General features: G+C 39.3%; 9 protein-coding genes and 1 long non-coding RNA gene across 20 annotated transcripts; 4 read left to right on the forward strand and 6 right to left on the reverse strand.

Annotated features, from left to right (window-relative positions):
- The first annotated feature begins 709 nt into the window (after positions 1–709).
- LOC133845278 (speract receptor) lies at positions 710–7234 on the forward strand. Of its 2 annotated transcripts, none has more exons than XM_062279689.1 (15): positions 710–1522; positions 1585–1894; positions 2769–3019; positions 3087–3158; positions 3236–3381; positions 3447–3633; positions 3805–3895; positions 3960–4147; positions 4419–4637; positions 4708–4812; positions 4876–4947; positions 5067–5241; positions 5303–5973; positions 6037–6686; positions 6741–7234. In XM_062279689.1, exons 1-15 carry the CDS (start codon positions 1085–1087, stop codon positions 6934–6936), a joined length of 3771 nt encoding a protein of 1256 aa, XP_062135673.1. In that variant the 5' UTR covers positions 710–1084; the 3' UTR covers positions 6937–7234. The 2 variants fall into 2 exon arrangements, with proteins under 2 accessions (XP_062135673.1, XP_062135674.1); XM_062279690.1 differs by having other exon boundaries at positions 711–1522; positions 4458–4637.
- A 1261-nt stretch (positions 7235–8495) lies between these two features.
- Positions 8496–19004, reverse strand: LOC133845285 (uncharacterized). Of its 3 annotated transcripts, none has more exons than XM_062279709.1 (7): positions 18640–19004; positions 11739–11793; positions 10963–11079; positions 10446–10896; positions 9291–9893; positions 9030–9225; positions 8496–8965 (listed from the first exon to the last, which is right to left on the reverse strand). In XM_062279709.1, exons 2-7 carry the CDS (start codon positions 11757–11759, stop codon positions 8935–8937), a joined length of 1419 nt encoding a protein of 472 aa, XP_062135693.1. In that variant the 5' UTR covers positions 11760–11793; positions 18640–19004; the 3' UTR covers positions 8496–8934. The 3 variants fall into 3 exon arrangements, with proteins under 3 accessions (XP_062135693.1, XP_062135691.1, XP_062135692.1); XM_062279708.1 differs by having other exon boundaries at positions 8498–8965; positions 11739–11824; XM_062279707.1 differs by lacking the exons at positions 11739–11793; positions 18640–19004 and adding an exon at positions 11136–11366 and having other exon boundaries at positions 8497–8965.
- A 2181-nt stretch (positions 19005–21185) lies between these two features.
- On the forward strand, positions 21186–27724 carry LOC133845282 (BAG domain-containing protein Samui). Of its 5 annotated transcripts, none has more exons than XM_062279702.1 (4): positions 21188–22367; positions 25477–25585; positions 25700–26894; positions 26961–27724. In XM_062279702.1, the coding sequence occupies exons 1-4, from the start codon at positions 22077–22079 to the stop codon at positions 27292–27294; spliced, it is 1929 nt and encodes a 642-aa protein (XP_062135686.1). In that variant the 5' UTR covers positions 21188–22076; the 3' UTR covers positions 27295–27724. The 5 variants fall into 5 exon arrangements, with proteins under 5 accessions (XP_062135685.1, XP_062135686.1, XP_062135687.1 ...); XM_062279704.1 differs by lacking the exon at positions 21188–22367 and adding an exon at positions 24872–25056; XM_062279705.1 differs by lacking the exon at positions 21188–22367 and adding an exon at positions 25131–25149.
- LOC133845284 (drebrin-like protein) lies at positions 27448–31036 on the reverse strand. The gene is made up of 5 exons (XM_062279706.1): positions 30475–31036; positions 29951–30402; positions 29702–29878; positions 28939–29420; positions 27448–28876 (listed from the first exon to the last, which is right to left on the reverse strand). Exons 1-5 carry the CDS (start codon positions 30727–30729, stop codon positions 28644–28646), a joined length of 1599 nt encoding a protein of 532 aa, XP_062135690.1. The 5' UTR covers positions 30730–31036; the 3' UTR covers positions 27448–28643.
- A 1175-nt stretch (positions 31037–32211) lies between these two features.
- Positions 32212–33102, reverse strand: LOC133846230 (involucrin). The gene has a single exon (XM_062281054.1). It carries the CDS (start codon positions 33074–33076, stop codon positions 32330–32332), a length of 747 nt encoding a protein of 248 aa, XP_062137038.1. The 5' UTR covers positions 33077–33102; the 3' UTR covers positions 32212–32329.
- A 226-nt stretch (positions 33103–33328) lies between these two features.
- LOC133846228 (elongator complex protein 2) lies at positions 33329–36165 on the reverse strand. The gene is made up of 6 exons (XM_062281052.1): positions 35951–36165; positions 35126–35888; positions 34509–35066; positions 34147–34450; positions 33569–34081; positions 33329–33508 (listed from the first exon to the last, which is right to left on the reverse strand). Exons 1-6 carry the CDS (start codon positions 36071–36073, stop codon positions 33379–33381), a joined length of 2391 nt encoding a protein of 796 aa, XP_062137036.1. The 5' UTR covers positions 36074–36165; the 3' UTR covers positions 33329–33378.
- Positions 36166–36399: 234 nt separating this feature from the next.
- LOC133846229 (ARF GTPase-activating protein Git) lies at positions 36400–39963 on the forward strand. The gene is made up of 9 exons (XM_062281053.1): positions 36400–36557; positions 36722–36910; positions 36974–37689; positions 37740–37896; positions 37954–38039; positions 38098–38385; positions 38758–38948; positions 39013–39433; positions 39499–39963. Exons 2-9 carry the CDS (start codon positions 36736–36738, stop codon positions 39700–39702), a joined length of 2238 nt encoding a protein of 745 aa, XP_062137037.1. The 5' UTR covers positions 36400–36557; positions 36722–36735; the 3' UTR covers positions 39703–39963.
- Positions 39964–40324: 361 nt separating this feature from the next.
- LOC133846227 (mannosylglucosyl-3-phosphoglycerate phosphatase) lies at positions 40325–53286 on the reverse strand. 4 transcript variants are annotated; one of them, XM_062281049.1, is made up of 11 exons: positions 52998–53286; positions 50663–50792; positions 46656–46953; positions 44580–45126; positions 44426–44512; positions 42927–43490; positions 42344–42858; positions 42043–42282; positions 41892–41987; positions 41756–41826; positions 40325–41666 (listed from the first exon to the last, which is right to left on the reverse strand). In XM_062281049.1, the coding sequence occupies exons 3-11, from the start codon at positions 46941–46943 to the stop codon at positions 41603–41605; spliced, it is 2472 nt and encodes an 823-aa protein (XP_062137033.1). In that variant the 5' UTR covers positions 46944–46953; positions 50663–50792; positions 52998–53286; the 3' UTR covers positions 40325–41602. The 4 variants fall into 4 exon arrangements, with proteins under 4 accessions (XP_062137033.1, XP_062137035.1, XP_062137032.1 ...); XM_062281051.1 differs by lacking the exon at positions 46656–46953 and having other exon boundaries at positions 52998–53277; XM_062281048.1 differs by lacking the exons at positions 50663–50792; positions 52998–53286 and adding an exon at positions 47062–47309.
- A 660-nt stretch (positions 53287–53946) lies between these two features.
- Positions 53947–116381, reverse strand: LOC133846103 (uncharacterized). Its single transcript, XM_062280854.1, is given in 12 exon segments — positions 53947–57146; positions 57904–58087; positions 58151–58253; positions 59057–59087; positions 59089–59121; positions 59123–59694; positions 59767–60294; positions 61616–61754; positions 61999–62880; positions 110908–111072; positions 111140–111500; positions 115502–116381. Coding segments are annotated over 11 exon segments (3324 nt in total). The 5' UTR covers positions 111290–111500; positions 115502–116381; the 3' UTR covers positions 53947–56609.
- LOC133846104 (uncharacterized) lies at positions 80307–87777 on the forward strand. The gene is made up of 3 exons (XR_009894839.1): positions 80307–80591; positions 87040–87459; positions 87515–87777. It is a non-coding gene; the product is annotated as an uncharacterized LOC133846104 (long non-coding RNA).
- Positions 116382–128207: the final 11826 nt, after the last annotated feature.

A 128207-nucleotide genomic window follows, 5' to 3' on the forward strand; every position in this document is an offset into this window, starting at 1 on the left:
TCAAGCCATAAAAGTGCAACTGATAAGGGGTACATAAAAACTGGTGCGCGAAATTAAACTAGTCCACCAAAGGATACCCAATGTTTACCTCCTGAGGGAGCTTAATGTTGAGTGTTCCCCTTTTTAAATTAGAAATGCATAGCTTATTAAATGCGGTGAAGAAATGTAAAGGTTAAGCAAGTAATATAAATTTGCACATTTCTGATCAGGTCGATGAACTAAGTAGAAGATGAACTGCCAAGTTATTATGTTTGTCCGATTATTCGATTATTTTTATGTCGTTTTTTTTTATTTGGGTATTTTATCTAGACTCCTTCTATTATTTACTCTTTTTATTGTTATTATGACGGTTTAGCTCGATGAACAAATGAATCGCGAAAACTTTCACGTTTTAGCTATTCAAGTCTCTGAGATTAAAGCATTTACAAAAGCGAGCTATATGTATAAACTCTTTCAAATAGGTACTATAATTTTGTAAGTGTGCGTTACAAATCTTCTCAAAGAACCGATGCACACTCTTTTACAAGTCTTTAATAAGTGTAGGGTATATTTAGTATCGTATTTCTCGCTGTGTGTGTGTTTTTGGGGTGGATGAATGAGTGTCTGCCTTTGCAAGTGGGGGAAAGTCGTGGCAAGTAAACTAAGATGCAAAATTAAAGTAGAGCTAGCCTTGATTAAAGCTATGTTCCACGCAGGACGAAGACGCCGACCAAGAAGAAGTGAATAGTAGAGAGAGAGTGTGGAGAGAGAGCAACAAGGAGCCACGGCAATCGAGTGAATGTAATTAACAACAAGCTGAAGGAGCCGGAGCTGTTGTCACAGCTGAAAGTTCAACAAAAATGTTGCAACACGCCAAAGGACTAGCACACAACAAGGACACAGTCGCTACAAAAGCCGCCGCTATCCATTTCCAATTAAATTAAACGTAGCGACAAGGACACCACCTCATCAACCACTTCCATCTCAGCTGCACTCCGCTCCACTCCACTCCACTCCACTCCATTACACGCTGTCTACACTCTACACTTGCTGCAACCTACAATCATCCATCACTCCATGCAACACGCAACGCTTGTGGCGCGTAATGAGTACATCCCTGAGTACAGCTTCAGCCGTTCTACATGCACAACAACAACGCTTCTCCCCCAACGGATTGCTGCTGCCGCTCTTCGTGCTGTCCCTCCAACAGCTGTTGCTGGCCACTTGCCATGCCGAAGTCTTTACGCTGGGCTATCTGACGGGCTCGCAACGACGTCCCGGCAATCTGGACTATCAGCGTCCTGGCATCACCATCTCCGGGGCCATTTCGCTGGCCGTCGACCAGGTTAATGCCGGCAAATTGCGCTCCATGGGACACTCGCTGCGCTTTGTTGTGGCCGAGACCTATGGCGATGAAGTGGCCAGCATTCGACAGACAGCGGCGCTGTGGACACAACAGGTGGCCGCCTACATTGGACCGCAGGAGACGTGTGTGCACGAGGGACGCATGGCGGCTGCCTTTAATCTGCCCATGATATCCTATGTAGGTGGTGAAATTTACACTTGCAAACATTTGTTAATGCTTTTTTTGGTTTATTTGCGCAGTATTGCACGCATCGGGATCCGTCCAATAAGCTGGACTTTCCCACTTTTGCCCGCACTCGTCCGCCGGACACACAGATCTCCAAGTCCGTTGTGGCTTTGCTGTTGGCCTTTAACTGGACGCAGGTCAGTTTCCTCTATTTGGATGATGCCAGCAGTCAGTATCAGCCGGTGGCAGAGACTATACTCAGCACTTTGAGTGCAGCCGGCGTTCTTGTGAGGGATATTCGCACCTGGAACACCATTTACTATCATGGCTTCATGGCCAATCCGTTCGATGCACTCGTGGAGCAAACACACGCCAACACACGCAGTAAGTGGGGGTTCAAAGCTGCATTCTATGTACATAATAAAAACTCTTGGCTGACACTCATTGTCAAGCATTTTTTGTTCGTGTTTCTTGCTTAAAGGGAATTAGCTTTAAACGCTATAGAAAAAGTGTCCGCTTAGAGGAATATTTGCTTCCTAGAAGTGTCTGCTAAAGAAGTTTACTCTGAATCGATTGTGGGCAACTAAGATAATTTAGAAAGAATATTACCTATAAGCAGAATTAGTTAAGGATATTATAAAAGCCAATATGTTGACATTAATTGTATTGTATTTAAATAATCATCAATGAGTGGAATATATTCCTGAGTTATTCCAAACCAAATCAACAATGCAATTCTGATAAAGTTGAATGAAAACCGTCTATAAACATAAATTCCGTTAGTACGAATGCTGCAAATAATTGAATTCTCATAATCAACAATGAGTCCGATATATTCCCTATTTATTTCAAATCAATCACTGAAACTTAATAATCGTAATAAGCAATGAAAAGGCATTTACCATTTTACCCATTCAAATTCAAATGATTTCATTTCTGTCAACATTTTGGTTGCAATCAAACATGCAATATTTGCATCCAATCAACGGACATAATAATGGAATTTCATTCAGACAATTTTAGTAAATTATGCAGCGAAATAAACAGAAACAACGCGCCTTTATGGTGCAGTTTATAATCGATATTCAGCAGAAATAGTACGAATAAATTTCAGCTTAATTTGAATTTTAGCAAAGCCAAATACTAATTACGTTTTTCTATGTTGATTACCCAATTTCAATGCGCTTTTTTGTTGTAAACTCAATTGTAATTTATGGTTCAATTAATTACATAAAAATATCATTATTAATTTCCACAGTTTACCTGGTGCTGGGTCATTACTATGAGCATGTGGGACTCATGGTTAGTCTGCAGCAACGTGGACTCTTGGCACGCGGAGAATACTTTGTGGTGGGCATCGATATCGAGCAGTATGATCCTGCGAAGCCGGAGAAATATCTGAGCGGCATGCTGATGGAGAAAGTGGAACCGCTGGCGGCGCAAGCATTTCGGTCCTATCTCGGCATTGTGCCCACTGCGCCCGTCTCCTTTGCCACATTCGCCAACGAGGTGAGTTGCGCCAAGATGTTGGCCGAGAATCTGGTCCCACTTGATTGATGTGTATTGTGTGCTTTAGGTAAACAAATATATGGAACGAGAACCATTCAATTTCCCCAATCCCTTGGGCGTTTACGGTGGTGCAAAGCAGGTTTGTGTTCGGGGTTTTCTTCCGGCTCGTTTCCCAATCACATTTGAAAACATCTCATGCCCCGTTTTCCTTTGTAGATAAGCGCTGAGGCAGCCTATCTCTACGATGCCGTTCATCTGTATGCGAATGCTCTGGTCTCTGTGCTGCAGGCTGGCGGTAAACCCAAAAATGGCAGCGCCATTGTGGCGGCCATCAAGGGTTCGCGCTATCTCAGCGCCATGGGGTGAGTAACACTCTCCTCTAACCCATTCCTTTGACTCCCAACTAACAGTGCTGTCTCTGGAGCAGTTACCATGTGTACATCGATGAGAATGGCGACGCTGCTGGGAACTATACAGTATTAGTGCGTGGCACAGTGCGCAATAATCGCAATCAGACGGTCGTGGGTCTAATGCCAGCGGGCACCTTTAGTCACAGGGGCAGCAGCAGTAGCAGCAACAGCTCCAATAGCAGCAGCAGCAACGATGCACTGTCCGTAAGTAATCCCCCAATATATTGCTTTCTATCGCTTAAAAACAAACTCTTGCATCCTAATGCTTGCTCAAAATAACAAAACAAAACCTCTAGCAGCAGGTAAGCGCATTGGGACTTTTCCGTTGATCTGTTCACCTTACTTATGCATAATCCTTTCTCTGTTTCTCGCCAGGATCTGAAATTGTATCACCACATTGACTGGGTGGGCGGTGTGCGTCCTGCGGCCGCGCCACGCTGTGGTTTTGGTGGCGAGAACTGCGTTAGTAAGTCAACTAGCATTTAGTTTTTAATATCTACCATTAACTAAATATTATACTTTGTTTGTAGATTATACTGGCGAAATCTCGGCGGGCATTGCTGGTGGTGCTTTGCTTCTACTTGGACTTGTTTCGCTGGTGCTTTATCGCAACTGGCGCTATGAGCAAGAACTGGACAGTCTGCTCTGGAAGATTGACTTTCGGGAGGTGCAAGTGCATGAAAATGAACGCGAGCAACAGAGTCTCAAGCAAACACGAGTAAGCTCTAAATTTATAAATTTGAAAACTTCTTCCTTGCTAGGAAGTGGTAAGAAAGTAAATTGGGGGAACAAAGAATAGAACCAAAAATTAAAAAGAAGTTGTTTCCCATTTCTATCGTAGCGATTTTCATAAACAAAACCAAACAGAACCCAATCATTGATCCTAGTCCTTTAGATAGCTGTCTCTTTAAAGTTTATATACTGCATCTAACAGCTGGGACAAGTCTTCGTCTAAGCAAGTTTCCTGCATTCTTTGTCATGTCTGACAGCATTCGTTAAATCAATTGCCGCGTCGTCTTCCTTCGCAGTCCACCCATCCACTAATACGTACCAGCCAGGTCAGTCTCAGCTCCAATCCGGATGCGGACTTTCGCTATACAACCATCTTTACCCCCATTGGACTCTATAAAGGACAACTTTATGCCATTAAAAAGGTGCGCAAGAAGAGCGTCGACATCACACGCGAAATGAAGAAAGAATTGAAGCTGGTAAGCAAATCAAAGGCAGTAAACTTCTAAAAGTCTTAACATAAATCCCCCCTTCGATTCTCCACACCAGCTGAGGGACGCTCGGCATGACAACGTATGTGCATTTATTGGAGCCTGCACTGAGCCACCAAACATCTGCATCATCAGCGAATATTGCACGCGTGGCAGCCTTAAGGTCAGTAGTGGCTTTTGATTGGGTCGCAAAAATCCATCCCTTATTGCTTTTGTGCTTTTGCAGGACATATTGGAGAACGAGGACGTCAAGCTGGACAACATGTTCATTGCCTCCATGGTGGCGGACATTATACGCGTGAGTGCTGCTGTGTAACATTATACTAATGGCATCCCCATTCCCCCCTCTTTCTCTGCAACCCCATTCCGCTTCCTTTTCCGTTTACTGTTTGTGAGAGCTTTCTTCTCCTTCCGCAGGGCGTCATCTACTTGCACGAATCGCCCATCCGCTTCCATGGCTCGCTGTGCACATCGAATTGCCTGGTCGACTCACGTTGGGTGGTCAAGCTGACGGACTTTGGTTTGTTTGCCTTCAAGCAGGGCATCGAGGACAACTCCACGGACATGCAGCACATGTCTGCCAAATGTCTGAGTACGTTAAACTAGTACTTCCAATTAAATCGATGTTATATTCTACTATTTTTTCTTCACAGAGTTGCTCTATCGTGCACCAGAGCTGCTGCGTCAGGGCCCATCCTCACTGGTGATGGGCACACAGCGGGGCGATGCCTATTCCTTTGCCATAATCCTCTACGAGATGCACGTGCGACGCGGTCCCTTCGGCGAGACGGGTCTGACGCCCATGCAGTGCCTGCAAAAGGTCATGCAGCCACAGGATCAAGTGCATCCCTATCGTCCCTCATTGCAGCCCCTGGAGACGGCCTTCGATTGCGTCAGCGAGTGCTTGCGGGAATGCTGGGCTGAACGGCCGGAAGATAGACCCGAGTTCAAGACAATTCGAACAAAGCTGCGGCCATTGAGGAAGGGCATGCGTCCGAATATCTTTGACAATATGATGGCCATGATGGAGAAGTATGCCAACAATTTGGAGGCACTGGTCGATGATCGCACCGATCAGTTGCAGGAGGAAAAGAAGAAGACTGATGCGCTGCTGCATGAGATGCTGCCGCGCTGTGTGGCCGATCAGCTGAAGAAGGGACACAAAGTGGATCCCGAACACTACGAACAGGTCACCATCTATTTTAGTGATATTGTCGGCTTTACGGCCATGTCCGCCGAGAGTTCGCCCCTGCAAGTGGTCGACTTTCTCAATGATCTCTACACCTGCTTCGATTCCATCATTGGCCACTATGATGTATACAAAGTGAGTGTAGTTTTTGGTAGCAATCTTATTTAGACATGCATATTAATTGGGTTTCACTTGCAGGTGGAAACCATTGGCGATGCCTATATGGTTGTTTCTGGTCTGCCGCTGCGCAATGGCGATCTGCATGCTGCTGAAATAGCCACCATGTCCTTGCATTTGCTCTGCGCCGTCTCCGAGTTTAAGATACGACATCGACCCACCAATCGATTGCTGTTACGCATTGGCATACATTCGGGACCCGTTTGTGCCGGCGTCGTGGGTCTCAAGATGCCGCGTTATTGCCTCTTTGGCGACACTGTCAACACGGCTTCACGCATGGAATCGAGCGGTGTGCCTCTCAAGATTCACTGCAGCTGGCAGTGCCGTCAGCTGCTGGAGCGCCTGGGTGGCTATCATTGCCAAGAGCGTGGCGTCATCTCGATGAAGGGCAAGGGAGAACAGCGCACCTATTGGCTAATGGGTGAGGACGAGGAGGCACGAGTGCGTCGCACCTATGAGCGCTCCCAGCGTCGTGGCTCACGTGCGTTGAACAAATTTATACAGGGCACCATTAAGCAGGCGCAGGAGCAGACTAACGATTGCGGCATACGCTCCTCGCTGAAGCAAAAGAACTTGCCACGTAACTCGCTGACGCGTTCTTCCAGCCTAGAGTCGCCAAAGAAGCTGCGCTTTGCTGCTGGAAATATGCTGGAGCATCATCGCTATCACAGGTTAGTTAAATATAATACTTGTGTGAACATTACTAAAATAATTGCATTGCTTAGTGATGAGGCTCTGCTGGAAGTGGACTCGTACACGGGACTGCGGCGTTCCTCTGGTGGCTCAACGCATTCACGTTACGAGGAGTCGACTTTATCCTGCCAAAGCATCGAACATCTCGATACGCTGCAACCAAAGCGGCGACCTTCTTCCTATCCAACTGCCGATACGCCACTGCTGCTGAATCACGTTGAGGTGTGACCAGGAGGAGAAGGAGGAGGAGCACATTATTAAAGTACAGGAATCATAAATAGTAGAATTTGTCAACAGTATCTTTAGACGAGTATTATCATGGTGTTCAGCCCTTGTTAGCCCTCTTATGCTTTAAGTGTTGTCTTCAAACTTAACGGAGGCATTTCTAGATGTTGTGTGGAAACTGTAGTATCAGCATATTGTGAGAGTGATTATAAATCTAGTCGTTGCATAAAACAAATACGCTAGTTTAGCGAGTAGCATAATCTTAAATATCAATAAATAAATCATATATATATGTAACAAATTTCACTTCGATTACCTTTACACCACATATATGGTGTCCATATAGAGTCCAGCTTTAATTATTTATTTAGTTTTATTTAAATTTATTTTGTTTTGTTTTTTATTGGTTTGTCTTGAAGACATTTGCTTTATAATTGTACTGCATAGCGTTCAAACTTAACGTTTTGTTTTTGTTTTTTTATATATATTAAGTATTCGAGTTTAAAACCAATTTGTGCATTTCTTTGTGGGTTCTTTGCAGACCCGTCTCCCAATCTCTAATCTCTGAACTCTTGCGAAAGCCAGCTTGCAAAAATTTCAAATAGTTTGTATGTAAGTACGTATTACATAGTTTCTAGTAGGGAATTTCTTCAATTTGATTGCTTTTGTTTGAACTTAGTTTTGCTAGATATATATGTATTTATATGTATGTGTTCTCTCTGCCATAATTTCCTCTTTTCTTTAAGTTTTTCGATTTTTCTTTGTTTTTGATAAGCCACAAGCTTTAAAGCGCACTTTAATGCATAAAATGTAATTTTGTAATCTCGAAAATTCTTTAAATTTTGTTTTGTTTTGCTTTTTTGTCTCTTCTCTTTTCTTAACTTTAAATATATGTGATTGTGTGCGAGTGTGTCTGTGTGAGTGGAATGGTCGAATAATAACAATTTTCATCAAGTGTATAATATATAATGTGTATAAGTATAAACTACTCAATTCAACAAGTTACTAAATAACAATTTTTATACAAGTCTAGGCGTGTATAATGCTTTGATTCGGTTTGGTTTTTCTTGTTCATATCAAAATGCTTGCAACAACAATATTCATCTACATAAAATATAAATATATGCATTTCAAATTTCTCACATCATATTCATATAACTGTATATGTATGATTTTTGTATCATTTTTCGGTTTTTGTTATAACTAGAATTTTCAATTATTTATTGTTCGACTGCCAAAGCACTTGCAGGTGGCGGCGGCGGCTCGTTTCGGTAAAAAACTAACAAAAATGGAGCTATACTTTCCCCACTTTCAACTGACAACAAATATGTTTTATAATAAATATATATATACTTCGCTTGCATATATATATGTAAAATACATATATACATCTACACATACATATATGTGGATAATTATTTAAATGCGTCTCTGAAAAAATAGTGTGTCAACAATTTTTCTATTTCTATTTATAATTTTTTTTATCTTTTTCTTTTGCTGTATTTCATTATTTTGATTAATTCGTTTTTTTTAGTTTGCATTCGTAATACAAAAGAAAATTGCTCAACAATTTACTAAGCAGCGTTCTTGCTGTTGTTGCTTCGAATGGACAAGTTTAAAGAGAGAATAGCTAACAATTGATTACTACAAAAGGCGCGTAATTAGTTTAGTTTGAAAAAATGAACTCAACGTTGGTTCCATTTGATTGCCAATGAACTGAAAAGAACAAAACATGCATCGAGCTGGTTCTTTCCGACCACAACAATGCTATCGTTTCCATTGTCTATCGATCAGGTCTGCAGCACTTGTCAAATTGCCACTTGATCAGCAAAAGTGTTATACAAATTACGAACACCAATGAAAAGACCATCAAACAAAGTTCCGTAACGGATTAATAGACATCCACAGAGTAAGTGAGATCTGGACAAGGTGCTCCAAGTAGTGCAGGTCGCGAGCGCGTGTTTTTGAAATGGGTGCAAATCGATAACAGTTACGTGGACTTCATCTGGGCTTTTTGGCTACGCTGGTAGATCTGTTCGAGGGTGAAAGAGAATTATGTTAACCAAGTTTCGGATAGTTTGTAGTGCAAATCATACCTCTTGATACCGTGCCGTGGACTCGACGGTGGCGTGTGGCAAGGTGACGGTGGTGCCGAACCGCTGGACGAGCCACGCGACGAGGCAATTGATAATGTGGAGGCACGTGGCGCCGAGCAGCCCAAATAAATGGCCGATCCCTTGTCAATATCCCGCAGGTCTACTCGCGAACCATGCGCAGACGACGGCACCGAACCTATTCAAAACAAAGCGGTGAAGTTCAGACTGGATGCACTTCAAATGCTCGAGAGGATTTGTTACCAGTGTAGGCATGCAACCCCGCTGGACTGCTGCGAGGTCGCACCCCAAAGCCACTCACAGTGCTCGCACTGCGCTGCAGCTGTGCTCCTTCCGCAACTGGCGGCTCCTTGCTGCGTGTTCCAGCGCTGCTGACACGACCCGCATTGCTGCTGCCCATGGAGTTGCCTCGGCCGGCTGCCTTGAGACTTTGGCGCGATGGAGAGCGTTGCAGCTGACGCTGTTGTTGTTCGCGGCGTGCATCCTCAATGGCTGCCGCATACTCAGCCGCTTCACTGGAGGTAGTCGGATTGTTGCTCGTCACCGTTCTTGTCGTCGTCGTCGGCTGTTGACAGGCAACCTCATCTTCGGGTATGCTTCGCTCGTTGCCCATCGAGCGACGCGGCACCGGCGAGTGCTTGGGCGATGTGGGACACGACTGGGCGGCACCGCTGATGCCACCCGGGCCACAAGAGATGCCGCCTGCTGCAGCGCTGGCCACGCTCAGCATGCTTGGCGAGGAGCTAGGGTTGGCATTGGAGGACTGGGCACGCAGTCGGGAGTGCGTGGAGGCGCTTGACGGTCGACGTCGGAAGAGTCCTTTGCTGGGATCCATATTACAGACGCCTGCAAGGATAACAAAAGACAAAAAGTAAATGCTCAACTCACGATTAAATCATTTTTTATTGTAGTTAAAAGAGAAGTGAATGTCAAGTTAATGCTTCGTCTTGGTTTTCCGCGGGTTTTTGCGTTTATAGGATGACTTGCGTTTGCTTTTACGTCCACTCTCTTTGCTATTAGACTGCTTTGCGATTTCCAGCCCGTCACTAGTCTCTGGCTTATCCAGATTTTTGACAAAGCGTCCATCATTAACCTTGGGCGTGTAATAGGTCACCTTTGGCATCATCGTCTCAGCCGAGCTGCTCGAATCGCTAGAATCGTCGAAATTATCTTTCGACTCGTAGTCTGAGTCACTGATGTGATCGTCAGCAGAACCAGTGGGACTCTCCGAATTATCATATGTCCTGGTGCGCCACGTGTCAATAATAAACTTCAACGTAACAGTCTCATTTGGATTATAAGTCGTCCTTGCCGGCGAGGTCGGCGGTCGGTCATGTGGACCCACCATAGACATGCCGCAAACAGCGGCCAACCTGGGGAATGTGGAAACAATCGCACCTGTTGGACACTTTTCGCCGCGAGAACAGTTGCCCTCGCAGATATCACGATTCTGCAACAGCTCCTGATAGTTGTCCAGCGCCAGGCCACATTTGATGCGATCCAACTGCTCAAGAGCCGACGAGGGAAAACGTTCGCGCAATCGCCGTCGCTCTTCGGATAGCTTGTATTGCTCGAACTCCTGCAACTGGGTCTGGAATCCGGCATTGGGATTGGCGACAGCGCGACCAGCGCGCACCACCTTCAATGCCTCCTTCCAGTTCAGATGCGTAGCCGTCATAATATAAGCCACAGCGACTGTGACGGAGCGCGACATCCCCGCCAGACAATGGATGAGCACATTGCCCTCGCGCAGACGCGCTGCATGTATGAAATCATTGCAAACGGAGAAGTATTGCGATAGATTCTGGTCGGGCGTATCCGAGGCCATCACGCAGAGATAGTGTTTGTCCTGCAAAAGTATAAAGGGAGATGTTAAATGCTTGGCAAGAGATCAGCAATGATAATCGATCCATACCGGCAGCAGACGCCTTGGACTGTCATGTATGGCAATGATGTGCGAGATTTTGAACTTGTCCAATTGCTGGTGATCCTTGGAGTCGCGGTAGTTGCCCACATACAGTCCCGGCAAGACCTAAACAGAATGATGAGTATTTAAATTGTATCTTGGTGTGAGATAAAGATATTTACATTGCTCATGCCCCATTTAAAATTTTCCAGTCCGAATACTAAATTAAACATTTATAGAAATCTGTGTGTTCGATGTTGTTTACTCGGCAAAGCTATAAACTCTTTTTTTGTTTGTTTGTTTATTTGATGTTGCTTAGGACAACCTTGCCTTGACAACTAGCTGGCGGTGTCTGTTATTTATATTTGAAGAAAAAACGAATACACAATTTAAAATACTATATTGTAAACTCCGAAAAAATTAACTGCAATTGCTGTTTTCAGCGATCACTTGCTTTGATATCGATACACGCAGTCTTTGATAGCTGCAGCCCTGGTTACTACTGCGTCATCGAAAGTTTTAAATTCCAACTTTATCGATATGTTAAGCGTACTTTAACTTATCGACATTTTGAATTTTTTAAACAGTCAAACATTTCATTGGATACTACTGTGTATTTGTTTGTATAATGTCTAAAGTTTTAAATGCGAACTAACTTTTCGAAATACTATATTATGCATGAAGTGCCCCCTTTAAAATTATTGAATAAACGAATAAGTTACAAAGTTTTGTCAATTTATTCCAAAAAAATGCCGCGACATTGCACGGAAAGTAATATAACTCACCTTGTTCATGCCATTTCCCATGTTTCTTCATTTAAATGTTGGGGACACCACCTGCCTGCAATTGTCAGAGGAATTGACCAAAAATGCTGAAAGTACCATAATAAAATAAAGAACGAAGGAAAATCCGTTAAGTATATTGGACAAGTTCAGGGCAAATGTCATTCCAAGGCTGAGGGCACTAAGCCTAAGCTAATGCGAAGGCGGTAAATACGGTGTGGCATGTGGCATGTGGCTTGTGGCGTGTGGCATGTCCCTGCTACAACTACTATCACTTGGTCTGTGTGTCTGCCTGAGCTATTGTTGAAAGTGCAAGTGGCAGCAGCTGTTGAGCTGCTTCTCTGACTGTCATGGCCCCGGTGCATCGTTACCACCACAACAAAACACAACGTCGCGACATCAACAACAGCAACAGCAGGACAGTTGCAGGAGCAGTAGCTGCCACAAGTCAAAGCCAAGTTCTGCATAGACAGACAATAGTACGAGCAACAGCAGTCGACTAGTGACCTAGGCGTAGACACAATAGAACCGTCGCATCCGTCGCGGAAGTAAACAAACCTTGACGTCGTGACGCCTTTTGTTGCATCTCATTAGTGACAGAAGACAGTCAGGCAGACAGACAGACAGACAGACAGACAGACAATGCGGCAAAGAAAGTGAGAAATGATTGCTGAATATTGGGCTGGCATTTAGCTCAATACAAACAAACAAATGCAAAACCCACAGACGAATGTGCTAAACTTTCAGATACCTGACAGCCTTGTGAACTTTACGATTTTAATTTGAACAAAATAAATAAATGTATATAGTACAAACATACATATATGTATAAGAAATGGTGCTATATTTCAGCTGAACTTTTTACTACAACAGAATACAAATTGTTAAACTTTTATAAGCTTACTATCTGTGCCTTGCAAGAGCTTGACTTTTAACTTTTCAAACTTAACCTAGAAATTGATTTTTTGTTTTTCAAATTTGTAGAGTGAAAAGTTATTGTGGCAAAGTTCAAAAACAAGCAACACCCAGCCCAAGTTTGGTAACTACAGCTATTTTAATGTCTAAGATCTAGCTGTTGATATGAAAGGACAGAAAAACATCTCAGCTAAATATTAATACAATAAAAGAATATATACATATATAGTATAAGACTGAAATTGTTTTAGGCATTTCAGATTAGCATAAACTCTGATACCCTTGCACACAGTACGTGCGTCGGGTAGAATGATTCAGAATATGCCAAAACAGACACAAGCAAATCGACGTGTGGACTCTGGTGGTGTAGGATGGATGTGGCAATGTGGCATGGATAATGTCGCAACAGTTGGTTGACTGCTTTGCCCTTGCCTTTTGTGGTTCCAAGAACCATGAAAACAAAGGAAGGCTCATCATAAAGTCAAGTCGCTGCTTGGCTTAGCTTAGCTTGCCATCTCAGGCCTTGACTTATGTAACTCAACAATGAGACTGAGACTGAGACTGAGGCTGCTGTTGCTTGATGAAGTGCCGTTGCCTCATCTCACACCTGACCACTTCTACCTGTATCTGCATACTTGGTACATTCACCGCACATTTACATAAGTTTTCAAGTTGGAGCAATGAGGCAAAAGTGGCGCTTTGTTAAATTTCATAACTGCCAACTGTCACCTGCCACAGGGACAGATACAAAGAGAGGAAGAGCGAGTGAGCGTTGTGCGTGGGCATTAAATTGACTGCGAGAATGCGAAACTGCCACAGAGTGAGTGACAAGTGAGATGGCCCAAAGATAGGGCACGTGTGTCACATTATTGCAGCCAACAGCTGTCATTAAGCAACACAGCCGCCGCTTAACAATGCCACGAGTGTTCTAATGAATGTCCGTCCCATCCCATGCCAGCCCTCCCGCATCCTCTCTCCATCAGCTTAAGGACACACACAGCAAAGCAATTAGAAATATTATCGCTGGCATCGCAGGCAATTGATCAGTCAACTGCGCCTGTTGAGGGACTTTGCGGCATCATCGACATGCTGCTTTGGCTGGGCTTTTGTAATTGTGCACCTTGCACATTGCACAGTGCCTAAAAATAGTAATACAGTCCGTGCACTGCAAAATGTCCTTTGGCGCAATTCAATTCAATTGATATAGAACTACGTATGATGTCGTTCAGCTTACGGCGAGAGGGATAAGAGAAGATTTATGGCATCTATGCAGTCGCTGTGTGTGCTTAGTCCATGGTCAAATAGTTTAAGGACTATCACATCTGGACATTTGTGTCAGCACAGATGAGAGCATGATAGTTAATCGGGCATATAAATTGTCTTGCTTCTATAGCAAATAGAATTCCAAAGTTGTAAAGTACTATGCATTAAAATGTCGAAAGTTGCACATTGAACTTTTACACCTCAAATGCAATTATCTAAGTAATTCAAATTAGCATAAATTTAACATTTTTCAGAGCTGATAAGAGCTGAAAATTAAAATTTGTAATGTGTTTATATCTGAAGCTTTTCATAACAAATAAGTAAGCAATCTACAGTCGAGTGTGCGCGACCGTGAGATACCCGCTAGCAATTTTAAATAAAATCAAAGCAGAGCGGTATTAATTTTAAATATACCACGAAAATACTTAAAATATCAATATACCAATAGCTGCATATAGTGCAACATTAAGAATACACCATAGAGTGCAAAATATACCAGTAAGTAGGCGTTTTTACTACTCTAAAGTTCTAATTTTAAAAAATTAAATCTAATTTATTACATTTTGCGATTAATGTTATTATTGCTACGCAGTTAACTTCAAATTAAATGTTCGTGGTACAATTATCCATGTTATCTATATCATTGCATTCACAACTCACTTTATGAAACGAAAAAAATTCGAATCTAGCTATTGATTGTGCATAATTAAAGTGAACACGACCCAAGCAACTTTTTGCCTTCTATATTATAAGAGTCAATATTCAATCAATCTCTATAGCGTATAGAAAAAAGAGACGTGAATTATTACTAGTTAATTGCTTCGAATATTTTCGATGGCATCAATGAAATGAAAATCAATCTTTATTTTTAGTGTGCGCCGAACAAAAAATCAACTAGTTCCGATGCTTGCCAAAAAAAAAGATGGCGAGCGAAGCAGAAAAAAGTGTTGCATATCTTTAGGCGCGGCGAAAATGGCCATCAAATAGATGACCGCTGGCAGAGCAGAGGCTTTAATCAAATTAAAGACTTTGGCAGCGTGTTTGCCGAGTGGCACGGAGGTCATGGCAGGAAACAGGAAAGGATGTGGCTGTGAAATGTGGAATGTGGCTGGCTGTGTGTGTGTGTGTGTGTGTGGGGGGGGGATGGTTGGCCTTCAAGCCTAGATGCTTGTTATTGTTAAAGCGAGGGGAAGAGCAGCGACTTTTTGCTGCCAGCTTTTTTCACTTTGCTAATTGGCAAGGACTTGACTCGGCAGCAGAGTTTTTCTTTTAGGCCGATTTTCTTATCATCATTTTGCCAGTGCTCACGTCCCAAATGGATGGATTTTAATGTAATTCGAGTGAAAAACTGTCTGCATAAATTAGCGGCGCTTTTAGCCTTGTGGCGCAGTCAATAATTGTAAAAAGAAACAACAAAATAGAAAAACAAGCGGCAAACATGTCGTCCCATGGCGTGCGGCTTGGCCACGGCTAAATCCATTGCCTGACACAGAGTCAATTATATCGCTTACACATTCTACATCAGCAATAAAATATGTACAAACTTACATACAACTAACTAACTACATAGAACAATATATATATTGGGCATGCAAATGGCAGGCAATGACACACCTATCACACAGAGAGAGAGACACAGTGTTGCAAGTTTAATGGACTGTCGCTTTATGACTCCATTTCCAGTCGCCTGAGCCAATCCTCGACTAGATAAGTGTGCGGAGGGGCAAGGAAGTCGCTGACTCAAATGGCGAATGGCGGCTTCAATTGTTTGCCCGAAGCTCAGCGCACTGTGCAAACTGTTTGTAATAAATGTCTGCCACAGTTTGGCCTATGAACCATGAAGAAGAGGACACAAACACACACACACACACACACACACTCACGCACACACGCAGACAATCCCCAAGGAGCTGGAGCAGGAGCAGCAGTCAGAAGCTCAGGCACGCACACATAAATACAAGCGATTAAGTTTTGTTTTTCGCTTTTTTTTCAGGTTTAAATAAATTCAAAGGCGGGTCAACATATGAGGCAAACAGCTAAAGAAAGCCAGAACGGAAATGTTTTTCACTTTTATAGGCGGAAATGTCGTCCCCCCGCCGCCCCGCTCTCAGGGGAGGAGTGTGGGCGCAGCGTCGCTTTGTCTGAAGGCAGTCAAATGTCAGGATAAGTCTGCCGACATAGATACTGAAGTGGCAAAGCAGCCGAGCAGACGCCGAGGTCTATGTTGATGTTGCTGCTTTCGATGTCCGATGCCCGACGCCGACAGCCGGCAAAACGAACCACGTGCTGTCATAAAATAGTTTATTAGCATACAAGTAGCAAAAACAACATCGGGGCGAAGGCAAAACTGCTGATTTCTGCTATTCAACAGCATGTCCTTGCTCTGAAGCCTATGTCTATGTTTAAGCTAAATATTTGCAGCTCCCAAACAAACAAGCGAGCAACAAAAAATTTGCTGACCAGCCAAGAGACTTGCCACTGACAATGACAAAGTGTTGCAATCGCAGCAAACATGCCATTGAATTGTGATTAGCCAGTCTCAAGAGTGGGAGTGGGAGTAGGAGCTGGGCTCCAGCTCATAACATGCTCTCTCTGTCTGGGTAATTAACTGCATTCAGCTGCAGACACTCGTAAACACGAACCAGCTATTCATACTCTCTCATTCATATGAATGCTTGTCATTCTAACAGAAGGGGGAGGAAAACTTTTCTTTTTTTGTGTTGCAAGGTCGTCAAACCAGTGTCAGTGGAAATGCAATGGCAATGGGCGTCTCCACGAAGGTCACTAATTAGATGAAATTAAGTGGAAATGTTGCAACCGAATGGAACACTTCACTATCGTGGCAACAGAGTTTTAATTTAAATACATAATTTATCATGGGGTAGTAGACGGGTTTTGTGAGTTGAGCGAATGAATCCTGCATACTAATTTCGTTCTGCATACGAAATGATGGGGACAACGACATCAAAATTTATCACGTGTGCGCAACAGGGGAAATTAAGAGCGAAGTTCGTAAATTGAAGCTCATTAGATTTTCCGGCCTGGCCAAGGAAAAGTGTACTCCATGGAGTCAATTAACTGTGCCAACGAATGTGAGTTTTACCACTAAGCAAATATGTTTTGTAGTATATAATTTTGCAGTTTGAAATAATAATACAAATGTTATTATAACTAGTTTTCAACTACTAAAGTGTACTACTAAATTAACACTTTTTTACCGTAGAAATGCTAATAACAGGGCTCTCACTTTCCCTACTACAATTATACTTTCATTACATCATTTACTATAAAGCTAGAAATAGTTTTTTTACAAGCTGAGCTAGAACAACATCAATGCAAAAACTTTGAGTAGAGGTTCTAAAAAACCATGAATAAAATATTGACACCCCTACGTAGAAAATAAAAAAGAATTTCGAAAAATTATGCATAGGAAGAAATGATGAATTATTATCTCCAATTATTATTAATGATCTATGTTATGCAAGAAAGAATTTATTGAATGGATTTGAAAGATAATAATCTTAAATATTAAATATAGGTACCCTTAAAAGTTTTCATCACTAACTGATAACCTTTAAAGCCAGTTCAGATACACAAGTAGACTCTAATATTAAAGCTGATTCAAGAGTTCCTCTACTTATTTCCACTTCTACAATTAGTGTGTCTATTAAATATATTAATTTTAATATTACTATTAATAACGTGTCTATAACAATTTAATAACTATTTTACATAAAATCGAAATACTGTAACCTGAAATTTTATCAAAATTGTTATTCTATATACTAACAACTTTGACTACTACTACTTTTTAACCGATACTTCTACCATTACTTTTACTTTTAACCTGCACTTAATCCTATCTACCATTAGAATAAATGAAATTTGTAATTTCCTCATATTGACTATATAATATTAATTTAAATTCTTATTAAATTTATTCCACTATAAAATAAACATTACTAGTTTTAACCTTCTCTTACAGCAATTATAAATCTCTCAGTTCCATCTGCCATTAGTTCTCCTATTTCGATTACTTCATTCTCCTTTTATAAATTACCAAACAGACAGAATGAAAGCGAAACTCTGACTGACTATCGAACAAATGAGCTCGGGTTGAGACCCATCGAAGCCGCACATGCTGCACTCATTGTTCATCCTACTCTCGCAACGTGAATCGTCGTCGTTGGTCTTTGGTCGTCGGTCGTCAATGGGCAATCGCCAATTATCGTCATTTAAAATGAATGCCTCGCTCAGCGCTGAGCTGTGAAAGTGCAGGGAAAACGCTTTGACGTTCCATGTCCCAGGGCCATCGAATTGTTTTTGCAGAATATATATTGTAAGTGAAATGGATGGCACGTTTAGAGGCATTTTCACACCAATTTAGAGCCAGAGCCAAAGCACAGAACACAGTACACAAAGCACATGAGCATTATAAGGTCGCATACACAATATTACTCATACGACCGGTGTGTGAGTGTGTGTAAGCAACGATTTTAGATGGACTACGGGGAATCCAAGGGCTACGCTAATTTTCAAGTTGCGTGCAGACATTTTGCGTAGTACTCTCATAAAAATCGGCTAGAAAAACCCAAGAAGAACAAAAGAAAGCAAAAAAAAGGGAACAACAAACTGCAAATTACGCCATCCTGTAGGGTAATTTTCTAACCATAATGTCGCAGGTGTTCCACGACGGTGTGAGCGAGGGAAAGTCAGGAATACTTACGTTGAATTTTGTGTATTTGTCGACCACTCACAGCGGCTGCTACTTCGGCTGCTGCTGCTGCTGTTTGTTGTTTGTCACAGTCAATGGCTTTACATTTGGCGCGATTTGATTGCAGCACGAATACGATATAAAAAGCGGAAACAGTAGCAAACTCCGTTTCGCTGCGAGTGTCAGTGACTCCTTCACGGCTGCTGCTGTTACTGCTGTTATATCACACAGCTCGAAGCGAGTGGCGAAGTCAGCGGCGAAGCCAGAGCGGCAACCGCAACGTTAAATTTTGATTGAATTAACTTTTGTTTTTCCTTTTTTTTTTCTTTTACTTGACAATTTGTTTTCTTTCAATGATAACTGGCAACGGCCTACTGACAACTGTCTGACAGACAGACCGACAGACAGATAGTCATTTATTTATTGAGAGTCTTAAACTATTTTTAGTCCATGTTGCTGCGTTATGCAGCTGCAGGAAAAAAGTTCGTAGAAACGGAACCAAAAGCGCTGTGTGTATATATGTTTGAAAAGGCAGCAGCAGCACCGAACGAATGGAGTAGCAACAACAACAACGACAACAGCGACAACGACAACAACAAAATAACAAAGTCCAAACCGCAACAACGGCGCGAGAATAAAAAAGGAGGAAAGAGCTTTGAGCCCCCGAACAGTTGAAAGGCGTTTCAAACGCCTCAAACGCTGGTCACAGACTGACTCTGCCATTTGCGACGGAGTCGCTGCTGAGCTCGAGTCCCAAAATGAGTGAAATGCATAAAACCGAGCCACATGAATGAAGGACCAATGTTGTGTCGCGTCGTCATGCGCAGTCCGGGAAACTCACGGCAGAAGCGCGCCAAATGAAAACACTCGAGGTTGCCTTCGGGCTGAACTATATTTGAGTCAACTCAACGCTTTGGCTCACATGGGGCATGTGATTATATAATCACAGTTACCAAAAGGAATGTAATATTGAGAGCAAGAGAGCAAGAGTGCAAGAGAGAGAGAGAGTGGGTGCAGCTGACCGGCAAGTGTCCATCTAAGCATTCGGCAGTCAGGTGAAAGGCCAATCATCGCATTCAGCATTCATGGGCAAAAAGCTTATTCAACCGCACATCCGCTGCCATGATCCATAATCTCTCAATTTGCCGACTCATCGCGAGAGCAGCTCCCGTTTTGGGGCTTTGTTTTTTTCGGTTTTTTTTTCGGTTTTTTTGACGACCCAGAACCCCATAAGAGGCACGCGAGGCTACACACTATACAATTTGTGACTACTTACTACAATATGCGAGTAATGCTGTGTTTTGCTTTGTTTCAAATTAAATTCTGATTTGTATACATACATACATATTCTGTATACTAAATATTTATATACGAATTTGTGCAATATTTAAATATGAATTATTTAAGTTTTATATGCTCAGCTGCCAGCGTTGTTGATCATCAGCCGTCGTGTTGTTGTTGCCCACGCCCAAAATCATTTGGAAAATACATCGAACGCAAATAGCGGCAACACAGCAACGGCAACAGCAACAACAACGCCATGGCACTGTTCTGTTGTGTAGGCGTGTCGGTGACCAGGCGATATTTGTATTATGTATACGTATATTTATATGTACATACATACCTACACCTCTTCCAATGAAATGCGGCGACAGTCTACGAGAGTCTGACGCATCACAAATCTTGGCAAAGTAAAATGTGTGTTGAAAACAGCTGCTCGAATTCAATTACATGTTCCGATTACAGCGAACAATGCCGCGCAACGGAAACTGTCACATTATCGATACACATGCCGATCGATAGAAACATCGATTGCGTTTAATGGCGGCCGCTTATCTTCCGCGTAGGTGTGCAACAACAACAACTACAACTCATGACGCAGTTGGCGCTCAATGTAGGTGGCGCTGTCAGCTTAATAGATATACACACATACATACATACATATATGTACATATGCATGTGTGTGTTCGCTCTGAGCTGCTTCCAGAAGCCATGCGACTGCCAACTCTGCTGGCTGTGGAATTTGGCACGCTCTGCGCTCGCCTCTCACGGCTCTCTTCTCGCACTGCTTTGGATACTCAGCTGATGAATGCTCTTGTTGTTGTTGCAGTTGTTATTTCCACCATTGGCTATTTATAAATCTGATGTGTATGAATCTTGGCGCTCAAGTGGCCCACGATCGCAGATCACAATGAGCTGACAACAACTCAGAGAGTCAAGAGATAGAGAGCGAAAGAGAGAGAGAGTTGTCTGACCATTGAGAAAGGCAGTGCAATTGACATTTTATTGGCACACAGTAACAAAAGCATTTACCATTTTAGGCCTTAACTGACAATGATTGAAGCGTCGCTAAGAAAGTTAACAGGCCGCGTGGCAGCTCAATGAGAGCACGACACGAAGAACGCGAGAGAGAAGAGCGAACGGGAGCTCGTTCTTACACGAGAGAGAGAGAGAGAGAGAGAGCTTTGAGGGGTCTGCGTCGACGCCAAAGGCAGCCCCATATAGCGAACGTACGTTGAAAGCGTTCGAACGTTTTGCGTTCAGTCAACGAGCAACTTTGGCAGTGAGCAGTGTGGACACAAGCGACGTAAATTAAGTAGCTGTCGACAATACAATACGGACTAGTGGACGACTAACTACGTGGTCGTGTCAGTGTGTCAATGTGAGTGTGTGTGCGTGCAGTGGCAATGTGCAAAAATAAAAATCTATAGGTGTTGTATATTTAAATTGAATCTATATAAATACAAAAGCATCCATATCGCACACACAAACGCAACCCGAAAGCGAGAGAGTGAGAGAGGCCGCTTTGAAAACGGCCAACGGAAATACGAAATAGCCAGTTGTTGTTGTTGTTGTTATTATTATTGTGGAGAGTGAGCAGCTGCTTGCCGTCGTCGTAGCTGCCGTAGAAAGTGTAACCAAAGAGTGACATCACGCCAGCAGTGGAAGACGAAGACGAATCGCAGCAATTAGCAGAGATTGTTTGGTGTTGTTGTTGTTGTTGTTGTTGTGTGGAAAAGTCAGTGGGGCGAATGCCAGTTAAAAGCTAAAAAGCAACAACATAAAAAAGCTAACCGCAGTTAGCTTGAAACAAAAGCGTGACACAAACGCGATAAATATCGCACATACGCAACACAACAGAAAATCGAAACGTATCGTAATCGGATCGACAACAGCCGGCTGTGCCAGTGTGCGTGCGTGTACGTGTAGTTGTGTGTGTGTGGAACGTACGAGAATCAACGGACAAAACCGCCGCCGTTGTCGCTCTCAAGGTGAACCTGCCTTTGCCTCTGGCCGACAAAAACATAGACAGCGCCAGCCACAAAACTCAAAGCATATTATTTCGAAATTAGTCGCAGCGTTTCGAGACGCAACGAGGGCAACGTAGACGTAGACGAACGGTTTGAAGAGACAGGACTCGCTTCGCTTCGCTTCTGGCAGCCAACAATATGAAGCCAACTGTGATAACAGCAAATCAGGCCAGTGGCGGCGGCAACCCTGGCAACGGCAACGGCTCGCCCGCTGGAGCCGGCATTAGCATACCCATCAATCGTGACTATGGCGGCAATATGCACAGCTCTTCGCCGCAGCAGCAGCAGAATTACCAGCATCCCCAGTACTACAACAACCAGCAACAGCAGCCAGCAACATATGGATCACCACGCCAGCATCCGCAGCAGCAGCAACAGCAGCCACTGCATCATCACCAGGTTCCCACAAATCAGCAGCAACATTTTCAGGTAAGACTAAAAATCGACGTCGCCAAGGTCGTAGACGAATATAGTATCGTGTATATTGGCGCCTGACAAGGTCGCTTTTATTGTTGTATCATTGTTAACGACAATTGCCTTCACCTCAAGACAGTGGCAATTTAATTCGTTCCTATGATGAAACGCTGGTTGTTTTTATTTATTTATTGTAGTGAATCCTTCAAAAGCTGGTTTTTCCCATACTCAATATGTGTACTATATAAATAAACAAGGCGCCGATGTTGCGTAAAAGTGAATTGCGTTCGACCCCCTGGAGCTCACATATACATATGTATTTGTGCGTGCATGTGTGTGTGTGTAGTCTCTCTCTCTCTTTCGCACTCGCACCTGCAATCAGCTGGTATGTAGTGCAGTTTCATCCCCTACGTAGAGTGTGTCAAGTATGTGTGCACACACTGTTGACCTACTCGGGTTGCCTGCTTGCAGTCAACGCTGCGTATGATTAATGTGCCACCACGTACGGAAATTTCCCACAAGCAGGCAGGCAGGCAGGCATTTCAAGAGCAAGTAAGAGTAAATGCTGATTGGCCACCTAATCTTATTGCTCGCCATGCGCCAAGTATCAAGTGTTTTATGAACAAGAACATTTTTTTGTTGTCTTGTGTTCTTTTTGTTCGTTATAAAAATATTCGACAATTTCTAGAATATACACGATGATAGACAAACGCGAATGCTCTGCCTAGCAGCTACACACAGAGATTCGCAGCGAGCGAGCGCGAGAGAGTTTATTAAAAAAAAAAAAAGCAAATACAAAAACAACAAAAATCACAGCGCTGAGCAAAATTGTGTTTCTCCGACTCTGTCGCAGCTGTGTCTGTTTGCTGTGTCGCTGTGTTGTAGGTGCACCAACTTACATACATACTCAAATGATGTACATACATATGTGTGGGTGTCTAAATGGCAATATACATACATACATATACATATGTATATTATGTACACACGTTGAATGCGTGTGGGCGGCAACAGTTGTTGCTCAACTTGTTGGGCAACGCAACGTGGCCGTGACGTTGTCTGCACGATCGTCATAATAAACGCATCGGATAGTGACTTAATCTAGTTAATCTCTATCTGTAAACATTTCTATGCAATTGTTGACTTTGAGAATTGCATATCCGATCTATTGTTTATATTATAGATCAGCACAGTGGAAGCATCTAGTCAATTTCCTTTTAAAATTGACATTCTAGAGAATTTCCATTTGATTTTATACTAGCTAGCACAGTTTTCTTTACTGGTATCCTATTTATATATTTAAATTGACTGCAGAGTTAACCAATTTACTATTTAAATATGTAAAACTTAGAAAATCTTATGTAACTATATTCAATTTTTTACTCTATTCATCGCTAAGATATTTACAATATTTACTTTTAGCAAATATTTTTACTTTAGGGCATCTTTTCTTTTATTCTAAATTCAGGAACTTTCTTTATATGTAGATGCGTATGTAGCTGTCCGAATCATTCACAAACAAATCTAGAATATTAAAGAATACTCTTGACTTCCGCAACATTTTAGTTTTGTTGATAATTTCGAAATATGTATTTAATTAATCCGGTTCCCTATTTAGAAACCAAACAGTATTCATTAATGAATGACTAGATCGAAGAGATTAGGCATTAAAAATACAGTAGACTCTCAGAAATTACAAATCTACGGAATTCGAATCTTCCCGATATGAAAATGAAATTTTTCGAAATAATTTGAATCAATTCTTATGCTTTGCTTTGCTTGCATAGTTGAAAAAATAGAATTTAAATTATTTTATTGGATTGTTTAGTAAGAAATCTTCTGGTTTCATCATTACGTACTTCCAGTATATAGTTGCATTATTAGATTGTTTATTTTACTGCTTGCTTATGATGTCATATTATTATTAAAAATTATTTATTTAATTATTTTTAAATAGGTTGGTTATTAATGATAACGATAATGCCAGCCAGCATTGACGTATCGAAAATATCGATTGCGACACTTTGATTTAAAAACTCTCCAGTCTCCACAAATGCTATCATCTATCGCCTGTCAAAAATCTTCAACCAGTTTCTATCGGAATCCTAGATAATGCTCTTCAAAGTTATCGATACTTTGACAGCTGAGCGAGCAATTGGTCAGCAATCTGAATAATTGAAAATCCTTATCAATCAATTGTTAGTGTTCAAAGAGTTGTTGTTAATGATAACGAATTTCTGTGTGTGTGTATTTTATTGGATTACGATAGCTCATAATTGCATTAAATTGTATTGCATTAAAAGGGTTTTTGGAATTTAATAGCGTATTACACATCATAAATTAAATATCACGGATAGAACAAGCAAAGGCATTAATTGTCCATTTCCACGCCAAGTCGAGCAACCCACGCTGAAGTTGCGAGAATAATCTAGTATAACTTCGGCACATCGTCGTGGGCGTTCGTTGGGTTTCACTGCTTCACTATAAAAGGCCCGACGTTAGCAGCCGGCCGCTCATTCACAAGAAAACAGTTGAACGGAGTGCGTCACGTCACGTCACGTCGCATCGCGTCTCGATCTCGTAAACGGAAATACAAGTAAAAAAAAAACAAGCAGAAAGAAATACAAAGCGCAAAAGAGAATTGTAAAACGTTCGTTGGCTGTCTCGCTGTTTACTGATAAAGCAAACAATTAACTTGAAATAGGTAATGAAAGGCAGGCCCATTTACTGTCAATTGAACTTTGCGTCCGTGCTGACGAACAGCTGTTAATTTCTACTACACACATTATTGCTAAAGGTGTGTTCAAGTGTCTGTGTATGTATGTGTGTGTATGTGCATTAAGTGCTCGTCTTGTCACGTTAGACAAGCGTCTATTTATACGTTGACGTCACTTGTTATTGCTGAAGCTGCAAATTGTTATTGTTTGTTATATATACAACACTCGACCTGAGGTTTATATGTGCGAGTATGTGTGTGTGACAACAAATATGGCTGCGATTGAGTGTGAATGAATCATGCACTTATTTATAAACAATTCGCCCACTGAGCTATGCCGCTCTTTTTTGTTTTTTGGTTTTATATCACTGTCGAATTTAATCTAATATTGTGATTTCGAATTTATAGCCGACCTTTGGATTCGAACCCGATATGGACATGGATATGGATAATATGTTTCCACGCTCGCGACTGGGGCGAATGCATCACGATCCCTTCGCTGGCTTTGGCGGCACACGTAAGCGGAATAGTTTCCACGATCCCCACCATATCCCTCTAAACAATCCCCAGCCGCACTTAATGCATGCCGATGCTGATGATGATTTTTCTCATTATTTCGACGATGCCGCAGACTTTGGATTCCCACAGATGTCGACAATGGGTCGCCGTGGTCGTATTCCCGGCGGTGGTGGCAACACTCACATGGACAACGATGATGATTTCTTCAATAGACTGCCATCGGAGTTCCGTCAGTATATACCAGCTGGCTTTGGTGCACGCCACCAGCCGCAGCAACAGGTGCATCCACAACAGCAACAGCAGCAGCCGCAGCAGCAGCAACATCATCCACAGCAGCAGTACTATCAGCAAGATTATCAGCAGCCCCAACAGCAGCAGCAGCCGCAGCCTCAGCAACATCCAGTTGTGCAGTCGCCTTCGAAGCGTCTGTGCGATGCGGCCATCCAAACGGAAGACCCAGCAGCCGGTCGCTCTGAGGTCGATTGTGCGCCAACTGTGAATCTAAACCAGCACGGACTGCGCAACACCATGGACATGGGTGTCAAGTCTGCCGCGGAGCAGGATCCAGCATTACGCTCGCACTCGGCCCCGCCGCCAGAGCAGCAGCAACTGAATCAACAGTACCAACAACAGCAGCATCCACATCCAAATCAACAACAGCAATTTGGCACACAGACAACGCCACCAGTGCAGCAGACAAACTATGGTGCAGGGCAGCAGCAGCAGCCGCCACAATTTCAGAGATCTTTCTATCCGCCACAGCAGCAGGCACATCCCCAACAGAAGCAACAAACTCCGCCGCCACCACAGACGCCTGGCGGCAGCTATGTGCGCACCATACCCATCTTTGTCGAGGGTCGCACGGAGCCCATCATCAATGCCCACAAGGAGATACCAAATCAGAACGCAGGCAATGCACAGCCCCAAGCACAGGCTTATGCCTCGGCATCAGCTCAGGCACAGTCGCAGCCACAGGCAGCCTACAATGCGCCCACTCAAGCGCAGCGTCCTGGTCCACTTAATACTCAGGCACAGCCAGAACAACAGCAGCAGCAACAACTGGGTGCAGAGGCCAATGCTGGTGTGCCGCCACAGACGCCACACACACAGGACTCGATCAAAAAGATACAGGACATACAGCGCGATGTGCTGGAGCTGATGGCCAAGGTGGAGCAATTCAAGGGCACACGCCAGGACAAGGAGTATGTGTATTTGGATGAGATGCTAACGCGTAATCTGCTTAAGTTGGACACCATCGATACCAATGGCAAGGACAGCATTCGGCTAGCCCGCAAAGAAGCCATCAAGTAAGTGAACTTTTTCTTGCTCAAAACTGCGTACTTTAACTAATGAGGACTCCTTTTTTTTTTTAGATGCATTCAGGCATCCGTCAATGTGCTGGACGCCAAGGCCGAGGAGAATGGCAGAGTTGCTTCTGGCACTCAGTCTTCCGACACAGTTGCTGTGGCCGCTGCCGAAACAGCCAGTCCAGAGGAAGCCGCGGAGACAGGAGCAGCTGTCGCAGAGCCAGCAACGCCACAACCGTTAGATGCTACCAAGATTCAAGAGCCCATCCCCCTGCCACCGCCGCCCAGCGTTGTGACAGACGCGACACCCAATGCCGATCAGCAACCGTCCACAGTTGAGGCCGATGGCGCCGCTAAGGTCGAGAGCGAGACCACAACGCTGACCGAGAAGTCCGAATGATGAACACAACAGCGCCTTTACAAGGCGACCGTTTCGAGGCAGCTACGCAACTCAACCAAATTGAAATATTAACGAGAAAATGGGAGCTACAAAGAATCTTGAATTTACTTATATAATACTTATACGGACAGCGACGACAAATTTTCGATTGAAGAAATGTGCGGCAAAGGGATAGAAGGAAGCATCATCAGAGATTGGATGTTGGTGAAGTAGCCGGAGGACTCTTTGCTAGTATTTGATTAGATACATAATAAACAATAAGTACAGTGTTAAAATCTCATGTGACATAACAAAACAACACATTTTACATACAACACACACTCACACGCATAAATAGAAACTCGCGATGCATATGTATGTACATTAGGCAATAAGTAATGATGTTAAACAAAAAAGAATTACATAAAAAATGAAGTGCCTGCAATTGCAATTGCAAATAATACTGAGAGAATGTTAAAGCATATTGCGAATACAGTTAACCGACTGGCTTATAAGTGCAGTTTTTATATATATATATTATATCGAGATAAAATCGGAGCCAGAGTATGATCTCATACAAAGCTACATCGAAAACGGGGCTCGGGATTCTTGGCAAAACATTGTTAACAATAAAAACAAAAGCAAACAACAACGAGGAGAAAGAAAAACACTTATGCATAATTATTTATGTTACTAATTATTAAAATAAATGTAGATATTGTTCACAATATATAATACACGTACAAAAAAAAACTGCTGCAATACTGCTTAGCATCATTTGTTTTGGAATTTATCAAGATTTTGCGACTTACACACTTAGGGACATTATAACATTATACATTTTATGAAAATACAAATACAAAATTGTGTGCATGTGCATTAAGAAATATTTCTGAAAAAGGACGCAACATTTTACATTTTTCGAAATCTATCTTATGGTTAACAATAAGATATATATAATATAATATGTTTAATAATCAGTATGAATGTAGATTGATAAAAATGGAAGGCAGCCATGTCATCCATCGAGTATTGACCATGGTTGCATGGGTGCATGTGTTATAGTCATTTCTAGGCAATTTGAAATCTTATTAGGTATGTGTATATAGTTTTAGTTAGTGTATGGATTGCATTATTGTTCAAGATATTACTGGGCAGCCATTTTATATTGTAACATATATATATGTAGGTAGATATATATTGTGTATTTAAGTAGTTCCGATATATGATCGTTAAAGTACAGCTATATAAGAGTTATGGCTGTTGTTATTGTTGTAGATATCTAGCAAAAAATTTATGATAGCTGCCATGCAGTTGGCGTATTAGATACGCTCCATGTTTTGCATTTTTGCCATCCATTGCAGTTCAGCTCAGTTAATGATTTCGACATAGTTTGCCGGAAAAAGTCCATAGGTTCCATCGGGACCCAGTCCCTGCCACCAGCCTTCATCGATTTGATCAATGTGCGTGATGACATCGCCTGGATCGAAAGTAATCTCTGATTCATCAGCAGCCTGATAGTCATACAAAGCGCGCGCACGCAATCCTAAGTCGCCCAAACTCTCCTGACATATGAAGTCATCCTCGTTGACCAAGTCCGTTACTACAACAATTAAAACTCAAATTAAATGCGGGTTTCTCTTAACTAAGTTGACATTAACTTACAAGTATTGCGCTCCAGTGTGCTCAGTCCTGATGTCTTTGTCGATTGCGATTGTTGCACAGTCACCGACACTTTGGTGCGCACCTCTTCCTCCTCCTCGTCCTTTTTGTAGACAGCCGTATCGGTTTCGTTCGAGGATGTCGTCTCATCGGGTGACTGTGATTGCAATGAATTTGATTTACTATGCGGCGACCGCTTGATCGTGGAGAACTGTTCGCTCTCATGAGCCAGCGGTAGATCCTCGGCTGGCTGTGTTTCCTCCTCGCTTATAGCTTCACTCGTAACAACAGCCGCAACCACCGGCGGCGTCTCCACAACGGGAGGCGCTTCAACTACAACTGGCGCTCGTACTGGCGATTTGTTGGGTGTAATGGATCTGGGGGGTGATGAGGCAACAGCGCCCTGAGACTCGCTGTTGTTGAACACATTGATGCGCTGTGCAATGGAATTCCGTGCTGGCTTCGCCGGCGGCTGTGTGTTAAGTCTGCAAAATACATAGTTAAAAGATTAGATACATTATACAATTATTTTTCTAGACCGAGTGACTGCAAATAGTCATTATGCAACAACAACTTTTACGAGTCTCTTGATAAGTGATTCAGACTTTTGTCAATAATTTCATGGAAGGGTTACCTATCTTGAGCTTATTCAATCATTTTAGTACTTAAAAAATTCCTAACAATCTACGTAAAAACAAAGAATGTTGTACCAATCTATTACTATGTGGTGAGTCAGTGACAAGAGTTCACTATTTTACGAACTTACTTCGATTGCAGCTGACCCTCGCTGGTGTGCTTGGTGAACATGGCTTTGGCAGCGCCCACCCGCGAACCAATCAACTCTCGTGCCTCCTGGTTCCGCGCCTGACGCATACGTTCCGCATCTGTTAGGTTGTTGGCAAAGTTAGCGGATGTTTTCTCTGGACTTAGTGGTTGTGGCGAGCTGCACATAAAACAAATTATTAATATGTTAATCCAATAGCAAGTTGGCTACAATTGCTCATCGAATATTTACGTTTTTATGGGTACATGGGCAGGTTGCAATTTTGTTGTGCTGATGACCAGTTTTTCACGTTCCTTATGCTCCTTCTCCTCGCGTGCACGCTGCTCTTGCTCCAGCTTCTGCAGCTCTAAGCGCTTTGCGTCTTTCTCGGCGGCCAGGCGACGCTTTTCCTCGGCCTCCTCCTTTTTCCAGAAATCCTGCATAACGCTCGCATTCAGCTCCTTAGTGGGAATGACCCGCGTATAATTCGTGCCAACCGGCGCCTTCTGCTCATCCACCATGCCGCGCGGTTCCTTAAAGCTGTACGCTGAGCTAACCGTACTTAGCTTCTTGAGCAGCCGTTCCAGATCGATGTCATCCTCGTTACGAGCATTAATCGTCAGGTGGGCACCCGAAAGCAATTTACTGACGTCATGAATATGATTCGCACAGGTGCCTTTGCGTAGCACAGGTGCGCCCTCGCCCTGTACATGGGATCCGTGGATAACGATCAGATAAGATAACGGTAAAGCAAAAGGAAAAATAAGTTGACTCACCTGCCAGTTCACCAACAAATATTTATTGAGACCCGTTTTGGGGTCTTCAATACGCACAAAGGCGTACATTATTTTGCCACTGTTCAAGTCTTCGCTCAGCTCTTCCACACCGCCGTCTCCCTTGGCCACAAGTTTCAGCTCATTCGATTGGCCCTCGTAGCCAAAGAGTGACCAATTCGTAGTGCTCTTGTCATCGAGAACATCCTTCCAGGCATCCACAATTTGTGTTCGGTGCTTCTCAAAGCTAATGGCCATTGTCTCTGGATTCGGGAAACTGTCGACGATAACTGTGTGGACTTGCGTCTCCTCTCTGTCGCGTCGCTGTCTATTCAAAGACTGCCAACGACCTTGAACAAAGCCGCTTAAGGCGAGAAATCGAAGATTATTAAGGTCTGCAGCGAAACTTTCACTCGCGCCCCTTTTAAAGTGTCGTCACTGAAGTCGAGATTTGAAGTAAGCCAACGCCCCGCTCTTTTTAATTTATTTTCTCTGTTGGCTGGAGTTTTTTTTAATTAAAAACGCACATCGGTTGCAGTGGCAGAAACATACACACATTCACATAAACTTTGTTGATATAATATCGATGTTAACGATAAGTTGCACTTTCGATAAACTTGCGCTTATCGATTATTCCGTTATTGAAGGAAATGCATTAAATACACCTCTGGTTTGAATTTGAATTGCAGTTGAGAGAGCTCCAAATAAATTGTTTTAGGTTTTTTATTACATATATTTACTTGCTACAAATAAAAACATTTTATGGTGCTCAGTTCAATGACTTTTTAGATAATATTTTCAACCAACAGTATTTCTTGTTGTTAGTATTAATAGAAAGTTGAACTATTGGCAAAATCTTGATTGAAAAGAAATTATTTATGCGCGTCACGGCATTAGAAACATATCAACCAAAAATAAGAAATTTAATAAAATATGCGACAATGACAGCATTCGAAAACTAAAAATTTGTTTAAATTTAATTTATTATTCATTAAGTAACTCCTCTTATTTCTGATTTGCAGGATATTAACTAATTCGTTCAGAAACGATACACTTGCGATTCTTGGGGGAACCCTCTTTCTTAAGCAATCATTCCACGTCTCTTGTGCGATCCTTTTACGATACTTCCTCGATTCGTACGTCAATCTTCCCTTACCTTCCAAAAGTATTAACTTTTGTAAAAGTATTTAAGAGCATTAACAGTTATCGACAAATGAAAATTATCAAATGCAAATTACCAAAAACAACAACAAAGTGGCAGCAAAATGAAAATAACATAACATAAAGCAAAAAAAAGTCAAATCAAGCAAATACTATGTACATAAAACAACAAGAACAACGAATATTAAAAGAATACAATACGATGAAAGTTATCAACTTTTGAGCGGAAACGGAAACAAATTTAGCGCCAAAGCAAAACTTTTGATAGGACTATGTAGCAAAAAAATAAATGAATGACCAAGATTGCAACAAATGGCCCAAATGCAATTCAATAGATCATTTGCATGATAGATTTGAATTACAGGGGATTATGCCCATCGCAGGCGGTTGAACAGCTTAGATCAGATTTAAGATACAACCAAGTGCCCAAAGATGCAACTCGAACAATGGACCAATGGACCACTACACCAAATCCGGTGGCGGTGACAGTCATGGCAATGTTAAACTCACTTGCCACACAAAAATTGCAGGCTAAGGTCAGCAATAGCGCGAGGCTACAACCAAAATGGAGTGCGCCTGTAAGTATGCAGTAGTTTTGTGTTTTTCTTTTATTATGGAGTTTTCTCAATTTTCAGCAAAAGTTTTCTACACCGGAAATTGCAAACTGCAGGTGTGGGCCGTCTGTCTTACGCCTCACTTAAAGAGCCAATTGCAGATGATGTGGCAGCATGTCGAAGTCCTGAGGGTTCGCAAGCTGCACTTTCTGTGGCTGCTGCTGGTGCTGGTTGGCCACCAGCTCCATTTCGATGTGATGTGGCTCAGGACGCTGAGGCTTGAACTCCACATCGACATAATGAGGACGCTCTTGAGGTTGTTCCTGATGAATATTCAGCTCGATATGGTGTGGCTTCTGTTCCTTCTGCTGCTGGTGAATTTCCACTTTGACTTTGGGCGATTCCTGCTCGCGCTGCTGCTGATGGAATTCCAACTCAACGTGTTGTGGCCTGTGGTGCTGCTGATGCTCGGCAACAATCTCCAACTCCAGATGTTGTGGCCTCTCCTGCTCGCGCTGCGGATGCTTGATCTCCAGCTCAACGTGTTGTGGTCTCTGCTGCTCCTGTTGTTGCTGCTTGATCTCCAGCTCAACGTGGTGTGGCTTCTGTTCTTCCTGCTGCTTGATCTCCAGCTCGACGTGATGAGGTCTCTGGTGCTCCTCATGGTGGGGCTTCTGCTCATCAACAAACTGCAGCTCTTCACGCTCCTGATGCTTAACGCCCAATGGACGCACCTCAGCCACAATGTGATCGTATTTGGATGGATCAAACTTGGGCGTGGCATCGACCACCACGGGCTTGCCGTAACGTGGAGTTTCGTTGCGGGCCAACGTCATGGCAACGCTGCTGCCCACCAAAGCAACCAAAGCTATCAAAATTGCGACCTTCATCTCTGTAGACTGTGAAGAAGACTATGATTTTCATTTGATGGCCATGCAACTTAAATAGTCGCAAAGAGAAGCTGTTGGGTTTTTTGTTGTGTGTGCCAATTTTCCCTATGGGTTAATTAGGCATCGATAAGTTGCGTTATCAGATACGCCACAGCCTGAAAACTGAAGCTGCCTGACAGCGAAACATGGCCAATTACATATGTGATTAGATAAGTTGCAGACAAAGAACACTGGCAGACATTGTAATTAAACGTTTACTTTTTGTTTTGTTTTGTTTTGGTTTCTCCCCTATTTATACAATTTTAATGCGTTGTCAGCGTAATGTCATAGATGCGCACCAAATGATCCTCTCCACAGCTGGCCAATTGCATATTGCCAGTTTGTTGACCCGGCCGGAATTGCAAACGCTTCACCGTCAAATGATGTGCCAAACTGTCAAAGTAGTAATAAATAGTCTGAGATTTGTAATTGCTACTAATTAACTTCACTTACTCTTTGTTTAAATCATAACTGAGCTGAAACTTGCCCTCACTGAACTTATAGATCTTAATGAGACCGCTCTCCATGCCAATGGCCAGCACATAGCTGTTATCTGTAAGACAGCTTTGAGCAAAGCTCACAGCGGTAATAGATTCATTTTTAAGTTCCAGCAAACCAGCCGCTTGCCAGCCATTCAGTGAGCTCTTCTCCGGTTGCTGCTGCTGCTCCTCCTGTTTCGTCCACAGCACCACTTTGCCATCGCGTGAGCTGGTCGCAAAATACTTGCCATCATGCGACCAATCACAGGCCCAAATAATTCTCGTATGCACACCATTTGTCTTGTCCGTGTTGGCCACCAACGCAAAACTACTGAGCGGCTCATTTGGCTGCTGCCGCTCGTACAACGACCAGCGACGATCGCGTGACACCGACAGCAAGTAACGCGCATCTGGCGAGAAGCGCAGCTGTGTCACCGTCAACTGATGTCCACTTAGCTTCTCCAGCTGCTTCCAGTTGGCTGTATTCCTGCAAAATAAAACCAACAATGTTCGGATTCTTCTAAATAGTCAACGAATCTTTGTGTGGCTTACCAAAGTATTATCTGTGCATGCTCAGCATTGCTTGCGCGACAAGTGGAGGCCAGCATTGTACCATCAGGTGTGGCAGCCAACGCGTAGAGTTCATAGCCATGTCCGTAGAGCTTTTGCAGCTCTGGCCACAATGTGTTTTGCATCAGCGTTTCTTCCTGCGGCGGCGTTTGCAACGTGATGGGCACAAAATAGTTATCTGGATACTCATCCTTGGCTTTGGCTGTTTTATCCTCTGGTGTTTCCACTGTATAGACCGCTTTGTTAGACAACCCCAGTGAGGGCACCGATGCGCCCTTGGGCAAAGCTACAATAAAAGGTAAAAATTACTAAACTGAAGGTATGCTTAAGTCATCGTCACTTACAATCCAACAGAGCATCGCCTGCCGCATCGTTCTCCAGCCGACAAATGTGTCTGAAGTTCTCGATGAAATTCGCAGGCGCTTGGAATGTGCGCACAATCTTCTCCTCGGCGCCACTGGCAAATCTGTAACGCGAGAGCAGGGCCAGCGTTTGCATGTCATAGCCATGCACCTGAGGACGCGCCAACTCATGCCACGTGGGCGTCTGTTCACCCTGAATCCAAGGCGCATGCAGACGTGTCGTTTGATCAGCCGACACAGTCATCAGATAGCTTCCATCGTGTTCCCAGGCCAAGTCACGCACTTGGCCATAATGGCCGCTGACAATCACATTCGAAGTCCAGCGTTGTGCGTGCTCCTCGCTCTGATTCCAGATGTGAAAGCCGCCCTGATAACTGTGACCCATAATTGAGCGACCATCGTGCGAGAACTTGCCGCCAAAGAAGCCCATAGAATTCCCACCAACCTCACCAACGCGCACCTGCTCCAACCACACGCCCTCCTCGGTGGGCGCCCAAACGATCAGCGTTTTATCAATGCAGGCGGAAAGTAGTCGAAGTTCTGAATATAAAAGAGTTAAAATTAACATTGTGTCATAGGATATATTTTACACTGCTTACCATTATTGACATTCTTGTGCCAGTGAACGCCATAGACCCAACCTTCGTGGCCATAGAGCACAGATTCCAGCGTGATTCCATACCACGATTCTTTGCTCAGTTGTATGATCTTCTCCTCGACACGAATTTCTCCAGTGTCTGTTTCGTTAAAATTGAGAATGTCGACAACATTCTCGCGCACCTGTTGCTCTGTACGTGGCGCAATGCGCCACAGGCGTATGAAGTTATCCTGCGATCCACTGGCCAGCAACAAATCATCGCCATCCTGGACAAAATCAAGACCACGCACCCAATCCTCGTGACCGCTCAGTGTATGTACCTTTTCAAACGCATCACTTGGGTGTTGCACCCACAGAGACACGGTCTCGTCATCCCCACTTGTTGCTAGTAGCGCCTTATCACTGTGGGGCAACAATGTGAGGCGCAACGAGAAAACGAAGCCTCCATTCAGTTCTACAGTTTGAATGCAGCTGATCTCATCATTCTGTTGCAAATGCCACAGTTTAATGCTGTTATCAGCGGCTGCAGTAGCCAGTAACCAAAGTTCCGTTGATAATCGTACGCCATCTACAGCATTGACGCCACTTGAATGTCCCTTGAGCACAATGCGCTTCTTAGCACCGGTGTCATCCAATTGCCATAAAACTGCATTGCCATCATCGCCGCCCGAAAGCAAATGTTGGTCATCCAGCCACTTGACGGTATTCACACGCTTCGTGTGCTCCACCAATGTGTACAGTATCTTGGCTGAATTGCCATTGTACTGCAATAATTAATTGAGTTTATAAACAAAATCACAAATATTGTTATTGTTGTGCGACTCACTCGTGGATTTAACACAACAACTGCATTACAACCGCCGTAGGCAATTAAACCACTTGGACCCCAATCGGCGCATTCTGTGGTGCGATTGCAGGCCACCGAAGTGTACAAATTTGTAATTTGCATGCTATTTTAATATTTATTTAATATAGTATTTATATATTCGCTTATTGTTGTTTTACACGTGTGTTCACTGAGCGTTCAATAACTGCAAAACTGCGGCGGCTCTCAGCTGTTAAGCAAACAGCTGTTGCGTCGGTGAAAGCGAGACAACTATATAGTTGTTTAACTGTATTGTCATACAACGCTGTACAAAAAATAAATACAAACTCAACAAATAAATTTTTGTATTTATGGCTTAAATTGTATGCTTAAGTGCAAAATTATTTTATTTGAGTAATTAAAAATTTAGTAACTATACATTAAATAATAATTTTAAGTGAAATTCCTTGTGCATAAACAACATCAATATTTAGTGGAGCAACGCGACAACTCTGCGCTGTTTATAAATAAACATTGTTTGTGTGTACACTTGTGCGGTGGAAAAAAATGAGCGCACTATTGTAAAGAAAAAAGTGCAGCAGAACGAGGCGATCGCGTTTAATTAAAAGTAATTTGCATAATTGATTCGATTGTAGCATTGCTCACAATTACACCTAAACGCACACACATAAGTGGCTACAAAGTTTGCTGACAGTTTTCTTAGTGCTCTGAGTCACTGCACATCATATTAATTTTGGTGTTTTTGTTTTTTTATCGCTATCTTGTGTCTAGGGAAAAATGCATGAATGTGTTTCGCCAGCAGCATAATCGAAGCGCATAAGAAGTTATTTATAGCGCCAGAGTTGGAGGCCACGCCCTCATCGACATTAGGTAGCAGCGGTAGACGTAAATCGGCCAACATAATGTCGCGCAGCAAGTCACGCCTGCAAACCGAAGTCTGCGGCGATTGTGGAGCAACGGGTGAGTGCGCAGAGGTGGATGGGTGATTGCAGCAACACTAATATTTATGTACTACACTAATAGATCCATCGTGGGCATCTATAAATCGCGGCATTCTGCTCTGCGCCGACTGCTGTTCGGTGCATCGCAGTTTGGGGCGTCATATATCTATTGTGAAGTCACTGCGCCAAGGCAACTGGGAGCCATCGGTGTTGAATTTTGTGAATTCTCTAAACGCGCACGGTGCCAACAGCGTCTGGGAGCATCATCTGCTCGACGGCGCCACGAATTCGTCTGGCGGTAAGCATGTGCCCCGCTGGCGCAAGCCAACACCAAAGGATGCACTGCATCCGACCAAGTCGGACTTCATCAAGGCCAAGCACGTGAATCTGAACTTTGTACTCAAGCCTAGCTTGCAAGACGACGATGACTCCAGTAGCGGCGGCGGTGGCAACAATCTGGAGCAGGAGCTAAGCCGGCAACTGCATGCTAGTGTCCGCACCAGCAATCTGGAAACTTCGTTGCGCTTTCTGGTGCAAGGGGCCGATCCCAATTATTATCACGAGGAGAAGTGTTCAACGCCCTTGCACATGGCTGCAAAGTTTGGACAGGCTTCGCAGATTGAAATGCTGCTCATCTATGGCGCCGATGTCAATGCATTGGACAGCAATGGCATGACGCCGCTGGAGTTGGCCAAGGCCAACAATCATAGTACCATAGCGGAGCGTCTGCTGGACGCCATGTATGATGTAACCGATAGACTTATTATGTTCATGGGTGGCAAGAAACCCGATCATGCCGTGAGTTTAATTTTAAATTGTTTAAAACTAAACTAATCATGCTTTTGTAGAGTGGTCGTCACTTAATTATACCGGAGACCAATGGCGCTGAGATTAGTGAGCAGCTGAAGATTGCGCGTGGCAAGCTCCAACTGGTGCCCAACAAAATGTTCGAAGAGCTCGTCATGGATCTCTACGACGAAGTCGATCGACGCGAATGCGAAGCCAGTGAGTCGAAAGCATTGTTAACTATTTACTTATATACTAATTTATTGTATTCAACAGTTTGGTCAACGAGCACACTGAATGCCGAACATGCTACGGTGCCATTTCTGCCGGCAAATCCATTTTTGAGCGCCACACGCAATCAGGTTTGACCTCGTCATGTCTAGCATACACTTTTTACTAATTAGCTTAATTCTTTGACAGGGTCGTCAGAAGCTGGCACGCTTCAATCGCGCTGAATTCGCCGGTCTGTTGACCGATGTGCTCATCGATGCGCTGCGTCGCCAGAACATGGCCAATCTGCGTCCGTTGGATGCCCCACCAATGCCCACACAATCGCTGCAACTGCTGCCGTATGGCAACAATTCGACCATGTACAGCAGCTCGTTTGAGCAGAGCGTGCATGATCCGAACCTGTCGGACGATGAGCCCATCTACGATCCGGTGGCCAGCGATGATGACTATGCGCCGGTGCCGCCAATGGCCCAGCAGGTAAACTTAATGCGCCAAAAGATACTCAAGCTGAACAATAGCTTTGGTTAGTCATAAGTTGCGATGCCACAAACCATCAAGTGTTCCAACTGGTCAATGTAGTGCCTAGCTCCAACTGCTCCTCTCCAAATATATAAACAAAACTATATGCGCCCAACCTCATTAGCAGTCGAACAAGTAGTAGATGAACCCCATTTAGTTGTAAGCTTTTCTAGTCGCAAAAAAACCAATCGAAATAAATGTAGAATTTGCTAATGTTTAAAGTGTAGTTTAAATGTATACGAAATGTTAAATTATAGTTTTTAGTTAATTGTTTTTAAGTTGATTTTTTATGATTTAATTATGATTTCATTTACTCTTTTGTTCACTCAGGCCATTGTTCATACGCCGCCGCGCAATGCGAACTCACAAAACGAAATGGAAACGCTGCGCAAGCAGATCAACGAATACAAATCCGAGATCAGTCAGCTGAAGAATGTGGTCCAGCAGCTGTCCAGCGAGAACTCGCAGCTCAAATCGAAGTTCAGCAGCGCCTCGAACAACAGCGTCTACGATGAGCCACTGTGAGATTGATTTATTTCTTTATCATTTACATTTTATAAGTTCTGTTTTTTTTTTTGTTGTTAGTCGCATTGATTTGAGCCTCAACAGTCCCGACTCGGAGCACGAGCCGCTTTCTTTGCCCGAGGGCAGCAACAACTCAGCTGTCACTGCAGCCGCAGCTGGGGGAGACAGCGCCTCGTCGAATGGTTCATCGACACAGTCGACCATTAAGCGACCCGCCAGCATGTATGAGCGACGTTTGGCATCCAATTTTGCCAAGGGCAACACCGATGTGCGCAACACAACGAGCATGTATCAAATGGCTGGCGATGGCAAGCCATTTGGTGAGGAGGTTAAAGTGCGGTCCGATTTGGTGACACGCTGCCTTAAGGAGCTCATTCAGGCCATGCATCCCACCTGCGAGGCGGAGAAGCAATCAATAGCGCCGCATGGCGAACGCATACGCAGCGCTGTGACTGATTTGATAGCACTCTATGCCAATCTGGTAAGTTAGAGGGGGAAGGTCGATCAATTGCATAGTCAAAAACATATTTCCTACAACCGCCACAGCCCCCGAATGCGAGTGAAACCACACGAGAGACTCTGAAGCAGCTAACACGCAAGAATATACTCATTCAGCACGAGTGTGAGAATCTGCAGAAATCAATTGAGGCGGATGACAAGCAGGCGATACAAACAAATACGTTGGAGGTGCGAGATTGCGCCTTTCACATAGCCAGTGCCATTAAGACGCTGGTGTTGCAGTTCTATTAACAATGTTTAGCACATAATTAACGATATACATATTACTAGTTATTAGTTTCAACCCGAAAGCATTTAAAGTTGAAAAAAGTATTAATCCCTCTGACACTAACACCAAGTGCTTCCTTCAATTGAATAACGAATTCAAAAATTTGTTTGCCAAATGAAGCAAATGTTTATTTTCAGTTTAATATTTGTATTAATAAATGTTTTACATAAAGCGATTTGTTCAATACATGTTCAATATAACACATATCGAAAGGAATTTATGTATATGTTTGTTTTAATTATTCTCATCTTTTTTATGTAGTTATACCAATTGTAAATTAGTTGAGCTTGTGTCAGTTTTGTTAAAATCGAAAGACAAGTGAGGAAGTGTGAAGTTGAATAAAGATACAAAGGTTAGAGACGAACGAAGATGGATAGTTAAGCAACACCCGCTGCTGCTAGTTGTAATGTAGTACTCTCTAAACATATACGCTATATTGTACATTTAGTTAACTTTTTGTATGTATTTTAAAGCATGGACATTGATTTAGCTCTGACATCGGTTTTGCTATTCAATTTGTCCTCCTATTGTTTACCTTTATGTAATTGATTTGTTTGCTTTTGGTCTGTATACACATATTAACTATTTTCTTTAAATTCTTTTTAATTTTTTTTTTGTGTTTTTCTTTTTGTTTGTTGGCAATTCAATTGCATTATTTAATCGTTTAAAATATTGCGCACTGCATTTTATTTATAGTTTTTTTTTGTTATAAGGAATGCTACTCATACTTTGTTGCTTTGTTTGAGCACAGGAAACTGGCAAAGCATTAATTATTTCACTTTTTCATTCTTGTTCTATACAAAAAGTTCATCTGATTGCATTCATTGTTCGCAAACAAACACACGTTCAACATTCTTTAAGCGTCGCGCCCCAAAAGTTCCCATAAAAATATATACGCTCACACACAATACCCTACAATATCGAAAATATTGCTTACTTTCTTGTTTCTTGAGTTTTCAACAGCTCAGCTCACTAATAGGTAATAGCTCTATCATCAATCTGAACCTGAACCTATCCCAAAAGACACTACACTAGCTACACAGGTTTACCGAGGGGGCGAGGGGCACATCTAAAATCAATATTATCTATGTATGTATGATGTGTTTATAAAATGTGTGTGTAAAATACTGCTACAACCTTTACGTTGATCGACGGATTTTGCATGGGGGAAATGTACGGAATGTCGAATGTCAAATGAAAACATAGTTTCAATCGGCAAGCCGAAATCGAAATACCCTTGCAGACGGTTCTTCTAAGAGTTGTACATTAAAGCTAAATGATCGTTTTTCTTAACTTAAAATAAAATTTGTAAATTTAACTCGTTTTGCATCTCCAATTGTAAGATTTCTACCAATATATCTATGCTAAATAAAACTTATTTATACATATCTATTCTTTGATCGATTGCACTGAAGGCAACTAATGTATTTCACATTGATCCAGCTCAATCAGACAAGGAACAACTGAATCTGTAATGTCGAAACTACAAGAAAATTTGGCATTTCGATCTTAATTTACCCTGTTTCGTAAAATACTACACATACTCTCTAGTTCTTGACCCTGCAAGGGTAAACAAAAAGTTAAAAATAAAAACATTTGATCATTTCGTAAACTTAAATTTATCAACTTGTCTTAACTTATGTTAAACTTTTTAGGTACACATATAAAATATTAATATCAATGTATGTATATCAAGTTCGCGTAGAGTTTGTTTCCATTAAAGAAGTCTTGAAGTGTTTACAAACAAACTTAGTGAAACTAAGTAATAAATAACATATCTAAATATATAAACAAGTTGATCGATTTTAAATCCGATCGCATAACTAAACTTGTACTACATTTAATCTTTACTTTAAACTTAACTCATATATGCTTTTCCATATCGGTAATTGCCCTACAATTCGTATCAAGTTGTCTAATTTTGTAACTACAAACAAAAAAAGAAAAAGGAAAAGAGAAGTGGAAATGAAAAGTAAACGTAAATGCAAATATAAAAAGCATAAAATAGAACTTTACTCGTCCTCTGCCTCGGTGATCGTTGAGTTCATGATGTGCGTCTCCTTCTTGTACACCAACTGTCGATGATGCTGCAAAGGATGATAAAAAAAAGAGGTTAATCTATAACAAATGTATTGTACACTCTAGTATCTACCTCCTCGTTCTGTATCATAATAATACGATGCTCCACCTGCGGCGCCAAGTCGCAAGTCGACTGCTCCAAGTCATCCAGCGAAGCTCGACGCAGCATCTGTTAAAAAGTCATTTAGTAAGCAAATCTTTACATCCAATCACCACTTTATTACCTTCTGCGAGTTGCCATGCGACAAGTCCATGGACTTGTTGTGATGTCCCACCGATAGCTTACGTATGGGCGATGGACCATCGAGATCCATGCTGTCCAAGCACTGCACCAGGCTGTGTCTGCGCGAGAGCGTCACCAGCGACTGTCGATGCTTAGTGTTCTGGCCGCATTTGCGCGAATTGATTGCCTTAAAGTGATTCTGCAGCGTGATGCCCAACTCGGGACAGGCATCGTCATCCATCTGCACAAAAATAAGCATTAAAATCTCTCTTTAGCAGTGAAACCCTTTTTGGTTTACTCACCAGCACTTTGGCATCTTTGAACATGGTGTATCCATCACAGCCCATGAAGATGTAGCTCTTGACGCACAGCTTGTAAGTCTGCTCGAGATTCAGATACTCATCGCCCACTTGAATGAGCTGTGGATCAATGCGTTTGCCAGGCGCAGCCTGTGGATCAAAGGCAAAGCTAATGCCAGCCACCTGAGGGAAGCGACCCTCTAGCTTTGGATATGCAGAGACGCCATTCTCCAACGCTTGCCATAGCACGCTGCCCTTAACCTCCAACAGTATCAATGGATCCCGCATGGGTATAACATTAACCAGATCACCCATGGTGAAGGCGCCCACGGGATGTATGCGATCCGAGCGGAAGGTGCCGCCATTAATGATGACCACATCGGCGCCAACAGCTGCCAGCACCACATCGCAGACCCAGTTGCCCAGATTTGTCTCCTGGGTGCGCACACGTGAGAAGCGTCCGTCGAGCTCTACGCTGAATACGCCCATCACATCCTTAAGCTTGCTCTCAATGAACTCTGTGGGAAAGAAAAAGACAGTTCAGTTTGAATTTCGACTTAGAACTTTAGGCACTTTTGCTACTCACTGGCATATTTGGAGAGCTCCTCTTTGAGCACCGGATCTTCGGGTATTTTGGCTGTGACATCCACACACTGCACATCCGTGGTGAACTGTGTGCGATTGTTCGCCTGTCGTTCGATTGTGATGACGGAGAATTGCTGGAAGTCTGTGCCAGACTTTACAATCATTTTGCCATTGATTTCCGTCACCTCACGCACATGATCGTGTCCACCGAGAATGATGTCGATGCCATTGCATTTCTCGGCCAGATTAATATCGTTGGGTGTTCGCATGTGAGTCAGAGCAATGATCAGATCACAGCCCTCGTTGCGCAGCTCACGAGCGAGTCGATTGCCAGCCTCTACATAATCAATGTAGGTGACTTCGGTGGGATCAATGGTGGGCAATGTTTCGAGCCATTCCCTCTCCACGAGGCCAATGAGACCAATCGAGATTTGATTGTGCAATATGAAGTGGGAGATTTTGCCACCGCCCAGCGGGCGTCCAGTTTCGTTGTCAACCACATTCGACATCAGCCAGGGAAATTCAGTTTTCTTAATCAGCTTGACCAGCACATCTAGGCCATGATCTAGTTAAGATAGAGAGAACAAAGTTAATATAATTTACGTATCCTTTTATAGACAACCATTTTAAGTCATATTTAATATCTTTTATACTGCATCAGATGTTGCATTCATTTGTAAGCTGATTAGATAGCAACATTGTCATTAAAATTCTATATCTTTATGTTTAGCATCTTAATATAAAATTACATTCTTTTTAATATGAACTTAGCATACGCAACGAATATTTTACACCATTTTATTTCTACTTAAACTTTTTCACATAGATCGCAATATAGCTTTTCTTCTTTCTGATGTTTTTAATTAATGAATAATAAATAAATTAGTATTGCTTAGCATCTTAATATAGAATTTTATCTGTACAAATATCTGCATTTTAGTGTGGCATAATCAACGCTCTATTTTTAGCAGCAAATAATGCATTTGTTAAGCTGTTTAAATTCTAAGACCCTTTTGCTAAGAATCAACAATTTTGCTATTAATGTCTCTAAAATTCATGTTTAGAATATAAAAATAGAATTATCTGAACATTATTTCATTATTCTTATTTTACGACTGCCTTGCATTACATTAACTTAAGCAACGATTTATTTTCTTCAGCACTGGCATTAATTTGCTTTACCTATTAAAATTATATTTCCTATTTAAATATCTGTGTTCAAGTTTATCATCTAAATATAGCAATCTCAAATTCTGCATTAGCATTTCTTATCATAATATTTAGGTAAAGCAAGGAACATAGAATATTTTAAAGTATTCTAAGACTTTGGTTGAAGTTACAAGTTGTAACTGCTCTGATTCTATAAATATGCATTTCTACTTCAGCAGCTGCTGAATTAACATTTCCAAGCATAACATTAAAGTTTACTTCGAAGAAATCAATTAAATTCTTCCTCACTTTAAGCGTAGCAATTCCTTAAATTTAAATCCAAGGACTCACCGAAATCGTGATTGCCAAAGACGGCGCAGTGTGTGCCCACTTGATTGAGCACAGGAATCATCTGCTCGCCCTGTGTGAAGGTGCTCACTGTGGGATGTAGCAATAATTAATGGCAGTTCATTAGCTATGCCAAGGGGAGTGAGGCGATACTTACGCATGCTGGGCGAGAAGGCATCGCCACTGAATAGCACGAGAGGATTCAAGTGTGCATAGCTCTTGATGGCTGTGGCAAAGCGAGCGGCGCCACCGATTGGCTCTGTTTCGGCCATGGACTCAATGTTGTAGACATCGTTGTAGTGTAGGATGGTCAATGGTTTATCCTCACCCTCTGTCATCTTCAGCAGCTTCTTTGTCTTCTCCAGCTGTGATGATATCGATGTGGAACGTCCAGTCAGGCCGTTCGGTGTGCCACGCACTCGATGACGCGGACTCTGCGGTTGACTAACGGATGCGTAGGCACGCGTACGTGTCAGCAATTTGGTGTCGCAGGTCTCCTCGTCCTGGGCAATGCCAATGCAGCCAGCCGAGATTGTCGAGCCGCTCAACGAACCCTCGGCACTTGTTGTGGTCGGCACACTGCCGGACGATGCGGACACCGAGACTGTGGGAGCGAGGGAGAGGTCGAGGGAGCGAAAATTTGGATTGGTGCTCTGTAGCATCGACAGTGTCCGGGTGCCAGCGTCTCGCACCTCAATGGAAGCCTGTAAAACGAGGAGATTCATGCAGATTAGCAAAGGAACAATATAATTGCGGTGCATATATAGACATAGATTCTATCGATAGACATTTAGCAGCCAAGGGAAAAACTGAACTGATCTAACAGATCAGCTTAAATCAAAATGGTTGCAATAGTTCTTAGATAATCCAATTTAGAGGGGGGAGAAGACAGGTCGCCAACGAGCTAACTTAAAATAACTACGAGGAATTGAAATCATGAAATATTTTCTTAATTCGAATTAAAGTAAACAAACCTACAGATTCATTAAAAATAAAAATAAAACAATAATTAATACTGATCTAACTTTATACAATTTTGTTTTAAGGAAAGCACCAAAGAAATTCATAAAATCATTTTGGAGAACCAAATAAAATAAAATATAAATTCGAACGAGATAAATAAATCATTTCGAACAAAGGCAAAAAAAACGAACATTTATTATGAAATATAAAACAAGCTTACTTTGATTTACAAAGAATAAGAATAGCATATAATTTTTCTAACGAAAACAACTACAAATGTAATAAATTATGTTGGAACTTTCTTAGAGAATTTAAAAGTGTACCCATAGAAAAAGAAGATACTCCGGACGTCATCAAACAAATTAAGAAAATTATATTAAAAACCAATCTATTGAAACAAAATTGTAAGCTGCAGAAATTTCGAAAAAAATATATATATCAATTAAGAAGAATCCTTTGATATCTAATATCTTTACAATAAATAGATAAAAAAAGAGAGAGGAAGGTACACACAATTTTTATGATATCTACTGCCAATTTCATAAATAACAACGAAAACAATTATATATGGTACATATAATTATTGTTGAAAGAAGTCTACCTCTAACGAATAAAATTGAATTTAAATTTAGCACACACAAAAAGAAGAAATCAACTCAAATTTAAAGAAATACAATTTTCAATATTATACCTTAGATATAATAAATGTAAAATAAAAGATTAAATAGTTTGTTGCATTTATTAAACAAATAAAAATAAGTGCAGGTACACATAAATACTGTAATAGAGAATGATGTCATTTAATTTTCATTGTTTTTTCTTTTTCTTTGCTTTGGCAGCAAAGTTATTTGCCTTTTAAGTAAGAGACGTGCCTTTTGGACAAAGCGCACTTCCGCTCTTGCAACTAAATAGTGAAGCAGAAGGTGTGTTTGGGGGGTTGGGGTTGGGATTGGAGGGTGCATATATAGTATATTACAGAGTAAGTAGTAGGTATAAAGCTTGTGCAGGAGATTACATTACGACAACGACAACGACAACAAAACGAAGGATGAGAAGGTGGAGTTTCGTAAAGTGTGCAAAACACAAAGGTGTGTGGGCGTAATTTAGTGTGTCGTAATTTGAGCTGAGCTGAGTAACTGCTTCGGCTTTAGCTCAAGTGCAACACCAACAACAACATAGACATCCACAATGCACATACACACACACACACACACACACAATGACACACTCAGATACAGAGAGAGAGAGAGACAGAAGGGAAAACAGAAACCTGCTTCAGCCAGCCAACAACATTGCCCATGGCTGCTCCACGATTGCTGCCGCCGCCGCTGCTGCTGTTGCCACCGCTGCCGCTGCCGATGCCGCCGACGCTGCTGCTGCCGCCTGTCAAATGCACTAGACGTCGACTGGAACCGGAGACAACGCCAACGCCAACAGTGCCGCCAGCTGTTGGAGTTGTTGGTGATGGTCCTCCGATAGTGTTCCCAATATTCCCACCGACGCCAGCGCCACCGCCACCGCCATCATTGTTGCTGTTTTTGTTGTTGCTGCTGCTCATCCTGCGGCCGCTGCACAGAAGCAAAGAATAGTTTGGTTTTTGCTTTTGTTTTCTTTCATTTTCATTTTGATTTTCATTTTCTGCTGCTGCAAGTCTATTGAGAAATCTTACAACTTACAACACACAATTCGTGGCATATTTCAAGCTGCGTATACGCATTTTTTTCATTGCTCTTCACAACACATCAACAACAATTTCGTCGTTTCGAAAACAACTTGCGAAATTTATGCGACAACAAATCGTAACTAAAAATAAAAACAAAAACACAAAAACGCGCGCGCCAAAAAAATAAAAACACACGTCAACAACCAAAATTTAAATGTTTGTTGTTATACTATTTGTTTCGATTTCGTTTATTTTCTGTTTCGAAATATTGTAGAAATTTGTTGCGAACGTCGCGCGTTTCGCTGCGAGATTGAAATGCAAAAACAAAAAATGATTTGCTGAATGCAAAATTTAACTCAACTAAAATTGAATAATTTCATTGCAGCAAACAAAAAAAACAGATAAGCAATCGTAGTGAGATAGAGTGAGTGTAAAAGAGAGAGAGATAAAGCGCGAGAGGTTGAAACGAGAGACTCGCAGAGCGATAAAGAGGCAAAGATAGAGAGTGTTCAAGTGTCGAGCGTAGAGGTAACAATTGAAACGAAAATGAAAACGAAATAAAGATCGAAGAGAGCAGTTAGCCAAGTGCAAAACACTTACACTCTTTCTCACAAACACTCACTCACTCACTCAATATAAATGCATTGTTTATTGTTGTCATTGTGGCAATAAATAGCATAAGTATAGCCACAAATTACCAGGTTGAATAATCAAAACAAATGCGACTAGTCAATGCCCTGCTGTGTCTCAGCTGCAATCAGCAGCTGTTTGTTATCTCTACGCTTAGCTCTTCTATATTAATTCATCAAACAAATGTTAGGTATTTAATAATAGACTTTAAAGCCAGACAGTACACAAAGTATCAAAGTGTCGCTTAGACTTTTCCATTCTGATATAATTTAAGCAAAATGACCTTCAGCTGTCTCTAAGTTTTTAAAAATTCAACAAATTGGCCTACTAATAAAATTCTTGCTTCTTGCTAATAAATTTACATTTGAATTTAAATAACTGAGCACACCATTTCCGAGTTCATATCACCTAGGCTTCAATTTTGGCATTTTAGAAACTTAAACAAAGCCTTCCACATATTCTTATTTAATATAAACAAGCAGGCTGAAGTGGAGTGTGCTCGACTGTGAGATACCCGCTATCCATTCCTTAGAAATGCAAAGCAGTGCGGTAATATAATTTAAATATACCATGCCAATATGCTGAAAATACACCGAAATCTAACATATTAATATACCGAAAAATACCAGAATAGGCGATATCAGTATACCAAGAAATGGCATGATATTCAACTCAATACACCGAAAATACCGAACATTGTGACGTTAATATACCGAAAATGTCGATATATACAATATTAATATATAATATATATATATATACAATATTAATGTTGCTCTATTTTTATCTCTATCACTATCACTATCTCTATCTGTATTTCTATCTCTATATAGGTCCTCATACGGACAAAAATCTTCAACTTACAAAAACTAAACTTATCTCTTCTGACATATGTAAAGATTATTTGCAAACGAAGCGTGTATTTGCAGTAATGTTCATATTTGCCGTCACATTTACTTTTACTTTCCTGCTATACATAAAACTTTGCCATTTGCTGTCTAGAAATGAATGTGCTTCAATGTGTAAGCTGCTTAAGCATCGGACAAAGTTGTAGATACATTTTTGCTCAGCACGATAGACAGATTGACAAAGTGCGTGCTAGTTTTTTGCTATTGTATAAATACACACACACAATAGTAGCAAACATTGTTAGATGTTTCGGGCAGCATTGGCATTGATAATGAAAGTTAAGCAAACGAACGAACGGACGAACGAACGCATGAATTTACATGCACATTGCGTATACGCAACGTTTTCAGTTGAGATGCGTCAAACAAGGTCGCATTCTTGTTTTAGTGAATCAGAATGTGCCTGGGAATGTGTGTGACACTACACACAAAGCACTCTTATGTGCACACACATATATAAATGTGTTCCCATATGAATAAGGTTTGCTCGTCGTGTATATGGAGCCATAAAAAATGTGGTTTTTAACGGCGTCACGGCAGCTGAACCACAAAATTACTGAAAGGAAATGAGTTCTGAGCACTGTCGAAATATGAGCAAGGGCAAGGGCAAGGCGAAAGGCAAGGCAAGGCAAGCTAACAAGAGGATGCCATGCAAAAAGAGACGACAATCGATAATTTCGATGGCCAAAATGATGGTTAAGGACATGACAGCTATTTGGCTTAGACGAGTGCTCCCAAGTGCTTTGCTTTTGCCCGAAAAGGCCATGCCTTTTGACGTGTTAATCATTGACATCGATGACAACGACAACAACGATGACAACGACGACATCAAGAATGGAGAGAACGACTCTTGGGGGCGCTCTTATCAATTATATTCAATCAACTCAATTATCTATGCGGAAACACTTGATTAACTCTGCGTATACGCAATTTTGTGGCTAACAATGAGTTTTCTTGGAAACATCTCATGATTGCCAATAAAAGTTTAATACGTCTTAACATATCAGGCAATATGCGGAAATTTGAGCACTCGAAAAAAAGTAGTATATAGTATTGAAGGACATACTCATACATTGCACTTGGGCGACGACTTCCGTTAGCCCTGAAGGGTAAAAGCCAAGGATATGAATATATCAAGTGCACACGGGCCAAACGATTGCATGCATATTGCTCGATAAATTCAGCAGGCAGACGAGAGCTTCACAGACACCTTTGAAGAAAGTCAAGGGTCAATTGACGAACTGCGCTCGCTTCAGCATTATTATTTGTGCAAAAATCAAAAAGCGAGAGAGAGCGAAAGCTGTTCTGTGAGTGTGTGTGTGTGTGTGGCGAGGCCAAAGGATCCTTTGTGGCGCCGAGCATTGAGGTCGCCAAGTCACAGAACAGAACAGAACTGGAAAAAAAAGAAAATTTGCTAAACCCTCTGGGGAGCCAAGTGAGCAAACGGCGCGTGCCAAAAAACAAGCTCATATGTGTGTTGTATGTGTGCGAGTCTCAAAGGTGGGCGAGGCCAGCAGGACTTCAACAGGATATACAAAGTATTGTGTGTATTTGCACAGTTATAGACATGTACACACAGTTAGCGGCAGTTAACAAACACAAACGCACACACACACGCAATCGAAAGAGAAAATTTGATTAGCATATTAAGTATACGTAACGGACAGTGCAATTTGTTCCTTTTCTTACCTGACTTTGGGTTTGCGGACCAACAAGAAAAGGATCAAGTACGTGTAGAGCAAAAGGCAAAGACGAAAAAAACAAATCAGTGTTGAATTATTTACAAATTAAATTCCAAAAATTCCTGACCCTTTTTTTTTTTTTGTTTTGTTTTGGTTGCTTTTGTCTCACTTTTTTTCGGCTTGGGTGTTTCTTGTACACAACCTTTATGAACTGTATTGAGGCATACATAAGTAGCTTAGAGTTAATCAGTCGAAGGCGTATTTACCTTCATCAAATTGCCAGAGCTTTATATACATCAGCCTTAAATCTTAGGCTATAATTGCGCCACAAATCAATAGAGGCAATTATGGCAAACACTTAAATATCCAACCAAGACAGACAGAGAGAACTTACGTGCGTGTTAGGCTTGTCTCCAGTAATGCCTCTTGTTATTATTTTCCTTATGCGATGCAAGCGACGACCTTGTGTTTTTCTAGTTTCCTGGGCAACCACTTGCGGTCGTTTGTACTGAATGCTAGGCCAGCTATAAATAGTTAAACAAATAATAAGCGCATATTACTTTTAATATTTTAATTAATTTTGTTTATTAAAGCCGCAGCCAAGTTGCATGCACACACAGATACACAGACACACACACATCCGCTGTTGTTGCCGGTCGAAGCTGTAATGGCCACAATCGAGAGCACAACTTTCGAAATTCTGCAGAAACTTTGATGGCAAAAGCGAGGGAGCTGCTTCGCCGCTGTTGCTTCAAGGGATGGCTGATGGTCTAACATACACATACTGAGGACGAGCGGAGGAGAGGCGGTTGGATGGATGGATGAGGCTGACTGGCTAACTTTGACTGTATTAAAGCCTCGAGGGGGAATGAGCATTGATGGGGGCCCACAACCGATACTTCTTGGAAACAAAACAAATTCAATTTTTGCTTTGCGCAGTTATCTGTTGACATGTTTCTCGTTTTTGATGAGCAAAATTCCTCGAATAGCTATGCAGAGACAACAAACAAAGGCCTTCCACATCAAGATTTTAATTGCAGAGCTTCAAAAATGCGTTAAAACTCAAAAGGCATGACTCGACAGCTTCATCAAAAGTGATTTTTTCATGCGTTAAGATATGTGTCAGTCAGCTAAAAAAAAATTTGGCAATTTATTACTATTTTCAAGGCGATCAAACTGCGATCAATAAGCGTTTCCGTTAAGCATTAACAGCTTAGCATAATATTTGCTCAATATTAACAGTGCTAATAACATTGACATAATATGTGCTCAGCATTAACAGTGCCAATAACATTGACTATTCATTTGGCTTAACATTAACAGTGCCAATAACATGGTCTATTGACTTTGTGTCTCGCATCAGCGAAGCTTTGAAACACTTTTTTTTTATTTATAACTTATAAGAAATATTTGTGTTGTGTTTTTTTATTTTTGGCAAGTTGTCAGCTAGAGATAAGTGTGTCAATGTGATTGCCATGTGCGTGCCTAGACCTTGTTGTCTAGTGCTGTTTTTTGGGGGCCAAATCATAAGCGTCTAAGAGTTTAATTAACCCTCTCGGCACTTGTTGTCGTTGGCCCACATAAGTCAAGTTTTCTCCCTCTCTCTCTCTCTCACACACTCTGAAACAGGACAACGACACACACACACACATTTACACTGGTTTGCGATTTATAATCAGCTGTGCCAACAAAAAGCTTGCTCAGCTTCTCTTCCTAGCGGTGCTCTCTTAAGCTTTAATGAGCATACCTGCTGGCTGCGCTCTCTCAAGTCTCTCTGTCTACCTTTCTCACTCTCACACTATGTAACCCGTCGTCACGTTGTTTGTTGTTCTTGCTGCTGTTGCTGTTATTGCGCCTTCGACGGTTATTATTATGTATTTTCATGGTGTGTTTGCATGTTGTTGCTTCTGCTTGTTTCTCTACAGCTGGATATGGTTTTTTTTTTGTTTTAAACGTGTTGAACGGTTAACGCTTTAGCTTTTTTGCGCTTTTACTGAAACCTGTGTACATGTGGGTGAGTGTGAATGTGTGTACACTCAAACACAGTGTTTGTGTGTGTCGGTGAGTAATGTAATTTTGTGAGGGTTACAAGTTTTGTAAGTATGTAAGCACTTGGCGAACCTGAACTTGCAGCTGTTTTTCCTTTATAAAAATAAACTGTTTATGCAGTTCAATTTTGTGCGGGTTGCGCGACTCCAGACTCGTTACTTTCTTGTGCTTTTTGCCTTGTCTATGGGACTTGGAATTGTTCTCTGCGCTCCCCCCGTCGATGACCTAATATGAAGGGCAGCGACATAAATATGTACATAGTTAATATAATATGCCTGATTTGCTATGTCTACCGTGCATAATATTTGAATAAAAACTCGTGCTAATATTTATAAAAGTCAATTGGCACTTCCGCTGTCAGTTCTCATTCATAAATTGGCAAAAATCTGTACACGAATTTGCACAATTTACCGTTGCCGCAATTACTTTCACTTGCAACAAACACACACGCAAACTAACACAACGTTTTAAGTGGTGTAATAATATTTATTAATCAATTAATTAATTGCGCACTGATAACGTTTAGCTTCCCTCCTATTGAACCAAAGTAACACAAACATACATACTCTTACACAAACACAGATTTCTATGCATGCTTGATTTTTTTTTGCGCGCTTTTGTTTACAGTTTCAATTTCATTTCACACCTGCCACATTTGGTAATATTTTTTATTTACACACCTTGTGCAGAAAATTGATAGGCAATTTTGCGCACCGTTTTTTCTTGTACACCACAATTTTGCTCCTTGTTACTGCTTGTAATATATTCTGCGTATAAAAAAGTGTCACACACACATCAACGCAACGCAATTCGCGAAAACCGAACCGTACCAGAGGAAGGCAGAACTCCAACTAAAATGCGACACCTAGTGTTAATGTTAATGTTAAGAATATTTGCCAAAATCAAAACTGTTAATGTTAGACTTTAGCAAATTCAAAAGGGACGAATGAGAAATAGTTTATCCACAGCGCCAAAAATAATGCAGTTAACAAAACGAATTGAAATTGACAAAACGAGTTTAAAGCAAAATTATTTCACATAAAATGAATTTCTTACGTCAAATTTATTTAATTTCAAACGATTAACGATATTCCGCTTCGACAAACGTTTTCCACACATCTCTATAATATAAATTGACAGCTAACATTGATAAGCTTTAGCATTGCCTTTTGAGTAAACTTGTCAAGTGAGGAGCAATATTAACCATCCGTTACAGTTTGAGAGGCACTGATGTACGCTAGAAATGTTAACCTTTAATAAGAAGCAGACTTTGACTATATTAAATTTAAATACGAACGCTAACTGGATTTTACTAGTTTAGTAAATTTTCTAATATAAATTCTAATTGAAAATTATTCTACATTTACTCATTGTTAACAGGAAAGCTTACTGCGATTTATAATAGAAGAGAATCCTAGGTGACAGTTTATCATTAGCTTCTTCGCTGCAGTTAACATTCTGTACATTCCGGGAAATCCCGAAATTAGATTTGGGTTAACCAAGAAAGAAGTTTATTCAAGAATCCCGACAAAATGTTTATTTTTTTTAGTAATTGCTGACAAAATCATGTTGTGAATACCCCACCAAGTCTATGAAGAAAACTCTGTTGTTGTTTATATTATTTAATAATTTTTATTTATAGTACCTCACTTTAAAAATTACGTTATACCAATATTACATTAAATGTTTGCTGTTTAAACTGCCTTCCAATTGCCATATACATACATCAAAACTACTTGTATTCGCATAATGTCTTAAGACATACGCGTTATAATTATCAATATTATAATTATTGTTATTATTATTATTATTCTTTAGGTCTGTATGGTTCCGTCTGGGCTAACATTTATGTTTATAATCGATATATATATATTTGTTTTCTGTATATGTACTTGATAATCCGAAATGTGCTATAATATTGTGTGGTTAATGATTACACTTAAACTTGTAATAAGCTTAAACTATAAATTTCTTTTTTAAATGTTCTGTTTAGATTTCATTGATCAAGTGTTACTTCAATTCTTTAATATACGTTTTCCTTTTTTTTAATTGTTCCTTGCGACAATTTTAACAATGTTATTATGATATATGTATTTGTATATTTTATTGGTATTAACTCTTAAAGATTTTTACTTCATATGCTGTTCATTTATCCATCGAATTGATAATTAATTTACAATGATATACAGTTGTTGTTGTTGTTTTTGTGTATTTTTGTTTTTCATTTTTTTGTTTTTGCCTAACAAAAATATGTTTTCTTTAAATTTATGAAAATATAGCAACTAAAAATAATAGGAATTAAATTATGTTGAGTTAAGGTAAGCATATTGCATTTCAGTTCTACGGTATGTAAACACACTATTAAATTATGCATTAAATAAATTAGGCGCAATAAGTGCAAACATTTCGAAATTTACTCTTCACATCCATTCTGTATTAATTGTCAATATTTTGTTTTATTTTTCGAATAGTATTCTTCTAAACACTAAACATATTTATGTATTTACAGAGGTTTTTTCAAAAAGTTTCCTGTTTTTTTTTTTATGCTGAAACCAAAACTTGAAGTAGCTTCAAAAATATAATTGTATTGGTGTGTGTTGTCTATGTATATGTGTGTGTTGTGTATACTTCACTCTTTCTATATACTAATGGAAGCTATACAAAGTTTTCTTTTCTTTTGTTTTTTTTTTCATTAATCCAAATTTTAAAATTTAAAATTTTTTTTATACAACATCGTTTTTGTTTTATTTTCATTTTCATTTTGAGTTTCTTACATTTGATTTTAATAGTTTTTCCTATTACTGAGATATATATTGTTATATGTATACGTATGTATGTGTGTCGAGAAAGAAAACCAAAACAACAAAAACTATTTCAGGGTGTAAGTTGTAAGTTGATCTAAATGTTAAGAGGGATTTATTTCGTATGCCAACACGATACACTAACAGATTGTACAGATTTGCTTCTAAACATGTGAATAAGTGTGTGTGTGTGTGTGTAAAAGTGTTGGTGTGTTACAACTATTACATACATATATTTATGTTGCTTTTACTGTGACTTTTCGTTTAACCATATTAACAACATTTGAAATCTTTTTACAGTTTCTTAAAGTTTTAGTTTTAGTTTTTGTTTCTATCAAAAATACATTTCATTTCATGTGTTTTTTTTTTCTTCATCTTCAATATTTTCATTTTTGCATTTGCTAAAGTTAAAGTAGATTTTTATTTCGCTTCACGTTTTCATTTAAAATTCAAATAACTTTTGTTTTGTTTTCGTTTTTTGTTTTTTGTTTTGTTTGTGATTTGCTTAGAGTCTTTAATTGCTAATGAGTTTAATTGCTAAGACCTTGATGATTTTGGTTTAATTCTAATGTTAAGGTATTTTTCTCTTTCTTTTCTAAACGAAATTATAAAGCATTTCTCATATAAATATATATATATTTATAGATATATGATTATTATATATGTGTATGTGTGTGTGTGTCTATTTATATATATGTATGTGTATGTGTGTGTGTGTGTGTATGTGTGTTGCCGCATATTGTTATTTGCAGTTCGTTTGCCTTTACAAAGTTGTGGGCTCACTTTCAGTCTCACACTAAACTAATTAGAAACAGAACAAAAAATAAGAATAATTCTACATATAGTATGTCTCCGAAATTCTGCTAAAAATGTTCATTTTTGTTGTTGATATTGTTTTTGCTTAATTTTAATTTAATGCTTAAGTTTGCAAATCAAGAAAAAGAAAATAAATTGTCATCGTTTCATCGCGAAAAAAAGAAAATAAAATTCAACTGCTTCTAAAACCGTGGCCGCAAGTGTTTGGTTGTTGATTGTTTGTTGTTCCATATCGTGGTGTGTGTTTTTATAAAGCATATTTCATATACATTAACTTTAAGCTTTTGTTTTTATATAGTATTGTTTGTTATTATGATTATTATTTACATTTGATACACATTCAAATTGTGTAATTAATGTCTCATCTTTTGTTGTAATTTTGATTGGTTTCTTTATCTTTATCTTTTGTTTTTGTTTGCTTTTTGACTTTTGCCAAGTTCTCTTGATTCTTGATGATTTCATCGGCCAAAATAGTTTTTGATCTCTTCACTCTTGCTCTCTTCAAGTTGGTTTGGACATTAACAAATGAAACTGCTTCAGCTTGCGCTTCCAATGCTTCGAATTGAAGCGAAATTTAATGGCGGCGGTGTCGTTGGCTTTATCGGAGTTCTCAGCGGATTTCGGTGCAACATCATTATCAACTTCTTCTTCTTCGACGACGATTGTGGCGCTTTCTCAACGCTTTTGCTTGGTGGCTTTTTTGCGTTTGCTGGTGCCAGCTGTGATTGGCGGTGGCTGATTGGCTGCCGACGATCCGCTCGCGTGTCCTGATATGCTGGCAAATGGTGTTGCTCCGGTTACTGTTATTGCTCGCTCGCCACCTCCTACCCCTGCTGTTGCTGCTGCTCCACTGTTGCTGCCGCCGCCTAACATTGCCGCAGCGTGCAGTGATTCTCAACTACGCTCAGGCGTGCCGTGATGCTGATAGATCTGCTGAAGCTGTTGCTGCTGCTGCTGTTGTTGTTGCTGACTATGCACCACTTGGCTGCTCGATGTTACCACGTCCTGTTGCTGCTGCTGTTGCATGTGTTGCTGTTGATGGTGCGCCTGATGCGGCGACTGCTGTTGCATGTGCACCACATGCTGTTGCATATGCTGGGGCGTCGGCGGTCCCTGCTGCGAACTGTGGTGCTGCGGTGTGCTATGATGTTGCGGTGTGCTATGATGCTGCGGCGTCGGCGGATGCGGCGACGGACTGTACGGGAACTGTTGCTGCAACATATGCAACTTTGCATAAATAAATTGTGAATATCGGTTAGTCAAAGCTGGCAGTTGTGTGTGTGTGTATGTGTGTAGGTTAAAAATGATTACACAAATTAGTTAAACACTCCAAAACGTACAATATTTAGGCGATATCATACAGAATTTTTAGACTGTTTTTAGAATTTTATTCAATCTAAGAGCAATGTAAGGTTTCAAGTGCAAGTAAGTTTCTCTATTTCTCATTATCTTATTCGTTATTTACAGAGAAAGTAGAAGGCATAGCCCAACTGTAAGAAACATTTAATGTGTGTACTACTTATGTAAACTTTGATAAAGATTTTAATAAAATTAGCTTTTATAGTATTCATAAATTAGCTATTTTTCTTAGTGGATAGACGGAACGACGGATGTGTAATTTGCATGCAAGAAAATTTTATTTTCAAATTTATTTTTTTAGAATTCATTTAAAGATGAAGTTAATGCTTCATGTGAAAATTAAATTGAAATTCTGTTTGTAATTATATTATTTGATAATTACAGAGAAAGTAGAAGGCACTGTAAAATTTTAAAACACATTTAAAATGTGTACTAGTCATATAAGTTCTGTTCTCAAGTTTAATAACATTAGCTCTAATAATAATCAAGATTTAAGCAATTATGCAGTCGGACAGACGGAACGACGGATGTGTATTCGCATGCATTTGTGTATTTGTAGTGTGTTTAGCTGTGTTTCAATGTGTTATTTTCCGTTAGTAAGAATACCTACCGAATTCTCCTGACTATGCTCAATAATCTCAATGCTGCCGGTCGTGTTGCCCGATGTGTTCATCAGCGAGACGCCACTGGTATTGGCCACGACATCGTATTTGCCGCGCTTGAAGCGCCCATAGAGCGAGCTGTAGGGCAGGTTATAATGTATGGCCGCCTGATTGATGGACATTTGGCCGACGCTAGAAAATATTAAAATAAATTTAGAATTTACTTAGAGGCGATATTAAATACTTTATACTTACCGCACTGAGTTCAATGCCTCGTTCATGGCATCCTCGGACCAAGGTGTTGGATTCGAACGCGATAGTTCGATGCCCTCCCGCTTGCAGCGTCCATAAAGTGTTCCTTTTGGCATTGTAAGAAATGTATATGGATTAGCACAAATGGGCAGGAGAGAGGGCAAAACAGAGGGGAATAAATTACAGACGAGAACGGAAACAAGCAACCAGAAGGGAAATCAGGATTATGTATTGAGTTCCATTCACCAATGAAATGTAGAAGTAGCGAGTAAATTCTTGCATGAAATCAACGAGTAACAAATAAGCAGAATCAGAATATTGATTCGATAGTTGGATAAAGCCAAGAGGTAGCTTACTGACATAAGCTGAGAGTTGGATGATTAAGGAGTAGTCAGAATAAGGGAAATAGTACCCAAGAAGTAAATTTAAAATGTAACGAGTAGCGAGTATAAGAGATATAACCCCCCACGAGTAAGATTAAGATGTAGCGACTTTCCACAAAGGGTCAGATATTACTTAATGCCAGGGAATAACCAACGAGTAACAGTAACGAGTAGCTAGACGAGCGAATACAAATATGGCGATAAATGGGTCTTTTATAAAGACAGAATTAACAATGATTAGCAATGATAACAATGAAATCAATTGAAGTCCAGGGTTCATTTAGAAACATTTTGAAACAGACTATGGAAGCGAGTAAGGCTAGGAATTAAATGCGAATTCAATACACGTTTAATATGAGCGAAATAACTAACAAGAAGTTACTCGTTCTATATAGAACAAGAACAAGTAGCGAGTAACGAGTACTCGCAGAACAATAAACGATTCCCATAGTTGGAAACGATGGCGGATGAGTGACGAATTCTCAAACCAAACAGCTGCACTCGCCATAGAGGAGAGTGAACTCACCTGTGGGTATGCCGAATTCGGCGCTGGCTTTTTTGCACGGACGTATTGCCGGCGCGTATCGCCTCCCAATGCACGCTCCAAATCCTCGGGTGTCCACGTGGTTGGTGCGGCATTGAATGGCGCCGCCAGCCGTATGCCCTCCCGACGCGCTATCTTGTAGAGCGTCGATGAGGGAATACCGAACGCCTTCGATGCCTTATTCGCCGATATCTGACCCGATCGGAGCGCCTCCAGCGCATTCTGCAATGCATCCTCGTTCCACGATTTGGTTCCGCCCTCCTTCTTAGGCGTTTCGATGCCCAAACGATGAGCACGTTGCCATAATGTCGTTGATGGTATGCCATAAATGGCAGATGCTTTCGTCAGGCTCATGTTTTGATTCTTTAATGCATCTAAAGCGCAATTCATATCATCTTGTGTCCAAGCTTTGGGACCATTAAACTGACCTTTCTCGCCAGCACTACCACCACCACCAATGCCGCCACCACCACCAACACCACCGGCGCCGGGGCCGCAAACGCTGCCACCCAGGCCGCCGTGCTGCTGATCCAAATTCGTATAATGCGGCTCATTCTGATCGTGCGGCGAACCGTTGGCGATCATCATTGAGTCCTCGCTCGTATCCGAGTTGTACATGTCTGTAAAACGAGATAGCGAGAGAGAGAGCCAGTTAGTTGCAAGTTCATATATCCAAATTGTATTCGACTTACCCATATGCCCAGTGGACATCATATTGACAATCTCTGGCGTTATTATCATGCCCGGCTCATGCTTGATCTGGCTCGGATCAATCTCCATGACAGTGGCGCCACTGATTTCCGCATGTGCAGCATGCGTGGCATGTTGTGCATGCACCGCTGCCTGTTGCTGTTGTTGCTGCTGATGTTGCTGTTGCTGCTGTTGTTGCTGCTGTTGCTGACTTTGCGCCAACAATTGCTGAGCATGCAAATGCTGATGATGATGTGCATGTTGCTGATGTTGCTGCTGCTGCTGTTGTTGTTGTTGCTGCTGCTGTTGTTGCTGCTGTTGTTGTTGCTGCTGTTGTTGCTGTTGCTGCTGGGCTTGCACATGCGCCAGGTGCTTGGCCTCAATCACTTCGCTTTTGATATGCTGCACCAGATTCGAGTTGCTCTCGTCGCCGGTCGTATGATGATGCGCTATCGAGTGCATGGGAGATTGATCGAGCCGATGGATTTGCTGAGCCAAATGATTGTCTATGTCGAGCGGTTCGGTGGGATCTAAAACCAATTGCAGAAAGTCAAACATTAATTTGTATTCGAAAGTAATTTCAAAAAAAACTATTAACACTATGTTTGATATACAAACTAAAATAGGAACTAGAATTCCCAGTTGATATGGCTATAATTGTACCTTTGAATTTAATTCGAAGCTCCAATCATAGAAATGTACTTATATAATAATAAATATAACTACATTTCATATATGTGATCATATAATAATAAATATAAGTACATTTATTTTATTAAAAATGGAGTTCAGAATTAAATTCAATAGTACAATTATAACCAGACCAATAGTATTGAATAATTATCTATTATTGTATAATATATATTTTGTTACTATTAGAAAAATACTTTACTACTGTTATACTTTTCTAATATTAAACAATTGCTTGTTGGTTGCTTCACTATTCGTTTTTCTTTAAATTGTCTTACTAGATATAAGTTCTTTAAATTTATTATTAGAATTAGAAATCATTTAACTATGTTTGAATGTATGTATGAAATGTTTATTTGATACACTATTAGCTCTTAGTTTAATTATATACATTTTTCTTCTTTTCTTCCAAATAATAAAACATGTTCGTATCCTATTGCTGGCAATTTATTTGTCTAACTATATTATGCTGAAAAATTAATACATTTTTAGTCAAGTTATTAAACCAAAATGTTTTGTAACTGCCAGAATATAAATACATAACATATGTATGTTTTATGCTTTTTAAAAATTATTTCGTTTTAACTACATATATTCTTTATCTGCGTCAACAGTCGAGACGATATATCCTTCTCCGTCTGACAGTCTGTCTATAGTATATTTGAAATGTACTCTAGATATATACCAAATATGGTATTTTGTATTTTTGTTTTGTGGTATATTAGTTTGATATATTTTAAAATTAATACTAATATTCGAGCACACTCAACTGTAGCTCTCTTGGTAGCTATACTTTACTTTATAATTTACTAAGCTTTTTAAAGAATATGTCAATTGGTGTTAATCCTTAACTGTACTGAAGTTCATCGTTATTATTATTATAATATAGACCCTTCCTAGTATACAACTCCCCCATCAACCTCACTTCCTGTTTATCATTTACGAACTAATGATTCTTTTATGATAGAGTATTCAATTTTCGTTACTCTTCATATATTTACAAAAAATCTACTATAGATCATCTACTACGTCTATTATTATAAATAAATCGTAAATAATATATATAGAAATCTTTATGGCAGTTCTAATTTAGTAATTTGATATGCTACACATATGATTTAAGTTAATGATAGATGGGACTCTAACGCTACCGAAACTCACTTGATAGATCGCGTGTATCGGTGCTGGGGTTGCACGATAGATCGACGTGTTCCGTAACGGTGACTGGTGTGGCCGATGGTGCTGGTGGTTCCGGTGTAAAGTCCAGAAATCCCATGGGCACGCTTAACAGACCGCCGTTCTAGATAGTTGCATTGAATATAATTTGTGTGGAGAATGGAAATGGGTAAAAATGTTAGATACAGATCGAGAGAGATCAAGAGAGAGAGAGAGAGAGAGAGCGAGTAATAACGATAACGAGAGACAACACAATTGCGAGGGGGTGTGTTCAGTGATTGAGTGAATGATTGATTGAGAGATTGATAGAGAGATAGAAAGAGACGACTCGCAGCTGGTGGAACTCAACTCGCTGCGACGACACTTACCATGCCCATGCCTAAACTAGTCATTTTATTATCTTTTCCGTCGCGCGCTACTACAATTTGTGTCACAATCGCTTGGCCGCTCACGCCAGATGCGGCATTATTCGATGTGGACGAGTTGGATGCCGGCGAGGCCACCGATTGCTCTGTCTTGCAGATCTTTTGCGGCTTATTATCGCTATCGGAATCGTCGCCAGCCGTAACTGGTATATAATTGCCGTCGGCTGTTTGCTGCAGACTCACGATCGATGTTTGATTCTGTCCGTGTATGAGTATCGTTTGTGGATGATGTTGTTGATGATGCTGTTGTTGTTGTTGTTGCTGTTGTTGTTGTTGCTGCTGTTGTTGCTGGTGATGCGCTGGCTGTGGTTGTTGCCCTGCAGCGTTGCCACCTAGTTGCAAATCTGGCGATTTCGAGCGTTTACGCAATCGCGACTTTCGCGGCGTTGGCTGCAACTGTTGCTGTTGTTGTTGCTGCAATTGTTGCAGGCTGCTGCTGCTGCCACTCGAATTGCCACTCAACAGCTGTTGCCCAGCCCCACTGGCCAACTGTATGCCACTGTTTGTTGCAAGACTATGCTGTCCCAGCAATGCACTGTTCACCAGCTGCTGCTGTTGCACCTGCTGTTGATGCTCCTGTTGCTGTTGCTGCTGCTGTTGTTGCTGCTGTGCCTGTTGCTGCTGCTGGTGATGCTGTTGCTGCTCGATTGTGGGCGAGGGCGCGCCGGGCACAAGGCTCGCATTCACAATGTTTCCAACAACCGTCTGTTGTATGTTCTCCGACACGGTTATCGTCGCCGATGCAGCGTCATTCAAATCATCCGCATTCTCAGCCGGCTCGCAGAGTCCTTTGATTTTCAATTGTTCCGCTGTGCGTAGCAGACCCTGCAAAAGACAAGAATAAATTTTACAGAAATTAGTATTGAGATGCATAAACTAAAAAGGTTGTCAGTGCTGGATACATAAAACTAATAAGCATTGCTAGCGATATTGTAAGATTAACATAACTATATAATACGATGCTTAATAAAGTATGGGGCAGTCTATGTTCCCAATATTTCAAAGTTATACGTACATTTTATTATCATTAAAAGTAATTGAGTTGAAATAACCCCTAAGTGGGTTATTTTGGGTAAATTTAATGAATGGAGTAATTATTATTTAAAAATATTATCTGTTATATTCACATTTACATTTAATCTTTCCATTCACTTCATAATCGTAGGTTACTTAATTTTTTATGTTTTTCTGAAATCCATGCACTTTAAATGTTGCTATCTCTCATTTACTTTTAATCTTTTTCTTTAATTTTTTGTCTAAGCTTTCGCTAGCCACATGATTTTCTGTATCAATTTGGGTCAACTTAACTGCTAAAATATATATTTTTCAAAATATATTCTTTCTCTTTTTCTTTCAATCATTAAATGTTTAGCTATGAAGTCTATGATCTTTTGCTTCAGATCTTTCTCTACTTTATATTTTCTCCTATTATTATTATATATATATTGTATTATATATATTGTATTATCTATCTCGTTTTCCTTATTCCCAAATTTTGATCATGATTTTGATCAAATTAATCGCTTAAAGAAAACACATTTTAAAATATTTTATGTGCTCTCTCTATTAATTTTATTCCTGAAGTGTTTAGCCTTGCAAGTTATATTCCTTTTTAAAGTACATCGTTGATCTCCCTCCACATTTATTTTGCCTATTTTTTTCTATCTTTCCTTTACAATTTCATACTACTTAAATTTATTTAGTCTGAAGACTTTGGCTTTAGCTTTTCTCTTTTAAATAAAGAATTGTATTCCTTATACTTACTAAATAAAAATAAATTTATTCGTTTTTGTGCTATTCTTAAACTTTGCACATTACTTTCTCTCAGTTACTTGATTTTGCATTGTTCATGAATTGATATTTTCTTATCTATCAAGTTCTATTTTCCTTTCTTCATATCATTTTTTTCAATTGTTTGCCCAGCCTTCTTTCGCTTTGTTCTTAAACGTTGCACTGGCTGCAGTGTTTAGCTGCAACTAAGCATTTTTTATTCGCAAATTGCTTGAGGCTATGCAGTGCGGCTTAAAGGCCTTTTAAAACTGAAGCCACACCCATTTTTAGTTGGCACCTACACTTATACACAGTTAGGGACCAGAGGGACAGACGACGACGACGACAACGACATAGAGACTGGAGACAGACGTAGTTGTACAGCAAAAAAATACAAGACTAAAAAAAAGAAATTTGTTTTTCTGGGTTTGGGTTGGGCTCGCAGTCATTAATGGCGTTCGCTTGACTTTGGTTTTTAAACATTTTTTTTGGGTTTGGGGTTTGGAATTGAAATTGTAGTTAGAGCTGGGCTTGGGATTGCGGAGATTGCGGTGATTGGGGAGGGGGTTTTTGGCATGGTCAACTTGGGTACACACAACGAGTCCAGTTAGCCAGCAGTCAGAGGGAGGAGGGAGGCTGGCCAAGATCCACGCCTCCAATTTTTGCGAGAGTGTGCGAGAAGAGGGCAACATTGCAGTTGGCAGCTGTCGCAGCAATTGGACAGACAAATATTTACTTCAGAAGTTTTTCTTTTAAGCAGTGCTTGCGACGGAGATGCTTTTCTTTTCATTCTTCAGTTTTATTTTTTCTTCTCCTTTCTTTATTTTTTTCCACCAGCCTCAACCCGAAGCGCATTTGATATTTTTTTCGTAGTTTTTTTTTTCATGCTTCGCATTTTAAATTAAAAATACGGAAAAAACACTCCGGCGCACACGCACAGAAGGCGAGCGAGGCTCAAGGAGAGGCAGAGGGGGAGGGGGAGGCAGAGGGAAGAAAAAAAAGGCTGAGAGAGAACTAAAGAAAAAATTCTTATTACCGCCTGCGCTTGCTGCGGTGTCCCTTGGCAGTCGAAGAAACAAAAAGAAATTAAGGCGAAAAATTGAGTAGGTTGAAAATTTGTGTACCCGTCGCCACCCGCCACTCGCCTCCCCCCTGCTGTTGGCAACCCCTTCTGTTGACCCCTGTTGTCCAGTCTCCACTTGTGAGTTCAAAAAATACAAAAAAAAATGAGAAAAACAGAAATCTTTTCTTCTTCGACACGACAAAAATATATGTACATACATAAGGAGTGTGGCAAGGAAGGATACGAGGAGAGAGCGAGGGAGGGGAGGGGAAGGGAGTGGAGTGGAGGGGCAGTCGGAACCTTCGAATAAATGAAAGAAATTCTCAGCTTGCTGTAGATGCAAATGGCTGGCGCCGGAAACGGAACTACGGGGCATGATGCGCGTGGCGAGACGAAGCGAGGCGAAGGACGACGCAGCCATGTCAGTAAAGGATGCATGATTGCTTGGAAGGGTTTGTGGAGGGGTGGGGAATGGACTTGAGCTGGGCTGGTGCGGTTTCAGTTGGGTTTTTGTGGTTGTCGTTGTTGCTTCTGCTGCTGCTGCTTTTGCTGCGGCTCATCAACGCGACTTCGCCCACGGCCCGCCCCCCAACGCCTTATTTATTTATTTAAGTTACAACAAAAAAAAAAATGGGAAAAAAAGTCGAGAAAAAAAATTGGTAGAAAGCAAAAAGCAGCGAGCAAAAAAAATAAAGAAGTACATAACAAATTTACGCAACTTTTTTGCAGCTACTCGCACTTTTCTTGGCCTTTTTAATTTTGCGAGAGCTCTGCCTCTGCCTCTGTCGCTCGGCACTTTATTAAAAATAACAACAACAATTGACGCCAAGCAGCAGAATAATTCAGCTAGCTGAAGTTGAAATACCCTTGATAATTACTTGATATAAATACAAAAGCAGATTTAATTTTGAAATTCAATCAACGTTTAATTACTTTTTATTAAAGAAAAGCAATTTAGTTTGTCTATTATATTGAATTTCAAATTATTCGATACTAGAAAAAGTTTAATTTATGTTAAAACTATTAATTAATCTTAGAACTCTTTCATAAACCCATAAAACCAAATTCTAATTTTAAAAATCTGAATTCATGTAAATTTTATAAAATTTCTAGCATTGATTTAATAGCTTTATCTTCAACATTATCTTTTAAAGCAAAGTCAAACCTTTGTTTTTGAATTCTCATTTCAATGCATGCTCCATAGGAATACTACAAAAATATTCCATAAATTCAGTGCCAAGTGGGCGTATACTCAACACGCTGTTAGAGCGAATGCAAATACAAAAAAAAGAAATATAGAGAAATGGAAAGCAAAGAGTTCGGTGCACAAAATTTAAATAAATTTGCGGGCCTTTGGAACAGGATGCTAAGAACTTTGGCTTGGCCAGTTTCTTGGCACATTTTTTCCATTCACGCTGCCATTGCCTTTGCTGTAGTTGTTGTTGTTGTTGTGGTTGTTGTCCAAGCATTTCTTGTTTTTAATTACGTTGCCGACGTCAACGTCGACGCTGACGATGCTCTAATGGCCAGCAGCATCAGCAGCAGGAGTGGGGTATAAGGGGCTAGGGTCTTAACTGAAACTTGGACTTGGGCTTATGTAAAAAATAAAAGGAGAGCGACACAAAAAAAAAAAGGTTGCAAAGAAATCTTAAAAAAAAAAAAAAAAAAAACTGTTACAAATGGCAGTTAGCAACCCTCTTCTGGACACACAGAGCAGAAAAAATAAAAAAGGGAAGATGAAACAAAATCAGTGCTTGGACCACGCCCCAATGTTTGCACAGGCTTCGATTATGAAGTGGGACGAGTTGCGAGCACAAGTTCCAATTAAAAAATCTTCATGTGACCCAAAGTCAAATCACAGCGGGCACGAGCTAAGCTAAAATAGAAAGAGAAAGACAGAGAGAGAGAGAGAGAGAGAGAGAGAGGGAAAGGAAGAAAGACGCCTGGCACATATCCGCATTGAAATTCTAACGCAATTAGTGCATGAAAATGAAGCGCCAACGCTGCGTATGAGTGATATATAGCTTAAAAAGCACAAACCAGTCTCAGGCAACAAGCAAATCCTGGCCACGACACAAAGACAAAACACACACCACACAACCACACTCACACACACACACGTAATTGAAAACCCAGCACACACACAGTGGCTGCAACAACAGCACAAAAAAAATGACTGCGGATGGGAACAAAATGCAAAGAGGAAGCAGAAATTGCAAAGCATTGACCAAAGGCGAAATCTGTCTAAACCATAAATGCAGCTAGCAAAAAAGAAAGAAAAAAACAATATAAATCAAAGCAGTAAGCGCAAGGCTAACCAAGAGAGCTATCGAAGATGTTATCGATAACAGTAAACAAACTTAATAGACTCTGTTTCACTTCTATGAATATTGAAGGTTTTAAAAAATGATACAAAGCAAAAGACATAACATCATAGACATAACTATGAAGACATTTAATGAACTTCTGATTTAAATGTTATCCACAGAATCAAATTTGACAAAACAATCGATTAACAGAATTTAAGAACCGAATCAAAAATTATAGTTTTGGAATCCAATTAATCAACAATCTAAACTCTTTTTTTTTAGCCATAAAGACTCAGAAATTCAACTATACAAATAATAATTCATACATCACAAAAATACATATCTCTAATTTTAGATCTATTGATAGAAGATAACGCTTTCAAATCAAATACCTAAGTATCAGTTTATAGGAAAAAACTGTACTGCACACACTGCAGAAAAAAAGAAAATCAATAATTACCAATGTAACTAAATACAATTAAAAAAAATATAATAAAATGGCAAAAGAAAAGGAGGAACGACGGAAAGACGGAATATCGCGAGGGCAGACAAATGAGCGGAAGGAACACAAAACAAAAAAAAAATGTATATAAAAAAGGCAACGGCGGTACAACAAAAAAATATATAAATATGTATATGTATAAAGAAAAAAAAGTAGATGGTTAAAAGCGCTTACTTACAGCCCAGTTGGCAAATGGGCATTGGCAACGGGGAGGAAGTGTGCCAGCCAAAAGAGGAATGGGAATGGAAGCTGAGGACCGACCGACCATAGACCGTGGGACCGTAGTGAAGTGTAGGTAAAAATGTGGGCGAGAGGAAGCAAGTTCCAGATTCCGCCCCAGTGCAGAGAGTCCTCCTATCAAAGACAATGGCCACATTCAAGGGTTTAAAATTTCAGCATTTGCATCGAGAACGAGATGGAGTTATCGAGTGCGAGCGAGAGAGACATACATAGATAAAACTCTAACTGGGAAGGTGCTGTGTGTACCGTAATTTCATTTCATTTCATTTAGCATTTTTTTCTGCCATTTTGTTGTTGTTGTTAACGGGTCTTCTTCTTGCTAGTTCGTTCTCTAGCTCTTTTCTCTAGCATCTACTTCTGTTGCTGCGTGCATTTGTCATTTATGTCGAACCATTTTTTTTTGTCTTCAAAGGTTTCCCCCCTTCTCGGAAGTTGATGAAATGTCCATTGATGCTGATTTTTGTAGCAAATTACAGGGCATCAATATTGAAATTCAAGTACATGTCGTATAATTCTTTTTCTTTTTTTTTGCCACTTTTTCAGCATCAATTTACAGGGTTTTTTTCTTTTGGTTTGTTTGGTGTTGCCATCCTCCACATCTTTAAGGGAGGTGACTAGTTGAAACTGCAGAGAGTGGAAATTTTGTGGATGTGGATTTAGATTTTATCATAAGGCAAAATAATTGCATGCAAATGAGCTGCTTTTCCTCTTGTGTGTGATGAGACTCGAATTTCCACTTGGATTATTGGCAGCTCTAGACACGCACACATACACACATACATCAACATCACAACACGCTGTACTGTCCTGCGGGGCAGCCACGAAGGCTATTACAAATTTGCATATTAACAAATTGCAAAGCTGTCGTGGCGTCTACACAAGCAACAACTTAATGCTGTTGAGACGATGAGTAAATGGAAACTTTTGCAACTTAATCGAAATAGTTATCGAGAAAGTTTCGCTAGTCGAATTCAATTTGCCAAATCCATAGTAAGCTATGTAAATTTAAATATTCTGTGATTAAATCGATAAGTTTTCAATCGCTTACTATCTTATTACTATCGATAATTGATAAGTTTACATGGAAAGCGATCTCATCATATCACTTCAACCCAATTTAATGGAAACTTTTGCAACTTTATCGAAATACTTATCGACAAACTTTCGCCAAATCGATAAATAAACTCAAGTTATGTAAATTAAGCTACGCTTTGATTGAATCGATAAGTTTACATCGCTAGTGTACATCTCATCAGACATTCTAAGTTCAACACAATCAGTTGGCGCAACTTACGTCAGCGCCCAGAAAAATCGTTTTAAAAAAAACTTTAAAGTTTGTCGAGAGTCAAAAGCAAACTTTTAAAATTATGCTGCAAAACCATTTATAAAAAAAATGATGATGTGTTGTTGGTGTTGTCTTCAATATGTATTTACCTGTAACGAGACAGAAAAGAGAAAATTTGCAAATTAGCTAAAAATGTATAATTAATTAAAGACAATCAAAACGCCACACGCTTTGATGTAGACAGATATACTATATTATGCTTATGTATAAGTGTGTGTGTTTAAGTGTGTGCGTGTGCACGCGTGTGTACATATTTAAAGAATTCCAGGGGTGCACGCGGTGTAAGCTTTTGGGGCTTTTTCGAAAGCGGAACCAAACCAGTTGCTGCTGTGAATGGCGCATCATTAGTGAGAGCGGGAGACGAAGATCGACAATGTCAATCACAACGACACAGAGAGGGAGAGAGAAGAGCGCAACACTATGTAATTGGCAAAACAAGACAAGAAATCCATCCATAATGACAAAACGTAAATTGTGGCAATTGAATGCACACACACAAACATAATCAGTGTGTGTGTGTGTGTGTGTATTGGGCCTGGGAAAAAGCAATTGTCAGCGTTAATTAAATTAAAGTCATGCTTAGAACAAGCCGACAAACATCGCGCAACAATTCAGCTAAAGATTGTGCCCTTTCAAGGAAGCAATTTGCAGCTTAAAATCTATTGCAAAAAAAACTACAGGCAACACAAAATGGCAAACGAAAGAGAAGCAAAAAAAAAAATTGGTGCGCAAAGTAAATTACGAAATTACTCAAGTGCTGATTGAGTCTTACATGCGAGCCGAATTCACCAATGGCGATTGGCAGAGAGCCGGAGAGTGAGAAAGCGCGCAGAGTGTAGAGTGGAGAACAACTTTTGTAGCGGGTGTATCAATCGCCAAAAAGGTAAAGAGAGCGTCGCGCGAGAGTTGAATTAAACTAATGCCGATTGTTCCAGCAAAAATGAATGTAGAAGAAGAAGAAGAAGCAGCAGCTGTCGCTCTGTCGCTGTAGACGACGCTATAGACTTGCTTGCTAGCTGCTGCAAAAAGTTTATTGAACTTTTTTCGACGTTTCGTTTGCTTTTATAGCTTCATTATGTGATTTTGCTGTGGCGACTTGAAAGGTGTACGAAAAACTACAAAACACCAACAGCAAAAGCAAAAGCAACAACAATCGCATATTAATGAGTTTTGCATGCGTCTGTGTAAGTGTGAGTGTGTTTCGAGAGCGTATTTTTGTAATAAATTAACAGAGTATGGCGACGAGACGGCAATAAAGAAAAATGTATTGAAAGCACAAACAACAACTCAACAAATTGCAAGCTTTCAAAGCTGCGCAATTTAGCACACACACACTCACACATAATTTGCACGCAGATGTACGCATAGTTTGGGAGTCATAGGTGACTGGCTGCCAGCATGCCACAACGCATGCCAAACTGTTAACGGGGTACGATGTAAACAAATTGGGTGTGAAACAACAGAAAGGAACAACGACAACGAAAAAGAAAGAGAAAAATAAAAAGAAAAAGGGGGGCGACGACAACAAACGACCTTCAATCATAAAAAATGAGAAGTAATAAAAACATCAACACACACACAAAAACAGCAGCCGCAGTCGCGTAGTCATAAAGAAAGTCAAACGAACGAAAGCGGTGGCCAAACATGCGAGCATTCCCCACAAACACACACACACACACATATAAAAAGGGAAAAACGCAATTTTAGATTGAAAGCGGCCGGCTCACACACACACATACACTCTCAGATCCACACTCAAGCAAAAACTTACGAGGCGCACAAGAAGTGAAAACGTATGAATGAATGAGTAGCGCTCCTCCATACATATGCATGGGTGTGTGGACTACGTACAAACGTAACGCAAACAAAAGCGCTACGTAAAACGTAAAGCGCGACTTTTGATATGAAGAGTGAGAGAGAGAGAAATGGGCGCAAGTTAAAAAAAATAAAACATAAAAGCAATTCAATTGATAGACACGGCGACGAAGAAGAAAAACACACAATAAAAAAAACAAAAAAAAAAAGAAGAACACGTTGTCGGAGCACAAAGCGTAGCGAGTGTTAAATGCGACGAGCAAAACAAAAAAGCGAAAAGGCGCAATGAAAAATATATGTATGTGAATGTATATAAAAAAGCGACAACAAAAATAATCATAAAAAATGCTCAAAGTCAAACACACACACATACGCACACAGCGCAGCGGCAAAACAGAAGGCAGAAGGCAAATACATAAAAGAAAACAAAAAGTAAAAGTTGAATTTTTCCAAAAGAAACTGCCGAGCAAAACAGAGAATAACGCGAAAAATAATAATAATAAAATACAAGCAGAAAAGCGAAGCAAAGCGACTTCGACTGCGACTGCGACAGCGGCGTCGACAAAACAAATAAACGTGTGGGAAGCGTGTGCGAGTAAGAAGATGAGATAAAAACGTAAGTGGATGAGCTGGGGCCAAGAGAGGGAAGGGGGATGGTAGCAAGCAGCCATAACAACTACGCGCCAGACAAGCAGACGCAGCAGCAGCAGCGCACAAAGCGTGGCGCAGAAAAGCTTTAAGAACTAAGCAATTTTTATAGCCTTGTCTACGAGAGCGCAAAGCAAAGCAAAGGAAAATATAGAAAACGACGGCGAGTCCCACATAAGAAGCTGTTGGACTCAGACAGGAAGACGCAGACAAAAGGAATGAGTTGGCCACTGGATCAGTGCTGCCAATTTTTGGGTAGAAAAAAAAAACAGGTGCTTCTGGCGTAAAAAAACTTAAAGCAACATTTGAAAAAGCTAAATACATATGTATGTTGTATAAGAAGAAGGTTAGAGTAGTCCTCCGATAGATCGATATTTTGGTAGAGAAAAAAGTTCAGAAAGTTAAGAATATAAGAATGAATCACTTTATCAATGCTCCATCAATGCATAAGTCTGTCCTAGTCTAATGTTTTCAAACTTTTTATAGAAAATGAGAATTTAATAAGCTAAACATGTAATATTTCAGAAACCAATCGTTTAAAATGCTGTAAGGCAACTCAACATACTATAAAATAGTCAGATTTTCGGCTAGCTGCAGTTCTCCCGCTATCAATTATAAGAAAAAGCTAAAAGTAACAGGAAAATAGTAAAGCTGGCATCACTGCACTAAATCGTTGGTTAAACGGGACAATGTAAAACGAGAGCAGGCAACATGTGGAGCCAAAGTAGCATCAAAAGAAGCAGCAGCAACAGCAGTTAAGAAGTTGCACAAGTGCCGATTTAATTCTCACAAATACAGACAACGCCAGGCACATAAACATTCGTGTAAGTATGTACATATGTATGTATGTATGTATGTTAAGCAGCTGTTTAATGGACAGCAGCAGCTGCTGCGTTGTGGATAAAGAGGGAATTTGTTGAAATTTAACTTGAGAGAAGCTTCACTTGTTGAGCATCAACGCCCACGTTGCAGACTGACAGAAAGGACACAGGAAATAAGCATCCAGAGCAAACAGCTGGTCAGGTTTAAATCGCAACAAATGTTGCTTAACGATATAAGCGGAAGCTTTGGTCGTAAACTATACTTGAGCATTGAAAAATCAGGTGAAGAATATCAGCTTTAGTTGGGTATTCCGCTAAGCACTACGATATTCTTACGTATTAATTTAGCAATTGAAATGCCATTTTTGATTAAACAAAAAAAGCACTGCCTTTAAAAATGACAATGCCATGTAAAGTGATTCTCTTTTATTCCCCTAAATGCTTTCAACGATTTCAAATCAAAGCTTCAATTATGCAAAGCTTAAAATATGCAAACTCAATGCGACAACAACAACAACAGCAATGACACCTCCATAAGTGAAAGAGGGACGTGCGCAAAAAGCACCCACAGGAAGTGTCGGCCATTCAGTCATTTAGTCATTTGGTCATTTAGACAGGACAGAACAGGACAGACACATTGCCAGGTTTATGGCAGGGAGAGACAAAAAAGTGTGGAGAGAGAGTATGCAGTGTAGAGTATTGGAGAGTGAGAGGCAACCGCAAACGAGGCTGAATTAAAAACTTATAAAACAGAATCAACTCAATGGTGAACTGTGAGCGCTGAACTGAACTGAAATTGAACTCTCACATATCCCCACACACACAAATATACAGTGTGTGAGCGAGATAGCTGGAGTGACGACAACAGCGAGTGTCAGCCAGAGTCTGACTCACACAGACAGACGGAGAGACAGTCAGGACAGACGGTGGGGCATATACAAATCGTGAGGCTTAATATGCATCGCTGGATAAATTGCTAGGCTGCCTGCGACGCTGATTGAAGCAGCGCAGCGCCAGCAGCAGGCCAGGGCCGTCGAACAACAACAACAACAGCAACGAAGTAAAGGGGGCGGCGACAACGACGCTGGCAGTCACTCACTCAACGTTCGTTGCTGTCTCTGCTTGGCTTGATTGGACTTGGACGGACCTCAAAACGTGCCATTTTCAAGCTGCCTCAGCTTGATATACGTTTGTGTATGTGTGTGTGTGTGTGGTTGTTGTTTTTTTATGTGTATCTGTAGCTGTTTTGTTTGTGGCTTCACTTGTAAAAGGTTTTTGCACACACACACACAAACACACAAACACGAAGAGGGACAGACACACTAGCACATGGTTAATTTGCCATTTTTATGGTTTCATGCCTTTGGACAACCGCCACGTTGTTGTTTGCCCCTCACAGAAACAGAATCCACTACTCAAAAAAAAAACACATCGGATGAACTCGCGGTAATTTTCTAGAGCGTTGTGGTGGGGGAGGGGAAGCGCTGCTTATGCTAAAATCCCAACTAAATACAGTCGACACCCTCTATAACGAACTTACGGAAAGTTTTTCCTTTAATTCCAACACTTAAAAATAACTTTGAATGATAGACCAGGAAATACCACATCTTTAATTTAAATGTGAAATATAATCAAAATACTAAAGTACTAAATTATGGGACATATTTAGCCGGAAAGTATGCTATGTGAATTAAGATTTGAAATTTAATTTAAATTTAATTTAAATTTCAAATCTTAATTAAAATTAAATTTTAAAATTCAATATAGGTTTACATAGTACAAACTACAGGGTATGCAAAAAAACTTCTCAGAAATAAATTACCACAATTTCAATTCAAAGTAAGAGCAAGAGCGTGAGCTACAACCAAAGTCAGAATCAGACTCAGAAACTTCCCTTGGGAGCTGTCGATGGGACCTCACAGCAGAGCCAATCTGCAATCTCTGGAGCCCATTGGAGCCATGTGTATGCTAAATATTTCACATTTATAAGAAGTTGAAGACCAACAGCAAATGACGAAAGCTAAAACAACAACCAACAACACAACACTGGCAGAAAAATCATCATCATTTATGCAGATTTCAAGGCAGCGATATGGAAACGACAGATTCGTGTGCCTGTCACATACACAGCTACAGACACACAAATATACATAAAGATATATAAGTATATTTGTATATAAGGCAAAACTTAGATATGCATAAATTTACATACATATGTAAAACAACAAGCCGAAAACTGAAACCTAAAATCTCCCGAAAAACAAAAAAAAAACATCGAGTGTCCCTCGCCGTGTTGTCCCTTTTTTTTATTCTTTGAATATCGTTTGCAATGCAAATCGTAGTTTTGCAGTCTGCCCAAAAAAAATATCTATATACGTATATTTATATATACATTTTTTATCTATATGTGTACGTACAAAACTTTCTTTCTTTTTGAAAGTAAACACACGATAGCGCAGCGCAAGAAAAAAAATAAATATATAAAAAATAAAAGTGATTGGGAACTTTTTCTTGCTGATTTTTATGTGCGATATCTCTCGCTCTCACTCGCTCTCACAACTGCATAAAATTTTAAAAAGAAATATGTATTTATATTTTTTATTTAGGTTTTTATTTAAGCATTTGCTGATTACAATGCAAACTTCCTGTGGCCGCTGATAAGACCGCAACTTTACAGCTGCTTATCGTGGTGCTAAAGTATATAAATAGAATACACATATGCATATATCCATATGTACAATATTCATACATATATATATCAATTTATATGTAGCATGTAGCAAAGAGTTGTAAGTGGCAGCGTCAAAGCAATTCCCAGAACTCGAACTGAAAAAAAAGCTCGAATGGCAAAAACCAAATCGATTTCCCAACTTTGTTGCCATAACAAGCTTAAACACCTACAAATTGTTCAGCTGTTCAGTTGCTCAGCACCCCCACACCCCACACCCCACATCTGCTGCCATCCTCATGTCCCCCCCTCGTCTTCTGCTCCTAGCAAAGCGCAAATTTGGCAAATTTGCTAAAACTTACAAACTGACAACGACGTCTGTCTTTGTCGTGTCTCCGTTTGTTTGTTTGTATAAGTGTATATGTATGTGTGTGTGTTGTTGTTGCTGTTATTGTATTGGTAAGTAAATTATGTTAATTGTATTCTTTGACTGTCAACCACAAAACGAACCCAGGGCAGCACAGGCCAGACTCGAATCAACGAAAGCAAACCAACTCAGTTCGATTTCCTTTCAAAATGTCGTGCAACATTGCGAAGCTTAAATGCTCTGCCATAATGCTGTTTATCGATAGTAAATCGATATTTTACTAATTGCTTAACAATGAAATGACGAGATGTAGATTTAAATTTTGTATATCATAATATGACAATTTAGCAATATCTTTTATGATAGATGCTTTCGGAAATAAGAATTGATTATTTCCGATAGCAATGCGAAACTTAAATATTCTGCAATTAGGCTGATTATCGATAGTAATTCGAAATGTTACAAATTCATAATCTTTGAGAATGAAATGCTGAGATATCGGTTTAAATTTTGTTTAACATATTTTGATATTTTACCAATATCTTTTATGATAGATGCTTACTCAAATCAGAATCCATTATTATCGATAGTAAACGATGTGTATCATTATTTAGTAACTTGCAAGCTTCTGTAAATATTGAAGGCGATCTCTAAAGTTGTTAGACGAAATAACATGCATAAAAATAATGTTATCTTATCGATAACTCGCATCAATTGACGCTTAAATATATACATCTGATCCCGCTACATCGTAAAACCCACGACAGCAAAGTGTATAATGAGGGATTATGTTCGATTTTATATGCAGACAACATTTTCAGGTGGGCATATATCTTTCTCTCTGATATATAGCTATATTCCATCGGTATTATATAGCCACATATACAAAGTATGTAAATGGTTTGGTTATTCCATTGCAAGAAATTAAAATTCATTTCATGTGCTGAAGAAATAAGACCATTACGGGTTCACTGTCGTTGTCAAGGCAGTTCAACGAATTTAACCAGATATATATACGTACATATATGCGATATATACGTCATATACATATATGTATGTATTTAAAGTATTTGTATGTTAAGTATATTATAAACGCCAGCTTCCGTTTAAGATAATATTTAATAGACTTCTTTTCCAATCCACAATTTTGTTGTGCTAACAATCTGACGAAGCGGAAGAGCAACACTTTGTGCACTGGTGAGAAACGACAGCAGATCAGGAATCAGAAATCACTCAAAACTAACCAAAAATACAAAATGAGCTGAGAGCAGCGAGGAGGGAGAGGAGAGGGAACAACAGCAGAAGCTGAAGCTGAAACTGAATAAAAAACGTGCGAACTAAACTTACAAACAAGAAAAACGCCGGCCACAAAACGCTTGAGAAACTTTATTTTATTTTTCTTCATTTCATTTTTTTTTTTCGGTGAGACAAGAAACTGGTTTTCAGTTGCCGGCTATAAGAGTGTGTATTGGTAATAAAAAAAAAAAAAAAAAAAAAAAACAGAGTCCAAGCTATAGGTAAACGCATGACTTCAGCCAAACCACAAGCTGGTAGCAGCAGCTACTCGATTTCCCAGCTCAGGCTCAGTCTCAGTCTCGCAGAGCAGCTGTTTGTTGACCTCAAAGAGCTGGAGCCAAGAAGTCATGGTTATGGCCAGCCGTAAAAGAGAAGCCAAGCCAAAGCCAAGTAGCCAAGTTAATAATAGGCAGCTAGACCCCCAAGTTTCAAAGAGCAGAACGTAACGATGAACGTTACTGGTTTCTGTACCCAACCCTAACTACTGCTTCCCCTCGGTCTCTGTGTCTCTCTCTCTCACTCTTCCACTCTCTGTGTGTCGACAGTCCGCTCAAGTGTTGGCTTACACATTATAGCCAACAGCAGCAACAACAACAACAACCGGCAAATGTGTTATTTATAGCATTTGTTGTTAATTCTTTTAAGCTACAATTGAGTAATCATGCGCATAGAGTGACTGAACTCACGAGTGCTCTCTACGCCATACAAACGATAGCAAAAAGGGGGAGGAGCTTTAGGGCGGGGAGAGGGGCAGCGGATGAAGAAGAAGAGTTCCGCCTGCTGAGCCAAAGAATTTGCAGAATGAATTGAAAATAGATGGGGCTAAATAATACAAGCGTATTTGATTGCGATTAATCAGCTACAACAATGTATTCTAGTCATTAAAATTATAACCAAGATTTAACAAAAGATGGCCTTCGATTTATTGTTTGTTAGTGCTGCAACATTATAAAGATTTTTAAGTTAACTTAGAAAGAATAGAAAGTTCTTTACTGAGTGAGGTTTAAAATTGGTAATACAAACTGTTGAATAAATTTTCTAAAAAACAGCAAATTTTAATATAATATATGTAATTTCCATTTCTTGAATTTTAAGATTGAAAAATTTGTAACTATGAATTAAGAAATAAGATGATTTCTCACAGAAATAACATATGAATATGATTAAATAATAATAAAAATTTAAAACAAAAGAAAATGTAGTCCTAAAATATAAAAAAGTAAAATTAAATCGAACCTAACCTAACCTTCTATAAGTAAAGTTTACCTAACCTCAACAAATTTTTCAAGCTCAATTTAACTAACCTTAATAGGACAAGAAGTCTCAACGCATTCTGCATATTTTTGGAAGTGCAACGTCGCATCCAGTTAGTTGTGTGCAAAGACTTCTTTGAACTACAAGTATGTAAAATATGCAGGAAATGCCAATTAGGAGTCCCATAAGGAGCGTCGCAGCAACATGCCACAACAACTTGCAACAGGAATTTCAACTATGAATATAAATTCCCCTCATCGCTGGCAAATCATAATAAAAAGAGGAAGAGAAGGAGACGACTGAGATGCCCAGGCATCGAGCTTCGACCCACTTAAAACAAACCAGCTGAACGAACAAAACAAGCAAGAAAAACTGAAAACTGGGCGACAATGCTATCGAGCAAGAGGAAGCAGCTGTAAAGAGAGTATGAGAGAGAGAGAGAGAGAGCAGAAAGCAAAACAATAAAAATAAAATAAAAATGAAAAGAAGAAGAAAAAACAAGCACACAGACACAAGACACAAAAACCTATAAACAAAATATAAAACGAAAATAAGACAAATCTTCAAGGACGTATGCAAGGTAAACATATGCGAGAGACAAAAGCAAAGCAAAGCACAAGACTGAAAGAGAGATAAAAGACAACAAAGCAAAGCAAAGCAGGCGGGGGAGTGACACGCAGGGGGGTGACAGGGAGACGAAGACGTTGGGAAAGTGGCCGGAGAGTCAGGCGAAATAAAAGTAAAGCAAAAAGGCAAAAGCAAAGCAGCAGCAAATAAGTAAAAGTAGAAGAGGAAAAACAACAACAACAATAAAAACAACGACGATAAATGATGACGACGACGACGATGGCAAAGAAAACGCGACCTGTTTGATGTGCAACACACACACACACAAACACATACTGAAACACACTTGCGCAAAGGAGATGTGAAAAGCAAGTGTAGGAAAAACTTGTTTCAAGCCAAGCAACAGGAATACGTTAAGTTACATGACGTCTGTTGCCCCTCTCGCTCCCACACACACACGCAGAAATGTAGGTGAGTGTGCCCAGGCGGCAATAACATAAAATTTAATCAAAAAGCATCGTTTGAAAATGCGCCAAACGTCAAGGAAACGAAGCAACGAAAAAACGCGAGAAACAGGAATATGTAAGACGCGAGAGCGAGAGGCAAAGACGTGTGTGATAACAGCGCCTAGACACACATGTGTGTGTGTGTGTGCTCAACAATGCGCGTGTGTGTGTGTAACCTAGATTTCCAGACATAAATTATGCAAGCGAAACTCCAGACGCAGCAAAGGAGCAATAGATGAAGCAACAACAAAGGTGAGCTTCAAATAGGATCGAGAGCGGGAAAGAGTCAGCAGAAGAACGAGAGCGAGCAGGAGAGAGAAAGAGAGAGAGCGAGTCCAGACCTTGACCTTGTCTGCGTCGTAAATTGCGCGTCGGCTGCGTGTATTATTAACCTTGAAAACTGCAGGAGGCGTGGCCGTCGCCACATCTAAGACCCGAAACAAGGACCGACCGAAGAGAGCGAAACGTGTTTGGCTCCGAAAAACAGGTTCGCTTCTCAGATAGCCCCCGACTTCTAATGGTCTCGAGTGCAGTCTAAGATGTACACTGTGTAACAGTGAATTTGAGTTGCTTATCGCTTCATATGCTGAAACGTTAGCGAATAGCAACACAAAGCAGAAGTAAGAATTACACAAATGTTAAGTTTAAGACATCTAAATTAAAATTAAGCTATTCGTAAATAGCAGAGGAAAAAATAAAAAATAAGACTTTAAGGAAGAAGGAGGGCGTAACATTTACGAATGAGCACATAAAGAGGAAATGTTAATGGGATGTTGGTTTAATTTTGCTTTTAATTATGCTTGCGAATTTACTGAATTCAATACACAAAAGCATAGCATATAAAACATTTACGACTGAAAGAGATGTAAATTTTAGAGTCACCTGCAAAATTATAAATAAAACCACTTTTAAAACAGCTAAATACAACATCCCAATTTAACTTTAATTGAATTAAGGGATCACAAAAAGGGATAATTCAAAACATATTTACTAGATTTAATTATATTATAATTATATCAATTATTAATTATTTTTCTGCTAAACACTAAACAATTAAATATATAAAACGTTAGCAAATAACGTCAAAAAAATGAATTGAATAGTTGAAACGAACAGTTTATTCTAATTGCAAGCAAAGTTCTAGAGAAATCGAGTCTGTTGCGCAGTGTAATTTCACATGGGAATAAAAAAGGTATTGCAGCAGGTTGACTGCTACCTGCCGCAACCTGTTGCAACCACAAGCCGAAAACTGTGGCACAACCACCAAAGAACAACACAAAAAAAGACAAACTAGAAATAAAAGAAACAAAATTGAAAGTCATTTTTTTGGAAAGCGATCGCAATCAAGAGCAAAACACGCGGAAGGTAAGCGGCTTGAAAAGTCAATGTGCCTCACCTCGCCTCGATCTAAGTACTCGCTCAACACGATTCTACCTAGAACATAGAACGTAGCTCGGTTTTCGGTTTTTCGGTCTCGGTTTCGGTTAATTGTCATGGGAGCCGCACTTTATACAACTTCAATTTTTATTTCTATTATTTTTATTCGTTTTCTTAATTCCACGCACTTGCACAACGAATGTGTCGCTATAATTTGCGGCCTAAACCAAAACCAAAAAAAAAAAAGAAAAAAAATTAAATTGATGTATGTTTGTATATAATTCTCAAGGTCTAATGAGTTTGTTGCCGCGCCACCATTGAATATAATGAGCTATGGGGGCCTATACAAGAATTATAAAGCATCATTGTAATAAATGAAGAAATGAATTAAATTCTAGTTTCCAGTCGCGTCGAGTTAATGATCATTGTGAAAAATCTTTAGGAACTCTAAACGCACAAGTTCAAGGCCTTAAACTAGGCAAATTTTGAAAATTATCTTTTGCAAATTGATTTTGCTTAGTTTCTGATGTTGTTTTGTTTTTGTTTTTCTTTTGCAAAAGAGTAAAACGCTTTCATGTGATTAATTAGTGTTAATTATATGTCGTCTATATCCATCTTTCTGCAGCACATTTTGCAACCTTAAAAACGAATTTCGTCAAACACTTATACAATCTATTTTTGCTTGTAAAACGATTACATAAACTTTATGAACTTTTCGTTTGGGTTTGAGGTTTTTGTTGCTATACGATACGGGTTCGGGACGGGACGGAACGGAATGGAACGAGACGGGTCGGGATAGGACGGGTTTAAGATGAGCTCATTGTTGGCTTCGGGGGGCAAAACACCGAAAATAATTATTGAAATATAATGGGGGTATCTATATATTGTGCCGATGTGCCTGCCTTGGTATGTGCCTAAGCTCATCATCAGCAGGTTTACTACAAACCGATTGGTTCACTGATAAGCTTAGAGAGGTGGCGAGATTTTTAATGATAATCTAAATTCGATAGCGCGAGAAATATGGCATAAAGTCGTTAAGCAAAGGGAGGTATTCTATTATATGTTTTCTATTCATTTAGCGATGATCGAATCAAGTAAGAATATACCTAATAAGTAAGTAGAGATCAATAAACTTATTGAATACACAATAAAAATAGGTCTATATCTTAATAATGGAAATAGTTCATTAAATATTAATCATAAGAAACGTTCAGATGGATGGATGGATCACTTAAAAAATTAAGGTAGAAAACTCATGAATATATAAAGAAATACCTGCTGTAAAGTTCATATGTTATATTCACAGATAATACCTATGCGGTGATAAGGACCGATAGTGGATACTATTTGGGATAAACACACAAATGGAAAGTCAACTTTATCCAATATTTTATAGATACATAAGTAGAAATAACTTTATTTTCATTGCTTCAGAATGTTAAGTGAAGCACTTTGAAAACACTTTCATATATTAAAGATTAAACAAATAGGTAACAAATTTATATCATCCTTCCTAAATATTTGATTTATTTTTGCAGATAACTTAATTCATCTACAATAACTATGTCTATAAACAAAAACTCGCAAATCTTTATTAATTTAGCTCAACAAGAAGTTTATTAGCTTGATAAACACAGATTTCACAACAATTGCAACCAATAAAAGCTTGTGTGATATGAGAAATTCTTTTTTTTTATTAAATTCAAGACTAATTTCCAGCTTGTAATAATTAATGACAGAAGTGCCTTGTTTTTGGGGGCATGTTGCATGTGGAGAGAGATCGGGGTGGCAAGACCTCAATAAGAAATAGAATGTGAACATAAAACAAACAAGCAGGCAACACACACTAGAGATTTTTTAATTGAATTTCGGTTTGTTTGGGGCGCAACGCTGGTCGTGCAACGCATCGATGCTGGGGCCAACACACACACACACACACAGAGTGCTAATAAGTTGATTATAAAATAATAATTACAGAAGCAGAAAAAAAATAAGCAAGGCAAGTAAAGCAAAAATATAAAGAAGAAAAGAAAAAGAAAAATAACGAGAAAGTCGTTGCACGCTGATTAGCTTTGTGGTGTGGCGGCTGCAACAACAGCAGCAGCAGCAGCTTTAACTGTTGCTCAAGTTGCAAGCTGAAAGCTTTGACTATGTTGGCACAGCTGCTAGCTGCTGGCTGCTGGCTGATTAAGCTGCCACCGCCTGTGGCACGTACGCAAAAGTGTTAATTGCAAATGACCAGAAGAGACAGCAACAGCAGCAGCAGCAGCAGCTAAAAGGGGGAGCTAAAAGGGGAGAGCAACCCCGTTACGCTGCTGTTGATTGAAATGTGGCTTAGGAGGCTGCAAGCGCAGGCGCCATAACGAGATGCAAGTGGCAGACAAAGCAGAGGGAAGCCAGTGTTGTGTTGTCTGTGCGTGTAATCGATGATCACAGCGAAATAAACAGCAATTGGATTATAGTTAGAGAAGGGGCTGACAAGGGGGGAGCTACTACAAAAAGAGAGAGTGCGCCACACGCAGACAACAACGACAGAGACTGCGACTGCGACAGCGACGTCAACGTCAATGAACCGGTTTGCGCAAAGGGTCGAATGGTCGAACGGACGACGCATACGCGTCAGCAATAATTAATCAATCAATAATTGAGGCAAGCCGTAAGCAGCAGGAGAGCGAGAGAGAGAGAGAGAGAGCGGCACACACTCTTTACACATGTTGTCTGTGGCTAATGAGAGGCAGAAAACAAAATGGCCGTTCACATTAGCCGGACACATCCGGTGATCGGTTGGGTCACAAGTGTTGAGCGAGAGTGCGGCGCCCTCTGCACTCTAGCGCTCTCACTCTCACTCATATGGCGGCCCAAGTCTCCACTCTGCACTCTCCAACATGCAGCGGTGGGGAGAGGAGGGAGACAGGTGTAGAGACGTTATCCAAAAAAAAGTTCAGCATGCAGAATAATAAATTTGTTTGCCGAAAATTGAACGTAACGAGGAGAACGAGAAGGAGAAGCAAAGCGAGCGCAACTTACTTTCTTTGACTTTCTTTTGATCGCACTTTTAGCATTTGCTATTGCTGCTTCTTCCCTTTTTTTGTGTTGTTTTGTTATTGCTTTTGTTGCACTTGTTGTTGTGGTTGTATATTCTGCTTTTGCTTGCACTTTTTTTGTGTTTGGTATTTTTCGCGCGACCGCGACGACAAACTACGAAACGAAGGCGACGACGAACGCAAGAGGAAGAAGGCACACGAAGAAGAAGAAGAGGCAGCGCACACAGAAGACAGAAGACAGGTACAACACACGTACGTTGCGACTGTGCATTAAAATCGAACTGAACTGAAAACCAAAGAAGAGCAAGAGCAAAAAAATTCCAAAACCCAACTTATTTCTTTTTTTTCGTATCGTTTCGTTTCGTATCGTTTCTGTTCGTCGGCCGACAACGAAGACTTTCAACGGCAACGACGACGGCGACGACGACGACACACGTTTACGCTGGCGACGTCGACGTCGTTGGTTAACGCCGCCGGCGGAGCGGCAACAGCAGCTTAGCGTGGCCCGTTCGTTCAGCTTGGCTTGACTTTCGCAGACGGCGAGCGAGAGCGAGCGAGAAGAAACATGCATGAGCCGAAGTCTTACTGTGTGTGTGTATGAGCACAGGTAGGGTGTGAATGTGTGTGTCCCTTAGGTAAGCGACGATATGGAAGAAAAAGAAAATGTGTCCAACTTTGCGAACAGGTAGACCGATGGCTCAGCTCTTGTTGTTGTTGCTGGCGACGGCGTCATCGTCATCGTCGTTGCCGGTGCCGCGTTGTTGCCGATGCCGGTGGCAGCGACTGAGACGGCGGCGTCGTCGCAACACGCTGACTTCGTTTTTGCGGCTTAAACAACAAATACACACAACACTCTCTCAGAGAGAGAGCGCAGAAGAGAGGGAGAAAGAGCCGATATCAGCATTGGGGTGCTTCACTACTTGAAACCAAATCTCTAAATACTGAGATTAGCAGATCGTGTTGCACCAAGCAATGGTGTGATAATAAAAGAATAAACAAATTCAGTTGGAAAACTAAGAACGTGTAAAAAAATAAATAAATGTGTTATATTATATACATATATTATAAATAAATATAAATGTATTTGAATATTTTAAAGCTAATGATAATTTAAGTATGAGAAAAGTAAATAAAAATAATTTAAATGTAAATAAATTTGAATTTACTTATAGTTTTAATTTAATCGGAATTTTAAAACATCAACTTTTGTTAATAAATTGTTTTGTAATAATTATAATTTATTGTAAATTTAAAACAAAAAAATTTGGATTGGAATAATTTTGTATTGAATGCTGCCTTAAAATGTATACCTGCTTCATGCTTATATCTTTCATTAAAAAATTTCAAAACGAGCTAATGCTTTGTTCTTTTTTTTAGAAAATTTAATTGATTAATGGATCTCTTCTAAAAAATTTCAATATTTAATAACTCTTGGTACTCTGTTTCTGTAAATTTTGGGCTACTTATTTAATATTTAAAAATATATAATATATTTCGAAGTATTTGTATAAGAAAACCTTTTGTTGTTTATTTTGATGTGATCAAATTTTAAATGAACTTCAATTTCCGTCAAGTTTTAATTTTTCTATGATCGAATTGAGTCACCCCAATGCTCATGCACAGGTAAAATAAAGGTTTTATGCATATGGGGGCAAATGCACAACAAGCACACAAACGAAACATATATAAATGTGTACCTATCTGTATATGCTTATAGATATATCCAGGCATTTGCCATAAGCAACAGACAACAAGAAAGCATACGTCATATATATACAATATGCAGAGAGAAACAGACATACGTCGAGTGAAATTATATGTGGAAAAAAACAAGGCAACAATTTTTGCGCGTGAGTAATTTGTTGCCGATGGAACTACAACAGCAACAACAACAGCAACATTGACGTTGCAAGTTGAGCAGTCATCGCTTAGGTGTTGTTGCTGTCGTCTCTTATGAGGCTTCCGCTGCAGGTAGAGCTCTAATACACACACTCACAGATACAGATACCAGCAGATTATGTGTGAGTGTTCGACTGGCTTTGGTAATTATCGGTTTTCGATGCCATATGCGGAATTGAGCACAACAACATGCAACTGCATAAGCAACAACAACATCAGCCACAGCAATAACAACAACTATCAAGAGTTTATCGTTTAGTGTGCAGCAGCCCTAAGCCCATTTAGCAATAAATACTACACCGAGGGGAAAGCTAGCAGAGGGGAAAGAGCAGAGGTCTTTACATGGGTGTTGGGTGTTCATTTTCACAAAGTTGCTAAGTAGACACAAAATGTTGCCGCCAACACACGCCACAACACCGCCTGAGCTTCAGCTCAGCTGAGCTACAAAACTCACGAGTCTTTCGACATTTTTCGCCACTCACGAGTCATGATTGTTGCTGTTATTGTTGTTCTTTATTCTTATTTTTTTTTATTTTTGTATTTTATTCAGCCATACATTGCTGCATGGCGAGAGTACTAACTCAATTAGCACATCGTGTAAACTGTTTGGTTTTCTTGTCGTTGTTGCAAGACTGCCATTCGCTAGTGATGACAGCGTGACACGAGCAAACGCTTAAGAATAATCGGGAAAAGCAAAAGAGATCTCGTTGAAAAATTATCTATGTATATTTTAAGCCAAACATATGGCGTTTTTATTAAGCCAGGCTACAAGGTTCACTAAACATAACAATTTCTGAAACTTTATCTTATTTAGTGTACCTTCAAATTTTTAATAGCAAAACCTCCTAAAATAAGGGCTTTACCCTTATATCAATGGTTATCAATATATGGTTATCAATATATTCGATAACTTTCTTGGTTAAGCCGCTCCGATAGTAATTTTTATCACATGAAAAGGTTTTCGTTTTATGTGTTATCTTTTTACTATATATTTAAATTCTGAATTCTAGAATAAGGTTTTTAAGAAGAAGCCTAAAACGAAAAACTTCTATCCAAAAGATATTTTTAAATGATTGCTTAAATTCTGAATTCTAAAAAGTTTCTTAAGATGTCTAATACGAAAAATTAATAACAATATTAGACTCCATAAAATAAGATCTTTTTTTATTTTATTATATTAAATCTAGTATTTAATACTACATTTAATAGAGTATTGGCTGTTGGGGCCTTCGACTCAAAACTAAATAAAGATATATCAAATGAATTTAATAATAGTTTCAAATAAATACAGCCGAAATTCCCAAAGTTAACAAATCATATATACCTCCATCTGCACAACTATATTTTTATTTATAATTACTTTTAATCTATCGATATATCGACTCACATGACTCTCATCTCTAACACCGCAAAATCAGTCAGCAGTTGTTGGAGCTGTTTGGTTTCTTTTCATTTTTATTTAGTTTTATTTATTTTTTTTTTTTTTTTGGTAGTCAAATGCAAATACTGGCACAGAGAAAGAGAACACACGAAAAGTACACGAAGTAATACATGTGTTCAGGAGCTGAGACAACAACAAGAACAACAAATGCAGCAAACGGCATCGATTGGCTCAGTGAGTTCCAGGAAACTGGCCAAAACTGACCAAACGATGACGACGACGACGACGACGACGATCCGTTCTCCCCCTAAACGAAACGACAATCGTGCAAACCCAAACAGAACAACAACAAAAAACGAAAATAAAATTAAGATCAGCTCACCTGAGCGAGGCGCACAAAATACCCGAGTATTATATCGAACAATAAAATGAGGCAAGTGGCAAGTGGCCAAAGGGGCACGTAACCAAAGCAGGGCAACAACAACAACAGCAATGGCAACGGCACGCCCATTGCCCAGTCCCAGAGAGAACAGTGAGCACAGTGAATGCCTGCCAACAGGTAATCTTTATATATTGTATTCCTATAGGGAGTGTTTCGTTGCCCAGTCGAACAGGAGGTTGCACATCCGAAGGGGTATTAGGGGAGAGGGGCGGAGGAGAAGCTCGAACCAATTCAACTCAAAACTCTGATCGGCGGCATCACTCAGTCAACTGCTTTCGTTTTTTCGCGTTTTTGTTGCGCTCCCTGTTTAAAATACCCTAGAAACGTGACAACTATAATAAAGGGTAGTCACAGTTAGAGAATAAATACATATTCATAAAAAAAACATTTCATATTAAACTCAAATTTAACAAAGTAAAAAAGAAAACAATTTATGTAAGTATTATATTAGAATCATTCAAAATATTTCGTAATACAAAGTTAATTCATCTTTTGAGTTATTCAGCTCAAAATTCATTGAAACTATGAACTACAATTTTTATAAATACTTTTCCTTTTCGTATATTATTATTTTCAAAATTTTGTTAGCATTTCATTTATGATCTAAATTTTTTGTAAATACTTTTTCTTTTATGAATCGCATATTATATTCCTCATATTTTGTTTACTAAAATATATTATCTTGATCCTTTTTCTATTTTAAACATGTTCATTTGTAAAATCTCTTTTCCAATTACATATTTATAATATATCGAATATCATCATCCAAATACCAGACCTTTCAGTTTTTTACTATCAAAGCCATCTCAAATTCGCGTCTCTTTCAGTTGCAGGGTATCCCACTCGTCGACTAGACCAAATGTCATAATTCTGATATTTTATTATTGACACGAAATTCAAGTCCGATCAACATTTTTGCATTGTGATTCAGTTTGCATTTTTTTGCTGGGCATTTCTCAAAATTGTATTCACAACATCCACACCGAAATGTGCAAGTATGTGGGAATATATATAATATATATGTACTATATGGTATATACTTTTATATTGATACAATCTGTGGGCACCGCAGTGAAACTTACGATTTTACTTTCTTGCACTGCTGCAATTTTTGTTATTGTGATTTTGGTTGGCTCTTGGCTCAGTTTTTTTGTTCATTTTTTGGGCGTTTTACATTGTCACGACTTTTGCTTACCTGAAAGAGAAAGATAGAAAGAGAGCAAATGTGAATTGAGGTCATTAGTAAAAGGTTTATGCTAAAATGTGCAATGGAAAATAACTTAACATATCTATATACAACAATTTTCAACTTAAGAACTATTTGCTGTAAAGAGTTTCTTTATAAAACATGATAAAATTGCAAATTACACAAAGAATTGTTCAATCAATCAATGAATCCTATTATTTTCAGATTAAAATGAAATATATAAAGATATGTGACAATATTCATCATCAAATATAGTTATTGCTGATCAATAAGGAATCATAGACAATATATTTTTGAAGACGTTTGGAAAGCTTTTGAAAACACTTTCAAAGGGTTTTTACATTCTTCAATCTAAAATTGACTTTATTTAAAAACTTGCAAATGGTTACCAAGGTTTCTCTAATAAAAAAAAGATTCCTTTGATGCGTTTCATTTACCACCCCAACTTTGCAAATCAAATATTGTCGACCTCCCACTTAATTTACAATTTTCTTTAGCAATTTTCAATCACAATCAATAAACAAAGGGGTTCAATAAAAAATTACACAGGACACATCAAAGGCATGATCTGGAACGTTTGGTTCATCAGAAACTTGTGGATTAAATACAGAAAATGTCGAAGAAGAAAAAACTGAAGCAGCAGCAGCAGATGAAGAAGATGGAAACTAATTTTGAGTAAGAAACGCAGCCTCGACTCGCCTCAAAAGCAATTTTTAATTACAACTGAACTGAAATTTATGTGCAAACTTGGTCAAAAAAAAAAAAAAAAAAAAGAAGAAGACAGAGAAAGGAGCAAAAAAAATGCGAAGAGAAGGAATCTGTGCAAAGGAAATCGACATGCAGATTAAAAGGAAGTTGCATACAACACACAGCACACAGGACGCGGACGTGGCAAGTCCTCAAAAAAAAACGAAATGAATAGAAAGAAATGAAAAAAAATTCGATTATCTGCGAGAGGAAAACTGTAATTAAATCTATGGGGTTTTGCCACAGAGCACCAAACGCTGGCCCCCAAAGAAAATGTGAAAATGCAAGAGAGAAAAGCACAAAAAAATGGAAGAAAAAACGAATGCAACGAAATCACGTAAAGCAAACTAATACCGCAACAAGGCGTGCGGATTGCAGGCAAAGGATAAGGTTGAGGAGCTGCTCCTAAAGCTTCAGTTTCGAGTCCTGAATCCAGAATATATATAGCCAGCTACAGATGTGAGTTGTGAGTTGTGAGCCTGCGCAGAAGAGTAACTCAGGAGTATGTTTTTTCTACCCCTTCCTTCTAAGTTCGTTCTTGGTCTTTAGTGGCAGGGATTAACAGTGAGCCAAATGGCATGAGCTTAGGCCAGCATAGAGAAGCGAGTAGAGAGCAGAGAAGAGACGTCGTCGTCGTCCAGTGTGTTGCCCCATTGAAAGCATGAGCCAAAAGAAGAGGCTTCATTAGCATAGCAGCAAAATGGGGGATTGGGCAGGCAGGCAGCGGGCAAAAAAAAATGGTCTAAAGAGGGTACGAGTGTTGGGTTGCGGGCGGCTTTATATAGTTGCCACGCCTCCTGCATGCCATGGATACAGTTGCGGGCAAATGAACAAACGCCAAGAAGAATGCTGCGAAAAAAAGCGAGTCGAGAGAGTGGAGTGTGGCAAAAGACAGCGCAGTGCAGCAGGCAGAGTGGAGAGTGGAGAATGGAGAGTGGAATGGAGTTTTGTGCCACAGGGGAGGCGGCAGCAGTGACGGCAACGGCAACGGCATCGCAAGATGCCAACTAACTCAGACTCCCAGCTGCCACCTGAGCAACGATGTTGCAAGCCTGGCAGCCATTCGGTATGACGCACACAGGACGCAGCTTTGACTGCCGGAAATGAACATTGGAGTTGGCTGCCGCATGCCGCATGCTGCCAATGTTGCCTCTGCTGCGGGTTGCTCGGCAACTAAATAACGTCGTCGTTGCCCCACCAAACACACAAAAGAAATTAATTTCATTTTTTTTCTATCATTCTTTCCCTGTCGTTGTGTTTTGTTTCACTATTCCTCCCTCCACCTTCTCCTTATCCCTCCTCCTCCTTCACCCACCTGCTTCTTTCATTTTTCTTCTATTTTTTTTGCTATAGCCACTCGATGTTTTGTCTTGCTCAGAGTTTTTCTCAATTTTTTGTTGTTTTGTTGCTGTTGTGCAGCTAAACCAAACATTGATTGTCAGCTGGGCGCATCCAGTGCACCTTCTATATCTCCTAGACATATCCCACACACACATATACACACTGGAGACATCAACTGCTGACTCTCTGACTGTATCATGATGATTTTGATCATAATGATGATGCTGCTATTCCGGCCTTAGCAACACAATAGCTTGGCAAAAAAAAAAATGTAAAATACAAATACAAAATAAGTGGATAGTTTAGTTTTTAGCATACTTCTAAAGCCGTACTTTCCTTTCGGACTACAACTTTAACGGATTACACTTTTCTTTTGAGTAAAAGCGAATCGTTGAATAAATAGTCCGATCATTGCTCTATTTACTGAGCGCTTTTCCATATTATCTGCAGCTTTATTTAAATCTATTCTTGGTGAAAGCAAAAATAGTTTTTATAATGTAACTTTACAAACTAAATTTTTGATCTAACATATTAAATATCATCTTTAATGTAGTACATTTAATGGTAACAATAGCTAAAGGTTTCATAGTTACAATAGAAAATATTTTTGAATGTAATATCGTGAATTTATTTATATAGAAATAGTTGAAAAATGTAATCAACTATAAAGGAATTTAGAATCTAGAAACTTAGGAGAAAACAAAAGCAAAAAATGTTAAAGTAAAATTACTTCAATAGCAAATAAATATTAAAAAAAAAAATAAATAAATCGCTGTAATCTTAGTATTAATAGCAAATATATTGGTATAAAGTAGTCCTCAAATTAGCATTAAGTACTATGGAACTTGAAGTAGAAAAATAAGAATGTGTTAGAATTTGGTTAAAAAAAAGAGATTAATACAAAGTTTTAAAGCGATTTAAAAATTTAATACCTGTTCATTTTTTTTAAGTAAATAGTCTAACAAAATTAAAAGTCTATGTTAGTAGTTTTTTAATCTTTTCACAGAAAATTTAAAAAATTTACATAACATTTTTGTACTCTAAAGAGTTGTACTCAAAGTTTTACTTTTAAATAATATATTCTGTAATAATCAAATTTAAATAGTATTTTCATAGCTATTTTTAGCAGTTTCTCTCTCTGGGTTAGAGCATATGAATAAAATTCTAAAAACAAGGCAGTTGTTCTACGGGGCGTATGCGCAACCTAGAAACATCATGGATGCTGCAGCTTCAAAAAAAAAAATTGGCTGGGCACGGAAGTAAATGAAGATTCTCCGGCTATAAAGTGTCTCCACAGTGCAACAGCAGCAACGACAACAACAACAACAATGGCAACAACTGAGCAACGTTTGAGTTACGGAAATGAAACGTCAGAGTCGTGTTTGTGTGTGTGTGCGGGCTCAAGAGTATCACAGTTAGGAGTCGAGTCACACACAACTGAAGCGCAGCTGCAGCCATTTGAGCAATTGGGCGTTGTTGCCTAGCATAGAAAAAGAAGACGACGGGCAGGCAAGTGGAAGTGGAAGTAGTAGATGTAGTAAAAGTAGTAGAAGTAGCAGAAGTAGTGGAAATAGTAGAAAAAAACAGCAACAGCAACAGAAACAGAAACAGAGCTCTTGGCAGACGTCCCATGTTTGTGAATGATGTTTAGGTTAAATGGCGAAGCGTAGACCACGCACACAAAGCTCTCGCACTCTCTCTATCTCTCTCTCGCTCTATCACTCTCTGCTGTAACACAGCTGGTGCACATCGCTCTGTCTCGTTCCTCGCAAAGCAAAAAAATAAAAACGAAAACAAAGCTCAGACATTGTGGACTTTGGCTTTGGGTTGAAGCTTCCTGCTACGTGACCATCAGAAGGCTGCCCAATCTCCTTTTGCATATGCATGCAGGTGTCCGCCACTCTGCATATGTATACGTGTTTATGTCTGTGTGTGTGTGTGTGTGTGTGTGTGTGTGTGTGTGTGCAATTTACTAACTGCTTTTACGCGCGTTCGCGCTCAGCTTTACAAAAACCGCAACATTTGTCGCCGTTGCTTTTGCGCTCATCTATTTTTTTTTTCTTTCGTTTTTTTTTTCTGGTTTTCTATTTTTCTGTGTGTGTGTGTGTGTGCTGTTTACACAATTACAAATACAGCGCTGACGTTGACGTCGCTGCCACTGAGACTGGTGTTTGCTGCCGCTTGCATTTTAATTAAAAATTCTTCAAAAATTTGCTTTGTGTTTGCGCTTTAGCTCTACCAATAATATCCTTCAAGCTACTCTGCTCTGCTCGCCACCTAAAAGTAGACCACATATTTTTAATTTAACTGCAGCTGCAGCTCCTCACTTTCCCTCCGCCCTATGCCAGGATAACCAGGATAAAGCAGCAGTTTACTAAATACAACAAATTCGGTGACTGAGCACAAAGTTTTGCAATGCATCTGATTAAATCTGAAAGCTTTTAAAACTGCTAATAAACAGAACTCTGAATGGTCTCCAAGTTTTTAACTAGACAATATATGAAATTGCATTTCAAGCATGAACTATGACTCAACATTTCCACAACGTACTTAACTATAAAGAAGTTATTGAGAGATTTAAAGGAGTTTAGAAAACTTAAAGAATTTAGTGCCAAAAAAGAAAAGCAACAAATTATTATTAAATGACTTTTTATTTATAAAGCTACTATATCTTATCGAGGGGAATATAAAGTTAAATATAAAATAAGAAGATCTAATGAATTTGAAGAATAATCTAATGAAAGTACCATAGTGAATTTTAGTTAATTTATAATTTAAAGATTGAAGTAAATCTCAACTAACAACGCAATTTCAACAATTGGCTGTTGTTACTGAGATAGCACACACAATAAAATGTTTTTTAGAATCAACAAAGTATCTTAAAGATAATTTAATTTAATTTACAATTTAAAAATTATGAAAAGTCTTAAGAAACGAAGCTAATTCTTAAGAAGCTCGTTGCTTACAATATTGTAAAAGAAACTCCCACAAAAAATAGATAGCAGATGCGTTAAAATGATTTAACGTTATTCCTTTCAGTTTCTTCGCGCCCCCTTTCAAAAGAGCTTAAAGAGCTGCTAAACTGTTGCAACAAAAAAGAAACGTCACGTTTGAACTTGAGAATGTTTTTTTTTTTTTTTTGTGTTATGTTTTGTAGAGTAATAAAAGAAGGCGCTTGCGATGAATGAAATGAAATGAAAAACTTAAAGAAGCAACCAAAACGTACCAGCAAAAACAACAACAACAGCAACACGACAACAACAGCGAGAAGAATGAGAGCAAGAACAAGAACAACTAGAAAGCTGCACCATAAAACGTCGTCGCGTAGGTAAGGAAAAGCAGCAAATAAAAGAAGACGTCGCGTCGACGTCTCTGTCGCTGTCGCCGCTGCTGCTGCCGTCACCGTCGCAGCTGCTGCACATTGAGGAAGTTTGAATTATCAAAATACTCAACACACATACTAACACACGCACACAGCACAGCACAAGCACAAGCAGCAGAGTAAGTGAGAAACATATGAGAACGAAGAGTAAGCAGCTGACTGACGAAAATAGTAAGAAGGCGCGATAGGATAACCAAAGCAAAAATGGCAAAAATTTCGAGTCGAGTATGTGCTTGTGTATGCGTGTGTGTGTTTGTGTGTTCGTTTGTGTGCGCCTCTGAAAATCAGCCGCTAAAGCGGCCGGCATTTTTATTATTATTATATGTGTTATGTTATGTGTATTTCGCTTTGCGCCTCGTTCGCTTTTTGAACTCTGCTTTTACGTTTATTTACATTGCGCGACGTCGACGTCGACGACGAAGCGTCTGCTGCGACTGCCTCAGCTGCTGTCGCAGTCAGCGTCGCAGTTTCCGTCTCGGTCGCTGTTTTTGCTATTTTATTACTCGGTCGCTCGGTCACATGAGCGAGTTTTTCGCGTCTTTCGCTTTACTTTACTTTTATATTACGTTACGCTATGGCTACGTTAAGGTTACGTTACGTCTGGCCGGCTGCTCTATCTTTGATTTTTGTTTCTTTTGCTTTTGTTTTCTTGTCTTTTATTTTCGTTATCCCCCCCTTCCATCCACCCACGATACGCTCATCTTTTTACAGCTATTTTTATTGCTGTAGGTCGACTTCGTCGCCGTCGCTGTTGCCTTGTGATTCGCTTTCGTTTTCATAATTTTTCCATTGCCTAGTTATAGGGGGAGAGAGGGAGAGCTGATGCCTTAAAATTTTTTAATTAATTTATAGTAAATATTTTTTGTTCGTTCAAATTAATTCGTGCGCACAATTTGGCGATGCAAATGAAGCCGCTGTTTACACACAACACAACAGCGAAAAAGGTTGTTGTTCATTGCAAAAGTACCCACAAAAAAGGGCTTAAAACTTTGGGACACAAAGCACAAACGTTGCTAGGCACAAACTGCCCAAAGGTATAAGTAAAAAAAATAACGTAATTCTACAACAAGAATCACAATTTTAGAAAACTGCAATTGAGTTTGCTCGACTTAGAGTTACTCATTAGTATACCTCTTTTTTTGCATAATAAGTTTCTAGGATTATGTAAAAATGTTATAAAACATTAGGAACAAAACATATAGGAAAACTGCCAGATATATCATCCCAATTAGTAATATAAATAATTACATTTAAAACGAAAATAATAAATTATATATTATAATAAAGGAGGAAAAAGTTTCCAACTTTACATCATAAAGTTTGGTTTCGTTAAAAATTATAAAAATATGTTAAGTCCGGGATCAACCTTTTTGGTGTCCTCAACTCTTAAAGTAGCTCTTATTTATTCCATCTCAAATTCATACTAAAATTCTTGAAAATCTTTCATTTCTACCGCTTCATTTTGTGCCGCTTTCTTAATCTTTTGCCTTTTCCCGTATGATAATGTAAAATCAATTTACAGCAACTTCAGCCACTCCGTTTGCTCCTTTTCTTTGATTTCTGCTCCGCAAATAAAATTCCTTATGCTTATTCACGCTTAATTTTCGTTAATTATGCTTTGTGAAATCGACCTTTAACGTTTTTGTGAGAAAGCGCCAACGCATCTTAATGCACTTACTTTCCATACAATATTTCAGTTGTAATTGGATGAAAATCGCTTAAGTTTTAACTATTGTTAACCTTACCCTCGGGGTATAAGCCCTACACCTCAGTCATCTCTATCCTAAAGCATAGACAACGTTCTTTCGTATTGCTGTATTGATGAGTGTCTACACTCCAAAATATCCTCTCAATCCTCCCCGTCCGTCCGCATTGCACACAATGCTATATAATTACATAAAAAGTCAGCAGCTTTGGAGCCAAAAAGGAGCAAACGAAGCGCCAAATGGACGAGAAAAAAATCCGTCCTTTTAATTTCTCTACAACAGCGCAGAGCAAAACGTAAAAAAAAAGGGGTGAAGGTGAAGGCGGTGGCAGTGAGTGGGGAATGAGTGGGTGGTGAAGTGGGTTGTGCTAGGAGAGGGAAATTTGAAACAGAGCGAGAAAAATGCGCCCAACGCCCACACACAACTACTAAATAACCGATTCTTTTCTTTTTTCTCGGCGTTTTTTTCGGTTTTTTTCTGGTATTTTTTGGTACGTTTCAACTCATCAGCAGTTTTTTTTTTTTTTTTTTTTGGTATTCGTAGTCGTTGTCGATTTGGCTTTTGGGTGGCGCTTTGGCTTTTTGGGTGGATTTTTATTTCTCAACTAATCTCATACCTCGGGCACTCCTCGGTAGACGTCGCCCCCTGTCTCATCCTCCCAATGGAGGCACTCCCAATGATTTCGTGAAAATTTCTTTCTATTTTTTCTACTTTTTTTTTTCTTTGTTGCCTCATTTAAAATGTTGTTGTTGCCTTGGCACAGCAAAAAAAAAAAAAGATATAGATTACATTTGTGTTGTTCTCAGCTCCCTAAAAATGTATATAGCCGCCTGTGCCTGAAGTATATGTATATAACAAATATGTAAGTCTGTTTGTGTAGAGAGCAAAGAAAAAAAAGGTTTGCGCCCCATTTTCGCCTTGCTTCATTTAGCGCAGCTGCCCCCAATGTCTGCCCCCTCAATTGTCTGCCTTCCTCTGGCTAGCCGTTGTCTTGTTTAAGGCAAACCAAACCAGTTCAGTTCAGTTCAGTTCAGACCAGACCAGAGACCCACAAAACTGTTCCCAACTAACTATTGTCAACTCTCAACTATATGTCAGCTGTGTGTGCTTCACTGCAACTGTGTGTATTTCTTGATATTTCCAATATTTGTTGCCAAATATTGTTTGGAGAAAGTTTACAGTCTCCAGTTCCACTTCCAAAGCATAACTATAGATGGTTTTTGCGACAAATCAGTATTTAGGTAGAGCTCATAAGAGAGTTAAAATAGATTTTAAATTTTAAAAAAATTGCAAGAATTGTACAATGATAGTAAAAACTTTTAAACATATTTTCAGACTGCAAACTTTAAAAATATGTTTTAAAGTTTTTACTATCACTGTACATTTTTGCAATTCTTTTTGGTCGGACAAGCAAATATTATTGATATTTTATATTAATTCTCAATATATTTCTTAAAAGCTCTTCGTTTTCTATATCCTTAAGTGTTGCTAGCTATAGCAATAGATTTGGTAAACTTAAATATTCCAAAATTTACACTTTATTTAAATTTGGTTTACATATTGTGAGACATTTACATTTATTTTTAAATCCTATTATCACTATCACAAAAATCAAATATTATTATTTATCGTTATATATTTTTTATTGTATTTATTTTTAGAGCCCGAAATTTAAGTTTTACTGTAACCTCTTAACAATAATAATCTTAATAATAGATACATTTAAATAGAAAACATTTTCATTACAAGTCGTATATTTTAAATTAAATTAAATAAAGGTAAAACCAAATAAAAAGTTAAGAAGCTTTCGACTTTAACAAGTTACAAGTTACAAGTCACTCATTGGAAACTATATGTAGAAAGGTATTAAAACACATGAACAATAAGAAACAATTTTTCAAATTACTCCAGAAGACACAATTTTTATATTAGATTAAATAAAGGTACAACCAAATATAAGGATAAGAAACTTTCGCCTTTAAGAAATTGCAATGAAAATACTAAAACATCACTTAAACAATAAAATAAACCACTTACTGTAAACTATCTATGAGATGCTATTGATTAAACCAATTAGCAGCAGCTTAAACTCAAATTCCCCACAACAAAAAAGACTTTAAGTTCAGGGCTCGTGGAATCGTGGAAAACTCGTCGAATTGAAAAACTTTACATGATTAGATCTCGGACAGCAAAAAAAAAAAAGAAGAAGAAAAATCTGTAGCGGGTAAACTCAACTCATTGAAGAGATGCTCTCATGATAAACCCAAATGCTATTGAATAAATCCCAGCAAGTTTACAAAACTTCAAGAATGTTGCTCAACTGTGTGTGTGTGTGAGCGGGTGTTTGTCTATCAATATATACGTGTGTGTGTGTGTGTGTGTGTGCGTTGTCGCTTTTGAAGCTGAGCTGCCTCTGCCTGCCACCTCACAGCATTTGAGCAACTGTGATTGATGTTGCTGGACGCATGTCCTGCCCCCCATACTTCAGCTACCAGCTACTGCGTCACCTCCGCCCACCTCCCAAAAAAAAAAAAAAAAAAGTCGATCGATTAAAGGCAAAACCGAAGCAAAGAAACTAACGAAGAAAAAAACCTTTACAGCAACAACAACCAGCTATACAAAAAAAAATATTAAGAAAACCTACCCTTAAAAACACTACGCATACCAAGAGATTGCGAGACAAGGGGCAGGGAAAAGGGGGCTTCTTGGGTAGGCAGGGTTGGCCAAAGGAAGGCAGAAAAAAAAAATAAAAAACAAATAAAAGAAAAATGCTGCCCAGTTGTTTTACATTTCTTGTGATTTTCTTAAATAAATTTGCCTGCCACTCTCGCCTCCTCATCCGCTGGCCATGATGACCCAAGGCAGGGGTGGAGGGTGGCGAGTGGCGGGGTGTCATGGGGGATGGCGTCGCATCAACCCCCAAGCAACTCATTTAAGCACTAAAAAGAAATTAAGAAGTAGCCGCCGTTTGCTGTGCAAATGAATGCAAAGGAAAAGTAAGAAAAACTCAAATGAAAAGTAAAATAAAAACCAAACGCGAAGGCAACACACACACACACACACAAATAAATAAAGAAAAAAACAAATTGAAAAATATAAAAATCACAGCCTCGGAAATACCCTGATTACGCTATCTGTATAAGCTGGGCGAGAGAGCAAGTGTAAGTGTGCGGGTTTATGTATGCAAGTGTGTGTGTGTGTGTGTGTGTGTGTGAGTGTGAGTGTGCTGAAGTGTAAGCCGCCCTCAGCTCAACTACTGCATACACTGAGAAAAAAACAACAGCATAATTAAAAAATTCAATTAAAAATTTCTGATGCTAAAATAAAAAGTTTACATTTTGTTGTTCCAATATTTGATTTATTCATTTTTTAACATAAGTGAAACTGAATTAACGTATACAAAAAACAAAACAGAGAAATTTGATCTCTTTTACATATTTAGAAAGATAAATAAAACTTAAAGAAAACAATGTGAAATCATAATATAAAAAAAATTTTCAGAGAAAAGCATAAAGAAAAAAATTTAGTATTTGATTTAAAGTTTCTCAAAATATAATATAATATATATTTAAAAAAAAAATATTAAAATATTTGTAATGAAAAGGTTAGGTTAGGTTAAGACCAATATTTAATTTATTTATTTTTCAACATATGTTAAATGAGCTTGAATTAATAAATAAAGAAAGTACAAAACAATTTGATCTGTTTTGCTTAGACAAATAATTGAAAGTTAAAGAAAACAATGAAAAAACATGATATAAAAAAAAAAGAGAAAAGGATAAAGAAAAATTAATCTAGAATTTGATTTAAAGTTTCTCAAAATATATTCGAATCAATATAAATATAATTTATTTACATTGCAAACTTTATATTTAATACAATATATTTTTTGGCTAAAAAGTCGATTTCATTTCAGATTGATTGCACATTGTGAGAAGTTCATTTCCATCAAGTTTTTTACTCTCATCATGTAGTTTTTAAATCCTTATAAAACGCATTCACAAATTTTTCTCTGTGTACGCACAACACGAGCTGAAGGGCGCTCGAGCAAACGGGGCGAACAATTTCAGTTTCAGTTCCATTTCCATTCCACAAACACACACACAAATACAGCTCAATAGGCCTTGTGATAAGCGCCTCATCTTCCCTCCCTCCACCTAACCACGACACTGGACGCTACCGTTAGCTGGTTAACGCCGCGAGAAAGGGGAAGCAGGACAGGGACAGAGACAGAGGGAAGGGTAGAGGGGGTCACAATGCACCCGCACTGGGCGTCCGCTGTTTGGGACTTGATAACCCGCTATTGTATACACAAAAGCTATAGAGAAAAAAACAACCGGCGCATAATCGTTGTCGTCTCTCGACCGCCCGCCCGACCTAGCCACGCCCCCCCTTTAGGCTATGACACTGCTTGATTTTCTTACTCAACTGCAATAGTTGGAGCGGACTCGCTAGCTTCTGATGCTGATGCTGCACACAAAGTTGTGGCCTCTGTAGAAACCCCAGATCCGACCCCAAAGCGAACGACCCAAGCGACAGACCTGACGGAGCAAAGCTGAGCAGAGCAGAACAGGCTCGTTCATGTCAATTCATGTCAGCTCAGACAAAACCGATTTTGCTCTGAGACTTCGACTCAACTCGACGCGGCATTTCAAAAGCCATTGGCTTTTGTTTTTATATCGCTCTCGTTTTATTTTTTTTTTATTTCTTGCTGAAGCTGTTGCTGTTGGCGATCATTTGATTTGGTTTCGCGATTTGCATACCCCGTAAACCGCAATCAATGGGGTAAATTGAGGATTCTCAACAGCAAAAGAAAGAGTTTCGCATTGCAGTTGACATTACAAGTTGGTATATTAAAAATTTGCTAACTATGAAATACTCCGAATATTAAATATTCTTAAAATGCTTCTAATAAAGCAAAGTAGTGCAGTTATTATAAAATAAACACCATATAGCAAAGAAATTACTATATGAAGATCTTTAAAGATGGTTTACATTTTCAATAAAAAATAAATTAATAAATAAAATTGCTTTATGATGTATGTAAGTGATGAAGTGTATTAATAAATATCGAACACTAGCCTAAAGGCACTGAGGCTTCTGGCTCTGCATATATATAGAATTATAGAATTCTAAGCTACAATTAATAAATAATAATAATATTAATGGTAATCTATTTAAACCTCTCAACATCTTTGAAATCAGTATAATTGAACCCACATTAAATAAATTTTTATATTTTATTTATTATAATAAATGTAGTATTAAATACTAAATCAAATTTACAGAGAAGAGAGTGCTGGTTACTGAGGCCTTCGACTCGAAATATATTTATATATCATATATGTACCTAAAAGTCTAGTAAATCTCATATTTTGATGACTTTCTCTCAGCCATTTCAAATTTTTTTAATTAGGATTTCTATCTACCTTGTCATCTACCTTTTTAAGGAGAACTATCTTTAAAAATATATAGCTGAATAAATTGCCTAAATATTTGATTTTTTTTTTTTTGTTAGATCATAACACTATCTAGGATGTCTTTCCTTATTCAATCCCAAATTTTAAATACAACCAACTTTATTCTTAAAGATGTTGAAAATGTTGAAAAGTTAAAAAGACGGTAAATCCATTTCTAATTCCTTAAATATAAATAGTCTGAATATTTCCAAGAATCTCATACTTTGTAGAGTTTTCCTTAGTGATTTCCCAACCTTATCGAGGATATCTTTGAAGCACATCTGACCGCACAACTTTGTGCTGCTAACTTGTTTTTTTTTTTTTTGTTCATATACAGTGAGACCTCACTTTGTTAGTTGGCTTGAGAAGTTTTCGCTGGGGCAGCTGTTGCCGCCACTTGGTAAACTTTGCTCGCTTCTTGATGTGCTAACTTTATTTTCTTTTACATCTCCTTCTTCCCCCCATCCATACATCATGCGAACGTTGTGCAACACTGCACTTTGAAAAATATCGATTAACTTTGCAGGCTAGCAGAGAGGCAGAGGCAGAGGCAGAGGCAACATCATCAGTTCCAAGTACTAAAATGCACTTTGCAATTGGCATGCGATGAATGCCTGAAGGATGCACTCGACCGGAAATGCTTCACAGCTGTTGTTGTTGTTGTTGTTGTTGGGAGAAAACCCCCCGAACACAAAGCGAATCGAGAAGAAAAACAAAAGCAGCGTCAAAGGAAAATGAAAACTTGAGCGTTGCTTTTGGTCAGCTTGAGCTTGAGCTTCTAAAAGCGGGAAATCAGCGGAAAATGCATTGCCAAATTGTGAAAACTATCCAAAATCAATTTACTGTGAACTTTTAATGCTAATTTTGTTTATGTTTATTGTTTTTTATTCCAAGAATTTGTATGTTAATATTGAATTTATATCGAAAGTTTCATTTCAAAAGTTATGTGCCGAGCTAAACAAGTTGATGAACTATTTTCAATCAAACTTTGGTAAGGAAAATTCACTTTAATCATAATTTTTTAAGTAACTGATTTATACAGAAAATTTCCTTTGTTTCACTTCTTTCTAAAATTAAGTTGAATCTTAGAAGATTTCAAGGGTTTCAATTATTAGATCAAATTACTTTTTTGAGATATTCCAAAGCCTCATTGATAGAAATTTGCCAAAACTTCAATAAAGTAAAGTGAAGCCGTCTGATCTGTGCATTTTCTCTAAGTTTTGTATTGCAAAAAAACCCTTTTTCGATTTGTTTTTCTTTTTCTAACGACGTTTTTAGCATGTTGCAAAACTTTTTGAAAAGCTCACACACACTTTTATACAGCAGAAGTTAGGTTTTAGTGCCTTAGTGGTCATAACTTTCACATTATGACACCAACAAAAAAAAAAATAGGGGAAAAAAAACAAGTTCACAACAGGCGACGCCAACTCAATTGATAGATATTGGGAAAAACCTTCAGAGAAACATATACAAATACACGAATACAAATACACTAAGTAACTTTTGGGTGTGCCAAACCAACACGACAACAAAAAAAAGAGGAAAAATTTGCTCAGTTCCATTGGCTTTTCACGTTTTTTAAGCTTTTCTTTTTATTTTTTTTTTGCCGTTATTATGTCTCAGTTTTGTTTCTGATGGTCGCTAATTGCGAGCAAGCAGCTCAGAGAATGCCTGTTACAACGAGCAAGAGAAGGAAAGCAACACTAAGGTTGTTAAGGGTGTGGTGAGAAGAAGAAGAAGAGTATATAGGTGTGCGAGTGTGTGTGTGTGTGTTAGTGTGCTTGTGCCTAATTAATGGCATTATTTGATGGCACATTGTGGGTCGAAAGCCAAGCCCATTGAAAGGTGCGTAAAGCTAATTTCGAAAAAGAAAGTCGAAAAAGTGTAAGTAAAAGTTGAACTTGAAAAAGCGCCTGCAGGTAGGCAACGGTTTTTATTAAGTTTCCACTGATTTATTCGCTTTATCGCAAACACTTTTTAAGAACAGTTTAAAAGTACATTTTATTAGGAATTTTTCACAATTTTTCAGAGCAAGAAACTTTTAAGTTTAAGTATTCCTTTTTCTAATTTTCCACAATTAATTTAGAGTTCCTTAATTAACCTTATAAAGACAGTTTCTTTTTTAGAAATAAAGTTTATTTTTGAATTAGATTATTTAAGTTGGGTTTTTGAAAATTTGTAATATAAAATACAATTCAAATGTAGAACTACCTATTAAAATTTCGCTTTATTTCGAAAATAATATAAACATATATTTAAAAAAAAAAAATAAAATAAATACACAATTTCCTGAATTTACTTTGATTCGTCTACATCAATGAATATAAAGCAAAAGCAAATAATGAAAAGGATAAAGAGGACAATAAATCTTTAGAAAATAATGAATTTCCTATATTTTTCTAAAATCTTATTTTCATTCCACAGAAAATTTTATTTTAAATGATTATCATATCATTTTTAAGTATATTCTCATATACTTTTTTCAATATTTTCATTCCCCATCAAGTTTTGTTTTAAGTGATAACTGTAGTGCGACATACCTTATGCAAATTTCGAAAATTGTAATCCTTGTTGGCACAGGATCTTAAATAATCGCAGTAGTTTTTGGTTGTTATTTTTATTTATTTGTCGTATTATTATATCGCAGTATTGTAGTAACGAATTATTTTTTTTTAGTGATTTGTAGTAGATTTGACAAATTGTAGTAGACGACGTGACGGAATCAATTGCATACAATAATAATATATTTGACTCTTTTGATATTTATATATAATTATATGTATTATTTGTATGTGTAAAGGATTGTGTGAGAGCCAAAACACAGCAAAATGAATGGATACAAATATTTTGCTGATTTTATTTTCCTTTTCTTTTTCAATTGTTGTCAAATTAATTAATAATTATAACAACAGCACACGCACAAGAGAGCAAAAAGGACGCAATCGTTGCGATTTAGTTATGAATAATGAGTATAAGTTATGTGAGTGAGTGAGACAGAGAGAGAGCGATAGTATTGTGGAAGAGATATGGAAGCAAAATGTTTTGTTCGTTTCTTTTTAATGTTTTTTTTTATCAACACGTGGCTTTTGCTTTTCACAAGATTTATTTTATTTTTTTTTATTTTTTATATGTCGTTTTATTTTGTTGTTATTGCTGCGCAAAAGAAGGGAAATTGAATTAAATGGTTAATCAGAAAATGCTGAAAATTCAAAATATTAGAGACGAAGACGGTAGCTAAGCGGAGTTCCGGCAAAATACAAGAACAAAAAAGAAAAGAAAACAAATCTAGAACGGGCGTCTAGTTCAATAAACCGACGACGACGTCGACGGAGACGAAAAGTCAAAACACACGCGAATATCGCGACGAAAGGCAAATGCATATAAAATAAATACAAAATTTCTACGAACGTGTGTAATATAAATATAATGATAAAAAGTAAAGCGCGCAGTCAGCAGGCGGCACTTGTCACACATACACACAAACGCCAGCACAGTCACAAACACATGTCAAAAGAGCTGGCAAAGCGCAGCAGCAGCAGCAGCAACGACGCGACGTCAACGTCATACGAAAAGGAATGTTAAGGCAGCGCGACATGTGTTTGTTATACATATGCAGCCAGCAGATCTGTATGTGTGTGTGCGTGTGTGTGTCGGTGTCTGAGGGAATGCCTCTTTACTTTTACTACGTAATGCCAAAGACGAGGCAAACAAAAATAAGACAAGCACGTAACGTAAGCGCAAGACGTATAAGCTTTAGAGAGCTTGCATTTTTGATACGTTTCGCGGCATTTCTTATTGGAAATAAAGTACGGCTGCTGCTTGTTTTCTTATTGGGACGAGAAGCCAGACAACGGCCTGTCTGTCTGTATGTGCGTAAGTGTATGTGTGTGTACGCGCGCGAACTTGAATTTATGCTAAAATAAGCAGCAAAGCGGCAGCCCCACTTATTCCATATAGTATAGCGTAGTATAAATTGCACAAAAACGACGCAACAACGGGCAACGGGCAACGTGCAACGGGTTACGCGAGAAAGAGAATTGAGGACCCGCCGTGTTTTATTTTTAAGCACACTTTTCTTTTTTCGGCCAGTTTTAATTTGATTTGCGCTCTCGCGATTTTTTTTCTTTTTTTTTTTTGTTGTTGAGGTAATTAAAGGGGGCCCAAGCAAAATTGGTCCAATTGACGTTTGCGGCTCCAATTGGAAATTGGACAGCGATAACAAGGCGAAGGCAAGGGAGGAGGGCGAACGACGGACGGTCTGGCGAGTATACGCGATAATTACAGCAACGTGGCGACGGCGACGGCGACCGAATGTCCGATCGAAGCAAGACCCACCGAGTACAAATGTTGTCTGATGGCAGGCAACGGCAACGGCAAAGTTGGCAGCATTGACCGTCGTCGTCGCTGCCACCGCCGCCGCTGCCGCTGCGGCGCGCAAAGAAAGAAAGAAAAAAAATACAAAAACAACAACAACATGGCAAGAAAAGGCAACGACAGCGAAGGCGGCAGCAGCAGCAGCGAGCACACACACACACATAAACAGTTACATACATATACATATGTATGCGACAGAACGATGAACGATGATGATGAACCGAATTACAAATAAAAGATGATGCCAAAGACGACGACGACGACGTCGACGGCGTCTACGTTGACTGCGACGACAACGATTAGCAAACAGCTAGGCGCAAGGAGCAAAAGCAACACCAGCTTCACACACACAAGCGCACCCACACACATACACATACACACACAAGCGACAAGCAGCGGCAGCGGAAAAAAATCGGTCGCAATCGGAAAAAATTGCAGAGCGTAGCCGCCGCTCTCTGCACATAAAAAGAGAAAAAGAAAAAAACATAAGCAAGCCGCAACTCACACTCACACACACAAGCTCAGAGTCGTGCACACACACACACACACGTGTACAGAGCAGAGACGTACTCAAGCACAACAACAAGCAGCAGCAGCAACAACAACAAGCAAAATCGAAGCAGCGAAAAAAATGAGAAGAAACACTGAGAGCAGCAGCAGCAAAGGCAGCCGGCAACAACAACAACAACGGCAAGCTGAGCTGAGAAAGCTGAGGAGGAAGAAAAAAAATTGCGGCACAACACGCGCACCGTGGTTCGCGTTAACTCAAAACGTGTACGAAACTTTGCAGACAACAACAATTTGCATTATTGATGAGCAGAGCGCACTTCCCACTCACTCACACACACATACATAGTTCTTAACAAACTTGCGGCAAACTTACAAGTGTGTGAGTGTGTGTGTGAGTGAGTGAGACAGTGGCGCCGAATGAGTGGCGCATTCTACATAAGAGATCTCCCTCCCCCCACAAACACACACTGTAGGTGACTGTGTGTGCTCCAAGTATATAACACCCTTAGAAAATGACCAACACTGACCAGGCCACCAAATGCGACGACGATGTTCGCCGCCCATTAACTGGAGGAGATGAATTCGCATGGCCATGATTTGTGTTGTTGTTGGATGTCGCTAAAAGATTCGCTTGTGTTTCAGATGGTTTGGGGGTCGGTAGTATTAGACATTGCATGGCGGAACCAGTAAAAACAATGGAACATTTTGAGCGACCAAAGAAAAAAAAAAATAAAAAGAATTGCAGCAATTGATGGGCACTCTGCTGGTCCTTCGTTTGTTAATGTTGTTGTTGTTGTGTTTTGCTACAAGCGAGAACAGGCAGCATGAATGTTCAAATGGGTGTGGACATATTCCTAGGCGTTACAAAAACTAGTTAAGGAACTACCTAATGAAACCATCAGATAAAAAAATTACAATTTTATAGTTTTTCTATATTTAGTGTGAAATATTGTTTTAAATTCATATTTTCTTAAAATAAATTAAAATTAAAAACACAAAGATTTTTCACAAATTACAAAATTTTACAAAATGTAAACAAAGTTTCCATATTAAATGGATAAATTCATTTTATAGTATTTCAATAATAAAAAATAAAAATGTAGAAAGCTTTATTACATTTTGCAAATGAATTTAAAAATGTTTCTTAATTCATTTGTAATTATTCTTTAAAAACTGCACTTTTTTATATTTTATTTGTAAATGTAATATAATATTCTTATATAGCATATCTTAAAGAAATTTTAGCTTCAATAGATTTCGCATCTAACTGACATTGCACCACTGTGCAACAAAAACAATGCGCCGCAAAAGAAAAAATTGTGCTCTCTAGTAACAACAACAACAATGGGAAAGGAATAGGGAGCCTGGCCAGCAGGCGAATCCGAAGACAAGAAACAGGACGAAAAGTTGAAACAAGTACAACGGAAAAAAAGCCAAATGCATGACTGGGAACTGGACAGACACAGCGTCGGGCATCGCAAGAGAGTGAGAGAGAGAAGGAAAGAGAGGAGTAGCTACTTGGAGACCAAGCGTGGAATGAGAATGAAAGTGTACTATGAGTCCAAGCTCACACACACACACAGAAAAGCAGCTGGGCCATTGTTGGTGGACGCTCACTCACACACGCATACATGTAAGCAGCATTTTTTCTTTGCGCTTCACTCAATTTCGAATTTTTTCTTTTATTTTGCCTCCTTTTCGCTCAACCAGCGTTTTGCGTCCTGTGCTTTCCTTCGAAAAAGTTCAAAGTGCCAAGCCAAAGCCCGCTCGCTCTCACTCACAGCAGCAGCAGCAGCGGCGGCGCTCACTCACACACACATACAAACACTGAGACACTTTGGCGACGTGCCGCGAGGCGAAAAAAAATACTCAGAGAGCAAGCAGCAGGAAAAAAAACGAATTCTGCTGCACAGAAAATAAAAATTGTTTGCAAGAAAGAATGAAAGAAAAAATCGGAAAAAATGCAAGCCAAGTGGTTGCTGGGCGAAGCCAAAGGAGGAGGCGGCAAGAGGAGGGTCGGCGACTGTTTGTTGGGTGTGCCCGCTATGTCTCCAACACCACCCCCCATTAACTGGGTTGCCAGCTGCTGCTGCTGCTGATGTCCAACGTCGCTGACGTCGACGTCGCAGTCGCTGCTGCTGCAGCGCTCGTGTGTGTCAGTTTCAGCTGCTCACATAGTTGGCCGAAGATAAAGGTGACGTTGATGGCATGGGGGGCCATGCAATGGGGCCAACCAGAGCAGGGGAGGCGTGTAGAGAGCGCAGACGATGGCGACGCGTTGGGAAGACCCTCAAGTGTTGGCATGCAAAAAAAAAAAAGCAAGCCAGCAAGCATACAATAAATATAGCCAAGCACATGGCGTCGTCGTCGCCGTTGTCGCAGACACATGCATGTGTGCCATACACACGCAAATAAATACATGCACATGTAAAATACACATATACATACATACATACATGTATTTAACGGCTTTAACGCTACATGCGTATGTGTGTGTCGCAGTTAATCATCTACCTACACATGCTTACAAACATGCTTCGCTGTGGATAAGTGCGAGCGAGCGCGCAATAGCTGACCACGTTTGCTAAAAGCATTCCCAAGCACACAGCCCAGCATAATTAACGCTAGCAAAAATCGAATCTAAGCTTGAAAAAAATAAACGAAGTGGCAACCCTGCGACCGCTGTGTGTGTGCAACGGAGACAGCAATACACACGGCACAAAGTCCAGTTCTGAGGTCCAGTCGCAGGCAGCCATACAAAAATTTTTCAAGGCGATGCAGACGACGCGCCAAAAACAAAAAAAAAGGGGGCCACCATGCAAAAGCAAAAACAACAACAGCAAAGCCAAGCAGCGCCAAAATACGACGACGTCGCTGGCACAAGACGAACGCGACGTCAACGTTGACGCGGTCCGCAAAAGCTTCGCACACAAAGCGACGCCATTGAAGTTGCGGTCGACGTCGCAACGCACAAACGGCAAAAACATTCAAGAGTACAAGGGCAACAACAACAACAACAACAAGAAACAGCAACAACAACGACGAGACAGAAAATAAAAATGGGCGAAAAAAATTGTATACATAAAGTGGTGGCAAAGAGACTTGAGAGCAGGAGACCATGCGAAACTCCAAGAACATGTGCAGAAACAACGGCGACGACGACTACGACGATGACGCTGACGACGAAAGAGATACAAACAAACACAATCGTAGCTCTGCTCTGTTCCACCTTTGGGAGAAAGGGGGGGTTTGCCCACCCTCACACAGATGGCCGGCAAAACTTTTGCAGCGAAAATAAAAATGGAGCGCACGTCTGTGACAAAAGCAGAGAAAAAAAAACAAAAACAAAAATAAAGCAAACGCAAAGGCAAAACTTGCAGCATGAATGGGAAGTCGCCAGTCTGACAGTCAACGACGACGCCACAAGAAGCCACCGTGCTCAGCCTGGGCGCTGTGTGTATGAGTAAGGAGTGAGGGTGGGCTGCCTGCCGTTCGTTCGAGTTGTGTCAGCTTGAGCGTTTTGTTTTTTTCTACTCAAGCCAAGAGCCTCGCTGTGCGGTGTGTGTGTGTGTGTGCATTGAGTGAGCGCTAATATGCTGAGCATAGCAGCACATTAATGCCGGCCACCACTGTATACGAAGGTTTGTGTCTTTGCTTAAAAAGGTTGCTGTCCAAATAATTTAATGTGTTCAGTAATTCGTTTAGCAAAATGTGGTGAAGTATTAAATATTGTAATTAACATTAAATTTGTAGAGACATTGTATTATGGAAATATTACTTATGTTTTTAATGATTATTATTGTAAATCTTGCGACGTAGCCACTGTAACATTATAGTCAATTAAACAAAGCAGTAACAACATTTGCAATGCAGTGAAATCAATATTAATTAAAAGCTGCTTTATCAAAAACACAACACCAGAAACAACCGCGCATTCAACAGCTAATGAAGCGCACCAATGACAATTATACACACACATATGCAAATGTTTACATACATGGTGACATATGAATATTCACACACATTCATAAATACAATGGCGTGCGTTCGTTAAGTGCAAAAACGGGAAGCAACGAGTGGGTGCCCTTCTAAAAGGGAGTGAGTTGAAAAGAGAAAGACTAAGCTGGGCAGCTTAGGCGAGAGCAGGAAAGCTTTCAAACCTGGACGCAGATAACAGAACACATAGAAATATGTGTATGTGTATTGTTCTTGCTTATTGCTGTCGATCAATTTAAAAAGTATAACTATGTGCGTATCTATGTATGTTTATAGGTAATTGATGTGAGCAGATGGAAAAGGTGTGGAAAGGTTATGTAAACGCTTTATATAAATAGTTACGGTTCGTTTATTTATGGACGTGTTTCAAGATATGAACAAATCAAATAGAAAACAACTGATAAATATCACGAGAAAGGCCATGACGAACAAGAGATATTGACTTATGTAGGTATAGAATAGATATTTAAAGCGTTTTAATTGCAAATACAAATAGATATTATTAAATTAATCTTTTCAGCTTAAGAGACGTGTATAAAATAATTATAAATTAAACATTATCGTAATTATTCTTACATCTAAAAAAACTTAACGCTAATTCATATCGACCACAGGTTTTCAATCACATTTGTATGAACTGAACATATTTGATTTGATTTGGTTTCAATTGCATTCTATTGATTTCCAATTAAAAAATCTGCCCCTCAACTCAACTGACATAACAAATGCAATTAAAAATAGATACATTGAGCTTTTCACTCGTGGAAAATTGCAAAAGTGCCAATGGCTTATTTAGAATGCAGGGATACAACTCACCTGTAAGTCCGATTCGGTGACATCGATTTCGCCGCGATAAACAAAATCGATAATTGTTTTCAGGTCTGTGAATATGATGTCGGCGGGTAAAATGATCGTTGGATGTTTGCACGGATTCTCGAGCAAAAGTTTTTGAAAATATGTCGAGCACGCGGAGAGCACAACCTAAAACATTAAATGTAATTAGCAATTAACATCGATTAATGATTTATTATCGTAGATCGATACGCACCTTGTGCGCCTTGAGTGAGCCATGCTCACAGGACAAGGTCACATCAACGAACGAGAGATCCTCGCGCAGCTGCTGAAACACTGACGTCATCGTGTTCTGATAGTTATTCCAGCGCAGACTAAAGTACTGATGACCCCGCACGGCAGCCATTTTGTAAGTGAGAGTGTGCTCTCTTCGCTTCCTCTCTCTCTCACGGGGCTTCTTTTTAGTTGTTGCTCTGATTTGTTGTTACTATTGTTTTTTGCTCACTCGCTCTCATTCACTTTCGCCTAAAGCTCAGTGCGAAGACAACGTTAGCAGCAACGGCGTCGACGACGACGCTAACGTTGGCGTTGTCGTTGTCCTGCAGACGACGGCGACGCTGCAAATGCAAAATGAAAAACGAAACATTAGGCAAAGCAAAACGTAACTAAACGAAAGCTTTAATTTAATTGCGTGTGTGTTAGTTGCGTTTGCACACCCACCACATTTCAATTATAGCTGCTGCTCTTCGCGATTGCATAGTAAATTGAATATGTGTTTTATTTATTATTCACAAAATATTCTCTGATCGATAAACGCGGCAAAAACAACAACCGACAACTGTTGCAATGCTGTGCAACCGTTTGCAGCTTCCACACCAAATGCAACGCAACTTGCGACTGAGGCAAACTTAAAGGTAGTCACGGACTCAATGGCCCCGACCCCCAGTCCTCCCTTCCCATCCCCCCAAACCCCGACCGCCTGCTGGGGCAAGCGATGTAAAAGGAGTCCATTGTGAGGCGCATTACAGCGCCGCACAGAGGAACACAACTATGCCTGTCTCGTACCGAAAAACAGGTAGGCTTTAACCCTGCCCATCAGGTCGACTTGCGAATGCTCTATGCGAGAACTTTAACATTTTTACAAATAGTCAAAACTTACAATGAATTTTATATTAAACGATCATTAAAATGTTTTTATAAAGTCTATTAGTTAGTTATTTTTTCTTAACATTTTTTATAAAAAGCGTATGTCCAAACAAACACTAAATATGGTATTATTATGCAATGTTCGTATTTTAAAATAAATAATTAATTAATGTAACAAATCAATATTAAATTTCTATGGTTTAAATAAGATTGCTTAAGTACCAAATAGACTGTGATTATTTATCTGAATTTTAATTTAATTTTTTCTTACATTTTTTTAGTGTTTCATACCTTTTCAATATTTATAGTTTTTGTAATTATTTAACTGAAATTCATTTTGCAAATATGTATAAAAGAATACTAAATAGCTTTTATAACCCTTTTAAACATTTATATTTTTTATCTTTACTACTTTTTTAATCACTCAATTGTCATTCATGTTCAAAACATAAATAAATTACTAAATATCTATTATTACCCTTTCGCTTACTATTTTTATAAAAAAAAATTCTTGCCTAACCATGGACCACATTGGTGCCCTACTCAAAAACAAAACACAAAATGCAATTCCAATATTTATTTTTTTTCTTTTTTTAAGGTGTACTTCCAACATTACTTAGCGCTCTTTTTTAGAGCACACTGGGACTACCTCAACACATTTTAATTTCATGCTTTAACCATGGCGACATTTTGCATTTAAGTAAACCATTTCAGTGGTTTCAGTTCATTCTTTTTTTTTTAGATTTTTTGCACTAAAATGTTTGCTATGCGACCCATTGTCGTTGCCCATTGCCCATTGCCGATGCCTTCAATTCAGAAAAGTTTTTAGTTTTGTGCATGAAAATGTAAAATGTTGGCTGCTAGCTGCTGGCCTGACGTTGGTCTTGGACCAAAAGAAAGAAAACCGAAACCAGTTTCAGTTCAGAGCCGAGTTTACACTCTTTACATTTATTTTTTATTTAGTTCTTTTTACGAATTTCAATGGCACGTACAACCTCAACTTCTTGTTGGTGTTGTTGCTGCTATTGTCAAAAAAGTAAATAAATAAAAATTAAACAAAAAAATACGGAATGGGAATGCTGAAAGGGATGCTGCTGAAGCAGACTGCAGCTAGGTTGTGCACCCAATGCATTTAATAGAACTCGACGAACGGAAGGAGGCTTTAGGCATGTTGCTAATACAGTAAAAGCTCGCTTAAGCAAAAATTCCTAATATTTTGCATTTACATCTGAGTAATAAAAATTTAACTTATATTAATTATACAAATTTTTGGATACAGAAATAATTTTTTAAGCAGCCTATAAAGTTTATTCTATCGTTGACTATGCCCGTTTAATAAAGGTTTCACTGTACATAGGCACAGACAAACAAACACGGGCATCATCAACAACAGAATCAACGACAACAACACACAAAAAACCAACATTGACTTGCAGCTTTTACGACTTATTCTCTTGCCCTAAGCACAGTACGCTGTTCAAGCGAAATAAGTTCTTGTTGCACATTTTGTATGCAGCTAAAAATATTGCCCTTTGCGTAATTATGGATAACAAAGTCTCTTAACGGCTTAAAATACAATGAAATGTATTTTGACATGACTTTGTTGCATACTTTGGTCACACTTGCTCGGAAATTGAGTAAAGCAACAAAGCCACCAAGTCGAAATCAAAACAATACAGCGCGCGCCAAAAAGAAATGCACACACAGAAAGTGCTGTGTGCCACCCACCAGCGCCCCTCACCTAATAGAGCGCAAGCGAAAGAGAGCAAGAGCGGGAGAGCGCACAAGAGATTATAATCAGTCGTGCATTTGGCTGCGGATTGTTTGTTGTTTTGGTACTGCTTCGGCTTCTTCTCCATCTACGCGACCAATCCACGTTTTTCTACCCGGTAACTAAAGGGTCAAAGGGTATAACCGATCCCATAAAATATATTTCAATGAATTCAAAGTGTATTTTAAAATTATTTAAAAAAATTTAAACTTAAGAATCTGAACTTTAATGACTAGAGAGTAAAACTTTCTAGGATCCCGATTTTTTTTCACACCAAAGCTTTACTCTTTACTCATTTATTGTACACAACTTTTTGCAATTTGTAGTATTTTTTATTTTTATAATCTATGATATTCACTTTTAATATTTAAATTATATTTTATGATTTTTAACAAATTATTTATTTATTATATATTATGCAATTATATATTTTTAAAATCCATCTCAATTCATTTCAAAGTTCAAATTAAAAGGTGTATATTTTTAAAATCACATAATGTGTTTTACATTTGATAGAAATATAAATATCGGGTATCCCCTAGTTGACCTCACGCTTTAGCTAGCTTCACTTGTTTTTTCTTCTACTATTGCTATTGTTTGCGAGTCCCCTGTTGCTTGCCATATTCGCCTTACACACACAACCACGCGCACACACGTGAGAAGTCAAATTGCCGCCTTTTGGAGCCTTTCTTTGCTTCCACTACTTTGTCGTTTTCCTTTGCTTGTTTGTTTGCTAAATGAATTTTTTGTGTCTACTTTTCTGCCTGCCTTTTTCACTTTTCGTTTGGTCTTGAATATTGGTTGCCTGATGCCCTACACATGTTGCTTGCCAGCATATAAGCAGCATTCTTCTTATTGTCTAAGGTTCCAATTGGATTCGTTCTTTATAATACTCACATCACATAGTGGTTCAACACACGAAAACTATACATGGAGCTCATCAATTTGAAATATTTTTTAAAAAACTATTATGCAGTTTTTTAAATTTTCAAATTTATAAATTTTTAGACTACAAAAACGTTTTGCCTTCTCAGAACCTTATAAAATCCTCCTTCGATAAACTGTTAACGGCCCACTGTGCCTGGTAAACTGGGCAGTCACTTCGGCGCGTTTTGATTATGCATGAGCAAGAGAGACAGCTGTTTTGCACGTTGGCTCTTGCATAAGTATTTGTGTGTTGTGTTATGCGCGCTGTGTGTGTGTGTATGAAGTAGATAAAGAAGAAGCACAAGACAAATGACAGACTAAAACACACAGCGCTGATGCGGCGGTGGGTGAAGGAAGAAGCAAAGAAAATGGATTTTAAACATTTTTGTTTTGATTATTATTGTTCTTGTCGCACAGCAACGACGACGACGGCGGCGAAACTTTTGAAGTCAAATCGAAAAGAGAGAGACAGAGGAGAGAGCGCAAAAATTGTGAATGCGATTGTGTTTGACTGTGTATGTGTGTGTTTGGCGAGAGGCCGAAGTGCAGGTGGCATGGAAATTTGCACTACGATTTGATGCGCCCCTTGCCGCCCTTTTCACCCTCTCAACTACACCGCACCACATGTAAATAAATGTAATACTCAACATTGGGGCAATTGAAATCAATTGAAATGCCTGTTTTTTTTTGCTTGTGCTGTTGCTGCTCTTATTTTTAGTTGTTGCGTCGCTTGTTGCTATTATTGTTGTTCTGTTGTTGTATGGGATGATTTACCTTTTATTTTTTTGGTTTTTTAGTTGTTGTTGCTATTTATATTTAAATGTGTTGTTGTTGCAAGTGGTGTAGATCAGCGTTGACGTTGCCACAGTCGTTCAATTTGTTGCTCTTTTGCATAATTGCTTGCACACACATGGCAAATACAACAGCAAATTTGACGAAACTTTTCGTAGGCTTTTTATTTTTTGCCGCCTTCTTCCTTCGTTGCCGCTTACGTTACGTGTTGATGTATTACGTAGTGCACGCATAGATTACGATTACAGTAAGCGGCGGCGTTGTTGTTGCTTTTGTTGTTATTGTTGCGCAGTTTATTGGTTATTTTTATGCACATTTAGGCGCACAAACACACTCGCGCACTAATACAATTATTGAAGAGCGGGATATATACACATACTTGTGCAGGCGTGTGCAGAGTTTACCGCCAAGTTTCGTTTTTATTTCGTATTCCTTCCTTTTTTGCACTGTTAACTTTTCGTTTTATTTTTATTTCCTTTCGTTCGTCCCGCTACCTATTAGTACTCTATGCTGTTCTTGCTCGCTCACTCATACAAACACATACGCCACACGCTCACGGGAACGCACGCACACACTTGCGAATCGACTCGACTCAATTGGATTTTCAGCTGCTTTTTCGTAATTTTTGCAAATACTTAATTTATTCTATTTAGCTGCTCACTATCAATACGCAACGCATTGTACTTTGGTCGTTTCATAGTTTAAATTATCATTACTTGTTTTGTGTTTTCCGCACTTTTTGTTGTGTTGTTTTTTTTTTTTTGGTAGCTGGCTCGCGTTGGAATTTCGCTGGCAAAACGGAATTTAAAATAATAATTATTTTTTCCACTCGTCGTTCATCGTAGGTTTGCTCGTGTTCGCCATTTTCGTATGCTTTTGGCCTTGCCAGACTGTTGCGCTTTGCTTACAGTGTCCGAGCATGCCATAGAGATTAGCGGATAATTTAACTGACATTAGATAAAATGGTTGCTAATAGGAAATATTAATTATTTCTCGCATCAAAATACTTTTAACAATAAGACAAATACATTTATTTAAAAATGATTTCAAAACGAACGATGGTTGAAACTAGCTGGCAGCATTTGGTATTTTGAAAGGCTAGCTATCTCACTTGCGCGCATGATTCTGACCAATGTTTGCTTTTCTTTGCGCTGCTTACGAAACAGCTGGAATTGAAATGTGAGCGCCAAATTTAAATGGATTAATTAATAAGTGTTGCTCAAAATAGTTATTCATATCTAAAATATAAAATATATTAATGCTATCACTTTTACTATAAGTTGTTAAGTTTTTAGTGAATTGAAAATGGATTCATTTCCTATAGTACGTATTTATCTAGTGTGTACACACTGAATTTAGAGTTGCCACATGAGATGTGCACTTCACAAAAAGTTCATTGCTATAAAACTATTGATCGGTAACTATTGCTTATCGAAATGTTGGCGGTTGATTTGAATTAGAAAAATTTCATATAAATGATAATGTTCATTTAAGAGACAAATGAGATTTGTTAAACGATTTGCATATTTGGGGACTATAGAACTTTAAACACAGGGTAGGGTCTTAGCATTTTTTAAATGAAGTCATGCCCAGCGTAGATTTAAATGCTGCGACACGATATAGAAAGTGTGAGATGTCAAACGCAGCTAGACTTAAATTATCTTTATGTATTTATAATTAGCAAATAAATATTCGTAACCAAAAGTCGGCATTTGCATAATGAAGGCGAAACAATTCAAATGAGTTGCAATTTTCTGCTGCTGAATGCGAAAGTGACTTGCATGCGTATGCGTGTATGTGTGTGTGTGTATTGTGCTCATGGGTGGGTGCGGAAGTGGGTGGCGAACACCATAAAATCGCGCTCGCACAAAGCTTTCAGTGATGATGTTGACTGTTGTTGGCGCATACAAAGCGACTCATTTTGCAGACTGAACCTGAGAGAGCGGGTAAAAGCGAAGCGAAGCTTACACACACACATACGAGACAATTTGGGAGTGTGTGAGTGTGAGTGTATGCGCTGTGTGTGTATTTGTATGCATTAAGCTAATTGACATTCATGAGCATCAAGGCTAAATACATTAAAATAATTGCATATTCTCGTAACTCGTTTTCTAGCTTTAAACAGTCCAGCCAACAAAATGATGTAGTAAGTATGTAAATCGCTATTGTTTTTGTTTTTTGTTGTTGCTTCTCGGCCTGCATAATTGAAACATTCAAATGATCGTAACAGACGATTAATTTCAAGCAATTTTCAAGTTAATCATAAAATGACATTATACAGAACATTTGTTCGGCCGCCATCATGTTGTTGGAAAAATCGATCGAAATCTCCAAACTCTCCACTGCGCAAACTCGACAGAGAGACGTGGAGCTGACCTCGCATGCACTTATGTACAAGCATATGTATGTATGTATATAATGTATGTATATGTACATACGCATGTGTACACATACTTAGTAATTATAACTATGTGTATGTGTGTAGACAAAAGCCACAACGCACCCCAACTACACCCACAATTAGAGCAGCGCAAACAAAACAAAACAAAAGATCCCCCACACTAACAACACACGCCGTATTGGGCGCAGCGCATGAGTGAGAGCGAGAGCACAATGTTTGCCGTGGTCTGTGGTTTGAGTGCTTGGGATCAAAATAAAAGCACCCAACAACGGCTCCGGCTGTGCTCTGCTCCATAAAGCGAAAGCTGTGCATATTTAATGCGCGTGAGCGTGACCGCACAAAGAGAGTCAGCAATAGAACACTCACACACACACATGCACGAAAAAGCTTCCCCTAGTTTACAGCTGCTTGAAACAATTAATGCATATTAAGGTCAGCAGCGGCAGCGAAGTCAACGCCAACCTCAGTGGCCACCCTTTTTATTTTGCCAAACTTAGCCGCTAGCTGGCGCCAGCAGGCTTAAAACGAGCGCACACTTTGCACTGCCAGCATATTTGGCTGATTGTATGTGTTTGTGTGTGGCAAGCTAATTTAGATACTGGTATTACTGCAGCATGCCTAAGTATCAAATACTCACACAATAACAATAACAACAACAACAACAACAACAAGAAAAATGTAGTTAACAAATGTAGACACTTTATTGGGCCGCAATTGACGTCATTGAAGCGCTTTTCTATGGAATTCTCTCTACACACATGCACAATATGCACTTGCAATTTGAAGTACATGCATGTGTGTGTGGGCAGCATGCGTTTATGTATTAGTGCGCGTGTTGTGCGACATGTGTGCATTGCATTATTCTTGTTTTGGCTTCCCATGCGCACTCTCACTCACTCCCCCTCCCCATCCACTAACCCACTCACTCTCTCTCTCTTCATCGTAACACTTGCTAAAGAGAGTGTGCTAGAAGCTCGCATGTGTCTATGTGTGTGTGTGTTTTGTCATAAATGCATAAAATTGCAGCCATGAAATGCTAGCGAGTATGTGCATGCATTATATACAGATATGATAGGATTTATCTGTATATAGCGTGTGCCATATTTACACAGTCCCGCTCTCGCTCTCTCTCTCTCTTTGTCTCTTGTGGAACCTGCCCTAGAACTATTTTTTTGTTGCAATTGCATAGCAAGAAACCTTAATATGTAAAAGATGTAAGCGGTGCACAGGTGTCGCTTTACAAGCAACTTGTATATGTGTATGTTTGTATGTATGCCCTCAGCCCTTTAACTGCGCTGACAACAACACCTACTTGCAAAAAGCTTTTTTGCTGGTTAGCATGTGATGTGATCTAAGCGAATATCTGCAGCTAATCGACATTGCAGTAAACATTAAACTAATTTATTTCATTTTTGTTCATACATCTCTATGTACATACTTAATCATTGATTAGAGTAGAGTAGTCATTATGTAAAGATTATCCGGCGAGCTTTTCCTATCAGTCTTAAATTACAAGAGCACTTATCTGAGTGTCGCTCTCTTTACACGCCACGTACACACACAAATATATACGCTCCCATTTTTGTGGAAAGCTTCTTAGTACAATCCTCACCGCAACAAGTCTGAATCAGCTTAGGCCAAACAAGCGTCAGCATCTTCTGTCTCACACTACCAAGAGCAACATCAGACGTGTAAACCATCAAATTTAGCTGCTGTTGCAGATGATGTGTCACACATCAGGTTAACCGCATCACGAAAACGGATTTAGCTTCAGTGGCTTGGTCCATTGACATGACATAACCATTTAACACTGCCTCTGCTGGCATTTTGTTGAATTAAAGTCGAAATCCGAAAATATTTAATGCTTGACATTCATGCAGTTTTCATACATATGTACTACGTAACTCGACTTACGTTGCCAAATTGCATAAAATGGCCGTCGCTCTTTTACGCACTCACATTCATTCAAGCAAAGCTCACGTAGCAACAGCCATGAGAGACAAGACAAAAACGAAACACAAAAAAATGCACACATACTTCATGGCGCGCTCACAGCTCGTGTTCTTTGTCTGTCTCATGGCTTTGCAAATGTGTGGATCTCATGTCGCACCACCCTACTAATGTACCTGCCTCCCGCTCTCACTCTCTCTCTCTCTCTTGCATTGCCTGCGTAATGCGTTTGCACACATTGCTGCTGCTGTGCTGCCATCGTTACACTAAGCCGCGTCGCCGTCGCCGTCGTCCTCTGCTCGATCCGAGGCTACGTTGACTTGGCGTTTGTCGTTGTTGTTGTGTTTAGGGTAGTTTTCTGGTTTAGTTGGCTGCATTGTTGCTTTTGTACTTTGGCCCTGAAGCTTTATTTGCTTCAATCGATGCCCGACGCCCCGCTTCAGCAACCCCACAATTTAGGGTGGAAATTGTGTCGGATCATCATCACATGAACCAGCGAGCATTGCGTTTAGGGTTTCACAATTGTTATCGTTGTTGTTGTGCGGTTGTTGTTGTTGTTGCTATTGCTGTGCGCTGACATGACAACGTGAAATTCACTTTATTGTCTATTCGCGTATTTCATGTCAAACATTATTTGATGCGCCCTCAGGCGCGCCCACTCACATACACACACACATACAGTTACACGCCCATCAACCGCATTACCATGGGATCGTCAAAAAAGGAAAAAAGCCTCTCTCGCTCACTTTGCCCAACATGAAAATAATTTTTAAATACAATTTATTTGTTGTAGTTGTTTTTGTTTTTCGCATGCAACTTTCTATGTGGGTATAAATCTTTTTTATATGTAATTAACTTTTTTTTATTTCGTGTGTGCGCAAAACTTGATTTTTGTTGTTTAAAAATAAACGCTTACGATTGCCTGTTTCAGCAGCAGCAGCAACAACAACAACAGTGGAATGGTTACCATAATTGAGCTTCTAAAAATTTGTGCACATTATTTTTGCGTCGCCGCCCGCGCTTAACTTTTGAAAGCGGCGCTGCGCTGCCGCTGCACAAAATTAGCAACAACAACAAGTCGTTGAAAATTTCGCGCCAATGACAAAGAAAATACAATATTGTACATTCCCGTTCAATATCAAGGAATGACGACAGTTCAAAAAAAAAAATTGAAAAAAAACTCGTTTTGCGTTTTAGGTTTTTTTTGGCAACAGTTTTTGGACGGGCAAAGTGAAAATTTATGCCGCACCCGCTTACTTGAAGAGACGGGCAACAGCAACAAACAGCAGCAACAGTAACAAATACAACAACAACAACGACAACCACAATAATGTTGTGTCTCGAGTGAGCGACTCGAATGTGGTACGTGATTTCGTAGCAACAACAGCTCTACACAAATTCCATTCCATTTTGAAGCCGCCAACAATAATAATAACAACAACAACGAAAACAACAACAACAACATGAGCAACAACAGCTTAAAGTCAATATGTAATTGAATTTTATTTTGATGTTTTCGTTTTTCAACGATTTTCGTTGGCCGTCGTCAACTTCGAAAGCTCTCATCTGTGTCTGTGTGTGTGTGCTTTCGCATTTGGCAGCCCAAGCGCCGAAAACATACGCACACACACACACACAGACGAGTTTCTTGTTGTTGCTTTCTACACACTTCATTTCAGTTGCCGTGCGTGTGATTGTGTGTGTGTGTGTGTTTGCGTTTTTGTTGCTATTTCTGTACGCTTTGATTTCCATTATGATTGCGCTTCTTTTTCACAAATTCTGAGCTTCGTTTTCATTCGAACTCGAAGCATTAGCATGGCTATCGTGCATGTGTATGTGCGCGCTTGTGTGTGTGTGAGTGATTGATGGCTCTCGGGTTTTTCAAAGAATGCTCGCAATCGGCTGTCCCCTCTCTCTGATTCTCTCTCCCGCTTGCTCGCTCGCTCCCACTCTACGCTGCGAAGACGACGCTCTGCCTGCCCAAATGAGGCTGCCAAAAATATTTTCGTTAATGGAACTTTCTGGTTTTCTTTGGCTTTCAGCTTGCAAAATTATGTACATACATATATACATACATATGTATATACATCCTTACATACCTACATACACATGTGTTTATGTATCGCTTTTTGGGGTCACTATGAGAAAATGTTTAACAAAAATTCTGTGCGAAGAGTTTTTGTTGTTAATCAAGTGAAAGGAAGACGCTCATTGGAGCTGGATTAGGGGCAAAACCAAAATGAACTCATGACAAAATCAACTATTTTGCCATTCGAATTTGATATGTTTATTTTAATATGTTAATTTTATTACGTTATTTATAATTTATTTAATTAAAGCATACATAAGCTTTCAATTTATAAAGACTTTGATACGAAAATGCAAATCTCGAAAAACTTAAATCTAAGAAAATACAATTAACAATAAATGTTTGCATATTTATTTAGCTTTTTTTTTATAAAATACATTCTTAAATGTTAAAGACACAAAATTGTATCTGTCAATTTTCAATATTTTAAAATTCTATGTATATTCAATTTTTGAATTGAAACCCATTAATCTTTTACACATATCCATTAAAAATTCTGATGTGCATTAAAACCAGTTACGATCTATTACAATTTTATTTTTATATTTAAATAGATTTAATCATCAATCAAGTTTATCTGTGAGATTTAAAAATTATGTTATCACTTAATTTTAAATAATGAATACTTTCAATACGATTTATACAAATTATTCATTTGTAAACATTTTAATCTTTTGCTAATAAAAATGAAATGCTGTTTCGTTTTCGATTTCATGAGCTGTGCGAATATCAAGAAATTCTGCGGGAACAAGTAATTTTGAGAAGCAAATTATCGTTACCAAATGGTTAATAATAGCAAAAGTTTTGATTAGGTTTATATTTAGTAATTGGCGAATTATGATTCGCAAAGCTGTTGCGTTTTCTGAGGGTTGGAATCAGATGGATTATGAGTCGCATGGCATGTGGTATTTCTTATGCTGAAATTAAGCAGGAAAAGATTACTGAAATATCAAAATAAAGGCAGCTTTCAGTTAACATAGAACAAAACAAAAAAAAAAAACACATACAATCAGACGCATAACTACGTTAGCAACTGCGTACTTTTCTATTTCCGATCCGCCCCGATTTATTGATTTCCCCAACCCCAAAGAGCAGAGCTGAGCATTGAGCGAGAGAAAGAGAAAGAGAGCACAAAACGAAGCGAAATTTTATTACGAACGGTGCAAACAAGGGCAACTAGCATTGTCCAAGGGTAGGGAGAACAATCGAGGGGGTGGTCGGGCGTCGGTTGTCGGTCGTCGGGCGTCTGGCAACAGCAACGGCAGCCAAGCATGATCCCCTCTGCGACTGCAACCGCATTTTCAACCCTCGCTTGCTGCGTGTGCGTGTGTGGGGGGTTGTTACGGGCAACGGGCAACGGCAACGGAAATGGGCTGGCAAAGAAAGAGCTTTTTGCGTTTGACAAGGACACGCATTAAGTAAAGCAACCCTAACATGGAGCAACAGCAGCAGCAGCATCAGCAGTCTCAGATCACAAGCAGACGACGACGACGACACACTTGGCTGGCGGGTGGTCCTTGATAGGGCTGTGCTCTGTTTTTGTTCGGGCTGTCCATTAGGGTGCGAGGGTGGCCCTTTTGCGTTTCAGTTGTTTTTGGGGTGGAAAGCTGCTTTGGCCGCATGGAGATCCGCATTTGGCATAAAAGGGGTTGTTTGAAAGGCCCCACAAAAAAAAACAGACACACCGAATGAAACATGCTCCGACAGCTGCCGTTGATCACAGACACCGGGACTCTTGCACTTGGCAAAAAAAAAAATGAAATAAATAAATACAAAAACATAAAAGTTGCATTTCAACCCCTAAAAATCGATGAGCAGTAGGATACCGAACGAAAGTTCAACGAAACGTAAAATTGCAAATTTGATATTGCAAGGGAAAACGATAAGCGAACAGCGACAAGAACAAAACGCGGCGAATTCAAGGCGAATTTGATTTGTTTGATATCGAAAAGCGATAACATCGGATCTTATTTAATACCAGGCTTAGTTGCAAAGCAGATTAATAGGAAATAGAAATAGAAAAAGTATAACAATGAATTCAACGAAAAAAAAAAATCTAAATCTAACAAATTCAAATAGATTTTCTATACATATCGATGTATATTTAAAATGTATATGAAAACAAAACGAAATAGAGTTTGATACGAATTTAGAGTGCATAGTGATATTTATCGATATCGATAGACGATTAAAGCTGGCTTAATTTATACCAAGAGGCTATGCTCAAAAATATTTAGATAAAAACTAAACAAAATGTTTTTGATAAAATGTATCGAGCTTATCGTCTATTTATTATTATCAATAATAATTGGAAATTTAAAGAATTTCCTTAAGTTTATTTACAATATGAACATTTGCATTTATCGATATCGATAGGTAACAACTCTTTTAATTGGATACCTGGTTGTTAAATTCTGTGTCGCGTGCTTGTGTATGTGTGAATTACGACAGCAGGCCCCGACTTGTGGCAACCGGGGACTTGAACCCGAGGTGCATTAGGGTTTTTCCTACCCCCAGAGCAGGAGAGGGCAACAAAACATGCAACACAACACAAAACACAACAGCTGCAGAGCTGCCACAAAACAGAACAGATGCTCCCTCCGTTTCGGTTGTGTGGCCAAAGCGAAGCAACCCCTAAGGCCTAAGGGCGGCCCCGCTTATGCATGGTTCTGTGATCAAGTTGATCGACGATCAATTCCACCCTTGGCGCAGACGCCCATTTCCAGTCGCAGCCAACTCCATTAAATTCAATTGACAAAAGGAAATGAACATGAAATGCAAAAAAAAAGAGAATAAAAACCCAACTCACACTCATACACACACACACGAGCACAAACGAAAAGCAGATTAATGGAGAACAGAGCCAACAACAATTCGAGAGGGACGCATTAAAAGGAAAATGATGAGAGGGGAGCCCAACGCTGTACATCTGCTCTTCCACACTGCCTACATACAAACACTTACTTGCACACAAACATACATACACACATAGAATAGCGAAACGCTGCCATGTTGCGTCGACGTCGTCGTTGGGCTGTTTTTGCATTTTGAACACAAATTTACATTTGTATGCATGTGCAGCGAATACAGAACAAACAGAGAAAAGAGATGACTTCAAGGTTAAGCATAGCCGAGAGTAGTAGAGTTGACGTTCCCCTCCCACGCATTGCCATCGTCACAATGTGCACTCGCTCTCCCACACTCGCTCTCTCGCGGTCGCTCACACTCTCTTGCGCTCTTAAAGTTTGTCCGCTTCCTTTGCTGCTCTTGTTTATGTATGCGTCGGCGTATGTGTGTGTTTGTGTGCATGTAAATGAGTTTGCACAATAATAAAAATAAACGTTTTTTCTTGCATTTTCCCTCTTGTGCAATTTCTGTTGCTAAAATTAAACGTTAAGGAATTTTTATGGAACAGCTGTGTGCGCCAAAAGAAGAAGCAACAGAAACAGCGACATCAACCAACAACAGCAACGGCGTAAAAACCCAACGAAGTTTCAAGAATAAAGCAACAGGCACACTACATATACATACATATTTACATACATACATATGTGTGATTGTATGCACATGTTTGCATAGCCATCCCACTCCCACGCATGTATCATTAGGCCAGCAGGTGAATCATTTCGAAGTTTCGTATCGAAAATCATTGAAAATTTTTGATCGTGCCATTAAAATTTAACTATTTTTTGCTGCTTTTATTTTTGGTTTTTTCTTTTTTGGTATTTCTATAGCGCACAACAATCAAAGTATTCAACATTTGCTGACGGGGCGCGGCGAACAATTTTCACTTTGCCTGCTGAACACGGACAACCGACAAAAAAAAGTGTTGCCAAAAAAAAAAAAGAAAAACAATAACAACAAATCAAAGCGTACCCAAAACGAGTTTTTCGACTGTCTTCGCCTCCTCCAGACGAAGCACAAAACAACAAAAAAAACTCAAGCTTAACGATTATTTTCTTTGTCATGGCAAACAATTTTCAACTTTTATTGTTGTTAATTTCTTGCAGCGCAGCTTTTAAAGCCGCGCCAAATCTCAAAAGCGAGCGTTGCTGTTTTTTTGCGCGGGCGTCGCGCAGGCCGAAGCTGCTGCGATAACAGCGTCGACGCTGACAGCGACGTCAGCATCAAGCGCAGTTGCTAATAATGTGCACAACTTTTAGAAGCTCTCAGCGCAATTATGGTTTACTGTTGTTGCTTTTTGATATTTTTCTTTTCTTGCTTTTTTTAAACAAGTAATTTTAAGAAGCATCCAAATCAAGTTTGAGCAATTGTTAATGCAAAAAAAAAAGCTGCAAAAAATTATAAATGCCAGAAAAAGCGGAGATTTATAATGTACGCGTATGTTTGAGCATTAGACGAATCCATTAGAAAGTCGCAAGTTTAGAAACAAACAGATTCATATGATAAGTAGTTACTTACACACATACACACACACATATACATATACATACATACCGACAAATGCTTGATGTCAGCATTTACAGGGGCGGCTCCACTTCGAAGAGGGAGGGAGCCAAAATGGGCAGTATTCATTGATAATGACAGCTTTCGTAGCAAACAACATTTTAGAGAAATATTTGCATACATCAAAATATTTTTAATAATGACAACAAAATACATTTTCATCAAATTTGAAATTGTCTTTAATAATGACTAAAAGATACATTTTCTTAGACCGAAGATACACTATTAAGAACATAGAAAAATTGGTTAAAATTTAGATAAATCTAGGAGCTTCTTTTAAGGTGTGACTTTGTGTTGTAAAAGAATACGAAATAAAAAAAAACCAATAATATTATTAACTTCAAGCAAAATGTATTAGAATGTTAATGTTGAACTAAAAGAAAAATGTAATAAAAATTTGCAAAATATGTATTTATGATGATTTTAGTTTTGTTTGTTTTATAAAAATTTAATTTTTAATAAAAGGTATGATAGTTAACAGCTATCGATCTCACACACCTTTTGCTAAGACTCCATAGGGAGCTAGGTTCTTAGGGAACAGTTAAAATTATATATTTGTATAATAAATATAAATTAAATGAGATCACGATCCATTTCAAAAATATTTTTATATCTGTATTTATTTTTTCAAGCCCTTCTTCCACATTTCGTCGCTACTTACAAGAAGTAGATTGAACATTGTAATAAAGTCTCAGTTGGCTATACTTGATTGAGATATACTCGGTACTTTCTAAGTGAATAAATTAGTCTTAATAAAAAAAATGGAGACTATTACTAAATAAAGTATTCATTGAAATGTTATATTTAAAGCCTGTTTTATATTCAATAATATTATAATAATATTTCTTTAATAATTATTATTAAAGTTAAACTCCTAAATTTCGAACTATAAACTATAGAAATCAGTGACAAAATAAACAACACTTTAATTCCCGTTACTTATGTTCGCAACCTGTTCGACTGCTTTTAAATTTGCAAAGAATTCATTTTTTGTTCGTTATGTATCAATCAGATTTGCATTTTTAATCATAATTTTCGTGCTTTCTTATGATAGTAAATAGTTTAAGTAATAACAAAATTATGATAGTTAATAAATTGACTGATATACACTTAATATATACCCTTTTAACCTTTAGTTAACGGGTATGTACAGAAAGGTTCGCATTGAACTCTGCATTTCTTGACACCCTCTCTACTACGGAATTTTAATGATTCCGCTAAATGTTTATTATTTGATTTATGACCATAAAATAAATGTGTGTAGATGACAACAGACACTGTTTATGTACATATTTAAGCAATACTATCATAGAAACAAACCCACAATATGAATTTATTAAGATTAATACAAAGTTTCTGCTCGATGACGTCGTAATTATCATATACGAAACATGCATAAGTATTCGCATTTCCATTTGCTTGGTACGTTTATTTACATACAGCATTCATACATAAATATGTATGTATTTGCATACTTACATATGTACATACATAGGTATGTACATCTACAAAGGCATTGTACTTTCACACATAAGAACCAAATTATTCTTTACTTTTCCATTTAGCGCATTACTTCCACTTCCACTTGGCCTTCCCCTTTTCCAAACACACAAACGCACACTCACACAAAAGTCGCCACTTCTCGCACACAAACACAGGCATGCAAAAGGTACACACATTAAGGCAAAGTCACCGCCACTCACGAGTGATCTTCGGTTATTTCGCATGCAATGCGAAAATACCAACAACACTAACAACAATTTCGAGCTTCGTGTCGTCTA

This window comes from Drosophila sulfurigaster, chromosome 3, assembly GCF_023558435.1.
Source record: "Drosophila sulfurigaster albostrigata strain 15112-1811.04 chromosome 3, ASM2355843v2, whole genome shotgun sequence".
Taxonomy (NCBI): Eukaryota; Metazoa; Arthropoda; class Insecta; order Diptera; family Drosophilidae; genus Drosophila; species Drosophila sulfurigaster.

Excerpts from the sequence above, each read along its gene's own strand:
- LOC133845278 (XM_062279689.1), top strand. The coding sequence starts at position 1,085 with ATGAGTACATCCCTGAGTACAGCTTCAGCCGTTCTACATGCACAACAA. Across the intron at positions 3,020-3,086 it reads TTGCCACATTCGCCAACGAG|GTAAACAAATATATGGAACG; the intron begins GTGAGTTGCGCC and ends TGTGTGCTTTAG. Across the intron at positions 4,148-4,418 it reads AGAGTCTCAAGCAAACACGA|CATTCGTTAAATCAATTGCC; the intron begins GTAAGCTCTAAA and ends CATGTCTGACAG.
- LOC133845285 (XM_062279707.1), bottom strand. The coding sequence starts at position 11,186 with ATGTTTAATTTAGTATTCGGACTGGAAAATTTTAAATGGGGCATGAGC. Across the intron at positions 11,080-11,135 it reads TTAAATGGGGCATGAGCAAT|GTCTTGCCGGGACTGTATGT; the intron begins GTAAATATCTTT and ends CATTCTGTTTAG. Across the intron at positions 10,897-10,962 it reads GTCCAAGGCGTCTGCTGCCG|GACAAACACTATCTCTGCGT; the intron begins GTATGGATCGAT and ends ATACTTTTGCAG.
- LOC133845282 (XM_062279701.1), top strand. The coding sequence starts at position 22,077 with ATGAAGCCAACTGTGATAACAGCAAATCAGGCCAGTGGCGGCGGCAAC. Across the intron at positions 22,368-25,476 it reads ATCAGCAGCAACATTTTCAG|CCGACCTTTGGATTCGAACC; the intron begins GTAAGACTAAAA and ends TCGAATTTATAG. Across the intron at positions 26,895-26,960 it reads GCCCGCAAAGAAGCCATCAA|ATGCATTCAGGCATCCGTCA; the intron begins GTAAGTGAACTT and ends TTTTTTTTTTAG.
- LOC133845284 (XM_062279706.1), bottom strand. The coding sequence starts at position 30,729 with ATGGCCATTAGCTTTGAGAAGCACCGAACACAAATTGTGGATGCCTGG. Across the intron at positions 30,403-30,474 it reads ATTTGTTGGTGAACTGGCAG|GGCGAGGGCGCACCTGTGCT; the intron begins GTGAGTCAACTT and ends TCCCATGTACAG. Across the intron at positions 29,421-29,701 it reads GAGGGTCAGCTGCAATCGAA|ACTTAACACACAGCCGCCGG; the intron begins GTAAGTTCGTAA and ends TGTATTTTGCAG.
- LOC133846230 (XM_062281054.1), bottom strand. The coding sequence starts at position 33,076 with ATGAAGGTCGCAATTTTGATAGCTTTGGTTGCTTTGGTGGGCAGCAGC.
- LOC133846228 (XM_062281052.1), bottom strand. The coding sequence starts at position 36,073 with ATGCAAATTACAAATTTGTACACTTCGGTGGCCTGCAATCGCACCACA. Across the intron at positions 34,082-34,146 it reads CATGCACAGATAATACTTTG|GAATACAGCCAACTGGAAGC; the intron begins GTAAGCCACACA and ends TTTATTTTGCAG. Across the intron at positions 33,509-33,568 it reads AGTTATGATTTAAACAAAGA|TTTGGCACATCATTTGACGG; the intron begins GTAAGTGAAGTT and ends CTACTTTGACAG.
- LOC133846229 (XM_062281053.1), top strand. The coding sequence starts at position 36,736 with ATGTGTTTCGCCAGCAGCATAATCGAAGCGCATAAGAAGTTATTTATA. Across the intron at positions 36,911-36,973 it reads CGGCGATTGTGGAGCAACGG|ATCCATCGTGGGCATCTATA; the intron begins GTGAGTGCGCAG and ends CTACACTAATAG. Across the intron at positions 38,040-38,097 it reads TGAGCGCCACACGCAATCAG|GGTCGTCAGAAGCTGGCACG; the intron begins GTTTGACCTCGT and ends ATTCTTTGACAG.
- LOC133846227 (XM_062281048.1), bottom strand. The coding sequence starts at position 47,111 with ATGAAAAAAATGCGTATACGCAGCTTGAAATATGCCACGAATTGTGTG. Across the intron at positions 41,988-42,042 it reads CGCATGGCAACTCGCAGAAG|ATGCTGCGTCGAGCTTCGCT; the intron begins GTAATAAAGTGG and ends ACTTTTTAACAG. Across the intron at positions 41,827-41,891 it reads TTATGATACAGAACGAGGAG|CATCATCGACAGTTGGTGTA; the intron begins GTAGATACTAGA and ends CATCCTTTGCAG.